The 144,179-nt window shown below is 37.6% G+C and overlaps 2 protein-coding genes and 2 long non-coding RNA genes across 10 annotated transcripts; 3 read left to right on the top strand and 1 right to left on the bottom strand.

Annotated features, from left to right (window-relative positions):
* Window positions 1-15,424: 15,424 nt before the first annotated feature.
* LOC141630006 (uncharacterized) lies at window positions 15,425-24,816 on the top strand. 4 transcript variants are annotated; one of them, XR_012537404.1, is made up of 4 exons: window positions 15,425-15,645; window positions 15,739-15,802; window positions 21,980-22,043; window positions 24,656-24,816. It is a non-coding gene; the product is annotated as an uncharacterized LOC141630006 (long non-coding RNA). The 4 variants fall into 4 exon arrangements; XR_012537405.1 differs by lacking the exons at window positions 21,980-22,043; window positions 24,656-24,816 and adding an exon at window positions 18,420-18,570 and having other exon boundaries at window positions 15,430-15,645; XR_012537403.1 differs by lacking the exons at window positions 15,425-15,645; window positions 15,739-15,802 and adding an exon at window positions 21,757-21,886 and having other exon boundaries at window positions 24,656-24,807.
* A 45,919-nt stretch (window positions 24,817-70,735) lies between these two features.
* On the top strand, window positions 70,736-75,046 carry LOC141642874 (uncharacterized). Of its 3 annotated transcripts, none has more exons than XR_012543499.1 (6): window positions 70,736-71,171; window positions 71,298-71,427; window positions 71,542-71,716; window positions 71,806-74,432; window positions 74,550-74,622; window positions 74,738-75,046. It is a non-coding gene; the product is annotated as an uncharacterized LOC141642874 (long non-coding RNA). The 3 variants fall into 3 exon arrangements; XR_012543498.1 differs by having other exon boundaries at window positions 70,748-71,171; window positions 71,545-71,716; XR_012543500.1 differs by having other exon boundaries at window positions 70,752-71,171; window positions 71,519-71,716.
* Window positions 75,047-82,321: 7,275 nt separating this feature from the next.
* On the top strand, window positions 82,322-85,161 carry LOC141642873 (uncharacterized). The gene is made up of 2 exons (XM_074451847.1): window positions 82,322-82,569; window positions 84,413-85,161. The coding sequence occupies exon 2, from the start codon at window positions 84,463-84,465 to the stop codon at window positions 84,805-84,807; it is 345 nt and encodes a 114-aa protein (XP_074307948.1). The 5' UTR covers window positions 82,322-82,569; window positions 84,413-84,462; the 3' UTR covers window positions 84,808-85,161.
* Window positions 85,162-85,817: 656 nt separating this feature from the next.
* Window positions 85,818-96,330, bottom strand: LOC141642872 (protein CHROMATIN REMODELING 24). Of its 2 annotated transcripts, none has more exons than XM_074451846.1 (26): window positions 96,044-96,330; window positions 95,801-95,905; window positions 95,636-95,722; window positions 95,048-95,146; window positions 94,782-94,868; window positions 93,961-94,071; window positions 91,995-93,190; window positions 91,785-91,915; window positions 91,642-91,696; window positions 91,313-91,432; window positions 90,898-91,005; window positions 90,738-90,793; window positions 90,563-90,653; window positions 89,849-89,986; window positions 89,670-89,747; window positions 89,239-89,448; window positions 89,085-89,156; window positions 88,878-88,958; window positions 88,677-88,795; window positions 87,625-87,736; window positions 87,454-87,522; window positions 87,270-87,364; window positions 87,029-87,157; window positions 86,591-86,653; window positions 86,292-86,424; window positions 85,818-86,168 (listed from the first exon to the last, which is right to left on the bottom strand). In XM_074451846.1, the coding sequence occupies exons 1-26, from the start codon at window positions 96,156-96,158 to the stop codon at window positions 86,010-86,012; spliced, it is 3,819 nt and encodes a 1,272-aa protein (XP_074307947.1). In that variant the 5' UTR covers window positions 96,159-96,330; the 3' UTR covers window positions 85,818-86,009. The 2 variants fall into 2 exon arrangements, with proteins under 2 accessions (XP_074307947.1, XP_074307946.1); XM_074451845.1 differs by having other exon boundaries at window positions 93,961-94,077; window positions 96,044-96,284.
* Between the last annotated feature and the right edge of the window lie 47,849 nt (window positions 96,331-144,179).

Genomic DNA, 144,179 nt, shown 5'->3' with positions numbered 1-144,179 from the left:
CATGCATAATTTACAGAGTGTATGTAAATTTTGAGATTGAATGATCTCATTTAGCATGATTTATGAATTTTTAGTGTAAAAATGGCATAAATAGTGACTATTTTGGCATAAATAGCTGAAACGTATTGCATGGCATGAGAAAATTATTTTAGGTTTCATAAATTTCCCACTAATCAGATCTAAGGTTGTAAAAATTATTGGATTAATTTTCGGATACTTTAAATGTTTTATAAGATAAAACCGATAAAATGCAACTATATTTTCTCAAAATTAATTCAAAAATTTTAACCATGATTTTTGACATTATGAGTGCCATGGAATTATCCTAGAATATTCAAAAATTTAAAATTCAAATTTTGAAATTTTTATAATTTAATTTGGATTTATTTCATAAATATTATAATTTAAGGTAAAAAATGAGCATAAAATTAAATCAAGTTGAATTATTGTCAAAAATTGAGTGATGACTAATTTTTGAGTCCTAAAAAGTGTTAGGATAATTAACTTGAGCTTAGATGTGATTTAAGTGTTAATTAATGATTTTAAAAGGTTATTATCACGCATTTCCATAAAACCGGGTTATATGTACGACATAAGTTAAATAGGGCGATTTGGCACATCATTTGGCATGATAAGTACATATTATAATGCTGCATATTTCAATTGTTGAATGTCTTTTATTTATGTAATTTTGAATTATGTAATTTTATCTTAGTATGGCCCTAGTTTTAATCGATATTACCCGTAATGAAAGGGAATATTGATTCGATTGTAATTTAATGTGATCTCGTATCACTTTTATTTTTATTAGTTTTTCCATTTTACAAATGTATAATAGGAATAGATTTGTATTTTTATTATTATTTTTAATTATGGAGTATCTTCAAAGACGGTGCCATTCGGAAAGGTGATCCGACGAAGACGGTGTCTTGGGAGGCGTGCCACTTGAAGATTCAAGGGACCAATGGAGGTTGTTTCCAAATATGTAATATATTATTAGATTTTATATTTTAGGAAAGCCATACTAGGAACTTTATTATTGCTTAACATTTCTTTTAATATGTTACATGCATTGCCAAATCGCCATAAACAACAACATGCATATCAAATCGAGTCATCGACCGTGTCAATTATAATTATCGTAGTTCACCGCTTTAGTTCACTTAAAACGTGATAGATAATAAATTGACAAGACCTATCACATATAATAATTGAGAAATAGCCTTACCAAATAGTAAAAACCATGAATCCCAATTTCATAAGGGAGTTAAGCCGGCTTTACCGTAATACAAATCTTGTTACGTTGGGTAAGTAGGTAATAAAATGTTATTACATCGAAATTTGGATTGAGCTCAACGGAAGTATTCGTGACCGTAGTCGCATGTGTTCCGGGCTAAAGATGAAAATTAGAGTAATTTTTATCGACCGAGAGTTCTAAAAGTAGAATCGATTAAGAGGTTAATCCACCGAGTTATATTAATAAGGGATGACTTGGCTCACCGTACCCGTATTAATATGAATTTGTATCTCGGAATCATTTATATAGTTGGGTGGAGGTCACTATATAAATGCAATATTTGTAGTGTAATTCACGAGTATTATTGAAACGATAGATGTTAATTATTTCCTCCATTTCCGTTTTTGTAGTTAATTATACGCAATGAATTCGTCTAATACTCATACACCAATCAACGTTGATACATGGCTCCAATCATTTGACGAAAAATGCTCCGAGTATGACAATGATACGATTAGAGAATTACGCGTTGGCATTGGTCAGGATGGAAATTTTTGCTTCTTACCCACTCCAATATTATTGCCCGCCACCTTGGAAAGAAAATTTTGTGAAGAAAATCTAATAAAACCCAAGGCATCCATGTTTGAAGAAACAAGGAGAAATATTAAATTCAGTGGGAGTTCTAATAAGAGTGTCCTTGCAAATGAAAGGAGTATTGGTATTAATAAAGGAAAGGCAAAGATGGATGAGAAATCCAAACCTGATAATGAATTGGAAATGGATAGTGGGACTACCAAAACCAAGACCAAAAAGGATGCCCAATCCTATGAGGAATGTCATTATTGTAATGTCATGGGCCATTGGAAGCAAAATTGCCCCAAGTATTTGGGAGATATCAAAGTTGGACTTATTACTCCAAGTGGGACTTGGAAATGTGGAAAAGCTAAACAAGAGTGATATGAATCTCCGACAAGGAAATGGAGCTAGGGTAGCCACCACTTCAAGAGGGACTTATGTACTTGTTTTAGCTAAAAGCTTTGAGTTGTAATCAACATAGTTGTTATTATGTACCGATTATGTCTAAAACATTATTTCCATTTCTATGTGAGACATGAAAGGATTTATATTTTGCCATCAAAGACAATTGTTGTATTTTGTTGAAAATAGACATTGCTGTGTGCCATGTCAATTATCTTTATGATATACAAGTATTAGACACTTCCAACTCAAGCAATGATATCTACATAATACGATCTAAAAGACTCATAACTAGTAATCCAAATGATTTGTACATTTGACTTTTTCAATTAGGTTACATAAATGAGAAACGCATTAAATGCTAGTGTCGACTGGATTTAATGAACCATTTGATTTTCAATCATATGGAATATGCGAATCTTGTCTCCTTTGCAATATGATTTTTACTTCCTTTAGTGGTAAAGGGACATGAGTAAGTGATTTGTTGGGACTAATACATGCCGATATATGTGTTCTAATGAGTATCACCACAAGGAGAATTTATGACTACTTCGTCACTTTTACCGATGATTTAAGTAGATATGGGTATATTTACTTAATCAAATATTAAGTGAAGCATTTGAGAAATTTGAGAAATTTCTAAATGGTGTAAAGAACCAATTGAAGAAAAGACTAAAGCATTATGATCCGATCGTAGTGACAAAGATCTAAGTAATAAATTTGATTTATTAAAGATGGATTATGACCTAGTGTCACTACTCATAAGATCAAACTAATATGAGTTGGTTTGAGTTGTTGAACTAAATTTTGGGAATTTGCAATCCAAAACGGACAAGTAATTCTAAACGGATGGTCAACCATGAGATACCAAGAATAGAGAGTCTAATAAACAGATGACATGGATAAGACTCGTATATTACATGAATCAAACTGCCATGTAAGGGATGGCCTTTTGAAAGCTAATACATAGTCTAGATAAACTCCTAATCATCCACCATATATATATATATTTGTAACTCACAAAGCTATCTCTCAAGAAGATAGATGTATTTCTGAGAGATAGAGTGGGAGTAAATTGGATCGTTACAAACATGTCTTATAGTGTTACTTTGTGAAAGTAATAGAACTATAGAGTGGAATATAGCTGAACTATAATCTATAAAGATAGAGTGGGAGTATAGCTCAGTGGGAGTTTATCGCAGATGTCTTATTGGTTAAAATATTGCTTTGCGAAAGTAATGGTATTATGACCTTTTCCCAAATCGACCTTGTTACATACGAGCCATAGCATTACAATCCGAAAATTGTTACATACGAGTATATTTACTTTAAAGCAAGGGTCTCTTTAAAGGTAAATAGAGCTTTAGAGTACTCAAATGCATAAGATTGACATGAAGATGTTGATCAAGATTAATTATATTAGGAATTGCCGCATTTCATTTTAATGAAAAATGGCAAATACAATTCGCTTTTCTAAAATGGGAATTTAGAGATGGATGTGTCTGAAACACAAAACCTTAGATGAAGATCAAAGAATCCTAACATATTGTGCGTAGCCATCTTAAGTGATCACAAGATGGTCTTAAGCTAGCATTAAAGGATTATATTTTTTCGTTCATGTGATAATAGGTTTCATTCACATGATTGAAGAATCATGATTATACATGAAATTAAGTGGGAGCTAGAATTGTTTCTCCATGTCTTATATGTTGATAACATATTACTTATTGAGAATAATGTACCAATGATCTCTTCTGTGAAAGAGTGATTGGGAGACTAGGAAAATGTGCGATATATTCTAAGATTACTGAATCTATGTGAGAGAATATTGGCATAGAGTTAAGTGTCTTATGATGATAAGATCCTTTTAAAATCAACAAGGTTGAATATGGTATTCATGATGATGAAAGTGGAATTACTATGATGGAGTCATAGTCATTCACTGAAACTATTAAGTTGTTGATCACATGAAATCGATTACAAATGTTTCCGCCATTAGAACAAAAATGTATGCCAACAGACGCACGTGATGTGATGAACCATATGCTAGGAGCATAATGAGTCAATAACAAGTTAATCCATAATATGGTCTTATGAAAGCCTTAAAGAACAATTGAGGACTTGTTCATATGTTTGGATGATGAACTAAGTTATGTGTTAAAGGGTTGCACAAACTTTAGTTTCCAAACCGAAAAAGATTTGTTGAAATCCTAGGATGTCTTACTGACTTAGGAGTAAGAAACTAGAAAAGTGTTTTAGTTTCGCGCATTGCAAATTCTACAAAAAGGAATCTAAGTAAATTGTGATAAAAATGGTCAACGTAGGGATTAAGAGTGAATGCCTCTACAAATGACTTTATCACAAGTTATGCGATAACAGTGGGAGCATCTTTCAAGTTAAAGAGCCCAAGTCTAGTAAGAAGACTAGACAAATACTTAGAGATAAATTTAGGTTATTAGAAATAACATTGAATTGAAGGAAATAGCAATTGACAAAGTTGGAATATATGGATATAGGGTATATCCACTTGCCAAGCTTTTATTGCATTTCAACGAGTGTTAATAATACACTAAAGATTATAAGATATGAAGTAGTAATAGTGTATTGACTATTCATATGTGATAATCGCATTTATCGTTTGAGTTTTATTAAACTCACCCGTTACCTTGTTGTATCCAAATGGGTTGTAGAGATAAATTGAACCCCATTAAATTGAACTGGATTGACATGGTATTCGCCCCTAGTTACTTATATGAGGTGACGTCTCGAAGTGACTAGAGTGTGATGCGATTGATGGCAAGTTCAAGTGCCATAGAGTCATATGGGATGACTAGTCGATCACATAGGCGATCAGTATGGGACACTCGTCGGCGATGACCGCTTATAGAGTTCTGGTAATTCATAAAGCCTGGTCGTGGCAAGAGTTACTATAGTACTCTTATGAGTCAATTCTTTTTACTAGAGACTATTCGCCCAAGTTGGCACAAATTTCTGATTAGCTTTGGTTTATACTCTACGACTTCGTAAATAAGGTCAAACTGGGTATATTTTGGGTTATGATGAACTGTGGCTGAACAAAGGGAATAGTGCGATAGAAATTGTCCACCCCTTGTCAGGGTTGTTTGAAATCTCAAGGCCACTCGAGAAGTAGTTAACTGTAAATGCGTGGCCACGCTCGGAAGGTATCTATGGTAGATAATTCCGGTCAGACAGTTACTCTCCAGATCGAGGAAACCACTCAAGATATGATCAAATATAAGTACGACCTGCAAGACACCTTGCATTGAGTGGGAGATTGTAATAGGACAACAGAATTGGTGACGCACACTTGTCTCGGACAAGTGGGAGATTGTTGGAAAATGTGTCCTCAACAATAGTGCGATCACATGAGTTAATATCATAATTAAATCTCATATAAAGAATACATAAGGGATGGTTCATTATATAGTCAACTGATCAACATTAATCGGTAACGATTGGCTTGCTAGAGTTTGACGTTACTGTCGTGGGACGGTGGTGGTCAGTTGATCCCTTAAGGTCACACCTAAAGGATGATGCCCTAATCAGTAAAGTTGATTAATTTTATGACGATACAAGTTGATCAATTCCTTAAAATTAAACAATTCATTTGTGAGAGAGAAAATTGATATCTTATTGTAATGGGATTAAATAAGATTTATTTTAGTAATAAAAATGCTTTATTACTAAAATTGCTTATTGTTTGAGAAACGATAGAGATAAGAATGAATGGTTAATAATAATTACAAGATATTGTGAATTATAATTATATGACCTATTTATTTATGTGATCAAGTATCACTAGTCAATTTGTTGTATGTAATTTAATTAATTTATAAAATGATATTTATGTGATAAATATGCATTAAATTAATTAATAACATGTAACATACTACATGTAACATATTGTATGACAAATGACAAATTGATAAAATAAAATGGTAGTCCATTTTATGGAAGTGGGCCGTAATGTAGAGGGTTTAGTGGATGGTGGTGATTTATTTTAATAAGCTAAAATAACATCATCATGACACTACTTACCTAGCCTTACATGCCTAAGGTTTTGATAAGAACAAAAGGAAAAGTGAAGGACCATATATTGGTCCTCTACCCCTCCAAAAACCGGTACACCTCCTCCACTTTAGAGGACTTTTGTTCTCTACTCATTCTCTATATTCTTGTCCATTCAAAATACATGCAAATGTTATGCATTACTCTCTCCACTCTTTAATCTTCATCTAAAATATGAGAAGATTCAATCTAAATTGTTCAACCAAATTACTAATATTATTAGTGTAATATATGAGTATTAGTAATCAATTTTAAGGTAAACTACTAAATAAATATCTAGCACATATTATTTAGTAGAGATAAGGGATAATCTTGGGTGCAATCAAGAGGAGTGGCTTCTATACTTGAAGTCTTTGGAGGATCATCCTAATACTCATCATAGCTCAAGAACAAGTGAAGGTAGGAGACCTTACTTGTGCCCACAAAACCGAAATTAACAATGTAAGGGACATTGTTTTCTTACAAATCTCTTATTTTGTTATGCATGCACTAGATATAAAGAACAACTCTAGTAAGAAGTTAATTACTTCATTATTAGAGGAGTCTAATAAGAGGTTCATAAACTTAACAAGTGGTATCATAGCATAAGGATGTTGCATGCATAATCGGTTATTGTTTTTCCGAGTAAAAAAGTCAACATATAAAACTAAAAATTTGTGATTTATAAGTATAAGTCACGAAATCATCATGCATGTTATATATTCTGGTCCTAAAATGTTTTTAGGTCATTTTTATGATTTATGGAAATTTAGTGCTCATTTAATTGATTTTTGGTCATTTTATTACATTTTCATGACTAAAATGGGAATTAAAATGCTAAAAATAGTTAAACTAAGTCTCTGACCTTGAAAATTTTATATGACCTCACATGCATATTTTAAAAGTTTTGTGTAAAATCTCGTATTAATTGGATTAATATTGCATGATTTATGATTTTTATGAGATAAAAATGGATTAAAAGAGGTTAAATGGTCAAAAATAGTTATATTTTGAATTGGGCCATGAAACTTTAATATGTTGTCACATGCATAATTTACAGAGTGTATGTAAATTTTGTGATTGAATGATCTCATTTAGCATGATTTATGAATTTTTAGTGTAAAAATGGCATAAATAGTGACTATTTTGGCATAAATAGCTAAAACGTATTGCATGGCATGAGAAAATTATTTTAGGTTTCATAAATTTCCCACTAATCATATCTAAGGTTGTAAAAATTATTGGATTAATTTTCGGATACTTTAAATGTTTTATAAGATAAAACCGATAAAATGCAACTATATTTTGTCAAAATTAATTCAAAAATTTTAACCATGATTTTTGACATTATGAGTGTCATGGAATTATCATAGAATCTTCAAAAATTTAAAATTCAAATTTTGAAATTTTTATAATTTAATTTGGATTTATTTCATAAATATTATAATTTAAGGTCAAAAATGAGCATAAAATTAAATCAAGTTGAATTATTGTCAAAAATTGAGTGATGACTAATTTTTGAGTCCTAAAAAGTGTTAGGATAATTAACTTGAGCTTAGATGTGATTTAAGTGTTAATTAGTGATTTTAAAAGGTTATTATCACGCATTTCCATAAAACCAGGTTATATGTACGACATAAGTTAAATAGGGCGATTTGGCACATCATTTGGCATGATAGGTACATATTATAATGCTGCATATTTCAATTGTTGAATGTCTTTTATTTATATAATTTTGAATTATGTAATTTTATCTTAGTATGGCCCTAGTTTTAATCGATATTACCCGTAATGAAAGGGAATATTGATTCGATTGTAATTTAATGTGATCTCGTATCACTTTTATTTTTATTAATTTTTCCATTTTACAAATGTATAATAGGAATAGCTTTGTGTTTTTATTTTTATTTGTAATTATGGAGTATCTTCAAAGACGGTGCCATTCGGAAAGGTGATCCGACGAAGACGGTGTCTTGGGAGGCGTGTGATGTGAACATTATTTGCGCACATTTAGTCCCCTAATTGAGCCTATTTTGCATACTATTATAACATTCTATGGCCATTTTATCTGTCAAAACCTTCCTATTTGCTTTTCTAGTGCATTTCATATGTTTTGTAGAAAAGGAGATAATAAGGCGGAAATTCCCGTCTTTCGTGCATATTTGGAAGCTTATTGATGATATTAGATGGACTAGTATGAAGAGGAGGCAAGAATGATGACCAAAGACGTAGGAATAAAGTGTATATAGAAGGATCAAAGGGTTAAAAGCAAGAATGACGAGAGGGAAGACATTACAAGAAGAAATCGCTCGAAAACCGAACCAAGGGTTGTTCCTTTGGCTCTGAAAATATGCTAGATGGAACGGCGTCGAAAAAACAAGTGATCTAGGCTTTTGAATCACTCCAATAGGAGTCCGGATGAGAAAATGACGTCCGTTTTACAATCCGAGCTCAAACAAAGAAGCTGTTCGCGAAGACGCCCGTCTTCCCCTCAAGACGCCCGTCTTCTGGCTGGGAAAAACAAGAAAATTCACTGGAAGAGAATCCGCCCGTCTTCTCAGGAATCCGCCCGTCTTCTCAGAAGACGCCCGTTTTCCCCCAAAGACGCCCGGGCAGAATCTCCAGAATCCGCCCGTCTTCTCTCAAAGACGCCCGGGCCCAGACCACCGAATCCGCCCGTCCCGTGCCTAAGACGCACGGATTCCAGTCCAGCACAAATCCGTTTCTTCAAGCTTCTAAGAAAGAAGCCCTTCCTTCGAAAAATACCGGCGTTTCCCTGCTCTAAACTAAAAAGTGTAATTACTAATTTAGCCTTAGTTAACCTAGTGAATCCCTACTATATATACCCCACTTGTAAATAATCAAAGGGGGGAGATCCTTTTATCAAGTTTTATTAGATTAGAAAGGGGATCTCTCTTAGCTAGAACAAATCCTTCCTTAGATTAGATTAGGAGTAGATTAGAATAGATTACTCCTTAATCTTTCCACAAATCTCACATTAATCTCTCCTTAATTATTGTTCAAGTTTATTATTCAAGTTTATTATTGGGTAATTGAAGATTATTGGGTTTATTTGGGAGATTGACAACCTTTCATGAATCATCAAGTTTCTTCTATTATTCTTTGCATTATTGTTTTGGAATCTCCATAGGTATAATCCTCTTAATCCTTGTTTTAATTATTGTTAATATTTCTTACTTGTTCATCATGTTTTACCTTGTTAATATGATTGACAACCTTGCTAACATGCTAAACTTGGTAATAAGTGAGTAGTCTCTTAGCTAGGATTAGTGGGTAATTAGGGGAAACCAACATGGGATTGATTCATGCTTAATCTAATATGTTCACATGATTAAATTGCTTGCTTGTTGTGATGTCAACTTTATGCACATGTTATGTTTGATGAAATGCTAAGCCTATGAATCATTGCATTTACAACCATCTCTTATCTACTCAACTTGACTTGTAAGATATAAACCAACTCGAGTCTTGTTAGACCATGCATAAAAGTTGAATAGGAGGAAAGTAAGTCGACTTGTAGGTGTTGTACAATCTAATCGATTCGGCTCCGGGACCCAACTCTTCCTATGAACCGTAAGATATAAACCAACTCGGTTCCCCCACAACACTAATTGCTTGCATATAATTGTAAACATGTTTGTATGATCAACACCATGAATCCCCTATGACCCCATGATATCCTAGCACTTTTAATCATTTGCTTACATCCTTCCTTTCATTGCTTGTTTTACTATATTATTTGCAATAGTCTAGAACACAACTACAAACCCAAACGAATCGTGACACTAGCATAACTTGAGATAGATAAACTTAGAACCCAAAGCACACCGTCCCATGGATCGATCTCGACTTACCGCTAACTAGTAGTTTGTTGAGTATTATAAATATGTTTGATTGGATGTGTGACGACCAACTCTTGTCCTATCAAAATGGCGCCGTTGCCGGGGACGGTGCTATGTGATTAAGTTCTTACTTGTTTGTCTATTTTAATTGTGCTTTCACCTTGAGGAACTTGTTCCTCAAGGATTGTTCTTACCATTTTTGTGTAGTTTCCATGCTTGTAGTTGTTTCATTGTCTTAGTTATGATGACTCAAGACTTGACATATGGAGTATGTGGTGGATCTTTTGAGTATGACTATGGGTATGGGGAGTTTCAGGAGCAAGTCAACACAAACCTACCTTACTATTTGTATAATGAAAATCCTAACCAATACCCCAATTTTTCCCACCAAAATCACAATATCCAATATCCACCACATCCACCCGCCCAATACCCACTTCATAATGAGTTTCAATTGCCACAATACAACCGCTTTCACACTTACCCACAACAAGAACATGAACCCATTCAAAATGTGATTCTCCAAATAATGGGAGATCAACAAAACTTCTTCAAACAAATGCTAGAGGAGAGTCAAAAGAGGGATAATGTTCTTCTAGGCATTGTTGCCCAAGGTGAGGAATTGGAGATTCAAATTGTCCAATTGAAAGAATCCCAAGTAACCACTCCTTACCACCGTTCTTTGGACATTGAGCATGAATGCGAATTTGAAATAGTAACTTTTGACATGGAAAATGGGAAATGGGAAGAGCCAATCTCCTTGAGCTCTTGTGACTATGAAAGTGTTGTGTTCGATGAGGAAGACATGAGGTTGAGTAAGCCAAATACTCTTAGCCTTTGTGAGTATGAGGGTGTGACTTTTGATATGAACATTGAGGTGTTGGATAAAGAGTTGATGAGGAGGAGTGAAGCCCCCATCTATGATTCGTATGAAGATAGCAACAATGATGATGAGCCTAATGGATGGACTCGTAATATCACCTTGCTTGAGGAGCCTATCCTTGAGACATTTGAGATACCCTATCATGAAGAAGAACGTCCTTCCTTTATTCTTCGTGAAGACCACTTGACACCTATCATGGAGCCAATGATCATTGAAGAGGATATGGTAGATCTTCTTCAAAAGGCCAAAGTATCATACAAGAGCTACTTGGTGAAAAAGCTCAAAGAGAAAATTGCTCGTGAAGCCACTTGTGAAGATTCGGCGCTCACAATGACAACTTCTAAAGAACTCGATCATCAATGTCATGAAAATTCTCCTTCCACCTTGGAAGGATTGAAAAATCAAAATGCTATCATCATCACCAAGATTGAAGAAGAAGTTGGTAAGTGGAAGTCTACGGATGAAAATGAACTACACTTCATGCCTAGTGTTGACAAGAATCATGGGCTTGTTTGTTGGAAGCATTGGGAAAGCTCTAATGCCAAGGACAAAGCAAGAAAAAGAACATTCTACAAGCTTCCTTGGCCAAATTTCATATTCAATTTGAGCAATCCATACTTATGCTTATTTGGAGCTTATTCACAAGGTTTTGATCTCTTATTAAGAGCCTTGAGCTTTATGGATAAGAACTTCTACGATTTGAACTAGTTTGGTGGAGTCCTACCTCAAACCACCATTTGTAAGATATTTCTTGGACCTTTTACTTTGTATAATATTGTACATTATTGCATTTGCATTTAATTTCTTGCATGAGAGTGGTGAGAGAGAGAGTCATCTTACATTTTTAATGAGCAAATTTCAGGAAAAGATAAGGAGGAATGGAAAATCGGTGAAAGGGTATGTTATTGCAAGGAAAAGAAAAGAAAAAGGAAGAAAAGGGAGCTCAAGACGCCCGTCCCGAGGCCTGGACGCCCGTCCAGGACCCACGTCAGAAAAATGGTTAGCACTGTAGCAGAAGACGGGCGGATTCAAGCAAAGACGCCCGTCCTGGAAGAAGTCGTCCGTATTCTTCGCGAGACGCCCGTCCCGTATGTCATCTGAAAACTAGATCTTGCGCTGCACCAGAAGACGGGCGGATTTAATCCTAGACGCCCGTCCCGACCAAGACGCCCGTCCCAAAGCCCAAGACGCCCGTCTTTTTCCTGCTCTCAACTGAGAAAAATCCCTGCATCAGAATCCGCCCGGATTCAAGCCAAGACGCCCGTTTCCCATTACTAAAAGACGCCCGTCCCGAAGAAAACCCGCTCGGATTGTCCTGTTTTTTCGGATAAACCGGATATGGCCCACCCCTATTCGCTCGGATTCCCCCTTTTCTCTATATAAGCACCCCCTTTCTCCCTCATTTCTTCACCTTATCAAACCCTAAAACACTCATCTCCATCCTCAAAATCACACACCCCATCAAAAACACTCCCATCACCCACATCAAAATGGCACCATTGATGAACCTCAAGGGAAAAGCTAAGAAATTGGTTGAATCCACCGGAAAGAAACGCAAGGGATCATCCTCTTCAATGCCACGGGAGGTAGTGCTACCAAGGAACTCCCAACCCATAATGAGGGGAGGAATTGAACAACTTGACTACTTCCAAGAGGTGCTTTTTGAATCCGATGACCACCGCAAGAACTTCGTCAAATTACTAGGTAAGAACTACAAACTCACTCAATTCATAGATACTAGGGTTTTGGAAATCCTTAAGATAAGGTACCCTACCGAAATGTTCTTTGATGGTCTTGGCATTGGGAAACTTTTCCATTCCCATGAGGAGACGTACCTTAGTCTCACCCTTGAATTTCTGAGTAGTCTTCGCATTGTAACGAATACCCACACCAATGTGGGCATGGAGTTTAGGTTGTGCAACCTAGACCATCATCTTTCACTTGAGGAATTCGCCTACGTTTTTGATCTTGTAGTGCCCACCAACTATACCGAAAAAACCCGATAATTTCGGTGTGGACCTTCTTTGGAAGGCTATCTCCGGGAGGGATTTTATCCCTCCAAAGCAATGTTATACCTTCGCCATCCAACATCCGTTGATTCGATTCACCGAGCGCTTTGTGGACGGTATCATCAATGGGAGGTACGAACAAGATAGGTGTACTCTCATCGATTTAACCTTTCTTGAATCCTATTTGAATGTTCGAGCGGTGAGGCGTTATAACTTCAATACGCCACTTGAGATACTTACTAGATTCAATGATTTTGCTCAAGGAACCACTCAACTCAAGACCTTCGTGATGGGAGGTCTAATTACTATTTTGGCCCACCACCTTTGTCTCGGGTTCAATGCCCGAGGAACCTATACTCCTCTTGAGGGGAGGACTTTGATTGATGAGCACACCATCTTCAACCATCACCGATGGTGTAACTACACTCAAGACGGGAGTGTAGAGTGGCACACCAAAGGATGCACTTCAATGATCCTTGAAGGTTGGAAGATACCGGGCATTGACCCAAGATTGAGCCCATATTCGCCTCCACCAAGCTACCTCCTTGATATCCAAATTCTTGACAATCCCCCTCAAAGGGAAGAGCCGCACCGCCAAATACCTCGTGGAGGACCGGCAAGGCCTATTCGCCCACCCTCCTATATACCTATCCCACCATACCCTACCCCATATACCGAATTTAGGCCGACAATCCCCAATACTCCGGGTATTAATGATTTGATGGCACTCATGAATAGAGTGGACCTCGGGGTACATGAAGGGAGGGTCTACAACTACTTGGCCCTTTACCCCCAATACTATAATATGGCTCAACAAGGGTATATTGACCCCAATGGTCCTAAGCCCTCTTGGGCACAACCGGAGCTCTTGTTCCCTAATCAAGGGAACCAAGCTTGGGATCGCGACGGCGGAGGGCATTCTAGCCAAGGTGGAGGGTACTCGGGTCAAGGGGGAGAATTTGGCCAAGGAGGGTATTGGGGTCAAGCAAGCGGGTATGACCAAGCCGGGAGTTCTCATCGTTATGGCTATGATCGAGATGAGGATGACGAGTGAAAGAGGCCTACCTCACCACCTCCATGTGTATGATACCTATCTCTCCCTCTCTCTTTTGTATATACATTGCATTTAGTGTAGTCTTCGCATGCATTTGTATGATATTTCATTTGCATTAGCTAGTTCATATAGTGTAGTTTGCATTGTATTATATCTCACATGATTCACGTAGATAGGAGCATATAGATTAGAATTCATGCATAATCACTAATGGCCAAACCTATTCATTTCTACACTAGAAATAGTGTTTAAATCGGTTTGGGGAGGTTTGATCATAGGTGAACATAGTCTACTAGAAAACATGCATCATATAGTATAGTTTAGATTGCATTCATTTGTTATATATGTCATATAGAATTGCATTTAGTTAGAGCATGCATTCATTCATATCATATCATTGCATTTGTACTTCAATTTCCATAAAATCAAAAATCCAAAAATATGTTTTCCTTTTCATTCCTACTCCTACATGTACATTGAGTACAATGTCCAAAATAAAGTGGGGGATGGGAATTTATATTCCAAAAATCCAAAAAAATTGAAAATTTTCAAAAAAATCCCAAAAATATGTCTTTTAATTTCATAAAAACAAAAACCATAAAATTCGAAAAATTGAAAATCCAAAAACAAGTTCATTTCCTTTGTAGTGTAGTCTTGTATGTATTGTCTTGTATATATTATGTTTGTCCATCCTTTTTCACATTAATTGACTACGCCACATCCGAGACATGAGGATCATGAAGACCGCATGGTATGATCTTTCCAATCTCCTTTTTCCTCTTTATGTTAATAACTATGTGGCTTTATTTTGATTGATGCGGTATAACAATGTGAACTTAGGACTTGCATTTAGTTTATATGTCATATTAGTTGGTAGAATCACTTGCATTAGGATGTATATAATAGTTGCATCATTGTAACACCCGCGAATTTCCCATTCTGACATTTAAAATTTATTAAACCGTTTTATTTCTTTATTTTATATTTTTGAATTATTCGATTTAATTAATTTTATTTCAAACACGATTTTTTTATAAAAATAATATATAAAACCTCATTTATATAAAAATACGTATTAGTAAATTATATTTTTGAGGCATAAATTATATAAGAATATATGTATACATATTTTTGGTCGGACAATAATAATAGTGACAGTAATAATATTAGTTTCCGTCTCAAGCTAATATAAACTCGAGACATTATTCCGTCTAGCTGAATACCATCACATTTTCACATGTGAAACTTGTTTAATCCCGATCGATCTCATCCGATCGATCTCATCCGACAACACACCACTAACATTCTGCAACTAGATTAATAATTCTTTTATTCACTTCTCTCACTCTCACTCTCACAAAAACCATCGGACCAACCCCACACCTCCTTCTTCCCTTTCGTTTGGAAAACTAACAGCAATAACAGTAAACAAAAAAGCCTTTGTACACCATTTTTCATTAAAACTTTCAAACTCAGATCCCGTCTTCGTTTCTTGACCAAATTCGATAATTCTCGCTCCATTAGCTTCCTCTTCTCGTTCTCCTTCTTTGTATGTAAGAAAGAGCCGAACATTCCTCTTCTCCTATTCTGACCGTGCCCTTTTATGGCTCGAAAATCCCGTGTTAACCGTTTTCTTTGTGTTTTAGGTGTGCCATTGGACAACCCGGAGTAGCTTTGAGTCGGAAATGTATTCCTTGAAGAGAAAAAAAGGTAACGGTGATGGGATTACTCGACATTATGTCGAAATTTATATGTGCTTAAATGTGTTTTTATTCTTTTATAACATAAAGTTTTTGTCTTGACTGAGTTCATGTGGTGTCCTTTGAGACGGTTTTATTCGAGTTTTACTTACCCATTTTAAGAAAAGTTGATACCTTTGGATTCTTAGTGAAGTGGGTAATCATGTTGGGTAATTTAATTGGATGAATACTATCATTTTAATGCTTAAAATTTCATCTTAAGACGGTCTCAAAAAGGGAAGTGAAAACCGTGAACAACACTCTGCATCTGTCGAACCATACCAAGCCTAATCTGTCTTATAGTAATATTTACACCGGAATCTTGGCAACCATGACAGGTACTAGATGCCCCACTTTTGATCCTTTCCTAAAATATCCAGAATTTCCAATTTAGTATCACTACCGTTAGATCAAAATTTGTCTTCTACTAATGTTGCTAATCATCACAGACGAGTACAGCCGGAAATATAAAACCCCTTTGTTTGGATAAAGGGAATTCAAAGTTCATTAAGAGTACTGCAAGACATAAACAATTTTCCTTGTTTAGTTTATAAGGAACCGTGTGTATGGGTGACCTTGGTGGACTATTTTTTAGTCGATTTCATGGATGATTTGAGCCAATTATTTAATTTTTGTCTCATGTGAATATCTATGTATTTAATGGGTTGGTTATATGTAAGAAATTTCATTCTTTTCATGCTTAAAATTTCGTCTTAAGACGGTCACAAATGAGCCTCATTAACTGTGAAAATGGGTTTTGTCGGCGGCGGTTTTCACGAGTGTTTTTGACGGGTTTCTTTATGCTAAATTGAACCAATTTTCATACTTATATCTCAAGTATATGTACATGTTTGGATTGGGTCATTTCTATGGATGAAATCCGCCTTGGTTTGGCCTAGGAAACCGTCCTAAGACTTTGGACAAGGGAACTGCATTGCGTGTTGTGCGTGCGTGCTTGGTGGTCGTCGTGTGCGAGTCCGCTGTTTTGGCACAGGCCGTGGCTGGGCAGGTGGCGGTCATGGCTAGGCCGTAGCCCCGGTTGGGTAAATTTTATCCGTGAAATATTTTGTTCGGGTTTAATTAATTTCAATTTCCGTCACATGATTTATGCATCTTAAATTAATTATTTGTCGTTTATTTACATATTTCTCACATGAATCGTAAATGTGGAATTTATTATTTATTCAAGTCAAAATTTGATGAAATGTATTAGTTACTTATAATATGAATTTTTAATCCGTTCATTCTCATTTATTTATCGTATCTCAAATATGAGTGAATTATTCTACTTGTTTAATTAAATTGAGCCATTTATAAGTGAATGCTTGTTTTGCTAATTATAAATGGTTCATTTCCGTTTGTTTACATTTTTATTCTAGTGACAAATATTGAAGAAATGGGTTACTTATTCATATTCATGATTATGATTTGGCATGAAATATCTCACTTGGATTATCATCGGTTCATTATATGTAGTAGTCTCTTTCCAAGTTGATTCGTATCACTTGGTTGAGTCGTATTCTTATGATATATCTTTACGCCATACTTGTGCTGTTCTGCCAAGTATTGGTTTACGCCGCACCCGTGCCGTTCTGCCGGGAGTTGGTTGATTTATGTTTTTCCCGCCACTCTCGGACTATTCTGCCGATTGTGGGTTAGCTCATATCGTATTCTGGTGACAATGCCTTTATGCTATACATTTTGCTTGACTTGTCTTTACGCCTCTTTCGGACTGTACTGCCGATTGTGGGTTTAGCTCATATTTTCCGCCTCTTTCGGACTGTTCTGCCGATTGTGGGTTCTCGACTTCCGTTCTGTCGATCGAGTCTTGGATGCGGACTGTTCTGCCGCATGTCGAATCGGGGACCGTTCGCCCGAGAGAGTCGCGGCGATTTAGACTAGGACTGAGTCTTGGGAGTACCATTGTCGTCCTACCAGGGGAATTATATATTTATATATGAGTAGTAAAGGTCTTGCTTGGTTATAGATATTGGTATTTGTCTTTCAAGGTAAGAGTTATGCCTTGTGTTGTTTTTCTTGGTCCTATCGGATACTAGGGGTGAGCTATAAGCCCTTTAGTTGCGATATGATCGTCGGGATTGATGTTCCCATCTGTTCTTATGGTGAGATGCAAGTCATAAGTATAAATGTGACATTAGTAGCCACGTCCCGTGTAATGGTTGCTAAGTGGTTTTCCCAAATAATGGCTATGGTTTCTATTCTTGTATTTTTGCATTGATTGATCCCTTACTTAACTGCTTCACATGATTCGGATTCTAATCTCATATATATGTTGTAATTCCTTGAAATGCGTGCTTTTGCATAAATGACCGTATTCTTATCTTTTATATTATTTAATTATTTCACATGAATAGTGAGTCTCCATTATGCTAATATTGATCTATCGTATTCCATCTCATTTAATTGACATGTTTAAATATTTAAACTTGATATTCATATCTTTTGTAAGTATATTACATGATTTATCTAATTGCGTTCTTTGTTATGTTCGTTTCGACATTTTGTGGCTGGGAGAACCTTGAGTTACTCCCCACTGACTGTGGCGTTCATATTTACATGAATGACAGGTGATGAAGATGCTTACGTGGGGAAGACGTGTGGGCTAGCGAGAACTACACCCTTGGACCTTAGTTTCTAGTTTAGAAACCCCTTATATGTTTATTCGTGGGATATCTTTTCCCCGTTTTTTTTTAAACTTGGGTTGTAATAACCTAAGTCTGCCTATTATTGTATTTGTTTCATTCCATTTTTGGCACCCGCGGGTTAATCTTTAGCTAGTAATTTAAAAGTTTTTAAATTATCACAAATTTCCGCTTTAATTTATAAGTTTTATTTTCCGCTTTATCGCGGGGTGTCACTGATTGGTATCGAGCCTATGTTGCTCCCGACGCAGACACGTGTACCCCAAATTTCAACTTGAACTTGACCTTGAAAAATGAATGAGAGATGGGTAGACTTAAGGACCTTAGGTGGTAGTCTGTAGTGTGTTTGCTCTTTGTTAGGTTCTAACATGTTTGTTGATTGTCATTTAATAATTGTTGTGCTCTTAGATCAATGACCGTGAGCTTACCGATGTGGAGATTAAGACTTGGTGCCTAGTGCCGGAAACTGAAGATTTGTTCAACCTTTGAAGAATGCTTCTTCTTCCTCGAAGATATTCCTCCTTCTTTGTGTACCTTACCTTATTCTTTTACTTCTTGATGCTTACTTCTTCTTCTAAACTCTCTTTTCTTTTCTTTTTCCTTGAAAGCTACTCTTATACCCCCCAACTTGTCATTTGTTCCTTGTTAATCCTCCCTTAACGCCTTTTTGATAGTTCTCTTTCTTTTGTGGGATGTTAACCTTAGTTAGATAATTTGGCTTGTGAGTTGTTTCTGGTTGACCTATAACCCCGGTTTTGAGAAGTTGTGATATTGGAAGGACTTAGGTAGTGTGGTGAGACGTACTTGGTGATTCTTATACCTAGCCCCTCGGTAAAGTGAGTATAATTGATCGGTGAAATTCTGTGTGTTGAGTGTGAGTTGCCTATGATACTAAGGTTATGGAACTTCACCATGTTGTTTATACTTGGAATTTGAGAATTTGGTAACTCGAGTATTGTTGCTTGGGGGCTTTGACATGGAGTAGAGTTTATGTTGAGAGCTTGGAAGGAAACACCTCTAGGACGTGTTGGCCGTTGGTGATGAAAGTGTTACATGGAAGTTTGAGGTGAGCTTGAGGTTAGCATAGTCGGTATACTTTTGTGAGTGTTGTGATGATTACATAAGAACCATGTTAGGCATGATTTGTTGCTAGTTTTGGAGTCTCATTTGGGTATCCACTTTGCGGTAATGAGGATTAGTTACCAGAGTTTTTGAGATGTGATTATAAGTTGGGATCGATAGATGTTGAGCTGAGCTGAGATGAGTTAGATGTTTTGGGTGGTTGTCTCGTAGTTTGGAGAATGTCACCATCTATGCTTTAGGTTTCGAGAGTATAACAAGATCTCTTTGGGATGATGGATTGTGCAAAAGAACTTTTGAACTTGGATTTTGATTGATGGTTTATCATTTTGAGAAACTCATGGTTGACACTAGTTGGATATGAGTATAGCTTTGTTAGAAGCGTTGACCTTGATCTCGTGGAGGTTGGTTATAGCTGTTAGAGGATTTGGAGTGGTGAAATCACACTTATAGTGAAGTACCTTGTTTCATGGAATAGCTTAAGATGATGTAACATAAGCATTTTGAGAAAATCCTTGGGAGTGCTGTGGTTATAAGTTTTGTTGTTAGGAAGTTTTCAGAACCGTTTAGGCTGATGTTATTTGGGATTCGAGTACTTGGCGTTTCCTTCTTGTCTAATTCCCTTCTTCTTTGACCATAAGTGTTACCGTTCATACCTCTCTTCCTCGCTTCATCATGCTCCTCCTTTAAGTTTGGTACTCGTAACCTGTGAAACGTTATCTTTGACGTCCTTGTTGACCTGACTTCAATTCTTATCCCTAGGAAGTTCATCATAGTTCTTTTGATTAGTTAAGTTTGAAATCTCTTAGCGTACTTTGCATTTATGATAGCTAAGTTCTTTCCTTTTCATACAATTTCTAAACATTTCAAGCTATCATTTTTGGCTCATTGTTAAAAATTTATATTATCTTTACAAAATCTGACCTATTTTAAAAAGGTTCGAAAATGAAAATTTGATTTAGTTCCCTATCTTTTCCTTGAGTGTAAAATTATTTATCATGATTTTAATTGCTAAACCCGAGATTTCTTTAAATTTTATCCAATTTCTGTTAACTTTGATCTATTTATGATTTCTTTGTCAAGATTTAATATTATATTTTCAGGAATTTAACTCCTTTTTGAGTTTAAAAGTGAAACCTTTATTTCCATTTTGGCTTTTGCTAAAGAAAATTTGAGTGGATTACCTTTTCTTTTGATTTTAACGTTGACGGATGTTAAAACTCGTTATTAGAGACGTTTGATAACTTGTTCTACGCTTGTCGGCGAGTGATTTTTGTTTTAAATTTGTCTTTGACTTGGAAAAGTTAGCGTTCTTGTGTGCACAACAAGAGCAATATCGTTCCATGAATGAGACTTATACTTTTGAAAACTCTTCATTAATGTTTTTGAAAGTATTTTGATTTTCGATTTATACAAATGAGTTGCTTTTGACCTTATCTTTGATTTGGAATGTGATGTTCTCGAATGCGCAACGAGAGCACCTCCGTTCCTTTGATGAGAATCTGGTTTATTCGGAAAATTTTATTGGAAAATTTTGAAAGAATTTTAATTCTTACGATAAGTAACCTTTTAATGCTTTGGTTACCAATTTTAAAAGTCCGGTTTTATTTTTATTTAACTTTTTATTTCTACTTCCAAGTTTCGAGGACGAAACTTTTTCAAAGGTGGGGTGATTGTAACACCCGCGAATTTCCCATTCTGACATTTAAAATTTATTAAACCGTTTTATTTCTTTATTTTATATTTTTGAATTATTCGATTTAATTAATTTTATTTCAAACACGATTTTTTTATAAAAAATTATATAAAACCTCATTTATATAAAAATACGTATTAGTAAATTATATTTTTGAGGCATAAATTATATAAGAATATATGTATACATATTTTTGGTCGGACAATAATAATAGTGACAGTAATAATATTAGTTTCCGTCTCAAGCTAATATAAACTCGAGACATTATTCCGTCTAGCTGAATACCATCACATTTTCACATGTGAAACTTGTTTAATCCCGATCGATCTCATCCGATCGATCTCATCCGACAACACACCACTAACATTCTGCAACTAGATTAATAATTCTTTTATTCACTTCTCTCACTCTCACTCTCACAAAAACCATCGGACCAACCCCACACCTCCTTCTTCCCTTTCGTTTGGAAAACTAACAGCAAATAAAAAGAAACAAAAAAGCCTTTGTACACCATTTTTCATTAAAACTTTCAAACTCAGATCCCGTCTTCGTTTCTTGACCAAATTCGATAATTCTCGCTCCATTAGCTTCCTCTTCTCGTTCTCCTTCTTTGTATGTAAGAAAGAGCCGAACATTCCTCTTCTCCTATTCTGACCGTGCCCTTTTATGGCTCGAAAATCCCGTGTTAACCGTTTTCTTTGTGTTTTAGGTGTGCCATTGGACAACCCGGAGTAGCTTTGAGTCGGAAATGTATTCCTTGAAGAGAAAAAAAGGTAACGGTGATGGGATTACTCGACATTATGTCGAAATTTATATGTGCTTAAATGTGTTTTTATTCTTTTATAACATAAAGTTTTTGTCTTGACTGAGTTCATGTGGTGTCCTTTGAGACGGTTTTATTCGAGTTTTACTTACCCATTTTAAGAAAAGTTGATACCTTTGGATTCTTAGTGAAGTGGGTAATCATGTTGGGTAATTTAATTGGATGAATACTATCATTTTAATGCTTAAAATTTCATCTTAAGACGGTCTCAAAAAGGGAAGTGAAAACCGTGAACAACACTCTGCATCTGTCGAACCATACCAAGCCTAATCTGTCTTATAGTAATATTTACACCGGAATCTTGGCAACCATGACAGGTACTAGATGCCCCACTTTTGATCCTTTCCTAAAATATCCAGAATTTCCAATTTAGTATCACTACCGTTAGATCAAAATTTGTCTTCTACTAATGTTGCTAATCATCACAGACGAGTACAGCCGGAAATATAAAACCCCTTTGTTTGGATAAAGGGAATTCAAAGTTCATTAAGAGTACTGCAAGACATAAACAATTTTCCTTGTTTAGTTTATAAGGAACCGTGTGTATGGGTGACCTTGGTGGACTATTTTTTAGTCGATTTCATGGATGATTTGAGCCAATTATTTAATTTTTGTCTCATGTGAATATCTATGTATTTAATGGGTTGGTTATATGTAAGAAATTTCATTCTTTTCATGCTTAAAATTTCGTCTTAAGACGGTCACAAATGAGCCTCATTAACTGTGAAAATGGGTTTTGTCTGGCAGTTTTCACGAGCTGTTTTGACGGGTTTCTTTATGCTAAATTGAACCAATTTTCATACTTATATCTCAAGTATATGTACATGTTTGGATTGGGTCATTTCTATGGATGAAATCCGCCTTGGTTTGGCCTAGGAAACCGTCCTAAGACGGCTGGACAAGGGGAACTGTTGCGTGTTGTCTGTGCGTGCTGCTGGTGGTCGTCTGTGCAGGTGCTGCCTGTTTGGCACAGGCCGTGGCTGGGCAGGTGGCGGTCATGGCTAGGCCGTAGCCCCGGTTGGGTAAATTTTATCCGTGAAATATTTTGTTCGGGTTTAATTAATTTCAATTTCCGTCACATGATTTATGCATCTTAAATTAATTATTTGTCGTTTATTTACATATTTCTCACATGAATCGTAAATGTGGAATTTATTATTTATTCAAGTCAAAATTTGATGAAATGTATTAGTTACTTATAATATGAATTTTTAATCCGTTCATTCTCATTTATTTATCGTATCTCAAATATGAGTGAATTATTCTACTTGTTTAATTAAATTGAGCCATTTATAAGTGAATGCTTGTTTTGCTAATTATAAATGGTTCATTTCCGTTTGTTTACATTTTTATTCTAGTGACAAATATTGAAGAAATGGGTTACTTATTCATATTCATGATTATGATTTGGCATGAAATATCTCACTTGGATTATCATCGGTTCATTATATGTAGTAGTCTCTTTCCAAGTTGATTCGTATCACTTGGTTGAGTCGTATTCTTATGATATATCTTTACGCCATACTTGTCTTTGTTTCCGCCAAGTATTGGTTTACGCCGCACCCGTGCCGTTCACGGGAGTTGGTTGATTTATGTTTTTCCCGCCACTCTCGGACTATTCTGCCGATTGTGGGTTAGCTCATATCGTATTCTGGTGACAATGCCTTTATGCTATACATTTTGCTTGACTTGTCTTTACGCCTCTTTCGGACTGTACTGCCGATTGTGGGTTTAGCTCATATTTTCCGCCTCTTTCGGATCGTTTCGCCGATTGTGGGTTCTCGACTTCCGTTCGTCGATCGAGTCTTGGATGCGGACGTTCGCCGCATGTCGAATCGGGGACCGTTCGCCCGAGAGTCCGGCGATTTAGACTAGGACCGAGTCTTGGGAGTACCATTGTCGTCCTACCAGGGGAATTATATATTTATATATGAGTAGTAAAGGTCTTGCTTGGTTATAGATATTGGTATTTGTCTTTCAAGGTAAGAGTTATGCCTTGTGTTGTTTTTCTTGGTCCTATCGGATACTAGGGGGTGAGCTATAAGCCCTTTAGTTGCGATATGATCGTCGGGATTGATGTTCCCATCTGTTCTTATGGTGAGATGCAAGTCATAAGTATAAATGTGACATTAGTAGCCACGTCCCGTGTAATGGTTGCTAAGTGGTTTTCCCAAATAATGGCTATGGTTTCTATTCTTGTATTTTTGCATTGATTGATCCCTTACTTAACTGCTTCACATGATTCGGATTCTAATCTCATATATATGTTGTAATTCCTTGAAATGCGTGCTTTTGCATAAATGACCGTATTCTTATCTTTTATATTATTTAATTATTTCACATGAATAGTGAGTCTCCATTATGCTAATATTGATCTATCGTATTCCATCTCATTTAATTGACATGTTTAAATATTTAAACTTGATATTCATATCTTTTGTAAGTATATTACATGATTTATCTAATTGCGTTCTTTGTTATGTTCGTTTCGACATTTTGTGGCTGGGAGAACCTTGAGTTACTCCCCACTGACTGTGGCGTTCATATTTACATGAATGACAGGTGATGAAGATGCTTACGTGGGGAAGACGTGTGGGCTAGCGAGAACTACACCCTTGGACCTTAGTTTCTAGTTTAGAAACCCCTTATATGTTTATTCGTGGGATATCTTTTCCCCGTTTTTTTTTAAACTTGGGTTGTAATAACCTAAGTCTGCCTATTATTGTATTTGTTTCATTCCATTTTTGGCACCCGCGGGTTAATCTTTAGCTAGTAATTTAAAAGTTTTTAAATTATCACAAATTTCCGCTTTAATTTATAAGTTTTATTTTCCGCTTTATCGCGGGGTGTCACAATCATGGCATATAGTTGCATTTAGATAAAATATTTTGAAAAGTACCTAATTGAGAACTTTGACAAGAGCAACTAAGCCATTACAAATACTTTTTCAACTTAAGACTTTGCCCACTAGAATGGTTGTAAAACACCCTAGATTGTGTCATACTAGTGTCTTTTGACCCATGACCCAAAGCCTAGTCAAGGGTTTTCATGTGAGTCACCTATCCAACCCCGTGATGCGATGTGGACTTGGTTAACTTGTCTAGGTGACCTCGATTGACCTTGTGGTAAGGCAACCCAAAAATACTTTCTATCAATAAGTTTGAAATGCTCATTTCGAAAATTTTGTCATGTGGAAGTAATTTATTGCTAAGGAAACCTCAAATGTTATGAAATGTTGAAATGTTGAGAAATTTTGTTGTTTTGATGGAGGCGTACCACTTCGATGTGCTTTGGAGAGGGATCCATTGAATTGGGCCCCCACACGGTTGTGAATTCGACCGCCCAGAGACAGAGTGACTATCACCCCGAAAAGCTATTGTCTAGAGGTTAACCGGTTGCCTAATAAGTGATTGGCGAAAGCAAAGGACATTAGCACGGAAGGGACAAACCCCATCTCTAATTTTTGAAATGTGAAAGTCGAATGAGGTCAATTTTTGAATACTAGTCATATCCACCCTTGTTTATAACGATTTGAGCATTTCATTCCCAAAAAGCCTTTTTGTCAAGCCACTTTGTCGAGCTTGGGACAATCCATGACCTTTACTTTTGTAGAGAATTCGAGACTTGTCATGTCATATGCTACTAGCATCATAGGGATCATCATTCCATACCATCCGATCGCTCTTGATGAAAGCATTTGGGAATTGAGGACGAAAGTAGTCTAGTTTAACACCATTTGGAGGTGATTTAGTGCCATCCTCTTAGCCTTAGTAATTTGTTTAACTAGTATTTGTGACGGACTATATGCTCTTAAATTTGTTCTCTTTTAGTTGCCTCCGCCACTTGATGAGGAAGTGGCTATTCCTTTTGTAGATGCATCCATTATTTGATTTTGTGTGCTTAATGTTTGGATGTGTCGCCATTTTTGCAAGACCCACCTTGCCTTGCAAGAAGGCATCCTACCTCATGGTTGTCTTGTTGTGAGTTGAAGGGGCGGAGTGAGACCCGCTAATTGTCTCACATCGGCTATATTATTAGGATAGTTTAAATAAAGGTCTAGTTTTTGTCACCTCTTTACTCGGGACGAGTAAAGGTTCGGTTTGGGGATATTTGATGTGAACATTATTTGCGCACATTTAGTCCCCTAATTGAGCCTATTTTGCATACTATTATAACATTCTATGGCCATTTTATCCGTCAAAACCTTCCTATTTGCTTTTCTAGTGCATTTCATATGTTTGTTAGAAAAGGAGATAATAAGGCGGAAATTCCCGTCTTTCGTGCATATTTGGAAGCTTATTGATGATATTAGATGGACTAGTATGAAGAGGAGGCAAGAATGATGACCAAAGACGTAGGAATAAAGTGTATATAGAAGGATCAAAGGGTTAAAAGCAAGAATGACGAGAGGGAAGGCATTACAAGAAGAAATCGCTCGAAAACCAAACCAAGGGTTGCTCCTTTGGCTCTGAAAATATGCTAGATGGAACGGCGTCGAAAAAACAAGTGATCTAGGCTTTTGAATCACTCCAATAGGAGTCCGGATGAGAAAATGACGTCCGTTTTACAATCCGAGCTCAAACAAAGAAGCTGTTCGCGAAGACGCCCGTCTTCCCCTCAAGACGCCTGTCTTCCCCAAGACGCCCGTCTTCCCCACAAGACGCCCGTCTTCTGGCTGGGAAAAATAAGAAAATTCACTGGAATAGAATCCGCCCGTCTTCTCAGGAATCCGCCCGTCTTCTCAGAAGACGCCCGTCTTCCCCCAAAGACGCCCGGGCAGAATCTCCATAATCCGCCCGTCTTCTCTCAAAGACGCCCGGGCCCAGACCACCGAATCCGCCCGTCCCGTGCCTAAGATGCACGGATTCTAGTCCAGCACAAATCCGTTTCTTCAAGCTTCAAAGAAAGAAGCCCTTCCTTCGAAAAATACCGGCGTTTCCCTGCTCTAAACTAAAAAGTGTAATTACTAATTTAGCCTTAATTAACCTAGTGAATCCCTACTATATATACCCCACTTGTAAATAATAGGGGGGGATCCTTTTATCAAGTTTTATTAGATTAGAAAGGGGATCTCTCTTAGCTAGAACAAATCCTTCCTTAGATTAGATTAGGAGTAGATTAGAATAGATTACTCCTTAATCTTTCCACAAATCTCACATTAATCTCTCCTTAATTATTGTTCAAGTTTATTATTCAAGTTTATTATTGGGTAATTAAAGATTATTGGGTTTATTTGGGAGATTGACAACCTTCCATCAATCATCAAGTTCTTCTATTATTCTTTGCTTTATTATTTGGATCATCTTAAGTTGGTATAATTCCTTTACTCTTTACTCTTTATTGTTTATTTCCTCATTCTCTTATCATGTTTACACTTGTTGCTATGTTTGACACCATTAATGACATGTTTCCCATGATAATGAGTGAGTAGTTCCTTAGCTAAGATTAATGGGTAATTAGGGGAAACCAACATGGGATTGATTCATGCTTAATCTAATATGTTCACATGATTAAATTGCTTGCTTGTTGTGATGTCAACTTTATGCACATGTTATGTTTGATGAAATGCTAAGCCTATGAATCCTTGCATTTACAACCATCTCTTATCTACTCAACTTGACTTGTAAGATATAAACCAACTCGAGTCTTGTTAGACCATGCATAGAAGTTGAATAGGAGGAAAGTAAGTCGATTTGTAGGTGTTGTACAATCTAATCGATTCGGCTCCGGACCCAACTCTTCCTATGAACCGTAAGACATAAACCAACTCAGTTCCTCCACAACATTAATTGCTTGCTTGTAATTGTAAACATGTTTGTATGATCAACACCATGAATCCCCTATAACCCCATGATATCCTAGCACTTTTAATCATTTGCTTACATCCTTCCTTTTATTGCTTGATTTACCTTATTGCTTTCATTAGTCTAGAACACAACTACAAACCCCCACCAAATTGTGACACTAGCATAAATTGAGATAGATAGACTTAGAACCCAAAGCACACCGTCCCATTGATCGACCTCGACTTACCGCTAACTAGTTGTATGTTGAGTATTATAAATGTGTTTGATTGGATGTGACCCGACGACATCACCCACATCAGTGTGCCACTTGAAGATTCAAGGGACCAATGGAGTTGGTTTCCGAATATGTAATATATTATTAGATTTTCTATTTTAGGAAGGCCATACTAGGAACTTTATTATTGCTTAGAATTTCTTTTAATATGTTACATGCATTGCCAAATCGCCATAAACAACAACATGCATATCAAATCGAGTCATCGACCGTGTCAATTATAATTATCGTAGTTCACCGCTTTAGTTCACTTAAAACGTGATAGATAATAAATTGACAAGACCTCTCACATATAATAATTAAGAAATAGCCTTACCAAATAGTAGAAACCATGAATCCCAATTTCATAAGGGAGTTAAGCCGGCTTTACCGTAATAAAAATCTTGTTACGTTGGGTAAGTGGGTAATAAAATGTTATTACATCGAAATTTGGATTGAGCTCAACGGAAGTATTCGTGACCGTAGTCGCATGTGTTCCGGGCTAAAGATGAAAATTAGAGTAATTTTTATCGACCGAGAGTTCTAAAAGTAGAATCGATTAAGAGGTTAATCCACCGAGTTATATTAATAAGGGATGACTCGGCTCACCGTACCCGTATTAATATGAATTTGGATCTCGGAATCATTTATATAGTTGGGTGGAGGTCACTATATAAATGCAATATTTGTAGTGTAATTCACGAGTATTATTGAAACGATAGATGTTAATTATTTCCTCCATTTCCGTTTTTGTAGTTAATTATACGCAATGAATTCGTCTAATACTCATACACCAATCAACGTTGATACATGGCTCCAATCATTTGATGAAAAATGCTCCGAGTATGACAATGATACGATTAGAGAATTACGCGTTGGCATTGGTCAGGATGGAAATTTTTGCTTCTTACCGACTCCAATATTATTGCCCACCACCTTGGAAAGAAAATTTTGTGAAGAAAATCTAATAAAACCCAAGGCATCCATGTTTGAAGAAACAAGGAGAAATATTAAATTCAGTGGGAGTTCTAACAAGAGTGTCCTTGCAAATAAAAGGAGTATTGGTATTAATAAAGGAAAGGTAAAGATGGATGAGAAACCCAAACCTGATAATGAATTGGAAATGGATAGTGGGACTACCAAAACCAAGACCAAAAAGGATGCTCAATCCTATGAGGAATGTCATTATTGTAATGTCATGGGCCATTGGAAGCGAAATTGCCCCAAGTATTTGGCAGATATCAAAGTTGGTCTTATTACTCCAAGTGGGACTTGGAAATGTGGAAAAGCTAAATAAGAGTGATATGAATCTCCGACAAGGAAATGGAGCTAGGGTAGCCACCATTTCAAGAGGGACTTATGTACTTGTTTTAGCTAAAAGCTTTGAGTTGTAATCAACATAGTTGTTATTATGTACCGATTATGTCTAAAACATTTTTTCCATTTCTATGTTAGACATGAAAGGATTTATATTTTGCCATCAAAGACAATTGTTGTATTTTGTTGAAAATAGACATTGCTGTGAGCCATGTCACTTATCTTTATGATATACAAGTATTAGACACTTCCAACTCAAGCAATGATATCTACATAATACGATCTAAAAGACTCATAACTAGTAATCCAAATGATTTGTACATTTGACTTTTTCAATTAGGTTACATAAATGAGAAACGCATTAAATGCTAGTGTCGACTGGATTTAATGAACCATTTGATTTTCAATCATATGGAATATGCGAATCTTGTCTCCTTTGGAATATGATTTGTACTTCCTTTAGTGGTAAAGGGACATGAGCAAGTGATTTGTTGGGACTAATACATGCCGATGTATGTGTTCTAATGAGCATCACCACAAGGATAATTTATGACTACTTCGTCACTTTTACCGATGATTTAAGTAGATATGGGTATATTTACTTAATCAAATATTAAGTGAAGCATTTGAAAAATTTGAGAAATTTCTAAATGGTGTAAAGAACCAATTGAAGAAAAGACTAAAGCATTACGATCCGATCGTAGTGACAAAGATCTAAGTAATAAATTTGATTTATTAAAGATGGATTATGACCTAGTGTCACTACCCATAAGATCAAACTAATATGAGTTGGTTTGAGTTGTTGAACTAAATTTTGGGAATTTGCAATTTAAAACGGACAAGTAATTCTAAACGGATGGTCAACCATGAGATACCAAGAATAGAGAGTCTATTAAACAGATGACATGGATAAGACTCGTATATTACATGACTCAAACTGCCATGTAAGGGATGGCCTTTTGAAAGTTAATACATAGTCTAGATAAGTTCCAAATATTCCACCATATATATATGTTTGTAACTCACAAAGCTATCTCTCAAGAAGATAGATGTATTTCTGAGAGATAGAGTGGGAGTAAATTGGATCGTTACAAACATGTCTTATAGTGTTACTTTGTGAAAGTAATAGAACTATTTGGGAGTATAGCTGAACTATAATCTATAAAGATAGAGTGGGAGTATAGCTCAGTGGGAGTTTATCGCAGATGTCTTATTGGTTAAAATATTGCTTTGCGAAAGTAATGGTATTATGACCTTGTCCCAAATCGACCTTGTTACATACGAGCCATAGCATTACAATCCGAAAATTGTTACACAAGAGTATATTTACTTTAAAGCAAGGGTCTCTTTAAAGGTAAATAGAGCTTTAGAGTACTCAAATGCATAAGATTGACATGAAGATGTTGATCAAGATTAATTATATTAGGAATTGCCGCATTTCATTTTAATGAAAAATGGCAAATAAAATTCGCTTTTCTAAAATGGGAATTTAGAGAAGGATGTGTCTGAAACACAAAACCTTAGATGAAGATCAAAGAATCCTAACATATTGTGCGTAGCTATCTTAAGTGATCACAAGATGGTCTTAAGCTAGCATTAAAGGATTATATTTTTTTCGTTCATGTGATAATAGTGAATGGTTTCATTCACATGATTGAAGAATCATGATTATACATGAAGTTAAGTGGGAGCTATAATTGTTTCTCCATGTCTTATATGTTGATAACATATTACTTATTGAGAATAATGTACCAATGATCTCTTCTGTGAAAGAGTGATTGGGAGACTAGGAAAATGTGCGATATATTCTAAGATGACTGAATCTATGTGAGAGAATATTGGCATAGAGTTAAGTGTCTTAAGATGATAAGATCCTTTTAAAATCAACAAGGTTGAATATGGTATTCATGATGATGAAAGTGGAATTACTATGATGGAGTCATAGTCATTCACTGAAACTATTAAGTTGTTGATCACATGAAATCGATTACTAATGTTTCCACCATTAGAACGAAAATGTATGCCAACAGACGCACGTGCTGTGATGAACCATATGCTAGGAGCATAATGAGTCAATAACAAGTTAATCCATAATATGGTCTTATGAAAGCCTTAAAGAACAATTGAGGACTTGTTCATATGTTTGGATGATGAACTAAGTTATGTGTTAAAGGGTTGCACAAACTTTAGTTTCCAAACCGAAAAAGATTTGTTGAAATCCTAGGATGTCTTACTGACTTAGGAGTAAGAAACTAGAAAAGTGTTTTAGTTTCGCGCATTGCAAATTCTACAAAAAGGAATCTAAGTAAATTGTGATAAAAATGGTCAACGTAGGGATTAAGAGTGAATGCCTCTACAAATGACTTTATCACAAGTTATGCGATAACAGTGGGAGCATCTTTCAAGTTAAAGAGCCCAAGTCTAGTAAGAAGACTAGACAAATACTTAGAGATAAATTTAGGTTATTAGAAATAACATTGAATTGAAGGAAATAGCAATTGACAAAGTTGGAATATATGGATATAGGGTATATCCACTTGCCAAGCTTTTATTGCATTTCAACGAGTGTTAATAATACACTAAAGATTATAAGATATGAAGTAGTAATAGTGTATTGACTATTCATATGTGATAATCGCATTTATCGTTTGAGTTTTATTAAACTCACCCGTTACCTTGTTGTATCCAAATGGGTTGTAGAGACAAATTGAACCCCATTAAATTGAACTGGATTGACATGGTATTTGCCCCTAGTTACTTATATGAGGTGACGTCTCGAAGTGACTAGAGTGTGATGCGATTGATGGCAAGTTCAAGTGCCATAGAGTCATATGGGATGACTAGTCGATCACATAGGCAGACTGTATGGGACACTCTGTCAGGCAGTGACCGCTTATAGAGTTCTGGTAATTCATAAAGCCTGGTCGTGGCAAGAGCTACTATAGTATTCTTATGAGTCAATTCTTTTGACAAGAGACTATTCGCCTAAGTTGGCACAAATTTCTGATTAGTTTTGTTTTATACTCTACGACTTCGTAAATGAGGTCAAACTGGGTATATTTTGGGTTATGATGAACTGTGGCTGAACAAAGGGAATAGTGCGATAGGAATTGTCCAGCTCTTGTCGGGGTTGTTTGAAATCTCAAGGCCACTCGAGAAGTAGTTAACTGTAAATGCGTGGCCTCGCTCGGAAGGTATCTATGGTAGATAATTCCGGTCAGACAGTTACTCTCCAGATCGAGGAAATCGCTCAAGATATGATCAAATGTAAGTATGACCTGCAAGACACCTTGCATTGAGTAGGAGATTATAATAGGACAACAGAATTGGTGACGCACACTTGTCTCGGACAAGTGGGAGATTGTTGGAAAATGTGTCCTCAATAATAGAGCGATCACATGATTTAAGATCATAATTAAATCTCATATAAAGAATACATAAGGGATGATTTATTATATAGTCAACTGATCAACATTAATCGGTAACAATTGGCTTGCTAAAGTTTGACGTTACTGTCGTGGGATGGTGGTGGTCAGTTGATCCCTTAAGGTCACACCTAAAGGATGATGCCCTAATCAGTAAAGTTGATTAATTGTATGACGATACAAGTTGATCAATTCCTTAAAATTGAACAATTCATTTGTGAGAGAGAAAATTGATATCTTATTGTAATGGGATTAAATAAGATTTATTTTAGTAATAAAAATGCTTTATTACTAAAATTGCTTATTGTTTGAGAAACGATAGAGATAAAAATGAATGGTTAATTATAATTACAAGATGTTGTGAATTATAATTATATGACCCATTTTATTTATGTGATCAAGTATCACTAGTCAATTTGTTGTATGTAATTTAATTAATTTATAAAATGATATTTATGTGATAAATATGCATTAAATTAATTAATAACATGTAACATACTACATGTAACATATTGTGTGACAAATGACAAATTGACAAAATAAAATGGTAGTCCATTTTATGGAAGTGGACCGAAATGTAGAGGGTTTAGTGGATGGTGGTGATTTATTTTAATAAGCTAAAATAACATCATCACGACACTACTTACCTAGCCTTACATGCCTAAGGTTTTGATAAGAACAAAAGCAAAAGTGAAGGACCATATATTGGTCCTCTACCCCTCCTAAAACCGGTACACCTCCTCCACTTTAGAGGACTTTTGTTCTCTACTCATTCTCTATATTCTTGTCCATTCAAAATACATGCAAATGTTATGCATTATTCTCTAGATTCAATCTAAATTGTTCAATCAAATTACTAATATTATTAGTGTAATATATGAGTATTAGTAATTAATTTTAAGGTAAACTACTAAATAAATATCCAGCACATATTATTTAGTAGAGATAAGGGATAATCTTGGGTGCAATCAAGAGGAGTGGCTTCTATACTTGGAGTCTTTGGAGAATAATCCTAATACTCATCATAGCTCAAGAACAAGTGAAGGTAGGAGACCTTACTTGTGCCCACAAAACCGAAGTTAACAATGTAAGGGACATTGTTTTCTTATAAATCTCTTATTTTGTTATGCATGCACTAGATCTAAAGAACAAGACTAGTAAGAAGTTAATTAGTTCATTATTAGAGGAGTCTAATAAGAGGTTCATAAACCTAACAATGAATTGGTGGTATGAGACATTATCTACAATAATATGAATATGCAAGTGTAAGTAACATGTTAAAATATGCAACAAATGAATCCTAAACAATTTTAAGATAATAAAATTGTACATGTAACCCTCATACACATACAATATTCCAAGACCCCAAATTCCCATAATTTAAGTGAGCTTTGGCTCATCGCCCAAATTATAAGGATTAAGGTAAACATCTTTATGTTAATTGCATCTCATATACAACTCTCGATTTGTTAAATAATCATCATATGAATTTTAACTACATGCCTCAAAGTTGAAAACTGTTTTGAAAAACTTTGTTAAGACAACCAACCTACATGTGTGGATAACTGTTATCCACCTGTTCAACTTACATAACCAGAATGCTCTACTTTGGCAGACCCATCACTTGATGATATAAGTTTATTACAGTCATTAGGTTGGAAAGACATAAACTTAATATTCAAATTGAGGGATTAAACATATATGTCAATTATGAATGTATACTAATGAACAAATATATATCATATTCATCTCATACATAAAGGAATCAACATTAGCATGTCTCAAATTAAAACAATGACATATCATTAACATAAACTCAAGATAAATTAATAAAACATTAAAATTTTCAACTTTTAAATCAATAACTGCCCATAACTCAATCGAACCTTTCGAATTTAAACTTAAAACGCAGACCCTGCTTTGCAGTCCTGTTTAGAATGTCGTTTACATGCCAAAAACACTACTATTTCATCAAAATCTGACCACTCGGAATTGATCAACAATATTTACGAAACAATTTCAATAAATCGTGTTCTCTAATTTAATCGTATGAAATTAGTCGCAAATAAATATGAGTTTAAAGGTAGTAATATATATCAAATATATGTCAACTAATTAAATTAGGGTTAACTCAAAAATTAACATTCATTCTCCAACTATAATATCATATATTATAATAATAATGATCATGCTCTTAAATTAAATCTCGTATAATGTTGTTACGATAGCCAATTTTAATGGCGGCTTACAGTGAATAACAAAGTCATCCAGCCAATTAGAGCAATATACATGTTACATGTTTGCAAAATATAATCATGAAACACCAATGAAGAATACTATAGCATCATGCGACAAATCAACTTGTTTGGAAATGCACAATAGGATAAATACATAATCTCGCATAATGGGCAAATTCAGTTAAAGATCAAAGCGCATCAATTTGTAAAGCAAAAAGCAGCCGACAAGAAAACGTGGTAATCCTAATTACAACGAGTATGGATCCTTTTCATTTCCTAAAAGAAATTGAGAGTCCATTTCTCTCTCACAATGTAATATTATATTACACTCTCTCTTTACTTCCTTTTGCCTTTATTTGTCGCGATAAAACCCAAAGCGTTGGATCGTTCCAAATAAAATCTTGTCCGTTAAAAAGAAATGGAACCTCCATTTCTTTTAGGAAATGGAGAGAGTCCTCATTGAATTACAACGGATCAAGCTCTTTCGCACAATTAAAACGAGTCGTGAACAATTCACATTAGTTTATTCGATTTAAAACATCGCATACTAGCTCTGAACCACTGAAGGGATTTGTTAGTACTCAAAACGATTTTAATAGACAAATCTCCAGGATCATATGCATGTTAGAAATCAAAATTAAACATAAATAAAGAGGGCAATCGAATTACCTCGCAGTGGAATTAATCCGTGAGCAAATAATATCCAGCAAATAAGAAAAATAAGAACCGGATCAGAATAACCCAACTGCTACAAATAATCACGAGCACCCGAATTGTAGTGCCTCTACTAGTATCCACACGTATGAATAGGAGATACGATTTGTATGCTAGTACAAGGGTATGGTTTGTTATTTCTCACAAGGGAATATGATAGATGAAATTGACTCCCATATATATCTATATATAGGAAAGCAAAGACTCAGTTTCCTAATCAAACCCTAACTTTAATCGCAGGTGGGCCTAATCTAATTAGAGCCCTATTTTCATATTTCAGTCTGACTGTAAAAGAAAACACCGTATTCATCTTGTGTGTGACCCAATGGGCCCGTTTAATTCTACACGAGTCCTTAAACTCATTTAAGACTCGGTCCGTAAACGGCTTCTAGCAAAACGTTCCGGTTAAATAGAATAAAAACCGGGTTACCTTAATTGGACTCCGGACAAAAATCCAACATATACTATATTGAGAGCCTTGACAATCATTCTTTTTAAAGGTAAGAGGTAAAATCTGACACCCATTTATGCATACTTATGTGTTAATTCATAGATGCGCAAAGTCCTAGATCTTCATTTTTCCATATGACTTGAGTCATTTCACAATGTCTAAATAGATGATCCGCTGTTTCCGGAAACTTTTTGCATAAAATACAATGCGGTGGCATTTTTAAACCTTTCTTTAATAGCAAGTCCTAATCGGCGCCAAATTCTCGTAGGGACATTAGCATCAATTTTAGCATGTTCTGTGATAAGAGCCTTGTAAGTTGAGCTGACTGTATATCGTCCATCACTAGTATATTTCCAATAAACGAAATCATCTAAATTAACATTTGGTGGCTCTATGTTCATGATATATTGAAGTGTAGAAGCCTAAAAATAATCTCTAAGGGTCGTCATATTTCAGTTGTTGTCACTGTTAACAAACGCATGTATAAAAGTCATGCTTCTAGGGGAGCCTGATTGCAGAGTATTTGTTTGACTCCATTAATCCAAGGATATGATAATATATTGATTTTTGAGCCATTTTCAAACTTCCATGCAAACCCATCATGCAACTTGTGTGTTGCTTTGAGTATATTTTTCCAGCCCCATGAAGGTATATAATGATAGCTTTGTAGTGGCGATACCAACACAATCATTGGAGTACTTCAATTTGAATACTTGAGAAAGAAGTAATTGTGGGTTATTCATTACTCGATGATAATTGTTGGCCAATAGAGCTTGATTCATGGATTGTATATTTCTTAATTGTAGACCCCTGGACTGCTTTAGCTGATATAAAACATTGTTTGAGACTCAGTGTATAGTTCTCTTTTTATCTGAAGATCACCACCAAAAAGCGATAATATCCGCTTCAATATTTGTAGTGATTCCTTGTGGTAATTTTTACACTGACATCACATGATTAAGAGACGCAATAAGAACCGCATTGATCAATATTAGTTTAGACGACTGCGAGAGATTGAGAGTATTCCATTAGGTTAGTTTATTAGTCACTATGTCCAAAAGGTGACCGAAGGAGTAACTTTGTGTAGATACCCAGTATCTGCTGAGACTCCAACAAACACCCGATGATTATCGAACTATAACATGCTTTGGAATCACGGCGTTTGATCGACAGTTTGTGTACAACTTTACGTCGGAAAACTTAAAACGATTTCTAAAAAAAAGATTTCAAAACTTTTCAAAAGTACCTGGAGTGTTTAATGCACGACGACGGGGTCGTAATGACACTAACTAGAGTCAAAACCGACACCGGACCAAAAACCGACTCAAAAATTCAAATCCCGACTCCAACAACGAGTCAAACCGAGTCAACCACCAAAAACAAAACATTCAAAGCCTTCTATACTAAGATTTCCCAGATTCATGAATTGTCAAGTACCAAACATGTGACTACAAATCCTAGGATAGAACAAATCATGATTGCACTTGTGTAAAAGTGACAGGACAACTCAAAGACCCGCGACGTGACTCGCGCCTCTTTGAGCAGCCCAGGTGGCCACGTCGTTCAAAACTCACACAACAGATCATTTTGCTATAAATACCCCTCAAATGCCCCCATTTGAGAACTCACGTGAGTGTCCGCTCCCTGTTTCCTCCCTTAAAATTCTCGACTCGACTTCTTAAGTCACAATCCGACGCGTATTTACGACCTACCGATCGTAAATACAAGCCTTACACATTGTTTCGTCATCGTGCATTAAATCACTTGACCGGCCACTTCGACCACTACACCGTCACTAATCTTAATAAAACACTCTTTTTATTTACCAAAATGGTTTTAAACCGAGTCTTTTCCGACCAAACAAGTTGTTACACTTACGTCGGTTTCTCGCCATAACCAAACATGTAAGTATGAGGGTGTAAAAATCCTTCTTTTATCATGTCTTCATTTGTTTTATGACTATAACATGCTAAAACATGCATAACACGATCCAAAACATGGGATAAAGGAGCCAAAACTGAGTTTTAGCCTGAGGTAGAAGCCCCTTATTGTGCACATAGGCTCGTGCCTCAATGGGGTGCCGAGGTCAGAACTCAACCGTGTTTGTTCTCGTCTTTCCCCTTTAATCCATTTTCATATTTGTAATCGGTTTTTACCATTTCAAATATTTTCAAACCTTTTTTATTTTATTTTGTTTGTTTTTAACCATAAAACATTTTTCACCCTTGGTTCCTCATACCATGACGGTTAAATCCGTGTTTCGGTGATAATATTCGGTTAATAATATTTAAAAGGTATTTAAAGCCTTTTATTTCTTTACATTTTGGGAGGTATTTTAAAGCCTTTCATCATTTCTTCACATTTTCAAAACAAGCATATTAGTCACCAACACAAAGTCATCCTTGGTTCTACATACCATGCCGGATTTTAACCCGGGTACGATGATGAGTATCGACTAATTATATTCAAGTGAACTTAAAACAATTAGTTCATAATTATTTTCAAAACTATTCATGTCAAGCTTGTCAAGTCGAACTCGACACCGACTATCATCAAAATAATGACGATTATTCAAGTCCCGTTCTTCAAATCAACAAATACGGTCTAAACGACCCTTTCAAACCAAATCGGGTCAAATATGTGACACCCTGCGATAAAGCGGAAAATATAACTAATAAATTAAAGCGGAAATTTGTGATATTTTAAAAACTTTTAAAAATTACTAGTTAAAGAATAGCACGCGGGTGCCACTAACGAAAAGAAACAAATACAACAATAGACAAATTTAGGTTATTACAACCCAAGTCTAGAAAACGGGGAAAAGATATCCCACGAATAAACATATAAGGGGTTTCTAAACTAGCAACTAAGGCCCAAGGGTTTAGTTCTCGCTAGCCCACACGTCTTCCCCACGTAAGCATCTTTACCACCTGTTATTCATGTAAACATGAACGCCACAATCAGTGGGGAGTAACTCAAGGTTCTCCCAGCCACAATATGTCGAAACGAACATAATAAACTACATAAACAAACCATCATATTAGATAAGACATGAGTGAATCAAATAATAACTAAACATGGGATCATACATATTTAAACCAACAAGAATAAAAGAAATGATGGAATAAACAAGTAAGGCATAAGCAACAATAAATAAATGGAAAAGAAGGACAAGGAAACTAACACGGCCACTTAGCCACGAGCACGTATTTCAAGGAGATATGACCAAAGTAACCATCCAAATAATGCAAGACATTTACTACTCTTAGACTATAATTTCCCCGGATAAGACTACGATAATGAAACGGTCCTAGTCTAAATCTGCAGATTCTCGGGTGTACATCCCGATTCGACGTGCGCCAGCACAGCACACACCCAAGACTCGACTACTAAGGAGACCGAGTACCCCAATCGCCAGAACAACACGAAAGTGGCGGAAAGACTAAGATAAGACTCACTTGCCAGAACAGCACAAGTGGCCAAAAGCCGTACTTGCCAGAACAGACAAGTAGGCCAAAACTGTACTTGCCAGAACAGCACAAGTAGGTCAAACCTGTGCTTGCCAGAACAGCACAAGCAGGCCAAAAATGTATGTCAAGCACATACGATGGTAATATGGCATTTCTACAAGAATACGACTCTTACAAGTAATTATTTATAATAACCTTTTCATGTTTGTAACATATAAATAAATGATACCCGTCGCTGTGAGTACCAAAGATAATATTTATAAACTCCTATTAAGACTAACCTAGGCTAGTGGTAACAGGGTCGATCCACAAGGAGGCAGTTGTAAACTTTGGTTGTTCTATGATCAGTCTAAGGTAACTATTGTGGGGGTTGGTTGAATTGGTCTATAACTAATAACAATAAGAAGAAAATAAACTAAAGATGTGGATTAAACAGATAAAAGAAAGGTACTAGGATGGTCGGGTCATTACGGACTTCGGCGGCGGACAAACTAAGTCGGTCTGAAATAAGCACAGGTAAGGCGGGAAATAAGAGGTCCTCTCGGTCCACTCCTATCAAATAGGATCTCTCGATCTCGCTATAGGTCCCTAATGTCACTAATACTAACTTTCGTCCTGAAAAGCGACTAATGGTCTAAACTATACCTATCTTTCGATCTTAGCACAGTTTAGTCGAATTAATTGACGGTCACGCAACCTACCCTACCTTTCGGTCTAATGGGTCAGTCACAAAAGAGGTATCTAACTGGTCACATGCATTCAACTCGTCAGATACAAGATTAAAGACAATTAAAACGAAAGTAACCTTACAAGGTCAGTCGATCGACCAACTATGTCAGTCGATCGACTGACACGCGGGTTCAGTCCGTGTCTAACCTATTGCCGCCTAGCCATAAATCGCCTACATCCTAGCACTACAGGTTTAGCTACTCATGACGAAGGTAAAAACAACATATAAACTAATGACAATTATGGAATTCATGTTTGATGCAAATAACAATAATAATGAAGCGATAATTGGCTTTGGGGAACGCTAACTATCAATTCTATACTACTAAAAGCAATAAACGGAAATAGGGCAGAATGAATACCGAAAATTCAGAGGAAGATTAAGATTAAGAACTGAAAGATCCGATGCAAAGTCGATATATCAAACCCTAATTGCGAAATTAAGCTAAATTATTATGAAGAGAAACTTAAATAAAACTTGATGTAAAAACTCTGATAAAAGCTAGATCCTCAACTAGATAGTTTTATGTTACGTTATATAGGAATAACAACGCAACAACTTATTCCAAAACCTAAAACTTCACGGGCTTTCTAAATCTCGTCTGGAATCGAAGTCTGGTCGATCGACTGAAGAGGCTGGTCGATCGACTGAATATCAGCAAACAGTAGCTTCTTGGGATCCGATAGGTGGTCGATCGACTGATGATGCTAGTCGATCGACCGGATTAGCTGCTGCTTGACTTCTTTAAACTCGTGGATTCGTCTTTCGGGCCTTGGATTGCGCACCAAGCTTGTTCCTTAAGCGGTTCCTTTACGTCATTTGCAATGCAGCTTACTCGGAAACAGATTTGGCTTGATTTCCCGCTAAATTCTCCACATTTCTGCAATAAAGTACAAAAGCACGAAAGTAGAGGAAAATAGAGAAATATGGGCATAAATAGCACAATTGAGCTCTGAAATGCGTGTAAAAAGAGATGTAAAACATCATATAAATGACACGCATCAAATCTCCCCAAACCAAACCTTGCTTGTCCTCAAGCAAGAACTAGACTCGATCTAATGACCTAATGGAACGAGTTCAAACTCAGAGCGAAATGCAAACTGTATGGCCTAAACCAATTTAATGCATAACCAACAATCAACTAGTAATATGAATCATGCAAACGAATTATAAAGTCGTCAAAAAAACTGCTGAACCGTTGACTATAGAGACTTATCAAATTGGACTCTCACGGGTCGCTCAAATCACTCAATTAAGAACAGGTGATATATTCGTAAGATAGAAAGAATTAAATTTGTAGCGACTCTCACCTAACTGCGACCTATGAAAACATGCCAGCAATAAATTATGAAGACGACCTCTATAACCGTACATATGCATTCCAACCAAACAGATGACCATTGACACATGCCGAGGTATAATTATGGAAGTGTGAGGTATGGGTAAGAAGGGGCAAAACATTTTATGGTAAAGTGGAGGTACAGGTGATCAAGCTAGTACCAAAACGGAACCAAAGGTCAACATCCAACTTCTTGCTCATAATCAAACGAAACAGTGCCATAACAAGCACAAAACTCACAATCTCCAAACTATTAAATCAATAAACTCCCCATGTGATATAAATGAATCATGGGAGCAAAAATCGCCAAAAGATAAGGATAAAGTATGCGAATTGATTTTTTTTCTTTCACGAATCTCAGTCGATCGACCTAAATGAGCAGTCGATCGACTGCTTAAACAGTACAGGACCTCTTTTTTCATTTCTTCATTTTTTTTTTCTTTCTTCTTTCTTTCTTTCCTTCTTTCTTTTCCCAACAACATCTCAATAGAGCATATACCACCAAAAATGAGTAACAATCCCAAGGACACAGGCTACTAGCTTGACAAAGGACAGGCTAAATGTAGGATGTAGTAAATAGGACAAAAAAGGATATTTTTGGCAGATGTGGAGCTTATGGGTAAAATGAGAAAAGGAAACCTCTACCACATGTGTCAACTAACCACAAACCGAATGCATACAGGTATTAAGTAGATCAAATTCATAATTATGCAAATTAAGGAAACATGTCTCATAAGGAGTACTACTCACATCCCTAGATGAACTGGTCATGAATGACACCAGTTATAGGCTCTAATAACTCAGAAATATGATGTAGCTTGCCAATTATTAAAGTCAAGTCTCAAGTCCAGCAAGAATGTAACGAAAACTCGTAGATATGCACTAATGATTCTACTAATAACATGTAAGTCAAGCAAGGCTCAGGCAAAACAGATGCAAATGCTAAATCATCATAGAAATACTACCGTTCCGACTCGACCTATATGCTAAAATAAACGTGCATTTTATGGTTATGGAAATTTTTCAAATTTTTTGATTTTTTTTTGAAATTTTGTATATAGCGAATATTAAACAAACGATGCAAAACAAAATTTAAACGTGAATGCAAACAAATGAATGCGACGCAAAACCCTTCCCCAAACCAAATCGCACAATGTCCCCATTGTGCAAAATCATGTAATGAAGAAAAATGGAGAAACGGGAATTTGCGAGAAATGGGAAATAAAACACAATGACATAAAGGAAAGACTTGGGAACTCACAAGACTTTAAGCGCAGCAAAGGAAACCTCCCCAAACCAGCGTGAGCTAGGAGGTTTCAGTAGCCAGCAGTGCTACCGACAAGAGTGCCTGAAAGACAATCAAAACCACGCATAAGACGGGAGAAAGCAATTTTGGAACGTAAATATTGTGCATAAATGAGACAAAAGAAGAAATAAACAATTCGACGGAAAATAAAGTGGAGTAGGAGACTCCCTTAAATCCGCATATCGACCAATCACAGCAGGGGAGAGGTCGTGGACGCATATAGCAGCAGCAGCAGTCGATCGACCTACAGAGGCAGTCGATCGACTAGATGGTCGTGAACAGTAGCTCCTGTAAGTCTGCAGTTCAGTCGATCGACCAAAGATGCCAGTCGATCGACTGAAAACACTGCTGCAGTGTCTTATTTCTTCGTAATTGCTCAATGATTTGAGCTAATAAGCTCTAAATACCTGCAAATACACAATAATACGCGCCCAAAATTGCGCAAAACCCAGAACGAAGTCTAAAGTACTTAAAAATCCTAAGCAAACAAAATAAAAGCGAAGTTTTCGCGCACACAAAAAGCAATAAAAAAAATAGTTTGAAAGCAATAAAATGAAGTTTATAACGAAATTTGATCAACTAATAGTTGATCAAAAAGGACCAAGGGATGGCCCACTTCGTCGGCTTCTGGCTACTAGAGGTAGCCTCAATGGTGCTCATCTTATCAGTTGCACCCTTCCCAGCTTCGACAGACGGAGAATTGGTGATCGGCGTCGTCATCTTCCCAATCAAGGACTCCCTCGGAACCATCGGAGTCCACATCAGCCCCATCTCACCTTGGCGGGCTCATCCTCTACTTCTTCATCAGTCCCATAGCTTAAGCATCCAAGACCTCCTCTTGAAACGATCCGCCTCTCGTCGCATTTGGAGCATCCAGCGGCTCTTCCTTCCCCAAACCAGCTCCTGTGATGTCTAAAACAACAAGTTTTTCCTCCTTCTTGCTCCCAGTTCGGGGCGGAGGGGTTAATACAGCAGTAGTAATAGGGACGGTCGGTTCAGGAAGCACAAAGTTGGGTTTAAGAGACTCAGCAGCAAACCAATCAAAAAACTCTAATGCCTCTTTTTCAGGCATTCCTGTGAAATCTAACTTAGAGTTTAGGTATGCTCGCGTAGGGTCGGTCACCCCATGGATGATGGTCAAGAATATTTGGAGTGGAGAAAATGCTTCTTGTCTGGGTTCTACCCACTCCATAAGTCTGGCGACGTAAGCCCCGAAAAGTTCGCTCTCTTTCTGCGGAAATCTCACAAAGAACGACATGGGCACGGTCTCGAAGAACCGAGGTTCCCTGAGATAAAAGGAAGACTAAAAATAGAAACAACTAAAATTAGGACTATTGCTTCCCAAGAACGGCGCCAAAATTTGATACCCGTCATTTGTGAGTACCAAAGATAATATTTATAAACTCCTATTAAGACTAACCTAGGCTAGTGGTAACAGGGTCGATCCACAAGGAGGCAGTTGTAAACTTTGGTTGTTCTATGATCAGTCTAAGGTAACTATTGTGGGGGTTGGTTGAATTGGTCTATAACTAATAACAATAAGAAGAAAATAAACTAAAGATGTGGATTAAAAGAGATAAAAGAAAGGTACTAGGATGGTCGGGTCATTACGACTTCGGCGGCAAAGAAACTAAGTCGATGCGAAATAAGCACGGGTAAGGCGGGAAATAAGAGGTCCTCTCGGTCCACTCCTATCAAATAGGATCTCTCGATCTCGCTATAGGTCCCTAATGTCACTAATACTAACTTTCGTCCTGAAAAGCGACTAATGGTCTAAACTATACCTATCTTTCGATCTTAGCACAGTTTAGTCGAATTAATTGTGATCACGCAACCTACCCTACCTTTCGGTCTAATGGGTCGATCCAAAAGAGGTATCTAACTGGTCGCATGCATTCAACTCGTCAGATACAAGATTAAAGACAATTAAAACGAAAGTAACCTTACAAGGTCGATCGATCGACCAACTATGTCACGATCGATCGATCGACACGGTTCAAACCGATCGTGTCTAACCTATTGCCGCCTAGCCATAAATCGCCTACATCCTAGCACTACGAGTTTAGCTACTCATGACGAAGGTAAAAACAACATATAAACTAATGACAATTATGGAATTCATGTTTGATGCAAATAACAATAATAATGAAGCGATAATTGGCTTTGGGGAACGCTAACTATCAATTCTATACTACTAAAAGCAATAAACGGAAAATAAAGAATGAATACCGAAAATTCAGAGGAAGATTAAGATTAAGAACTGAAAGATCCGATGCAAAGTCGATATATCAAACCCTAATTGCGAAATTAAGCTAAATTATTATGAAGAGAAACTTAAATAAAACTTGATGTAAAAACTCTGATAAAAGCTAGATCCTCAACTAGATAGTTTTATGTTACGTTATATAGGAATAACAACGCAACAACTTATTCCAAAACCTAAAACTTCACGGGCTTTCTAAATCTAAATGGAATCGAAGTCCGGTCGATCGATCAAGAGGTGGTCGATCGATCAATATCGCAAAAAAGAGCTTCGGGATCGATAGGTGGTCGATCGATCGATGATGCTAGTCGATCGACCGGATTAATTTCTTTGCTTGACTTCTTTAAACTCGTGGATTCGTCTTTCGGGCCTTGGATTGCGCGCAAGCTTGTTCCTTAAGCGGTTCCTTTACGTCATTTGCAATGCGACTTACTCGGAAACAGATTTGGCTTGATTTCGCTAAATTCTCCACATTTTCGCAATAAAGTACAAAAGCACGAAAGTAGAGGAAAATAGAGAAATATGGGCATAAATAGCACAATTGAGCTCTGAAATGCGTGTAAAAAGAGATGTAAAACATCATATAAATGACACGCATCAATAAACATTTCATTTCATAATTATACATGCCGGTTAAATAGAATAAACAAGTACAATAAACAAGTACGTGGGACGGGATTATTAATGTCACACTCATACTTATGGCTTGCATCTCACCATAAGTACGGATGGGAACATCAGTCCCGACGATCATATCGCAACTAGAGGGCCTATGTCTCACCCCTAGTGTCCGATAGGACCAAGACTCAGGGACGGGATGACTAATGTCACATTCATACTTATGACCTGCATCACCATAAGTACGGATGGGAACATCACTCCCGACGATCATACCGCAACTAGAGGGCTTATAGCTCACCCCTAGTATCCGATAAGACCAAGACCCTCACAACCGAACAATACAAGACGTTATCAAGAATATGACTCTTACAAGTACTTATAATAAATATCTCATACTTGTATTATATTAATAAATGTTCCATTTTATAATTTAACATGCCGGTTAAATAAAATATAACAAGCGATAATGAATAATTTACGTTATGTGAAATTTACGGGTTAAAATGGAAACTCGCACAAGTGATTTCTTCATGAACCTACTACAACACATGACATTGGCCCAAACCATTCAATCATATAAGTCCAACAAAAGAAATGAGGTGAGCCTAATAATTTAACCATGGTGAGTCCAAAAATCTTAAGGTAGTGAGCCCAAAAAAACAAAACCAAATGAGCCCAACTGATAATCTCAAATGAGCCCAACTTTTAATCTCCAATGAGCCCAATTGAAATAATAGGTAAACGAACGATATTAACGAATTACGTTACATAAAATACGAGACGAATATATTTAATTATATTTTAAATAAACCAAACTAGCGTCAAAACAATTTATAAACACGACTCAAAGAACCATTTGGGCAGCCCAATACTTGCAGAAATGTTAAACACTCAACTGTCTTGTGTGAGACAAAGTTGAAACTTCAATCTAGCAGCTAGTGCCCTATAATTCACGCATTTAAAATTCAATGACAGACCCACCATTATCTCCTAATATAAATCTATAATTTGTTTGTTTTTGTACCATAAAATATTACAAACAAATCTCCCAAAATGGAGAGCTTTGAAGTAGAAAACACTGAGAATGATAAGGAAGACAAGCATGCCTTAAAATAGGGTAAACAGCCCATAAATTCTACCACCAAACATGACGAAAACAGTCCCGAAGCTACATAAAACATCCCACAATGGCAGCTCTTCTCCCTGGCCAAAACAGAGTACCAATCGTCCCATACGACTCTATTTTTCCGCGTAAAAACGGTCCCATGTCGAGTGATATTAAGACAATGCTTGAGATAAAATTGACGGAAATACTCACGTAGAAAGTAAGCTCAAAACAGACTCGAGGGATCACAAAAAACCGTTCCAACTCCAGCCCAATTAATCCTCATTACCACTATCCCAAAGCAGTCCTAAGGCTGCGATACAACCGTTCCAAACAGAGGGAAAATACGCCTCAATCTACTCCATTCCTACGCATAAAGCGGACCAAGGTCGAGCTAAACTAGGACCCCATTTGCGACGGGTTTAAGACGAAAGTTCCCAAGTAATAAGAAACTCAAAATCAGTCCCGAAAGATTACCCTACCTGTCCCAAAACTGAACTCAAGCATCCACTTTCACAAGTCCAAGTGAGCCCTAAACCGAGCTCAAGCGAACAGAGCTCAAGACGAAATTTCAATCTCAAAACAATCCATTTTAAACACCAATTTAAGACAAAAATTACCATACAAGAAGGAAAAGAGCAAAGAATCAGACTTTAGTGAATAAGAGCATATAAAACGATACAACAAGACGGAAATTCAACATTTGTCGAGTAACCTATCACAGTTACCTTTAACTCTCAAATTCCCGAGTGAAAACGTCCAAAGCACGAGCATTTCTTCAGTATCCGAGGTCTTCAACAAAAAGGGAGGAAAAACGAGTTGTTTGAGTCACCAAAACCGAGTTTGTCATAAAATGCCCATTTCGAAAATTCAAAAAAATCAAAGCTTTCTTACTTTAAAAGAACGAGGGAGGGACGAGGAAGCTAATGGTGCAAAAATAATGGAGTTTGGTTGAGAAATAAGGGAGAAATCTGGGTTTTTGGAGGTCGAAAATGGTGTTTGTACGGTTGATGTTGTTGTTGCAGTTGAGGTTGTTTCTCGCAGGGAAAAGAGAGGAAGAAGAAAAGGGGGTGGGGACGGGTGCTTGAAAACAACAACAATAAATAATATTAATAATAATATATAATAATAATAATAATATCTAATGATATAAAATAATAATAATATAAAAGTAGAGTGAAAAAGGGTAGGTGGGTGTGATGTGTTGTCGATAAATGGTTGGTCCGGATTAAAGCAGGTACAAAGTAAAATGTGACGGTCTATAGCTAGACGGAAAAATGTCTCGAGTTTATTTTAACTTGAGACGGAAACTAATATTATTACTGTCACTATTATTGTCCGACCAAAATACGTATACATTTATTCTTATATAAATTATGTCTTAAAAATATAATTTAATAATAATACGTATTTTTATATAAACAAGCTTTTATATATTACTTTTATAAAAATCGTGTTTGACGTAAAATTAATTAAACTGAATAATTCAAAAATACAAAATAAAGCAATCAAACGGTTTAATAAATTTTGAATGTCAAAATGGAAAATCCGCGGGTGTTACAATCACTCCATCTTTTAAAAAGTTTCGTCCTCGAAACTTGAAAGTAGAAATGAAAGATTATAAAAATAAAACTTAGCTTTTTGGAATTGGTAACCAATCATTTAAAAGGCTACTCACTTGTAAGAATTAAAATTCTTTCAAAAGTTTCAACTAAAATTTTCTGACAGAACCAGATTGAAGGGTAAATCATTGGTATAAATCAAAAATCAAAATACTTTCAAAAACATTAATGAAGAGTTTTCAAAAGTATAAGTCTCATTCATGGAACGAAATTGCTCCTTGTCGTGCACACAACAACGCTAACTTTCCAAGTTAAAAACAGATTTAAAAAAAAAATCAATTGCCGACAAGCGTAGAACAAGTTATCAAACGTCTCCAATAACGAGTTCTAACATCCTATCAACTTTAAAATCAAAAGAAAGGGTAATCTACTCAAATTTTCTTTTGCAAAATCCAAAATAGAAATAAAAGTTTCACTTTTAAACTCAAAAAGGAGTCAAATTCCTGAGAATAAAACATTAAACTTTCACCAAGAAATTTTAAGTAGATCCAAGTTAACAGGAATTGTATAAAATTTAAAGGGAATCTCGGGTTTAGCAATTAAAATCATGTTAAAGAAGTCTACACTCAAGGAACAAAAGGAGAATTAAATCAAATTTTCATTTTCAAACCCTTAAAATAGGTAAGGTTTGCAAAAGTAACATAAACTTTTACACCGAATCAAAACTGGTAGCTTGAAAGTTTAGAAATTGAACAAAAGTAAAGTAACTTTGACTTCATAGATACAAGTATGCAAAAAGGATTCAATCTTAACTAATCAAAAGAGCTATGATGAATTTCATAGGGCAAGGATTGAAGTCAGGTTTACAAGGATGTAAAAGATAGAGCTTTATAGGTTACCAGCATCAAACTTAAAAGAGGAGTATGATGAAGCAAGGAAAAGAGGTATGAACGGTAACACTTATGGTCAAAGAGGATGAATTAGACAACAAGGAAACGCCGGGTACTCAAACCTCAAACCACAACGTTACCCTAAACGGCTCCGAAAACCTCTTGATAACAAAACTTATAATTACAACACTTCCGAGGATTTCCTCAAAACACTCATGTTACTCCATCCTAATCTATTCCTTGAAACAGGGTATTCCACTATAGTGTAATCTCATCATTCTAAATCCTCAAACATCTTCCACAAGATCAAGCTCAAGGTTTCCAACAAAGTTATACTCATATCCAAATAGTGTCATCCATGGGTTCCTCAGAAAGTAAAACCCTCAATCAAAAATCCCAATACCAAGCTCTAAATTCCCAGAAAAGGTTCCTCAAATATTCCACAAGGTTCTCATTTCAATACAAGGTAGAAACATGTCAACCCAAAGTCTGAAACACCATTAGGATCTCAAGTCCTTCTATCCTTTTACTTATTACGGATTCCCAAAAGCGGAACTATACTCAACTACGACATCATCCCATCATCTCAATTACTCAATATAACCTCAAAGTTTCTAAAACCATAGGGTTAACAAAGACTTCTCAATACTAAGTCTCTCTCGACTCAAGAACTCTCAAGAGCCGACTAATATCAAATCACGTCACCAATCCATTATGGTCATCAACATCCCAAGGTATATTCTTTCAAATCCGGTATTTACCATCGAGTTCCCAAGAAACAAGATCTTAGTATAACAACACTTTACCACCTCATATTTCTTCATCCTAATGCCATAAATTGAAACTATGTTCCTTAACTTAACAATTGACGTCCACCATACCATTATCTCTTCTAGCTACTAAAGCAAGCGCTAAGATTCCCCAACAATGTAGCTTAATCTCATTCCCATGCCATACCTCAAGTAGTAATCAAGATCATTCACTAACTAATAATCCCACAATTAGCCTTTCACAGAAGGTAACATACACATTATCAAACCCTCATATCCAAAGCGACTACGAAAGCCAATCATAAACTCGACTTACTTAGTCAATCCTACATCCTCAAATCCACCATTCAATTTCATCCATTTAAAGTCAAGTACTAAGCACTAGTATCCCAAGACACGTCTCAGTACACTTCCCGAGGCTTTCAAATCCCAAACATAAACAACAAAGCCAAGTTCTATAACCTTAGTAGCAAATGCAACTCACACTTGACATGTAGAATCCACCAATCAAATATACTCACTATATCAAGGACCTAGATATAAGAATCACTAAGCATGTCTTATCACACTACCTAAATCTTTCTAACACCACAACCTCTTAAAACCAGGGTTAGGGTCAAACACAAACAATCTCCTCAAAGGTCAAATTTCCCAACCAAGGTCAACATTCCTCAAAAGGACGAGTACTCTAAAAAGGCGTAAAAGGAGGATAAGCAAGGAACAAAGGACAAGTTAGGGGTATAAGAGTAACTTTCAAAGTAGAACAGAAGAGAGTTTAGAATAAGAATAAGCACCAAGAGATAAAGAATAAGGCAAGGTACACAAAGAATGAGAAACATCTTCGAGAAAGTAGAAGCATTCTTCAAAGTTGAACAAATTTTCAATTCTCAGAAATAGGCACCAAATCTTGATCACCACATTGGTAAGTTTACGGTTATTGATCCACGGGCACACCAATTATTAAATGACAATCAACAAACATGTTAGAACCTAACAAGGAGCAAACACACTATAGACTACCACCTTAGGTCCTTAAGTCTACCCATCTCTCATTCATTATTCAAGGTCAAGTTCAAGTTTAAAGTTGGGGTACACGTGTGTGCGTCGGGAGCACCATAGGCTCTGATACCAATTGTGACACCCCGCGATAAAGTGGAAAATATAACTAATAAATTAAAGCGGAAATTTGTGATATTTTAAAAACTTTTAAAAATTACTAGTTAAAGAATAGCACGCAGGTGCCACTAACGAAAAGAAACAAATACAACAATAGACAAATTTAGGTTTTTACAACGCAAGTCTAGAAAACGGGGAAAAGATATCCCACGAATAAACATATAAGGGGTTTCTAAACTAGCAACTAAGGCCCAAGGGTTTAGTTCTCGCTAGCCCACACGTCTTCGCCACGTAAGCATCTTCACCACCTGTCATTCATGTAAACATGAACGCCACAGTCAGTGAGGAGTAACTCAAGGTTCTCCCAGCCACAATATGTCGAAACGAACATAACAAAGAACATAAACAAACCATCATATTAGATAAGACATGAGTGAATCGAATCATAACTAAACATGGGATCATACATATTTAAACCAACAAGAATAAAAGAAATGATGGAATAAACAAGTAAGGCATAAGCAACAATAAATAAATGGAACAGAAGGACAAGGAAACCGACACGGCCACTTAGCCACGAGCACGTATTTCAAGGAGATATGACCAAAGTAACCATCCAAATAATGCAAGACATTTACTACTCTTAGACTATAATTTCCCCGGGTAGGACTACGATAATGATACGGTCCTAGTCTAAATCTGCAGATTCTCGGGTGTATATCCCGATTCGACGTGCGCCAGCACAACACGCACCCAAGACTCGACTACTAAGGAGACCGAGTACCCCAATCGCCAGAACAACACGAAAGTGGCGGAAAGACTAAGATAAGACTCACTTGCCGTAACAAAGACAGTGGCCAAAAGCCGTACTTGCCAAAACAAAGACAAGTAGGCCAAAAGCGTACTTGCGTAACAAAGACAAGTAGGTCGAACCCGTGCTTGCCAGAACAGCACAAGCAGGGCAAAAATGTATGTCAAGCACATACGATGGTAATATGACATTTCTACAAGAATACGACTCTTACAAGTAATTATTTATAATAACCTTTTCATGTTTGTAACATATAAATAATCATTTCATTTCATAATTATACAAGCCGGTTAAATAGAATAAACAAGTACAACAAACAAGTACGTGGGACGGGATTATTAATGTCACACTCATACTTATGGCTTGCATCTCACCATAAGTACGGATGGGAACATCAGTCCCGACGATCATATCGTAACTAGAGGGCCTATGTCTCACCCCTAGTGTCCGATAGGACCAAGACTCAGGGACGGGATGACTAATGTCACATTCATACTTATGACCTGCATCACCATAAGTACGGATGGGAACATCACTCCCGACGATCATACCGCAACTAGAGGGCTTATAGCTCACCCTAGTATCCGATAAGACCAAGACCCTCACAGCCAAACAATACAAGACGTTATCAAGAATATGACTCTTACAAGTACTTATAATAAATATCTCATACTTGTATTATATTAATAAATATTCCATATTATAATTTAACATGCCGGTTAAATAAAATATAACAAGCGATATTGAATAATTTACGTTATGTGAAATTTACGGGTTAAAATGGAAACTCACACAAGTGATTTCTTCATAAACCTACTACAACACATGACTTTGGCCCAAACCATTCGATCATATAAGTCCAACAAAAGAAATGAGGTGAGCCTAATAATTTAACCATGGTGAGTCCAAAAATCTTAAGGTAGTGAGCCCAAAAAAACAAAACCAAATGAGCCCAACTGATAATCTCAAATGAGCCCAACTTTTAATCTCAAATGAGCCCAATTGAAATAATAGGTAAACGAACGATATTAACGAATTACGTTACATAAAATATGAGACGGATATATTTAATTATATTTTAAATAAATCAAACGAGCGTCAAAACAATTTATAAACACGACTCAAAGAACCATTTGGGCAGCCCAATACTTGCAGAAATGTTAAACACCCAACTGTCTTGTGTGAGACAAAGTTGAAACTTCAATCTAGCAGCTAGTGCCCTGTAATTCACGCATTTAAAATTCAATTACAGACCCACCATTATCTCCTAATATAAATCTATAATTTGTATGTTTTTGTACCATAAAATATTACAAACAAATCTCCCAAAATGGAGAGCTTTGAAGTAGAAAACACTGAGAATGATAAGGAAGACAAGCATGCCTTAAAATGGGGTGAACAGCCCATAAATTCTACCACCAAACATGACGAAAACTGTCCCAAAGCTACATAAAACATCCCTCAATGGCAGCGTTTGTCCCCGGCCAAAACAGAGTACCAATCGTCCCATACGACTCTATTTTCCCGAGTAAAACCAGTCCCATGTCGAGTGATATTAAGACAATGCTTGAGACAAAATTAAGACGGAAATACTCACGTAGGAAGTAAGCTCAAAACAGACTCGAGGGATCACAAAAAACCGTTCCAACTCCAGCCCAATTAATCCTCATTACCACTATCCCAAAGCAGTCCTAAGGCTGCGATACAACCGTTCCAAACAGAGGGAAAATTCGCCTCAATCTACTCCATTCCTACGCATAAAGCGGGCCAAGGTCGAGCTAAACTAGGACCCCATTTGCGACGGGTTTAAGACGAAAGTTCCCAAGTAATAAGCAACTCAAAATCAGTCCTGAAAGATTACCCTACCCGTCCCAAAACTGAACTCAAGCAGCCACTTTCACAAGTCCAAGTGAGCCCTAAACCGAGCTCAAGACGAAATTTCAAACTCAAAACAATCCATTTTAAACACCAATTTAAGACAAAAATTACCATACAAGAAGGAAAAGAGTAAAGAATCAGACTTTAGCGAATAAGAGGATATAAAACGATACAACAAGACGGAAATTCGACATTTGTCGAGTAACCTATCACCGTTACCTTTAACTCTCGAATTTCTGAGTGAAAACGTCCAAAGCACGAGCTTTTCTTCAGTATCCGAGGTCTTCAACTAAAAGGGAGGAAAAACGAGTTGTTTGAGTCATCAAAACCGAGTTTGTCATAAGATGCCCATTTCGAAAATTCAACAAAATCAAAGCTTTCTTACCTTAAAAGAACGAGGGAGGGACGAGGAAGCTAATGGTGCAAAAATAATGGAGTTTGGTTGAGAAATAAGGGAGAAATCTGGGTTTTTGGAGGTCGAAAATGGTGTTTGTACGGTTGATGTTGTTGTTGCAGTTGAGGTTGTTTCTCGCAGGGAAAAGAGAGGAAGAAGAAAAGGGGGTGGGGACGGGTGCTTGAAAACAACAACAATTAATCCATTAATCCAACTCGAAAATGAATGTTTAATTTCCGTCTTGCATGCAAATCAACCATTAATCCAACTCGACATCTTATACTTGATACTTGGATTAAATCAACCGACTTAGAAAGCTCTCACATGTTAGGTTTAAATTATTGGATGCGCATTCATGCATTTAAACCGTTTTATCAACTTTTGCATTCAACCAACCAAGATCGATCAGAGAGAGGCTATCGCGGCGGGATTGGGTGTCTGATTAAAGGGCTTCCCAATACGTACCTTCACCGCTTACTCACAAACTTTGGATAGTGGACGACCTTATCCAGGGCGTACGAGAGTCATTCTAGAGATAGGATGCTAAAGAGGGACGATTCCTTATCTTTAGTACCTATGTCAAACATTGCTTTGTGCTTCGTTTGACCGAGGTGTAAAGTGGATTCGAACGGGTTCCAAGCATCCCACAAATGCTTGGTGGCGACTCCGAACATCTCTAATCGTTTCGAGACCCTTACCGAGACGAATGATGCGTGTCTTTTATATGATATTTTACACCCTATTTTACACGCATTTCAGAGCTCAATTATGTAGTTTATGCTACTATTTGCCCCATTTCGTCTACTTTCGTATTTTTATGTAATATTGCAGATTTATGCGGAGATGAGTAGAAATTGAGCTAAATTCGTCCCGGAGTACCTTGCATTGCATTTGGCATGAAGTATTTACACAAGAAACGAACTTGGTGCGCATTTCGAGGCCTGAAAGACAACTTTATGAAGAATTTAGAAGCTTTTACCAGCTACAGTGGTTGATCGACTGATGCCTATGGTCGATCGACCAGAGCACGAGTTACAGAAGCTACTGTTCAGCGCGTATCAGTCGATCGACCGGCTGCTGTGGTCGATCGACCAAACCGTTAATTCTGACGTGAATTAATAGAACGAGAATTCCGAAGCCCATTGTAATTAGGTTTAGGAATAAGAGTTACGTAATATTTCTATATAACGCAACCTAGTTTTCCATAATAGCAGAGGTCTTTCTTCATCAGTTTAGGGAAATAATTAGGGTTTGGCATTCAAGTTTAATCATTCAATACAATTTACTTTCGTTCGTGCTTTTGATCTTCTCTCTGCAATTATTTACGGTATTCTTTTGTTCATTAATTTCAGTTTATTTTTATCCATCCTTAGATTAGAATTGCTAGTTTAGAATTCCCGAAGCCGAAATTATCGTTTCATGTTATTTGCTTATTTAGTTATTTCCATCATGCATTCAATAGTTTTACCTGTTAATCTTACTGTTGTTTTCGTAATAGTCATGAGTAGCTAAACCTTTCGTGCTAGGATGTAGGGAATCTGTAGTGTAGGCGGCATTAGAATAGTATACCTAAATCGCGCCATGGTCGATCGACTGGGTTACTTGGTCGATCGACTGGCCTCGTGAGATTTGCTTCGTTTTAATTAATTTAATTTCTATATTTGACGAATCGAGTGCACGCGACTAGTTGAATGTTTAGGAATTGACCGACCCGATAAGATCGAAAGATAGGGAGGAAAATAGACTACTTAATTAAGACGACTAAATTAATAAGATCGAGAGATAAGTTAATTTAGACTTTTAAATCACTTTTCAGGACGAAAGTTAGCATTAGTGATATTAGGGACCCGTAGCTAGATCGAAAGATGCTACCTGTTAAGAATGGATCGAGAGGACTTCTTATTTTCCCATCTCACGTGATTATCTCAGACTTGCCTAGGATACTGTCGCCGAAACTATAGTGAACCGACCATCTTAGCATCCTTTTATTATTTGATTTCATTCATTTCTTTAGTTTACTTTTATTGCATTTAGTTATAGTTTCACTCAAAACAAACCCCCCCCCCCCCACACACTTTTGTTACTTTAAGACTAAGATTAGGCAACTATTAATTGCATCGCCTCCTTGTGGTTCGACCCTGACTGCCACTAGCTATAGTAGTAGTTTGGACTATAAATTTATCTTTGGTACTCTACGACGGTATCAAATTTTGGCGCCGTTGCTGGGGAGGCAATTGTTTAAAATTTTTAGTTGTTTTATTTTTAGTCTTTCTCTTAGTTTAAGGGACATCTGTTCCTTAAACTATTCTCATATTCTACTTATAGTTTCCTTTTATGCGCAGATCACAGGGTGGTGTACCGAGACCATTGGATCCTGAGATCGAAAGGACTTTGCGCGAGTTGAGACGATCATCTAGAGTATTGCCAAGAGAGGAAGAGCTGAGTACTCTGTCTAGTTACTACGAGAACGAGCTGTTTGAGGAGGATCCACCTTCGTCACCTATTTCTACTTCCTCTGCTGAGACCATCACATCTCCAGACATGGCTGAAGAAGCAAGTATAGCCAGTCACTCCGAGCCAACAGCTGAGAATCTCTATAAGGGATTCGCATTACCAGGGACGGACAGAAAATTCGAGCCGAAACCGTTTTATATTAATTTGGTTGAGAGAAACCAATTTGGGGGAGCTGCAAATGAAGATGCAGCTACACATATGGAGACATTCATTGACTACTGCTGCTCCATACCCCTACCAGCAGGCGTGATCCAGGACCAGGTGAAGGAGACGATGTTCATATTCTCACTTCGTGATGCTGCAAGGGAATGGTACCGAGATCTGGATCGAGCTGCTAATGGGATTACTGACTGGAATTCGCTGGTCCTAGCATTCTACAAGAAATATTTCTCTGCCTCGAAGACCAATGCCATTAGAGCTCAGATCACGAGCTTTAATCAGGGTCCTGATGAGAATTTTTATGAGGCGTGGGTCCGTTTCAAGAAGCTGGTGCGAACTATTCCGCACCATGGGTTCGAGTAATAGAGCCTATGCAATCAATTTTATAATGGGCTTTATGACGATCAGAGGGCTATCCTGGATGCTGCAGCTAATGGCGGATTCCAGGAGAATGTTGGAGAAACTAAGGAGTGGAAAATCATTGATGATATGGCCACCCATAAAGCTGAGCATGGAAATTCCAGGGGAAATTAAAGGAGAGCTACTGAATCCCATTCTGTAGCTGCATTAGAGGCTCTTACGGCGAGATTTGATAAGTACGAGTTGGGAGGAGTTTCAAAAGGAGGGATCTATCAAGTGAATGCTGTGTCAGACGGTCCTTTCGTCTGCAAGAGATGTGGAGGAGAAGGACATGTTGCAGATTTTTGTCCTAGTCCCTATGAGTCTTGTGCTGCTTTTCAACATTATAGGCAGATAAACACCTATTTTGAGCCGAATGTCCATCCAAACTTGAGGTGGAGTAGCCAAAACGTCCAAAATCCGACTCCACCCCCATAGCAGCAGCAGCAACAGCAAAGTTATGTGCCCCCTAATAAGCAACAACAGTTTCAAAAGCCACCTTATGTGCCTCGGCAGCAGCAATTTCAAGGTTCTGAAATTTCTGAGTTGAAAAACATGGTTCAAAATCTGTCGGTTTTGCTGCAAAAGGAGTCTCAAGGTAGAGAGACTTCTACAAAAATGCTTGAGAGTCACATTGCTCAATTGGCAAGCAAAAGTGCAACTCGAGCTCCGGGGCAATTACCGTCGCAGCCGGACCAAAAAGAGACTCTTAATGCTATCACTTTGAGGAGTGGGTCTACCCTTGATGGGCCCGCTATGGTAAAAGATGTCACTGAAAAAAATGAGGCGGAACCAAGCAAGAAGAAGGCTGGAGTGAACAGTGGCAAGAAGAAGACGTTTACCAGGTATATCAGTCGATCGACTGATACACCTGGTTGATCGACCAGTCCGCAAAACAGCACAGCTTCTGGTTCTGTAGAAGCCAGTCGATCGACTGACCAACATGGTCGATCGACGGAAAGCGCTGCTGATGTTGAACCTTTTCGTCCTCCAATGCCAGATAACTTGAGGGACCACTTGTTTCGGGGTACGACGACTCCGAAATTATTGAGGCAAGACCCAAATGTTGATGGGTCTGTTCCGGTTCCAAAGTATGACCCAATGACGATTAATGGCTCATTTTTGAGACGGTCTGAAGAAGGTTCAAGCTTCAACAAGGAGAAGGTAGTGGATTTTCAGCCTAAATCCACTGATGCCGGTGTGAGAGATCTAGAGGAGAGGGCTAAGTTGCTTCTTACAGCCCCGTACCCAGAGATTGGTGCCGACAAAGGAACATGTATCGTTTAACAAATTTGAAAATGTTATTCGTAGTTTAAATATGCAAGTTCCTTTCCTTGAATTGGTTAATCAAGTGCCCGCTTACATGAAATTTATGAAGCAACTTTTGTCTAAAAAGAAGCCACTTGATACTGTGCAATATGTCGCACTAACTGAGGAGTCATGTTCTTATTTAACTCATACTGCACTTCACAAGCTAGAAGACCCAGGTAGCTTTTCAGTCCCATGTAATATTGGCACCTTTTCTATTAAGAAGGCATTATGTGACCTATGAGCCAGTATTAGTGTCATGCCTTTGAGTCTTGCTAGGAAGTTGAAATACACTAGGTTTGCAGTTACTAACATGACAGTACAGATGGCTGATCGTTCTGCGGTCCAGCCTATAGGAGTCTTAGAGGACATTCCTGTACAAATAGGAAAGTTCTTTTTCCCTGTTGACTTCGTTGTGTTAGATATGCCCGAGGATGCTCACATTCCTATCATTTTGGGTAGACCATTTCTGCACACTGCTGGTGTAGTTATAGATGTTGGCTCAGAGACATTGACTTTTAAGGTAGGGAAACATTCCATTGTCTTTGCCCAGACAGCTAAGAAGAAAGATCCTATGTGGCCAGTCACTTGTAATGTGATTTCTGAAAAGAAATCTTATTTTGTGCTTTCTGACATGCCTGCCTCTATGCCTATTCATGTTGTAACACCTCCGCCCCAGATTGGGAGCAACCTGGAGGAAGATTTTTCTGTTTTGGATGTTGCAGAAGCTGGTTTGGGGAAGGAAGAGCCGCATGTTGCTCCAGCTGAGAAGGAACCAATCGTTCAAAGAGGCGGTCTAGGATGTCTTAGCTATGACACAGATGAGGAGCCTGATGAGGAGCCAGTCAAAGTGACGGAGTCCGATTTGGATTTTGATGAGCCAGACGAGGTCATTGATTGGGAAGATATCAGAGGTGTTGATCCGTTGAGTTCTGCAGATATTGGAATGGCTAGGAGCCCCGCTAAGGAGATGAGTTCTGTAGAGGCTACTTATTGTAGCCAGAAGCCGAGCAAGTGGGCCATTCCGTGGCCATTCTTGATCAACTATTATTTGATTTACTTTTCTAAAAAGACACTTTATTGCTTTCGTTAAACTTTCTTTTTATTGCTTTTGTGTGCGCGAGACTTCGCTTTAATTAAGTTTTCTTAGGATTTAAAGACCTTTAGACTGTTACTTTGGGTTTTTGCACAATTTTGGACGCGTTATTATGTGTATTTGCAGGTTTCTGGACCTTCTTAGCTCAATTAATTCGAAGAAAATCAGAACTTACAGCAGTTTTTCTGGTCGATCGACTGCCTCCTATGGTCGATCGACTGAGCCGCGACACCAGGAGCTTCTGTTCCTATTCACTCTGGTCTATCGACTGCCTGCTATGGTCGATCTACCACTCCCGCTGATGTACCTGTTCACGACCATCCCCCTGCTGTGTTTGGTCGATTTGCGGAAGTTGAGGGAGTCTTTTCTCCACTTTATTTTCCGATTCATTTCTGTTTTCTACGGTTTTCTTATTTTGCACATAATTTTGCGTTTCGTAAATTGCTTTCTCGGAATTACGCGCGGTACTTTTGCTTCTTTTCAGGTACTTATTGGTAGCACTACTGGCTACTGAAACCTCCTAGCTCACGCTGGTTTGGGGAGGTTTCCTTTTGCTGCGCTTAAAGTCTTGTGAGTTCTCAAGTCACCTTCATGTCTTGTTTAGTTAATTTATCGCAAAATTCCCGTTTCCCTTTTATTTCATTATATGATTTTGCACAATGGGGACATTGTGTGGTTTGGTTTGGGGAAGGGTTTTGCATAGCATTCATATGTTTTTGCATTCACGTTTAATTATTCTGTTTGCATTGTTATTTAATTTCTCCATATATACAGAAAATTCAAAAAAAAAATTGAAAAATTTCAAAAAATTCATAAATTGCACGTTTACTTTTGCATATAGGTCGAGTCGAAACAGTAGTATTTCAATGATGACATTGCATTCGCATCTGTTTATGTCTAAGCCTTGCTAATTGACATGTTATTAGTAGAATCATTTGCATAGTCTACGAGTTTTCGTTAATTTATCTTGCTGGACTTGAGACTTGACTTAGATTTTTGGCAAACTACTTATATATTCTGAGGTTTAGAGCTTATAACTGGTGTCATTCATGACCAGTTCATCTAGGATTGTGAGTAGTTACTCCTTATGAGACATGTTATATCAATATGCATAAATATGAACTTAATCTGCTTAATACCTGTATGCATTCGGGTTCGTGGTTAGTTGACACATGTGGAAGAGGTCACCCCTTTATTCATTTCTCCCATAAGCTTCACACTGCCAGAAATAGCCTTTTTGTCCCGTTAACTACATCCTACACTTAGCCTGCCCTTGTCAAGCTAGTAGTTTATGTTCTTGGGATTGTTACTTTGTTTTTGATAGCTAATGCTCATTTTGAGATGATGTTGGGAAGAAAAAGAAAAGGAAGGAAAGGAAAAAAAAATAGAATTGAAAAAAGAAGAAGAAAAAAGGAAACAAAAAAAAAGAAAAAAAAAAAGAAATTTGATCTATGGTCGGTCGACTGGACTCATTGGTCGATCGACTGACGCCCGAGAAGAGGAAGAAATCAAATCGCATAATTCAAAGTCTTTATTTAAATGGCGATTTTTGCTCCCACGTTGCATTCGTATTATGGGAAGTTGACTAATTATGGAGATTGTGAGATTTGTGCTTGCTATTGGCACCGTTCTATCGTTTAATCTTGAGCAAAAAGTTGGATGCTGTCATTAATTTGTTTGCCTTAGTTACTAGCTTGGCTTTTAACTCTGTTTTTATCCAAATTTACTTTAGCCTCTTCCTGCCCATACCTCACATATCCATATTTACCTCGGCATGTGTCATGGTCATTTGTTTGGTTGGAATGCATATGTATGGTTGTAGAGATTATTTTCATATTAGATTGCAGGCATGTTCTTATAGGTCGTAGTTAGGTGAGAGTCATTACATTTACTTCTTTCTATCTTTACATATATTCACTTGTGCTATATTGTGATTTGAGCGACCCGTGAGAGTCCATAATGATAAGTCTCTATAGTTGACGGTTCAGCAGTTCTTAACGACTACATAACTCGTTTGCACGATTCACATTGCTAATTGATTGTTAGTTGTTGCATTAAATTGGTTTAGGCTTTACAGTTTGCATTTCACTCTGAGATTGAACTCGTTCCACTAGGTGCTAGGATTGAGTCTAGTCTTGCTTGGGGACAAGCAAGGGTTTGGTTTGGGGAAGTTTGATGCGTGTCCTAAATATGATGTTTTACACCCTATTTTACACGCATTTCAGAGCTCAATTATGTAGTTATGCTACTATTTGCCCCATTTCGTCTACTTTCGTATTTTTATGTAATATTTCGGTTCCTACATTGATGGGTTCGGTGTCCTCTATTACTGGTCCCCCTTCCCCTTCCTGTAGTATTTCTTTGGCTACGTAGGGAGGTATTTCGATTGAGTCTGGGTCTTGGTCATCCTCAGTATCATCGTAAACAGAATTGCACTCAAGATAACACAAAGAGTAAGCAGAACCTGATTTATTCATATTAAGATTTGAGTAAAGTTGAAACAAAGAAGCCAACTGATCCATGGTCAATGGCGGTAAAGGGACAGTGGTTGGGGCATTTCCCGAACTACTGTGACTACTCGAGACTAAGCTAGGAGTAACGAAGGGAGTGGGGATGACGACAGGAGTGGACTCTCTAATGACTTCTCTAGACTCCGACTCTGACTCCGACTCCGACTCGAACTCATCGTCTTCTTGTTCTCCTTTGAACATCTCTCCTTCTCCAGTGGTGAGCTTGAAGAGTCTTCCTTGGTTGTTGGTCCATTTGATCGATTTTCTCCATCCTTTCTGCTGCTTCGCGTTGGTTTCTGTGATCAATGCGGTGGGGTTGAAGCGATCGTCTTGAAGTATCATAGTAATGATCTCATCCTGCGCGGCCCTTACGAATAGATCTTCTCCAAACAATAGGCTAACAGCTTGTTCGTCTAAGCAAGGTGCTTGACGGGTTTTGGCGGTAGGAACCGTTTCTGGAGGGATGAAGTAGCAATCGTGAAAGATCTCGATTCCGGCTAACTTCCTCTCAAGATAATGCCAAGGTTCGGGAAATCCATGAAAGAGCTCTGAACTTCCTTCTTGAACAAAGTACCCATTTAAAGTAGGGAGGTATGGCCTCATTTGGATTCCTATGTGCTTGCGGTTTTGGACTTGGGCAAGCATTTCGAGAACTTCCTCTTTTGTAGGTTTGTATCCTAGTCCAAGTGGTATCCTCGTTGAGTTGCCTTCCTTGTAGAGCGAGAAGGTATTCTTCCGAATAGGGTTCAAAGGCATTCCAGGGAAGTATCCCTGGGATTTGGGTATGTGGTTGACCACCAAGTTGGAGTAGGGATTATAGTATAAGGGTGCCAACTCACTTTCTATAACGCTTACACTTTGGAAGCCCCCAAGTTCGTATACGGGATCCGCAAGGACTTGATTGTTAGACTGTTTTTCGATTATTGCCTTGATGGGTGACGAAGTGATCGTCACTACTTTGCCGTTTAGTGGGATCTTGATCTTTTGATGAAGGGTGGATGTTACCGCTTGGGAAGCGTGAATCCAAGGCCTTCCCAGGAGTATGTTGAATGAAGCTTCAATGTCCACTACTTGGAAGTTAACCTTTCGTTCGATTGGCCCTGTGGCTATGGTTAAGTTAGCAAGTCCTACCACTTTTCGTCGTGTACCGTCATATGCACGTACACCTTGATTGGTAGGAGTCCAATCTGACTCTTTCATGCCTAGTTTGTATGCCGTTTTGAGGGGTATGACGTTGACCGCGGAGCCATCATCTACCAAGGTCATTGGCACATTCTTCTTTAGACAAATGACAGTGATGTATAGAGCAAGGTTGTGACTAGCGCCGAAAGGTGGCAAATCTTCGTCCGAGAAAGTAATAGGATTACTTAGCTTTGGTGATTCTTGGAAGACCAAGTTGACTACCTCTTCAGGAGTGGAGTTATGTGCTACATTTAGTTTGGCCAAAGCTTGTAGTAAAGCTTGGCGATGTGGGAATGAGCTTGCTATTAATTGCCAGACTGAAAGATCAGCCTTGGTCTTCTGTAATTGCTTGAGCAAATGATCAGTGGGGTCATCTTCGTTGTCATTTGGTGTGATGACGTTGTTTGGACCATTTTGAATAGTGATTTGATATGGACGACCCGAACGAGTTAGGTGGTCTACATCTTGGTCTTCACCATTTTGGACTATTTCTTTGACTAGGGAGTTTTCAATGAGATATTAGTCCTCATCGTCATTGGCCCAAACCCCATTGACTGCAGCTAGTTCCCTCATTCTCATGGTATCACCTTCTAGTCGTATGACTTGGTCGACTAGTTTATCAACCATGGTGACTACTTCTTGTATAGTGGCATTTTGAGAGAAGATTATGGCACGTGTTCTTTGGGTATTGCGTTGGGATTTCGTAAACTTGTTACCATGTTTTCTAGTTCCCAAACTTGCCTATCTACACTCCTTGCCCATGTGATGAAGTCGGAAATGGTAGGGGAGATAGTAGAGTAGAGCCCTTCATTCTCAATCACGTGAATTTCATTTTCGATGGGAGAAATGAGGTGTGAGCAATCTAAGGTAGATTCATCACTTGTGATCACTAGAACTCCAAGAGGATTCTGAGTGTTGTTGGGCTTACCTCCCGGCGGTATTGGGAGTCGACCATCTTCAATCATGTCTTGGAGCACGTTTTTCAACTTGTAGCATTTTTCTGTGTCGTGCCCCTTACCTCTATGGTATTCACAGTATGAGTTTTCGTCCCAAAATTTGGACTTCCTTTCGGGTTCGGGAGTAGGTCCAATGGGTTGGAGTTTACCTTGCTTCATTAACATTTTTAGAGCGTTGGAGTAAGTGTCCCCAAGGTTTGTGTATTTCCTTGGTGGGGTAGTTTTCTTGGATGGCTCGAGAAGGTTAACCTCATCGGTCTTACTAGTAGAGCCGTATGAACGACTTGTGGACCCTTGATATCCTCGACCTACCGTTTTGAACAAGAGTCCTTTACGGATGTCATCTTCAATTCGTGTCCCTAGTACGGTTAAGTCCTTGAAAGTCTTGATGTTTTGATATCTCAAATGATTGGCATAGATGGGTTTGAGATTATCCACAAACTTTTCCACAAGAGTAGCCTCATCCGGGCGTTCAACTAGTTGAGTGCTAGTCATCCTCCACCTACTTAGGAAGTCGGTGAATCCTTCTTTGTCATTTTGGGTAAGAACCTCTAGAGTACGCATGTTGACTTGGATCTCGGCATTATCCGCATATTGTTTAGAGAACTCGATTGCGGCGTCTTCCCAAGTGGCGACCTTCTTGTGATCTAAATTGTAGAACCATTGCTTCGGGATGGTGTCAAGAGATGAAGGAAAGATCCTTAAGAACATCTCGGGTTTGATGCCTTTGATAGACATGTAATCCTTGAAGGCACGGATGTGGTTTAACGGGTTCTCGTGTCCCTTGAACTTAGGGATATCCGTCATGTTAAAGTTAGTTGGCAATTTGGAATTGATGGCTTCATACTTGCGATTGTTCTCCCTATAAATGTCATCCCCCTTAAGGTACATCAATTGCTCCTCTAGGTATTGGAGTCTTTTCTCATTTTGATCGTCCCCATGAGAGGATTCTCATCCCTAGATTCATCATCGAAGTTACGTAGTACTTCACTCTCAAGAGGAGGCAACCTTCCCTCTACGGCATAGATACGGCCTTCGATGAGCTCGAGGCGGTCATAGGTTTGTTCTTGAGTAGATTGCATTTGGGCTAGCGCGGCTAGGATTCGATCATTACTATTCTGGAGTTGGTTGAAGTTTGCTTCATCACTTGATCCGGGCATCTTGGAAACTGGATAAGAGATCGGCGACGAATCAAAACACGATCGACCATTCTAACACACTTGCTAAAAGAAGAAATGTTTTGACTCGTGAAGTGGGTGTGTGCCACTTGTGTTGAGTGAGCTTTGAAGAAAGACAAGTTTTTTGAAAATGGTGTGTCCTAGCCAACTGTAGTGTAGTTGTAGGAGTGGACTCGAAGTGAGGTTTTGAAATGGGTTTGTGGCCCGAATTTTGACACGACAAACGGACAGAGTTTTGACCGGATTTTGCGCTAATTAAGAGCCTTTTTCGAAATTTGTTTGAAAAAAGGGTTTTTATTTTTGAAAATTCGTCATGGTTTTGTTTAGAAATGGTGATCACGTAAGGTTTACACATTTATACAAGCATTATAACGGGATACTGAGTGCGTTTAGAAGGGTTTTGGTTTAAAGGGTGGGTTGCCATACCGAACCATCAAACCCGAAGTCTGTGGAGAGGCTCGTGCCAAACAAGAGTAAGGCCGATTCCTAGTCCATTTCCTCAAGTAGTGAAGGCCCTTGATACAAACAAGAGTAAGCATCATGGTATGGATGACGTCAATCGCTATCCATCCTTAGGCCCAAATAAGAATTAGGACCGTTTAGACGGGACGATTGGTCGAATGGGTTGGGTTGGGCCTAGGAAGGCCGAATTAAACGGTCTAGGAAGGCCGAGTTATGAAAACCGACAATTATCTTGTACAAACTATTCCCTAACCTTGTTCAAGTTTCACCCTTGGCTACACGTAAGTGTATTATCCCCAGCGGAGTCGCCAAACTGTGGACAACGGGCCGCCCACGGGGGCGCTTGGTGAAAACGAAACAAGCGTTTGCATTTTTGTATGGAGTCGCCACCAATTTTTATGGGAAATTGGAACCGTTCGAATACCTCGTGTCATGTCAAGACACAAAGTAAAGACATGAACACTAAGCAATCGTTACCCTTAGCATTCTATGTCTAGAATGACTCTCGTGGATGCCAATGAACACGGGTGTTCACAGATATCTGGAGTAAGGGGTAAGGGTACGTATTAGGAAGCTCTTTTGATCGAACACCTAATCCCGCCCGCCTCGATAGCGGCCTCTACTAATGATTAGGGAAGTTATTTGTACTTGATATATCGTCGGCTATAATGCATGCAATGCAACATCCAAGTTTTAATCCTAACATGTGAGAATTTAACTAAGTCGGTTGACAATTAGTTAGCATACAATTGGGTCGAAGTAGGATTTAATGCTCATTTACATGTGAAGACATACAAACAATAAAAGAAATACAATAAAAGAAATACAATAAATATAAATTACAATAATTACAAAGGAACAGGCGATTTATGTCGAAAATACCTTTAAAACGGATAATTTGAGAAAAACGAATAAAGGAATAAATTAACGAACACAACAGAAGGTGATATTACGGATAATAGTTAGTTAATACGTAAACTAATTAAACTACGTCAAGGCAGAAACGGAGTTCAGGGACAGAACTCAACCAGGAACAGACGCAGCACACGCTGCGTCTGTTCCTTGGCTCAGCTCTGGCTGTGAAGCCGTAATTACAAGCCGTTAATGTTAATTGGTGATTTTAATGATCGATTTGATGATATTTACTCGGATGAAAGTGATTAACAGGTTATTTACATATGATTGATGGTCATGAAAGCAATAAACATGGATGAGACGGAATTAAGATGGATTAATTACAAGATTGAACGATTAATTAGTGACATCGGTGAATGAAACAAACTAAACATGATGAATTAATGACAAATTAATGACGAACATGTGAATGAACAGATGAGAACTATATCAAAGACGAATTCCAGAAATTCAATATGAACAAATCGAATTCCTACAACCCGGATTGAATTTAATGACGAAAACCGCAAATATTGGATTATTAGGGATTTAAGTCGGATTTATGATAAATTAAACATGAGAATGACGGTGATTATAACACATGTGGAATTATTATGATATTAAGACGAAGAATTAACAGACGAAGCAAGCAAAAGACAGAATTTGAACACGAATTACAGAGGACAAACGAAGAAGAAAGGAAGCGAGAGAATGGCGGCCCTCACGAAGAGGCGCAGCAGAATCGCGCTCCTTCGAAGAGGCGCGCAGCGATTCTTTGCGTCCTTTCTCGACGGTTATCTACTGGAAATCCGCAAAAACAGGTTTTAACAAAGGGTCTTAGAAATCGGTTTTAATGGTATTTTCGACATAAACCTTACAATTGATGATACGAAAAGTAAAATACAATTAGTAAAAGGGAAATTTACACCCTCAGACTTACATGTTGACGAAACGAGAAGGACTAAGATATCGATTAGTGATACTCGACGCGAATGCAAAGAAAGTGCCCTCGTAAGAGGAAAACTATTAAGCTAATTAAGTTGATTATGTGGAGTTGGTCAAATTGGTCGGTCATCCAACGGAGAGGCTGGTACCCGGAAAGATCCGAGCTTACGTGGTCGAAATTTCAAGCACGTAGGCGCCAATAAGTAAGAACAAAGTCTAGAATGCAAAGGGAGAAGAGAAGGGCGGACACTCGCGTGAGAAATATGAGGAGCGAAGGCTCCTATTTATACTAATCACGTGAAGGAATTAGGGTTTCGGAGACTCTTTGGAAGTGAATCTCGGAAAGATATGAAAAAGATACGAAAAACACGCAGAAAAGGGCCTGGGAAGAGGCGCATCAGCCACTGCGTCTCTTGGAAGAGGCGCAAAGACTGGCCGTTGCGTCTATTCCCGTGGAGGTTTTCTCCGCTGAAGAAAGATTTCGCGTTTGAGTTATGGTAGGACGGAAATAATTCGATCTTCCTTAATATTTTATATGAATATTACGGGATTTTATTTGCCAAAAGATAAAGTGTATGAAATATGGAATAGAAATATCCGGAACATTCCAGAACATTCCGACTCGGGATTTAACGGTTATCAGAAAATGGAGACGGTTTTAGGCCCGGACTCCGAATGTACTCTAATTACTGCCAAAACGGCCGTATCGGGACGTAGATGACAACCATGAGGTAGACATTAATATTTGAGCAATCACTTGACGATAATCTTACGAACTGTCACAAATCGTTCCGCGTATCAAACATGCGGCCCAATCATCACCGGGTGATTTGCGGGAGGTGCAGAAATGAGGTATCTACAGTCCTCTGATAATATTTGTCCCCCCTTGCTTTGACATTACCGAATGGTATTTATATTGACATGAGATGTAGTTCAATGCAACTTGTAATCATAGACTTCGGATGGCTTTTGTCATCTTGTATATATCCTAGTTTGCCTCAAATAGCATATCTCATACGTACAATCCCGCTATTGCTCATAAAAAATTACGGAGTATCGTTACGTTGCCAGCTAATGTCCAATAAAACAAACTAATTATATATTATAATCCTTATCTCTTTGGTAAACTGATTCTTACACACATGAGGTTGCGACCTTAACGGGCTTCTTTTTTGTGCTTTGATATCCCAAGTAACAAGGCGTAGTTGGTCCTTGATTTTACTCAACTTTAATTTACTCGGCCCGTATGTAAGGCATCCAAAACATAGTTTTTCACACTAAATTACTATTAATATTTTTCAAATACGACTTTGGATCTTATCGGTTTTGTGCCAATAAATATCACATTTGAACGATATCCCAATATAATTTTCAAAAGAATAATCCTCAGAATTTATTAAAAGGGCTAGGAATATGATAATGTATCGAAGTGAACTGAAAGGAAATAACGGGCTTAAGGACGGTTTTATGCCGTTTTATTGGAATCTCGGGAAATAAGAGCAAAGAGTCATAAATTATAACATTGTCAATTTTCATTTAGTCATTAAATTTTAGCCTCATCATCGGGTACCCTTAAGGCTAGGTAGACATTTTGAGGTGTCTACAGAATCCCCCACTTTGACCGAGTATGAGTAAGACGAAGGTCAAAGTAGTCCGGTCGGGACAGATAAAGGATAAGAAACGTACCTGAGCCTCTTATATTACCTGTTTGGAGTAGCTGGAAACTAGAACTGGTTTAGTTTTAGTTTTACTAATCCGGAAAGAAGCTGGAACTGGTGCAACGAAACTTTGTTTCGTTGGTCTGAAACTAGCATAGTGAAACTTTGTTTCACTGGTCTGGAACTGGTATAGCCAAACTTTGTTGGTCTGGAATTGGCATGACAAAACTTTGTTTTGTCAATCTGGAATGGAGCTGGTAAAACTTTGTTTCACCACTTTGGAAACTAGTATGGCAAAACTTTGTTTCGCCGGTCTGGAATCTGGTAAAGCAAAACTTTGTTTTGCTGGTCTGGAATCTGGAATAGCCAAACTTTGTTTAGCTGGTCTGGAATCTAGAATAGCCAAACTTTTTAGCTTAAGAGTGAACCTGCAAAATATGATTTCACAAGCTCGAATGCGTGTCAGGGCCCGCCGACCGAGGATTCAAAATTTTATTTTGAAAAGGGATTAGAATGTAAAATTTGATTTTACAAAATAGGATTTGCAAAATTTTATTTCACAAAAAGGAAAGTTCTTTTAAGAACTCAGATGCATGTCAGGGCCTGCCGACCAAGGAATTCAAAATTTTATTTTGAAAAAAGGAATAGAATGTAAAATTTTATTTTACAAACTAAGATGCGTGTTAGGGCCCGCCGACCAAAGGAATTTCAAATTTTATTTGAAAAAGGATTAGGATGTAAAATTTTATTTTACAAATTAGGATGCGTGTCAGGGCCCGCCGACCAAAGGATTTGAAAATCGCAAAATTTTATTTCACGAAAAAGTTGGAAAATTGCAAAACTTTATTTTGCAAAAATAGAGATGTAAAATTTTATTTTACAAAAGTGGATGTAAAGCCGTTGATATACTTAATTAAAATGTGGGGTGAGAAATAAGTGGACCGAATATTGTTCCCAAATTAATTAGATAAGCCTCTTTGACTTACCACTGGAGCCGCTGCTTGGTTTTGGCAAAGAGAAAAGAAAACCAAGTTTACGTTTCCCCAAATTATTCAACACAAGCTTTCACTTTGTTTCTGACGCACCAAAAAATGTGATTTGTTATGGTTTTCTTCAATTTCTTTGTTTTTAATTCCTTCATTTTTGCTTAATGAAGTTCCAAGCAATCGATCGCACGGTCCTGATGTGGGACGAGATCGATCACCTGAAGTTGTACCGCCATAGCCATTGCTTGATTGGAGATAAGATGGTCGATGACAGAGCACCGCCGGAGCGGACATGGCCTTGATCCTCAGACGGACTTTGCATCTCGGATACTCATTTCATCGATCAAGTTTCCCTTCGTATTATGACTTCAGGTTTGTTCTTCCTGTTCTCTAATTAATTTTTTTAAATTCCACCATTGTTGCTCAACGAAGCTCCAATCATTCGTCACATTGTGATTGAATTTTTTTGAATTTCTTTCGTTTGTTGTTGCCCATAAGAGAAATCGCCTATCAATTCGACTATCATTAATATGGGATGAAATCGGTGCGGGTTGTACCATCATAGCTCTCATTTGATATCCAGAGTTCCAATCGGCAACCGCAGAACTGATGTCGGAGCGCCGCCGAAGTAAGTGCTTCATTTCTATTTTTTTTGTCGATTGATTTCGAATTTTATAATCTTTAAATGATTATCTTCAAAATTTCCACTCTTGCTCAAGCGTTCTATCCTGATTTGGGACAGCAGCTGTGCCATCCTAGCCTTCGTCTGAGCAATAGATGACGACGAGTTAACTGATGAAGGAGCACTGGCGATTGTCGATTCTGCTAGCTCCTGAGATAGAGTGAAATAAGCGGAGGTGTGCCGCAATTTGAGCCCCGATTAGCGAACGGATGACTGCTGATGGAGCACAGTCGAAGTAAGTGCTTCCTTTTCTTTTTTGATTGATTTTGAAATTATGCCCCTTTTTATTACTCTTCAACTAAATCAAGTTGTGTGCTTGAATAGTGGGCCGCATTCACATCCTTGGCTCCTGATGTGGGTTGCGCCGGTTGGCGACGGTTGACTGTTGAAGGAGTACCGTCGAATTTTGTGCTTTGTGACCGGATTTCCATTCTTGGTATCAAGCTCCGTTTCGAATAGTAATCTTTTCCGTCTGGACTGATTTTTAACCGCCTCTCTTCTTTGTTTTTATTTCTTTACTGGTCAAGTTGTATGCTTGATAATAAGATTGAACTGATAATGCAATTGCTGATGATGCAAATAGTATGATGCAGATGATGTGTATGCTAATGATGATTCTAATGTACTTACAACAACAAGTAACACACTAGCTAATTCACAATTCACCTTTTTTTTTGAAATAGACTATAGAAATATGATGCCTCCATTACTAGCCCTGCTAAGCATAAAAAATGGTGTGTATGATGCGGGAAAGGGGCGGAGTATTCTGAGTTTGGATTGGTATCCAGTTTCTGACCATGCTTTTAGTTCTTAGAAAACTCAGCTTATCGACTTCTATTACTAACCCCGAGTATCTATTTCTCATCGGACAAGGATATAACTTGATAATGGGAACTTCGTATTTGATACGGATAAGGATTTCTATTAGCTCTTGACTAATTAGGTGTTATGCCTATTGAACTACCTCGTTGTAAGTCCTTCCACATTTTGGTCACGGTTGCCTTCTAAATATAGTCAAATATATGCACGAATGAGTGTTCACTTATGGCCCTGGTCTGAGCTAAAATCCTTCACTCTGTGTTTTATGATAGCCCCCTGTTACTTCAGGTATTTTCCTGTGTCAGTCACGCAGGAGTCACATAGCTAGCAACTTTTTTTTTTTGCCTTGGATTTTGGGATTCATATTGTAAGAAGAGTTTTGCCCTCTTTACAGTAACAAGCTCGACTAATTACCCAAAACTAATACTATAGAAATAAAATACTTGTGTGATCGTATAAGTGTAGTGTACATCCACCGAATTCTTAGATGCTAAACGAGGGTGATAAATGGAATGGAGTAGAAGGGTCTATGGTGTTAGAAGACATTGGAGATCTGTGTGCCTCTCTCACTCACTTAAATGAATGAAAGGATCGTCCCAAGAGGTAAGGAGACAAAGTAACTGTGGATTGACTCGTCTGAGAGATGAAAAAGTGACTACTCTGCAATTTGATTGCAAATTTGACTGGAATTGTTTTTTTTTTTTCTGGAACCTTTTTTTTGTCTTTTTTTTCTCTTTTTGACTGGAACTTTTTTTTTGTCTTTTGAATTTTTTCTCTTTTTGACTGGAACTTTTTTTTTGTCTTTTGCATTTTTTTCTCTTTTTGACTGGAACTTTTTTTTTGTCTTTTGCATTTTTGAGATTTTTGATACGGGATAAAATTGCAACTTTGCTGATTTTTTTCTTTTTGAATTTTTGAGACTTTTGACATTGGAGTTGATTGCAAATTTGACTGGAATTTTTGTTTACTTGTAAGAATCTTCAGTGTGAGTATTTTTCAGTTTGCATTGGTAATTGGACTCACATCTTTAGTTCATTCTAAGGGACTAGTGGTCACCTATAAAATAGCACGGAGTGTGCGCTCCCATGTCTTAGTTGGTATGTTTGGACACGGGTGTACTAAGAATATGGTTTTAATATTTTTGAGCTAGTTCACCAATGGGAATGAGTGATAATATTTGCTAAAATGGTAAATCGTATGAGATTGTGCTCATCTAGTAGTCATTTGAGATATGAGAAATTGACAAATTTGGTAAATAGAGAGTTTTGCTCATTTAAACAGTAGTCACATGAGTATGGAAAATTAATGAATCAAGTAGAAAGATGGAATATCCAAACCTATAGATCACCTAGTTAGAGACACGGCGATCAAGGAATTATCACACCACAGAGATGGAAAAGATGGTCTAGTGCACGCCCTCGTTTAGGCTGACTCTAAGAGGTCGACTGATCTACACTAAAAAGATACGACCTAAAGTATTTCAAGTCTATTCTGCTAGTTAAGAGTAAAAAGTAGAACAAGTGACTAACAAAAATGACATATGCTCTTCTATTTTTTTATTTATATAACTCAAAAAGGACTAGAATGGTCCTATGTTAATTAGACACTTATGTAAACTAGTTTTTTTAGGTAATGTTAGGAATACTCGTATGAGATTATGATTATATGAATGAATTTTCTTGTTCTATTGACATTTTTGTTCTTACTCCTAGTTTTTTTATATATATGCAAGTGAGAAAGGACTTGGATGATCCTAATTTAATCAAATTTTGATGGAAACCATATGTGAGTTGGCATTACCTGGTCTTCCTCTACTCTTCTTTTGTTCCCACGCTAGAGTGGCTATTAAAATTAGGGTCTTGTTTACTCCTCCCTATCCCAGATCATGACATCTTAGCTTTTAGAAAAACATTTTATTTCTTTTATAACAGGACTAGCATGGAGTAATATAGCAAAAGTACATGTAGAGTTGAAAATTTTATTTGCCTAGTGCTATGGGAGACCTGAATGCAAGTATTCAATAACCCTCTTTTTTTTTTTTTTACATGAGCATGTTGATGTACTGACCGGACCAGTCCTAGGGTATGCAGAGGACGACACTATATACAATGCAGGAAAACGTGGTAACAGATGTGAGTTTAACTACCTATAATGTGCGTTCTACTAATGCTTGAATGAACTAAGTGATGCATACGAGACTTAATGCAGGTATTGATGATGATTTTTTTTTTTACATTCATGATTGACAGACTCACAGACGGACAGACTGAGATGCGATAATGCTAAATGCAATATTGCAATGGTTTATGGATGAATGATGACGTAAGACTGAAATGCTGAGTACTAATTTTTTTTACTTGTGTGACTGACTGACAGACGGACGGACTGAACTCTATACTGTTTTTTTTTTCATTTTTTTTATATATTACGTGTGCAGGACCGACAGACGGACTGTCGCATGGGACGGCTGACCTATGAACTAGCTAAGTGCAAACATGATAGGCTGATGAATGCAGTGGCTAATGAGGGTATGAATTCTTATGTGAGCAGACGCAAAGGAAGTGTGGCGACAGCCTACTGACGATGCAATATATAGTAGATGTTGGGACATGGCATCGTTTATACGTCTTGCCTTTTATATTTACATGTTGACACCCTAAGTATATAAAGACTCACTGCAAGGTTTCAATGTATACGTACGTTTACGACGGACTGAGTAACGGACTGAGGTTACTATTAGTTAAGATGCACCGGTGTTCATGTTAAACCTTTTTTTTATTTTTATTTTTTAAATTAATACAGGTAAGATTATGACAAGCAAGACATACATAATACGACCTAACAAAGGTTCTACGGGATCTATGGTTAGGTTTGCGGGTAGGAAATTGGGTACTCATGACATTAAAATACCCGAGGGTATCTCTCGCTTTTGTGCTCACCCAGTCATATGGACCAAGCAAGTTGCCAAAACACGACGTCATGAGGTGGAAAATATGTGTAAGGCCTAGTCAGTCGAATGGACCTTCTAAGTATACAATGCACTTTACCGAGGGTGAATAGTGGTAGCTTAGATGGCATAATATTGACTTACGGAAAGCCTATGCCTTTTTTGTCTATACAAAATATAAAAATAAAATAAAACTATATACCATACTGATGTACAATCACAAAATCAACGGCAGAAATAAAATGAGAAAAGTAAATAATCATATTTAGAGTTTCGTGAATCATTGCATGCAAAATCTAGGACACGTACGTATAACTCCTTTTTGACTTTATCACATTCTCTGTCGGGCAGATTATTTTCATATGCAAATTAGTACGCTAATTAACAGATCTTATTGTAACGAGCTTAAATTAGGCGTAGTTCTATAATAAACTTTAAAAAAATCAAATATATAATATTACAAATAGAGTTTGAGTCTTACCCTCTTAATAACTCCCCAGCGGAGTCGCCACTGTGAGATCTCTGAAAAAATCTCTTTTTTAAAAATATAAGTAAATAAATATGGAGTCGCCAGTAGGTTTTATAAAAAAAAACACATACAAAAAATAAAGTTAACGGAAAAACCCCTTTTGATCCCTGGAATGGGGACTGATCCGTCACTCCAGTCTGAACCAAATATTGCGGATTCGGGGGTAAAGGTACGGTCAGGGAAGGTGTTAGGCACCCGGACCGCCCATCAAACTGATGGCCTCTACTATTTATTTATAATATTATATATTTGACGAAATTTATCAAAAGAATGAAAAACGATACAAATTATATACAAAAACAAGTTAAATGAGTTAGTTTATATACAAATTATACGATAAATAAATAAAATAAATAAAACAACGAAATAGGAAAAGTAAAGAAAACTTATTTGATGTCGGTACCCTCAGGCCTATGTGGATGTTGACTATGAATAAAAATCGACTTTGTCGTTAATTATTGGCTCTTATGCGCTTATATGGAACTGGGATGATTTTTTTGTATGGTTTGAAACTGGGATAGTATATTTGAGACGGGTATGAGAGTATTGAATTTTGGTATTGAATTTGATCTCGTATTATTTTCGTATGGCTCCTTGTATTTCGTCCTCTGATAATATTTGTCCCCCCTTGCTTTGACATTACCGAATGGTATTTATATTGACATGAGATGTAGTTCAATGCAACTTGTAATCATAGACTTCGGATGGCTTTTGTCATCTTGTATATATCCTAGTTTGCCTCAAATAGCATATCTCATACGTACAATCCCGCTATTGCTCAGCAAAAATTACGGAGTATCGTTACGTTGCCAGCTAATGTCCAATAAAACAAACTAATTATATATTATAATCCTTATCTCTTTGGTAAACTGATACTTGCACACATGAGGTTGCGACCTTAACGGGCTTCTTTTTTGTGCTTTGATATCCCAACTAACAAGGCGTAGTTGGTCCTTGATCTTACTCAACTTTAATTTACTCGGCCCGTATGTAAGGCATCCAAAACATAGTTTTTCACACTAAATTACAATTAATATTTTTCAAATACGACTTTGGATCTTATCGGTTTTGTGCCAATAAATATCACATTTGAACGATATCCCAATATAATTTTCAAAAGAATAATCCTCAGAATTTATTAAAAGGGCTAGGAATATGATAATGTATCGAAGTGAACTGAAAGGAAATAACGGGCTTAAGGACGGTTTTATGCCGTTTTATTGGAATCTCGGGAAATAAGAGCAAAGAGTCATAAATTATAACATTGTCAATTTTCATTTAGTCATTAAATTTTAGCCTCATCATCGGGTACCCTTAAGGCTAGGTAGACATTTTGAGGTGTCTACAATAACACACTTCTTCATCGTTAAGGTCATCAGGATTAAGTCGATCCTCCAAAATTTGGTCAACAGTATCACGCAATGCATTTTACAGGAACTCACGGTAAGGATTCTCACTAGCATTTGTACTAGGTAGTTTCTCACCGTGATATGTCCATACACAATAATTATCGGCGAAACCATTCGACCAAAGATGAATTTGAACATCTGCTTTCCTTTTAAAACTTAGGTTTGTGCATTTCTTACACGGACACCTCATTGCACCTAAATTCTTGTACTCACTACTTCCTTCCGCGAATTTAATAAACTCTTTCACCCCCTCTGCAAATGCTTTCTTGGGTTTCTTTTTTTCGTCTAATCTTTCATACATCCACTGCCGTTCAAATCTTTTCATGTTATTATGTATCTACACATTTATATATGTCATTAAAAAAGATAATAACCTAACAACAATCAAAATCAAGAATAATACACAATAATTTAACATTTTAACCAATATAAATATTGTATTTCTTTGAATTGGGTCCTTATCACTCCAACCTAAACCCATCAATGTACGTTTCCAGTCACTAGCAAACAAGCACTTGTGATTTATTAATGAGGAAAAAAATTTGGCAACAATTCCCATCCGTTCTCCAAATACACAATGTAGAATAAATAATTACTCTACATATGCATTTAGAGAACATTAAAGGAATTGTCACCAAACTCTTTTCTCATTAACAAATCACAAGCACATGTTTACTACCTAAGTGACTTAAAACGTACAAAGACAATCCCAAAACGGGGAATATTCAAAAATTACTCCTAGTGAGTAATTTTTGAACGGGTACTAGGTCAATTATGAACAATAATTTTAACAATATTAAAAAAAATATACAACAATGACTACTTTTATTTTCAATTAACAAAAACTAACATGAATAATTTTTCATTTTACATATCTAGTCTAATTATCATTTTAAAAAGTAACATGAATAATTTTTCAATGTACATATCTAGTCTAATTATCATTTTAAAAACATTAACATTTCATAAAATTTAACAATAATCTAATTAACCAAAAAATTAGATGCATACATTAAAACCGTCACAACATACATTTAAACAAAATTAGCTTCTATCCTAAGTCAACATGCATCAACATCAACAATAATTCAACAATAATTAAAACAATAACTAATATTCTAATTCAATTAAGATAATTAAACAAAAAAAATTAAAAGGAGAAATACCTAATTAGCTCCAAAAAGAAAAAAAATCAAAAAGAAGGATGAGAAAGAGGAAAGGTGACGGCGGTGGCGGCGGCAGGGGCGGCAGTAGAAGGCGGCGGCGGGAGGCTATGGAGAAAAAAAATTAAAAACAATTAAAGGAAAAGGAAAAGGAAAAAGAGAAAGGAGAAAAAAAACAAATAAAATTACCTTATAGTGATGGCGACGACGTGGTGGTGGTGTTGGTGGTGTTGGTGGCGCCGGAAGTGGAGGAGGGTGGTGGTGGTGTCGGGTTTTAAGGTGGTGGAGGAGGGTTTGGCGATTTTTAATTTGGGGGAAAATTGGTAAAGTGATATGGAATGATCCCGTGTTTGAGATAAAAAGAAGGACTGACGAAAATCCCGTCAGTTAAATAGGAATCCAGACGAAAATTCCGTTAGTATTTCTAAAAAACTGACGGAAATTCCGTCACTGACCAACTTTATCATACCAATAATGCATAACTTGTACACGTCACATAATTTGGAAAACTGACGGAATTTCTGTCAGTTTTTTCTAATTCCTGACGGAATATCCGTCACTGTGTCAATTATTGTGACAAACTGTAATGCATTGTTTTTCAAAAAAAAAAAAAAACATGTGACGGAAATTCCGTCAGTTTTTGTGTTTTACTGACGGAATTTCCGTCAGTTTTTCCAATTGCCATACAATTTGTCATGCATCTTTGTTGGGTGAAACCAATGACGGAAATTCCGTCAGTGTTTTGGAAATACTGACGGATATTCCGTCACATGTTTTTTAGCACCATTGACTTTGTCAACACGCCAATTACTCGTGACGGGAAATCCGTCAGGAATTGTTACCGACGGAAATTCCGTCAAATATCCGTCAGTATCCCGAGTTTTCTGACGGCTTATTTTTTCCGTTGGTATGACCGTCACTATGCCGTGTTTTTCTTGTAGTGTCTTCACCAACGAACATTGCAACTTGCCTCTTTATTGCTTGAATGGAAATATTATTTTTATTGTCGTTTTGGTGCATTTTAAAGTACTTGGCCATATGTTTATCTTACAAAGAAACGGCCGTGGACTTTTATGTGAACAACTTTAACAACTATTCCGAATAATTCCAAGGAAATGTTACATATATTTAAAATATCATATTTTGTGTTATAATAATATACTCCGTAATATATGTATATATAAGATTAGATTTGGGACAAAAAGTAAGAGAGTAAAGTAAGGATCAAAACTTTACAGGTGAACTCTAATAATTATTATTAGTAGTATAAGAGGAGCAAAACTAATTACACATTTCTCGGAATCACGCAATAAATAGAGATTTATGCATATACGATTCTAAACATAGCTTCTTCATATTCGATCATTCATCAAAAATTATAATCAAAACAATACTATTATACTTCATACGAAATATTAGCCTTTCTTAATTTAGGAGAAAATAAAATATAATCAAATCATTCAAGAAAAATATTTATCCAAAAAATATTATGAGTTACAGAATAGTATATATATTTGATGGAAAACAAAAAAATGATTTAAAGGCTTGAAAGCATTGGAATTGGAACAATGAATTGGAGAATAAGAATCGGTTTCTAACTAATTACTATTTATGCATATAATAACACTATGATAAGATCAAATTGATATATGTGGATCGTACTTTAACAATTTGGCTAAGCAATTTGATTTGTAACCGGTTTGACAAAATAAATATAGATCATAAGTGTTACAAAGGAGACTAAAGTGTAGGAAAGAGTGAAGGACAATAATGTAACAACATGTCAACAACTTATTAAAGATTTTTGCTACCATTCGATATTTCAAATACACCATTGTAGAAAAAAGAAAAACCGACAAAAATGAAAGAGTCATCCAAACCAAGAAAACAAATCTGTAAAGAAGATCTATAGCCATTATTTCGAATCTCGTGCATTGTTATTGATATGTGAGTATGTCATCCTCCTATAATATTAATACAAACACACACAAAAAAATAACTAATAAAGTTCTAATTAATTCAAAACATAATAAAAATAAAAAGTGAAACAATTAATTTAGTTCTCATTGTATAGTTTAACTACCAATTTTTTGAATAAAGTTGAAAATTCATTCTCCTGCAATATTAATACAAGCACAAAAAAATAGCTAATAAGATTCTAATTAATTCAAAACATAATAAAAATAAAAAGCGAAATTATTAATTTAGTTATTTAGCCTTACCTACCAATTTTTTGAATAAAGTTGGAAATTCATTCTCCTGCAATATTAATACAAACACAAAAAATAATAACAAATTAATACAAAACGTAAGAAAAATAAAAAACGAAACAATTAGTTTACTTTTCTATGTATACTTTAGGTGCTATTTTTTTGAATAAAATTGAAAATTAGGGTGAATATAATAGTTATATATATGAAAAATTCTATTACAAATTCTCTCAAAATTTTATGAATGAAAGAAAGATAAAAAATATGATACATAAATACGGAGTATATATAGTAATAATGAAAGGAAAGTTAAAAGGTCATTTCATTAAATAAAGGAAATAATGGTTAAATAAGGTAAATAAATAACAAAAATTATGAGAGGAGATCAATGGTTTACAATTTTTTTTTTTTTTTTTTTTTTTTTTTGTGTTTATACCTTATATTTTTTAAATTTTTTTACCTTATATTTTTAAATTTTCTTAAATTGGTAATTCATATCACTTTTTTTTTTTTACCATGTCACATTAAAAGTTGCCACGTCACAATTAAACTTGCAATGTCACATTTTTTAGGTTAGCCTTTTAATAAGATTTTATAGATTTGTAATTGCGTTTGTCAAAAGTATTTATTATCGGTCTGAGTCCAATCATTGTTAACCGTGTATGTCAAAATTGGTAACTTTTAATTTTTAATGGTGAATTGTTAATGTGTTTTTACTATATAGAATTTAGTCGCTTAGATTAGTAACATAATATTGCAAAACTTTCTTATTAGCCTCACATTATCAAATACTCAAATTATGATCACGAGATTTTTAAAAGAGATTTCACTTTCTGATACACAATAGACTACCTTAAAACACAATGACGATGATGTGAACAGACTAAAGTAGCTATTTAACATTGTTGATTCGAGCATACAATTCCTCAAATTGAATATGATGATGATGATGATGTAGGGAACATTGCTAATGCCTACAAAACTTTTGTTTAAGAAGATTAAAGACATGACCAACACGTAGTGGCTTTCTTATCTGTAACGGCCCCGGATTCTACCTCCGTGACAAATCATCGATCTCCATCCTCTTTATCTCTTTGACGATACTTCTATCACTCATATCCATATGATGACCTATGCGACGACGCGGCCTCAATTAAACTCCTTTCTTGGTCCCTATCCCTATCCTTATCTCTATCTCTTTCACTGTCCTTGTCCTTTCCACTGTCCCTGCCATTGTGTCTTTCCTCATCCCTCTCATGCCATTTCCTAAACTTCTTCAAGAATCCCACTCATGATCACCGGAATCATGCTAACAAACAACAAAACAACAACATAGACGAAGATCAATCAAAACACTCATTTATTAATAGACGGTTTGTTGATATTATGTGGCATTGTGATCACCGGAATCATTTTTCATTCTTTTTTCCTGGGTTATAAGCATAATTACTGCGGTAATAACTATCCCCTAGCCAAGTAGAGCCAAGAAAGTGCTGAGTCTACTAATGTCAAGGCCAAAAATAAATCATTTTTTCATTCTTTTTTCCTTTGGCCCGGACCCCAATGGGTCGGGTCTGGATTTGAATTTTTGAAACTCGTGCGAGTATGAGTCGGGTATGAGTCTTAGATAAGTATTTCGGGTCCGGGTCTGATTTATCGAACCCGGACCCGACCCTTAGACTCGTATACTTTAAAAAAAATCTTAGCCTAACAAACACGGTAACGTACCCCATTTAATAACCCCTCTAACTTTCATTTTCCCTTTACTTTTATGAATAAATTTATGACGGTCTCGAGCGATGTAAGTATGGACTCCTATTGTCTTTCTTTACCAAAATCCCAATTCTTTCCTTGAACCCAAAACCCACCTCTAGGCTCTAACCCTAAACTCACCTCTAACCATAAACTGAGATTATACGGCAGCCGACGATAGTGACCGGCGAAGACGACGACCAGCAAGAAGGACAAATCCCTCTTTTTTTATTCCTATTTCGAATCCATCAATTATTTAGTAAGTATGATTTTAATCTTTTTATTGTTTTTAATTTCATATGCTTATTTGAATTGAATCTCATACGAATTTGCTATTCAGTTTTCTATTCAAACGAATTTGCCCTTAAATTAGTACTGTATTAATTTGCTATTCAATTGATATTAATTTGTTCTTAATTTCATATGTTTCGTCTGATTTTACTGATGATGATTTGTCGAAGAGTGTGCTAGTTAATGAATGAATGCTTTAAACTTTGAGCTTTGCTTATTTGATTTTCAGGGATAATGTACATGTGCTAGTTAATGCAAGTGAAATCAGTGGTGTTTGAATTTGATTTTTGCGTATACCTTTTCAATTACAAAAAAATGCATCAATTACTCTAGATAATTGTCCTCTTATTCTTTTGGGGTAAATCCAGTAGAAGAATAAGAAGATTATTTGTCTTAAATTATATACTTTATTTTCAATTCTAATTTCTGGGTTTAATAATTACTCATGTCAAGTTTTTTGTCATTATTGTCACTTTCTGGTAAATTTATGGGTTTTCTTCTCCTTTTCTGGGCTTTTCAATTAATTATGTGTTTGTTCTTATTCTTTTTTGTTATTAAGAATATAAATATTGTTATTGGACTTGTTTAATATTTATTGTTTAGTATATTTAATATTGGAAATCATCGAACAATGTAGAGGACAATGTAGATGGACAATCCTGACAATAGTCATAAAATTTAATTACTTGAAATAATTGTTGTAATTATAGCTACTTGAAACCGATTTATTATATACGGAGTATACAATTAAGACTTGATAGAAACCAAGTATAATGCTGTGTTAATTCCCATATAGAACGTGGGTACTGAAAATTAGGAAATACAAAATGTATTTTTTTGACTTATTGACTTTCAATCACCGTGGTTGTTGCTTTAATAAATAAGATACGATATCAATCACACAGTAGATTGTCATGAAAACTAAGAGGGTGGTGGCAAAGGCCAAAGGTTAGACAACTTTTTTTTATATATATGGTGGCCGAAATTGGTAGTGAGAGAAGGATAGTGTCATAATTTGGAGTGGGTATAATGCAATTCTTTTGTGTAGCGGAGAGGCTTGCCGGGTTTTGGGCGAGTGGTTTGCTGCTTTCGCTAAAAAATAATATCTACCATGAGGGGTTGTGGCCGAATTTTAATAGTGACCAAAGGAGTGGTGGTCGAATTTTAGTAGTGAGATAATGCAATTTTGGTGGTAAATTGGCCAAGAGGCTGGTGGCCAATAATTTTGGCGGTGGTTGACCAAAGGAGTTGCGGCAAAACATTAATAGTGGGTTTGCTGCAATTCTTGGGGTTGTGTAAGGTGGATTAAGGGTGGTGGTAGGGGAAGAAGATTAACTCTTAATTAAGGCGTTGACTTTTATCAAGAGCCTCACTCTACTATATTTGAAGACCATCTCAATCAAAGCTTTAAGGTTATGATCGACTCAATCAGTCAATCAGTGATCATATATCTTATATCTTGGGCCATTGAGATTAAGAAACCGTTGCTTAGGAATTAGAAGATGAGTTTTTAAATTCTAAATTTCCAATTAAAGAAGAAAAGAGTTGGGAATTCGGGTCTTAGAAAAAAAAAAAAAAAAGAGGGTAGAGAGTCAGGGTGAGAAATTAAAAAAGCATTGCTTTGTTTTTACTAAATTAGATTTTTTTTTTCTTTTCGTACCATTATTATTATTTTAAAACTCTGAACAATGGGCCCCTTTCTAGCTTGGGCCCTAGGCCGCCGCCCCTCCAGACGACCCTCAGAACCGGGCCTGGCTCTAATACTTATGTATGCTAGGGGACTAATTTAATGATCCTTTTTTCTTTATTAGATGGATTAGTTTCAGCTTCTGAAGGATAAAAAAGTAAAAGTATTCATATAATGGCAACGGAGGAAAAGGTAGAAGGGAACCAACAGGTCGATGGAGGTGAGCCTGCAATTGGATTTGCTGGGAAGATGGAAGCTAAGTATCGTGAACTCAAAGAGAATGCAGAAACGTACCCTTATGTATGGGCATCATATGCTGTTGTCTATGGCGGGTTTGGCATTTGGACTTTGTACAGATGGAGGAAGCTCCGCAAGACTGAGGACAGAGTCCGAGCACTTCAAGAGCGCTTGCGTCAACTTGTTCAAGCAGAGGAGGCTGCTGCTAGTTCTGGTTCTAAGTCAGCTACTTCTGTTGATAGTGCATCTACTTCTGCTCATGTTAGTAAACCTCCCAAATAACCATTTTGTTTGACCATTTTCTGTTCAAATAGTGCATCGATACTGGATTCCAGCTCTAGAACTTCTCGAGGGGATGCATACTTACACCTTAGAATAGGAACGGGAAAAGACAACCATATTTTTACATGCTTAAAGCCATGAGATTCAGGTTAATAGAAGACATTAGGGACCCTATTATTTTTCATGTACTGAATTGACTCATCTGTTTATGCAAGTCCGACCACTAAGACAATATGCAACAATTGCGAGCGTTTTGGCTTGCACCATCTTATGTTTAGTTCCAACAATTTTAGAAAGTACATTGTTGTTTTGTGGTACACAAGTTTTCTAAGAATTGCTCGTCTTCCAAATTAATTAATTGTTTGCAAAGAGTGTTTTAATGAAAGACAAACAAATGATAAGCATTGAAGAAATGTACTCCGTATATTTGTTCACATTTTAATGGGTTGAGTTTAATGAGTAGTATCCGATGACTTTACCACCTTAGTAGATCCACACAAAAATAACAGGAAAGTGAACTACACGTTAGAAGTAGCATAAAAGTTTAACACGTACTAACAAAGAAGAAAAGAAAATCATAAGTGTGCGACAACAATCCTCGGAAAAAATCCGTGTTGAACTGATACTCTGGTGTTTTCAAACATCCGGTTTGCTCTGTGAGCAGGAGATTTTGCTGAGAGTGTTTCTTATGCATGCTCGTCTGCCTACTGGGTCTCTTGGTTCTTTGGTCTTGTGATTGTAGAGCTTAATCACCAAAAGTGTAGGAGTATATTTTCCATCAGAGGCAGGTTGATTTGTGGTACACAAGTTTTGTACACTCGCCAACTCATGTATCGATGGCTTCTGGGAGGTGTTTTCCGTATTCCACCAACTTGGTTCAAAAACCTGATATTCTTACCTTTAGTGATAGTATTAGTTCTAGATTTATGTTCTAGATTAAGGGTTTAGTGAACTCTCAAGCATCTCATTTTACCTCTGTTCAACAAGAGTTTCAAAACAAGCACCAAGTGTGATTAAGAAGTTGAGCACTTCATTTCCCATAAGAAATTTACATTTTAATGTTAACGGTTTGCAATAATGTTCTCACTTGTGAAGCATACTACATTGTCATTTCCCGAATCTCGGATTACATAATAAGGGCATTAAGAAAATGACTTGCCCAGGTTCCCTTCACAGCCAAGTGATTTCCCTCGAACAAAGTTCTATACATGTAATGAACTCCGCATCTGGTCAGCAACGTCATCAAGTTCGATGATCTCATTGTCCTTCTCAGGCGTCACCAAATTCTCAAGTTCTACAGCTAGTTCGGACATTTGCTTCCGAAGTTTCTCGCCCTTGTCCGGTAATTTTGAAACAGTAGCCTGCATTAATAATAATAATAATAATAATAATAATAATAATAATAATAATAATAAGGCAATATTATAAATTAAACTGAGAAAGTTATCATAGTGATGTGTCCACCAGTTGATTGATTATCAGACCTTGTTTGATAATAGTTGAGATAATCGCCTGATTCTGTCTTTAATTTCTGATTCGCTCATGTTATCCGGGGTTTTTGGAGAAGAGTTCACTATTTGAGTTTTCACTTCCTTGGGCTTAAATGCATACTGAGACCTGCAAAAGTTTATTTAACAAAAGAAAAGTATTCAAGTGTTGACACAAAAATCATGAAAAATTGATTAACATCCAAACAAAACAAAATTATATTAAGAGGAGAGAATATTTCATATGATTCCGGAAAACTTTCATAATAATGATTTGGAATGATCATAATTCATACCCATTGACCGGCAGATCTGTTGACGAACCACCAAAATGTCGATTAGACGTAGTTGACCTCCTCCTGTGAAAGACGGTAATAGTTGATTATTGAAAGTTGCCATGGAGAAGAGAATTCGAATTCTTCTAGACTTCTATAATCATACATACATACATACTCGGCAAATGGTCCATTAGCCTCCTTAGAGAAGGTCTTATATTATACCCTAGAATACTCAGTTCCGCACCCATTTCTCCATCAACCCACTAACATCCGAATATGGATAAGTATTCCATAACTAAAATCCGGACCAACATCCATGAACCCATACAAAGCTACAATATGAGCATGAACAACTATGGTCCCAACTTCTTGTTATTAATCATAAAAATTGCTAGGCAATAATTGCATGTTGGACCCTGAAATTATCTAGGCTTCCAAAGGGAAAACTCATAATACCTTATTTCCTCTTCTTCTATTGGCCCTGATGGTGTCGGTTCTGACTTGGAGTAAAGCAAACCATGATCACTAACGCCTCCTATGCCAAAAGACTCCAGGAATTTAATATGATCTTTCAAATCGTTGCTCCTGTCACCAATACAAACGTCATTAAACTACATAAACTGTAAAGCAAAGAACTCCTAAGTCATATACTGGATGACACTAAAAAAAGCCTTTGTTTAGAACATCAGGGTTATACATTGAAATCTGGTCACCATGTTCCGCGTGCAGCTGTATCTGAGTTGGAGAAATGTCGAAACCGTCCTTGGGAAGGCTAAAAAGTTCCTTAAGATCCTACATAAGATTTTAAAGAAAGAAAGGAAAGAGGTTAGAACGTTAACATATGGCTTCAGAGCAAATTTTGCTGTAGGCAAAATAGAAACCTGCTGAGTGAAATAACGTGTTTGCTCTTTGTGCTCAGTAGCTGTTTTAAATAAGCCGCCTTTGAATACCTAATTCACAGTTTCAGAAGTTAGCTAATAAACAAAGTGAATTAGACGAACACCAAAAAAAGAATTAAAATAAGCACCAAAAAGTAAAGGCAGTATCCAAACCTGCATCCTATACATCTTTTCTTCGATCGTACCACATGTTATCAATCTGTACACGACAACATTTTTCTTCTGGCCAATTCGATAAGCACGGTCAACACTTTGGTTATCCGTACTGCAAAGACCCAACGAAAACATTTGTTAATATCTTTTAGGGATGAGAGTCGAGAGGTAAGTAGGTGTCGAACTGCTTTCCAAGTTATAAAACTCGAGCTTTTGTTATCATAACGCGAAACCTTGCAGGCTTGCAGCTCAGAATAAAACATCAAAATGATTATCCTGCTAATTAAGACATTGCACCTCAAGACAGCAAGTACATGAAGATCTCACAGCATTTGCCAGGCTTGAGATGTTGAGATTGAAGTAGGAAGAACTTGCACAGTTATTGATGCTAAATAAATAAGGGGTTTAAAGAAATAACTCGTGTCATTTAAGTCTAATATAGGAAACTTCGGGGAAATGCCATACAGAGGTCAGAGAGTTAAGCAATGACATGGGGTTAGTTTAAGCCTTTAAGGTATGGGCACTTCAAGCCATAATGGTACTTCACAATAAGTACTTGACAGTTAAGGATTAACTTTCTCATAAAAAGATGCCAGACAAATAAGCACGTAGGGAGTATATAATATACACACTCCAGAACTTGGTGGCCCAGAAGCAAGAAACAGCCTCAAGCCAAAGCACCTATGTAATTTGTTTTCTGTAAGACTTCTTCAAGATCTGAGAGCTACATCTCAGTAAAAAGTGATTCTTAATGGTAAGACAAATCCTTTTATGTCCAGCTCTCAGATCCATATTGAGTATCACTCCATATGTACCTTTAAACTTTCAAAGTTCCCTTTCCGGAAGGCCAAGCAAGATAAATCTTCAATCTATCTATGTTAAAGAAAAGGTATAAATGTAGGATTCATGGATTTCAGACCAGTCTCGTTTTCTCTTGCTCATGTTTTCAATCCTTTGATTTTTCAAAATCTCTTTTTTATCCCCCCAACACCTATTCCAATGCCTGGGCATAGATATCATTTGAACTACTAATAAATAACGCCGGGAGTTACCTAGGGTTCCACGCTGGATCAACTACGATTACACGATCAGCTTTTGTAAGGGTTAAGCCAAGACCACCAACTTGTGAAGTCAACAAAAAGATGGGAGCTCCATGACCTTCTTGAAATTCCTGATCATGAAAAAGACATGAGCGTCAGCTAAAGCTCAAGAACATATAACCAGTCAATCAGTTGGGAAGATAGGAGACTAACGTTTACAATTTTTAATCTGTCGTTAGCTTTGGTTGTGCCATCAATACGAAGGAACTCAAATCCACGTGTCACAAGTGATTCCTGATGCAAGACAAGTAGTTCAAACAATTTGATATAAAAATTACCATATTTAGTGCCAGGCTAAAAAGGTGGAATAGTAGAGCTAAACAGTGAGAAAAGAACAAAGAGCATGCTTCGGATTCTAACCTGAATAAGATTAAGCATTTTCCGAGTCTGAGAAAATATAAGAACATTATGCCCCTCTGGAATCAGATTTTCCTACAAGAGTTACAAATACATTTAAGGTACCATACCTAGAGAACAATGATAGATAAATAAGAAAGAACGGCACGCCACTAACCAGCAAAGATAGTATAAATGATATCTTGCATGAGACATTGGCATTATTCTCCTGAAAATCGTCTTCACCTGTCAAATTAGCTGCATGTGTTGCCAGTTTTTCTGCAAGACTACGGTCTTCTTGATTTAGCATCGAGTCCATGCCTTCCAACAGATCTTCAGCTGCTCTCTTTGTCAAGAGATATGGGTGATCACATATCTTTTTCAGAATCTGTGTTTCAATAAATTTCCCATATAAGATAGGTAGTTAAACAAAAATGCACTAGAAGGATGAAGGCTCTCTACAACTGAGAACATGTTCACAAAACAGGCAAAAACAATGAATAAATGGTGAAGTATCCCTTGCACACAAGTAAATTGCTGGTGATCCTGCTTCTAGAGTGTATAGTACACATGAACAAAACAAACTGAAAGAGCCACATATTGCAATACCGTGATTGCAGCCAGGGGAGAGCCATCAAAAGCTGAAAGGACTATTTCACTCCTGAGAAAAGCTTCATAGAGGTGACGCTGTACCAAGCATAAGAAAAAAAAGTAAGGCAGCATGAGATATTCTGACAAGCCAAGCTAGAAATGTTGAATATTCAATAACCTCCTCAGAGAAAAACTACCTGGCTGCTGGTCAACCGAAGCCAGACTATTATCTCATTCTTTCGGGACAGCTTTGTGCTTTCGGTGGTCCCATCCTCAGAAAACACTTCACTTTTCATTCGTCGAAGAAAATATGGTTGAATTCTATCCCTTAACTCCTGCAAGAACATGATATGAGACCCTGAACAAAACCACCATCACATGTAAACAATACTTTCGAGACAGAGACCAGTGGAACGAAACATCCCAAGTATTGCCAGTAATTAATAAGCTTATTCTCTCAGATTATTTGTAAACAAAAAACAGAGGTCGTGTATGGTTTTGTGATCTCCTGGTAAGCAACTTTATAAGATTTGATGATGCAATGAAAGTTGCTGCAAAATTATCACCTGTATAAAGCTTTCCAACAGTTTGAAGAAGCTAATAATTATTAACAAGAGCAATGACCAATAGCCACAGGATGAAATAACACAGAGTTTGGTTAATAAAGGAACTATGAAAACGGATAACTACAGTTTGGTTTTTTTAAGGAACTAAGAAAACAAAAACAACAGGAGTACTGTCACGAAATGTCCCGATATGGACAACTTCGTCCCAGGTATCCTCAGTGAGAATGGAAAGATATATACCCAACGACACTGTGAATGGTAACACCTATTTATAGATTAGGAAAGGAAAGAAAACAATTATCACTAGGAAAGGAAAGCACTGAGGCATGTATAATGAACCATTACCTTTGCAACCATTGAACCAACGCGCTTATCCCTTTCTGACGCTTTTTTGTCATTACCCCGGAGAATGGGGTTCTCGTACTTTTCTTTAAAGCTGGATATACCAACATTTTTAGATCAATGTAAGAGATAATTGTCCTACAGAATTCAAAAGATACATGGCTGCGGAGGAACATACCCTTGCTTGTCCCCTAATAAATCAGGGCAGCAGAAATTAAAGAGTGCCCACAACTCCTGGTTAGTCAAAAGCAGTCGTAGATGATGTAAGTCACGAGCTTTTCATAATTGGTTAACCACTTCAAAAATGTTGTAAAAGCTAATAATATATCGGAGAGTACCTTTAAATTGTTCTGTATTGGAGTGCCACTGATGATGATACGATGAGCACACGGAATTTCAAGCAAACTTTTGGCTCTTTGAGTACTTGGATTTTTAATGAGATGGCCCTACATAGATTTCAAATCTAGATTGGTCAAGCAAAACTATCACAAGCAAAATATTGACATGTATATATGTGAAGTATGAACTGACGATACACTCTGTTTTCTCCAACTTCTTAAATTAAGAGCACATGAAGATATCCTGTAAAAACAAGGTACCACTAACAAATTGGGGACAAAATGTTTGAAGAATCATCCATGTACTGAACAACTGGGCACAAAATCAAGCAATTGGAATTGGAAAAGAGAATCTAGCACTACAAGGAACTATCATGGTACTGGAGAGAGAGAGAGAGAGAGAGAGAGAGAGCACCTCATCCAATATCATATAATCCCATAGTGGGACATCATCCTCGTCATAAAATTGACCCCCACATAGCTGTTTTGTGTTGTTCCTTACAATATCGTAAGTTGTTAGTAGAATACCTTTCTCCTGCAAAGAAACATTAAAAAAAAAATTATCTAAATATGAGATGATCACCAGTCAGCATATGTATAATGTAGTGCTGCATTCAACTTCAATGGATCACGGTTTTAGGTTGTCATTGATCAATAAAATATATAACATGAAATAATCAAAACAAGAACCCTTAACTAAGATCCATGGTCTGAGTCAACTACAATTGACAGTTAAATTCAAACCTGAAACACATATTGGAGCTCGTAGTTCCGCAACTTTGGACATGCTCCAAAATATCTACAAAAAATATAATGTCAGTATCCCAGGAAAATACATGCTTTCTATACATAAATGCCTGCCATTTATCACATAATCTGATGCTCACTCTTTTATCATCTTTGAAAGACCAACCACAGATAGCTCTTTAATCCAATGAGGGATGAGTGTCTTGGGAGCCACAATCATTGCCCTCTTTATTAAGCGTGAATGAAACATGCCAGCTAAGTACCCAGCAATCTGAAATGTTCCACAATTAAGGTGCTATCAACCTTGCCAAACAGATACCAACACATACAAGAATAAATATTTTATTTACCTGCATTGTTTTTCCCAAGCCCATATCATCTCCTAAAATTCCACCTTTCCCTTGACAATGGAGAGACCAGAGCCACTTTAATCCTTCACGTTGATGGGGATAAAGCATTTTGCTAATTTTAGGAGATAGTTCAAAACTTGACCTTGGATCTTTCAGAATAAACGCGTTATCGCTCCTTAAAACAACCTCATCACCATCTACAATCTCGGCCACACGTGAGCTAGCAAACCCCATATTTGCTACACCAGCTCTCTTCCAGCCATGACTTCCCACCTCCACACAATCATCCTCATCGTTATCATTTTTCAACTTATGAGCAGTCTTTTTATGAGAAACAGCACTTTCCTCAAAGACTGTACTAACACTCTTGGGTTCTTTCCGAGGGACATTCTTCCTTGGCTGGTTCACCTGTGCTAGAGTATCTATGTCAAAATCGTCTTTGAAACTATAAACAGTCTGTCTGTGAGAAACAGCAGATTTCTCAACAACATTCCTACTTATACTTCTTGGTGCCTTTCCTTTTAGATTACAACTTTGTTTTGTCACCTCTGCAAAATCATGCCAGACAACTTCACTTTTGCTTTGCCCATGATCTATGTCAATTTCATCTTTGAAACTATACGCAGAATGCCTTGAAGAAACAGAAGGTTTCTCGTTAACATTTCTACCCATGTTTTGTGGTACCTTTCCTTCAAAGTTACTGCTTGGTTTTGTCACCTCACCAAAATTATGCCAGTCAAATTTTGTAGCAAGATCATTCTTTGCTGTTTTGCTCTGCCCATTATCTGCCTCAGAAGAAGATCTTGACTGATCAGATGAGCCAGCAAAGGAAGAACCCGCACTAGCATATTCATTTTCTACTGTTACATCCTTCTTTTGATCCGCACCGTTGTCCTTCACTGTCTCTGCAAACTCATCAACCGAAGGAACTGCCTTTAGGTCAACAGTCCTTGAAGTTTTCTTCTTCTCTATAGACAAAAATTCAAGCCTAGAACTCAAATCGTTCAATATATCCCTAATCTGGTACCCCCCACAACCCAAATCCTTCCCCAGTGGGGGTGAGCTAAAATCAGACACATCAAAAAATTGATGACTTTCCTCTTTTGCATGGTCAGTATCATTTTCATTGCTTTGGGTGGACACTTTGCAGAGGCGCCTTCTCCCTTCGATTTTAACCTTCTCCGTTTTTGGTTTCTCTGTTAATTCAACTTTTAGCTTAGTCAATACAAGAATGCAATCAGCTGACACAAAATATTCCAGCTGCATTATCATTTCTTGGCAACCTTTGCAACAGTCTTGCCCTCAATACAAAATTACATTAAACGATGAACCAACTCATATTCTATTTTCATAAACTTCACTTGCAATTTTATTCAGCTTATACAGTACAACAGAAAACCTTATATAAAGCTAACAAAATGAATGTATAGCAGTTTAACTGCTTATATACAGTTCTACTTACTTCTTTTTAAAACGGAAGTTAAATCTACAAAAATATACTCACATTATTTGCTATGACACTAAACTTCCGTATCTGTTAAATTCAAAACCATGTAAATTCAAGTATGCATGTACGATTTAGCAAAACTACATCTTTGCAAAATTAGAGAGAGAGAGAGAAATGCCACGAGGAAAGTTGACATCAGCAATTGTGGAGTATTATACATTCTGCCGCCATTTGCACCTTCATCCTCCACACAAATACAGTACCACATTGATACCGTTTTACTACGAGTGCACTTTATAAACACAAATAAAAAATATCAATCGTCATTTATATTCCAACAGTTTTCCAATTTCGTTTCCAAGTTTAAAAAATTGTGTGGAGATTTTCAGCCCAATTGAAACTAATTATGTTAGAACAACTTCCTTCGCCAAACCCTTCATTTGTGCAACTTAATTACGTCAATCCAAGACTTAATAAAGTAGCAACAGTTTTATTTTATTAGAAATAAGACAGACTAACCATGAGGAGGGTTGCTATCAGTGTCCGCAGGAAAACTAGGGTTACTCGCATGATCTGAGTCATAATTCCCCGCAGAAACTTGAACATTGTCCTTTGACAGCTTTGTGGTACCTGCAACTTTCACCACAAATTAATGCTCTCAGAAATTAACAAACCAAGTATAGAACCGGAGAAAAATACAACTTCAACTATATAAACTCCTTTCATCCCATGTATATTGTCCTCATGCCTGTTTTGATCAATTCCAACATAATTAGGCCTTTCGGTATCTAGTACTAGTAATATTAAAAGTCTACTTCCCATACAACCCCTGCTAGAGTGTAACATATTCCTTTCATACATATGATACTCCTAGTGGGGAGGAATGGTAAATCTTAAAATACACACTCTTTGAGGATAATATAAATGGGATGCAGGGTTATTATTCATCATGTTTTCTCCCTGTCTTACAAGGAAAAACAAACAACCTGGTACCCGAATTTCATCACCTCGACAAACATTTTCTCACAATATTTAGCTCATACCCTAACACTACAACTATTTACCCCCTTGGTCTTTATAAGCTTTTTGGGTAAAAATTTACAGCACAGAAAATGGGTACAGTAGTAACCCATTTTCCTCTTCTCGTAGTTTGCAATCCTACTTAAAGTGGATTGCATGAGCGTTTTTGTCATGTTTAAAATAGCCCAACTGCAATCATCTGGTTCCCATTTTGAGACACAAGCATGATTAAGTTGCTCGAGTTATCATTTGGCAACCTTCCATCTTCAGTTAAAGTCAAGAGAATGCAAAGTTAATAGAAGCAGCCAAGAGATAGATACCGCTATGCAAGTGGAAACTGCCGATTGCGGAAAAATCAGGGGCACTTGGATCAACTGTGTTATCTTCCTTGGACAACTTCGCAACATCTGTAATCAAACAACAAACATAAATCAATCCTTCCTCAAAAACGAAACAAAAATGGCAGCAACAGTTTTGTTAAAATAACTTTCAATCATCAAGCCCTTCATATGCATCTTAACTAAGTCAATGCAAGACCTAATAAAGCAGCAACAGTTTTGTTTGATTAGAAACAAGGCAGACTAACCATGATGAGAGTCAGCAAGGAAACTAGGGTTGCTATCATGATTTGAGTCATCTTTCCAAGCAGAAACTCCAACATTATGCTTCAACGGCTTCGTAACATCTGCAAATTTCACCACGAATTAACGGCTCTTAAAAATGAACAAACCAAGTATGGAACCAATAAGACAATCCTCGGCTTTATACGCTTCTTTCATCCCATATATATTGTCCCCATTCCCGTTTGGTCCTTTCCAAAATAATTAGCGCTGTAGTCAAAGAAAAAAGTTTCCTTGCCATACAATCCCTTCTAAAGGGTAACTTATTCTTTTCATCCTGATGATACTCCTAGCGGTGAAATTCCCGATTAATTTGGGAATAATATAAATGGGGTGGAGGGTTATTATTCATCATGTTTTCTCCCTATCTTACGACACAAAACAAACAACCTGGTACCTGAATATCATCACCTTAACAAACTTAAATATATAACTAATTCAAGGCACAAGTATGATAGATTACTCCAACTATAGACTAAAACCTTCATCTTAAGTTAGATCAAGTGAATGCAAAATTCACAAAAGTAAGAAGCCCAGAGATGCTGTATAATTACCGCCGTGCAAGTCAAAATCGGCGATGGCGGATAAATCAGGGGTACTTTGTTCAACTGCGTCATCTTCCTTGGACAACCTCGTAACATCTGTAATCAAACAATAAACATAAATCAATCCTTCCTGGAAAACTCGAAATAAAAATGGCGTTATTAATGAATGAATACCTGAAAAGGAATCCAAGTCAACAATCCCGGAGAATCGAGGAAAATCGGTAGTGTCGTTTTGAGGAGGAGATTCTAGGTTAAACGACGGCTGGAAATTCTCTCCACCTACAATCAAAAAAGGAAAAAAAATAAATGAATGAAATTGAAAAACGTAAACATAACTAAATACTTACTCAGTGTTTTTATTGTTTTTGAACAGTACTTTAATCAAAGGCAAACAAATAATTAGAAACGAAAAAGTACCAATAAAGTGAGATGAAGGCGGTGGCGGAGGACGGCGAGAGTGAGAAGCGGAGAGGAGACGAATGCGATCGTTAAGGCTAAGAGGTTTCTTCTTCGTTGTCGCAGTTTCCGCCATTTTTATGAAGCTTCAACTTGGAGTTGAATTTGCTGTAAATTCTTAGGTTTTGAAATTTGAATTTTGGGGGAAATGGATTAACGGTCTTTTTATAATGGTGGACTAGGGGCAGTGTGATATGTATGTGGGTGGCCTGTGGGCTGTGCCCGTGGCTTTTTGTCTTCCATTCGCTATGTTTTTTCATGGACTTGATTGCCCATTATATTATAATCGCTCCAATTCAGATAAAAAAAAAATTATTTAAGAAAAGGTGCAAAAGTGAGAGGTAAAGTTGAAAGCTTTGAATGGAACCACAAGAATAATGTACAGTAATTAAACATTGAGGGAGTGGGTCATTTGATGGCAAACATGTAAATAGGTAGTGAGGTATAAAGGTAACTTAGTCATTTTTTTAGGTCAAATAAGGTATGTTATCATTGGTGTGGATCGTACATTTTACGTAAGTGTTATTGTAATACTACGGTTTTCTAAGTCTGTTACTCGGCCGAATATGGCTTACTCGACCGAGTAATGCGTCGTGTATTTCTGGTCAGGCTACTGTCCAGGAATACTCGGCCGAGTATACTCTATACTCGACCGAGTATCTGGTATGACGGTGATTATTTCCGCGGTTTGATTTAGAGAGGATTAGAGTTATAAAACGGGATTTACAGTTTCATAATTATTTTTTTGCCAAAACCTAAACCTTCAAACGTAACTCTAATCATCTCTAATCTCTCTCAAGTTCGTGGATTTCTCGTGAGTCTTGTTCATTTCTCCCTTGCGGCGATTGTGTCGGCAAGCCACTAGTTCTACAAGTTTTGTCAATTTGTCTTTTAGGGTTTACCCTAGTTTTGTGATTTGGAGGAAAAGGGATTTTGGCATGATTGTGATTGGAATTGTATGGTTATTGTTAGGTGGAGATTTCATAGAGGAGCCGTTCTAGCTTTCTTGATTGACTCGTATCAGATTTGTGCTAAGGTAGGGTTTCCCTACTCAGTTGATTGTATAATTGATTTAAGATGCATTGTCGTGATTAATTGATATGATTAATATTGTTGATTGATTGTCGTTGGTGAATTGGAGTATGGGGTGTTGGAGTTGAGATGGTTGGTGATGTTTGCGAGGTGCGTCCTCGGCTGAGTGGAGTCACTTGCGGGGGTGGCTTCACGCCCTTGATTCGCCCTTTGTGGAACCCGCCACAAGAGAGGATGTGCACATTAATGAACATTGGTTATCGCTCGTGTGATGAGCAGGGCTTAGGTGGGCAAGGCTGCGGTATCATGCTCAAGTGTAGTTAGTTATGAGTTGTGATTGGGAGTTGGAGATTGATGGGGAAATGCTGTTTACCTTTGTTGCATTTTGTCTTATTTTGATTATGCAGTGAACGGACCTCGTTGTTGTTTTGTAAAATCTGTGGTGATCCATTCGGGGATGGTGAGCAGATTGTGACAGGTGATGATGGTCTTTAGCTATGGGGACGAGATGGGGAGTCATTACTTCGAGTCTAGCTTCCGTTGCTACGAGTTTGGCTGCTTAAGACTTCAGTTGATTTGAGTATTAGTAAACACTTGTTTTGATTTGGCTTTGGAACTTCGTAAACTTTAACTTATATACTTTAATAAATGTTGCGGAATGGTTTCTTTTGATATACTAACCTCAGGCAACCGGGATGGTAACAATCTCTCATGCTAGGGTGGTCCTTAGTAAGATACCTTGGTATGTGGGGATGTTCCAAAGTGGTATCAGAGCGACGATTCTAGAACCTAAAACTAATGAACCTAATGAACATATGGAGTCTAAATAAAAGGAACCCGGGGAGAGTTGTTTGGAGCTACCGCAAAGACTTGGGAGACGTCCCGAAGTCGCACTGACCCCTTACAATCTTGAGTCGGTCAACATAGGGGTGTCTTGGGGACTGTTGTGTGTTTAAAGCTATGTGTGTTGCACTGTAGCTGTCAATCTTGTGAAGTTTTTGGATGAAATGAAAAGTGAATTGCGTAATTTGAACATGGTGGTATATGAGAAAGTGAATTGCGTAGTTGAATATGATAGACTTGAGCATGATATATGATTTATTACTTGGTTTTTGGAAGGGTAGTAAAGTATTTGTATAGAATTGCGTGTTAAAGTATGTTATCGTAAGTATATAACTCGTTTTTGGCATGACTCGGCCGAGCAGGGCGGGTACTCGACCGAGTAGGCTCCTACTCGACCGAGTAACCAAGCACTCGACCGAGTAACCAAGCACTCGACCGAGTGTTGGTTGGTGTGTACGTAGCAGTAGCTACTGGTTGTGATCACTCGGCCGAGTAGTAGTTGTACTCGGCCGAGTAATATCCATACTCGACCAAGTATGTTCTCTGTGTTTTTGACGTTGGCTACTGGAGTGAAATACTCGGCCGAGTAGTAGCATTACTCCACCGAGTAGTCCATACTCGACCGAGTATTTAAAGTCATGTATGAGGAAGAAGTGTTCCTTGATTCTTTGCCAAGTGAGAGATACGCGTATGGAGAAGCTGACGGCGTCCGATATACATATGGTTGGGGAGTTAAGTGATGTTTTTCCAGATAAGATATCGGGGTTACCAACTAAAAGGGATATTGACTTCAATGTTGAGCTCAAACCGGGGACGAGACCTATATCTAAAGCAACGTACCGTATGTCACCTAAAGAGTTGGAAGAGTTGAAGAAGCAGTTGAATGACCTGTTAGACAAAGGGTACAACCGACCTAGTGTGTCGCCGTGGGGAGCACCAGTGTTGTTTGTGAAAAAGAAAGATGGAAGCATGAGGCTATGCATCGACTATAGGGAGCTGAATCATGTCATGGTGAAGAACAGGTATCCTTTGCCAAGGATTGATGATCTTTTTGACCAGCTGAGTGGCGCATGAGTGTTTTCTAAGATCGACTTGAGGTCTGGCTACCATCAGTTGAGGATAGCAGATGAGGATATTCCTAAGACAGCTTTTCGGTCACGTTATGGTCACTATGAGTACGTAGTGATGCCTTTTGGGTTGACAAATGCACCAACAGTTTTCATGGATCTTATGAACCATATTTTTAGCCCGTTCTTGGACAGGTTTGTGGTCGTCTTCATTGATGACATCTTGGTCTACTCTAAGACCAAGGAGGAGCACGAGGAACATCTGAGGTTAGTTTTGCAGACCTTGCGAGATAACCAGTTATATGCCAAGTTATCTAAGTGCGAGTTTTGGTTAGAGAAGGTGGTTTTTGTGGGTCACGTGATATCTAAAGAGGGTGTGTCGGTGGATCCTAGTAAGATTGAGGCAGTGACCAAGTGGGAATCACCGAAAAATGTTGCGCAGATTCAAAGTTTCTTGGGTTTAGCTGGCTACTACAGGAGGTTCGTGAAAGACTTCTCTAAGATCGCGAGACCTATGACAGCGTTGATGAGAAAAGAAACCAGATTTCGTTGGGGTTAGAGTTGTGAGATGGAGTTCCAAACCCTAAAAGGGCGTTTGACCACAGCTCATATCCTAGCTCTACCTGAGGGAAGTGAGAACTTTGAAGTATACACCGATGCTTCAAATAATGGTTTAGGTTGTGTTTTGATGCATAATGGGAAGGTTATAGCTTATGCGTCGAGGCAGCTGAAGCCGTATGAGTCATCAAAAAAAAAAAAATATCCTACTCACGATTTGGAGCTAGGTGCAATTGTTTCTGCTCTTAAGATTTGGAGGCACTACCTTTATGGGGCAACCTTTAAGGTGTTTTCAGATCATAAGAGTCTGAAATATATCTACACACAGAAAGAGCTGAACATGCGACAAAGACGATGGATGGAGTTGATTGGGGACTACGACATGAAGATCATCTATCAAGAGGGTAAGGCCAATGTTGTGGCAGATGCTTTGAGTAGGAAGAGTTTTCATTCGTTATATACAACTATGTCCTTGCTGAAGCTGAGGGATGAGATGTCCAAGATGGGGATTCATATGATTCAGAAAAGGGATGCCATCGGGGACTTGACGATCGAGCCGGACTTGTATGATGATATAAAGAGGAAACAAGAGCTTGATCCAAATATTCAAGAATAGAATTCAAGGGTAGAGAGTGGCACGGTTTCGAGGTTTTCTATCCACACAGATGGGAGTGTTCGTTTTGATGGGAGATGGTGTGTTCCTAGTGATGCGGACTTGAAAAGGGTGATCATGACGGAGGCTCATTGCATTCCTTATTCAGTTCACCCCGGGGGTGACAAGCTTTATAAGGACCTAAAGAAAACGTTTTGGTGGCCTAACATGAAGAAGGATGCGGCTGAGTTCGTGGCTAAGTGTCTAACTTGCCAGAGAGTCAAGGGTGAGCAACGAAGACCACAAGGTAAGATACAGTCATTTGAGGTGCCAGAGTGGAAGTGGGAGTCGATCTCTATGGACTTCATCGTGGGGTTACCAAGGACTCAGCAAGGTAATAATATGATTTGGGTGATCGTCGATCGTTTAACAAAGTCAGCTCACTTCATTTCGATGAAGGATACTTGGACCAAGATACAGCTAGCTTTGGGTTACAGAAAACATGTGGTTCGGTTACATGGTGTGCCAAAAGATATAGTGTCAGATCGAGATGCGAGGTTCATATCACAGTTTTGGCAAGAGTTGCAGGATTTGAGGGAACGACCTTAAAGATGAGTACAATATTTCATCCTGCGACAGATGGTCAGACTGAGAGGACTATCAAGACTTTGGAGGATATGTTGAGGGCTTGTGCCATGGAGTTTGGTGGGAGTTGGGAAGATAGTCTGGACTTGATTGAGTTTTCATACAACAACAACTATCACACCAGCATTAGAATGGCACCGTTTGAGGCTTTGTATGGAAGGAAGTGCAGGAGTTCAGTTTGTTGGGACGACAGTGCATAGATAGTGGTTTTAGGACCACAGATGGTACAGGATATGATTGAGCAAGTTCGTCTTATTCGTCAAAAGATGAAAGCAGCTCAAGATCGCTAAAAGAGTTATGCAGATTTACACCGCATAGACATTAAGTTCGCAGTAGGTGACAAGATCCTTTTAAAAGTGTCACCTATACGAGGGGTTATGAGGTTTTGCAAGAAAGGGAAGTTGAGTCAGAAGTTTATCGGCCCGTATCAAATCTTAGACCGTATAGGTGAAGTAGCCTACCGGCTAGCTTTACCACCATCGTTGGATCGAGTCCACCACGTGTTTCATGTTTCACAACTCCGCAAGTATGTGAGTGACCCATCACATGTGCTTGAGGTTGAGAATATTGAGCTTGATGAGTCTCTAACTTATGCGGAGGTTCCTAAGAAGATCTTAGACCAAAAAGTGCGCAAGACAAGGAACGATGAGACCGTCTTACTAAAAGTACTTTGGTCTAATCACAATGTGGAAGAGGCCATATGGGAACCAGAGGAGTCGATGCGAGAGCGTTTTACTCACCTTTTTGATCAGGTATGTTTGGTTACGGCAACGTAACCGTTGTCTTTTAAGGGGGGGGGGGGGGGTAGGAGATGGTCGCATGCTTATTTTGGGTTAGTTTGAGTTAGCATAGCTATGTTTTTGTCATCTTTTGTAACACCCCCATACTCCAAGTGCCTTACCAGGACCACTTAAAGCACGAGAATGCTACCATCTCGGTTACCCGAGACAATGTATATCAAATAGACAATGAAGAAACGTACTTAAATAAAAAAGTTTAAAGTGATACAAAACCAAATCCCAAAACCGATAAAAACAAAATACAACTGTTTCTCAAACTGGCAAACCAACAGAAATAAACTAAGTTCATGACACAGCGGAAGACTCTAATGACTCATGTAATGACTCCATCCCAGCTATCCCTCGCGCAAGCCATCTCATATCTACTCAATAACTGCTCACCATCCCCGAATGGATCACCACAGTTTTTAAAACAATTAAACGGGGTCAGTACTGATTACACAAATGATACAACAAAAGCAATACAACAATCCAATCCAACCAAACCAATCTCCATCAAATCACCACACACATGACTACACACTAAAGTGTGTAGTCCTGCCAGAATACTCATCGCAACAAGTATTCCACACCGCCAGTGGGGGACCGCAGCCGTTCCCACCTAAGCCCCGCTCATCTCATTCGAGCAATAAACCCAAGTTCCTAAATGTGCACATCCCCTTCTGTGGCGGGTTCCACAGAGGGTGAATCAAGGGCGTGAAGCCACTCCCGCAAGTGACTCCACTCAGCCGAGGGCGCACCTCACGAACCACAGACAATCAACAACAACCAATCACAATATCAATTCAAAACGATGCCAATACCAATTACGTTATAATCATCATGCCAATCAACCAAACAACCATCTTATAACCATTTATACAATAACTGAGTAGGGAAACCCTACTTGGAATAGCAATCACACGACCGTCACAACAGCTAATCAATACCGTTCCTCTACGAATTCTCCTCCTATAACACATATGCATACAATTACCACCTAATCATCATAACACACCCAAATCCCCCAAATCTACCCAATTAGGGTTTTAAACAAACTTATCAAAACATTATAAAAATTATACAAGAAGTTTACCCTCGACACGACGATCACAACGACGTAAAGAACAAAATAATCCGACGATCCTAGCCTTAGGATTTGCTAATAACGCGATGAATGCGAACTACGTAACTCCTCTTTTTCTTTGAAAGGTTTTAGAAAGGTTAAAAAGTGATTAAGAATAATGACGGAAGCCTTTTATATTAATCTCGCGTTATTAACAAAACCGGCTAAAACAACCCGTAAAACACACTTACTCGATCGACTAAGTGACTTACTCGATCGAGTGCCCCTTACTCGATCGAGTGTCACACGTACTCGATCGAGTTCCCATCAGGTCAGCTACTGTTTCACGTAAAAAGATACTTACTCGACAGAGTAAGCCCCACTCGATAGAGTACCCATAGACATAGAAAACCCTAGTATTACAGTCTTACCTCCTTAAAAAGAACTTCGTCCCCGAAGTTCAACCTATACACAAAAACAAAACCTACTATCACAACCCCGTCACCACAACGTAACCAAAACTCAAAACAAAACTCAAAGCAAAAATCCCAACCAACACTCAAACCGACTCAAAGCAACTACTAACTGTACTAAAACCGACATAAAGCATACAAAAACCTTATGCGACCATCTTCTACCCTCTAAAAGAAACATGGTTACATTTCCGTAACCACACATACCTGATCAAAAAGAGACGGATACCGCTCCCTCATAACCTCCTCCACCTCCCAAGTAGCCTCCTAAACCTCATGGTTAGACCATAGAGCATTAAGCAACACGGTTTCCCCATTTCTAGTTTTCCGAACCTTACGATCAAGAATCTGTTTTGGCACCTCAAGATAAAACAAGGACTCATCCAACTCTATGTTCTGTACCTTTAACACATGTGAAGGGTCGCTCATATACTTCCGTAACTGAGATACATGAAACACATTATGTACTCTATCCAAAGCTGCTGGCAACGCTAACCGGTAAGCAACCTCACCCACACGATCCAAAATCTCATACGGTCCGATAAATTTCTGGCTCATCTTCCCTTTCTTATCAAATCTCATGACCCCACGCATAAGAGACACTCTCAAAAGAACCTTGTCCCCAACCAGAAACTATATGTCACGACGGTGTAAATCTGCATAGCTCTTTTGTCGATCCTGGGCTGCTTTTATCTTTTGTCTGATCAACTTAACCTGCTCTATCATCTCCTGTACCATCTGTGGTCCTAAAACCACTGCCTCAGCTCTATCATCCCAACAAATCGGACTCCTACACCTCCTCCCATACAAAGCCTCAAATGGTGTCATCCCAATACTCGTGTGGTAGCTGTTGTTATAAGAAAACTCAATTAGGTCGAATATGTCCTCCCAGCTACCACCAAAATCCATGACACAAGCTCGCAGCATATCCTCCAAAGTCTTGATGGTCCTCTCTGTCTGTCCATTTGTCGCAGGATGAAATGTAGTACTCATCTTCAAAGTAGTTCCCATCAACTCCTGCAACTCTTTCCAAAACCGTGATATGAACCTCGCATCTCTATCTGACACTATATGTGACACCCCCATACTCCAAGTACCTTACCAGGACCACTTAAGGTATGGAAACGTCACCATCTCGATTACCCGAAGCAATGATAATCATAAGACAATAAAAAAACATACTTTAAAAGTAAATACGATTTAAGTGATTACATGTCCAAACCAAAACTGTTAAACTGAAATATAAAGTTCCCAAAACTGTCTACTAGCAAAATTGTCATAACTATAAGACATCGTCTGACACAGCGGAAGACTTTTCTACAGCCACGTGATGACTCATCCCAGCTATCCCATATGCGTCATATCATACCTGCTCAATAACTGCTCACCATCCCCGAATGGATCACCATAGTTTTTAAAATATTTAAACGGGGTTAGTACTAATTACACAACACAAAGCCACAACGAAACAAGTACACAAACAACTCAACAACACAGCAATCCTCCAAACTCCATAATCAATCTCCACACAACTAACTACACACTAAAGTGTGTAGTCCTTCCAGAGTACCCATCGCAACAAGTACTCCACACCGCCAGTGGGGGACCGCAGCCGTACCCACCAAATCCCTGCTCATCAACCACTGAGCGATAAACCCAAGTTTCCTTAATGTGCACATCCCCTCCTGTGGCGGATTCCACAGAGGGCAAACCAAGGGCATGAAGCCACTCCCGCAAGTGACTCCACTCAGCCAGGGACGCACCCTGAATATTAGAGACAGTTATACAACAACAATCAAAAATATAAACCAATAACCATCACAATCACCAGCAATATAATTAATCAATAACCACAATACAACCACCACACACATCATGTAACTAATACTGAGTAGGGAAACCCTACCTGGAAAGCAACACGAAATCAGACGATCTAAGCAGCTACTCAGAATCTCTCCTCAACAAAGCCTCCTGCAGGCAGACTACTGTTTTGCATAAAAACCAACTTACTCGACAGAGTAAGCCCCACTCGATAGAGTACCCTCAGACACATAAAACCGTAGTATTACAGTCTTCCCTCCTTAAAAAAAACTTCGTCCTCGAAGTTCAAACCATAACCAAAACAAAAGCACACAAACATCCTCCCTACACAACAACACAAACAATACTCAACATAAAACTCCAAAACATACTTCCCAAACCAACTCAACCCGACTCAAAACAACTACTAAGTATATCAAAGCCAACATAAAACATGTAAAAACTCTATGCGACCATCTCCTACCCCCCCTAAAAGAAATAAGGTTACGTCCCCGTAACCATACATACCTGATTAAAAAGAGACGGGTACCGCTCTCTCATAGCCTCTTCCGCCTCCCATGTAGCCTCCTCAACCTCATGGTTAGACCAAAGAATCTTAAGCAACACAGTCTCACCATGTCTAGTTTTCCTAACCTTTCGATCGAGAATCTGTTTAGGCACCTAAAGATAAGACAAGGACTCATCCAGCTCTATGTTCTCTACCTCTAACACATGTGACGGATCACTAACATACTTCCGCAGCTGAGACACATGAAACACATTATGCACTCTATCCAAAGCGGACGGTAAAGCCAACCGATAAGCAACCTCACCCACACGATCTAAGATCTTATACGGTCCTATGAACTTCTGGCTCAACTTCCCTTTCTTACCAAATCTCATGACCCCACGCATAGGAGACACTTTTAAAAGAACCTTGTCCCCAACCTGAAACTCTATATCCCGTCGATGTAGATCATTATAACTCTTTTGTCGATCCTGGGCCGCTCTCATCCTCTGTCTGATTAGCTTAATCTGTTCCACCATCTCATGTACCATCTCTGTTCCCAAAACCACTACCTCAGCACTATCGTCCCAACAAATCGGACTCCTACATGTCCTCCCATATAAAGCCTCAAATGGCGCCATGCCAATACTGGTGTGATAGCTGTTGTTGTAAGAAAACTCAATCAAATCCAACCTTTGTTCCCAGCTACCACCAAAATTCATAACACAAGCTCGCAACATATCCTCTAGAGTCTTGATGGTCCTCTCAGTCTGGCCATCTGTCGCAGGATGAAATGCTGTACTCATCTTTAAGGTAGTTCCCAAAGACTCCTGCAACTCTTTCCAAAACCGTGAGATGAATCTCGAATCTCTATCAGACACTACATCTTTAGGCACCCCATGTAGTCGAACCACGTTTTTCCGATAAGCCATAGCTAACTGTGTCTTAGTCCATGTACCTTTCATTGGCACAAAATAAGTTGACTTGGTCAGTCGATCCACTATAACCCATATCATGTTGTTACACTGTTGACTCTTCGATAAACCCACGATAAAATCCATAGAAATGGACTCCCACTTCCACTCAGGTACCTCAAGAGACTGAATCTTACCTTGTGGTCGTCGCTGCTCCCCTTTCACTCTCTGACAAGTCAAACAATGAGCCACGAACTCAGCTGTTTCTTTCTTCATCCCAGGCCACCAGAAAGTCTTTTTCAAATCTTTGTATAGCTTGTCACCGCCTGGATGTACCGAGTATGGTGTACAATGAGCCTCTGTCATGATTATCTTTTTCAACTCCTCATCATTAGGAACACACCACCTCCCATCAAATCTCACACTACCATCTGTATGAATAAAGAATCTAGACACTGTCCCTTTCTCTACTCCAGCTCTCCACTCCACAATCTTGGGATCCAACGCTTGTTTACTGCGAATATCATCATAAAGGTTTGACTCTACTATCAAATCCCCCATAGCATCCCCTTTCTGGATCATATGTATCCCGAACTTCCCCACCTCATCTCTCAATCTCATCAAAGATATAGGTGTGCATAAAGGATGCACACTCTTTCTGCTCAAAGCATCTGCAACCACATTGGCTTTCCCCTCATGGTAGATGATGTCCATGTCATAATCACCAATCAACTCCATCTACCTCCAATGTCTCATGTTCAACTCCTTTTGAGTCAAGATGTACTTGAGACTCTTGTGATATGAAAATACCTTAAAGGTCGCCCCATATAGGTAATGCCTCCAAATCTTAAGAGCAAACACAACTGCACCCAACTCTAGATCATGTGTAGGGTAGTTCTCGTCGTAAGGCTTCAATTGCCTAGAAGCATAGGCAATCAGTTTCCCATTCTGCATCAACACACAACCCAACCCATTCTTTGAAGCATCCGTATACACCTCAAAGTTCTCACTCCCTTCAGGCAATGCTAAGATTGGAGCTGTGGTCAAACACTCCTTTAATGTTTGGAACGCCGTCTCACAACTTTCATCCCAACGAAACCTGTTCTCTTTCCTCATCAAAGCTATCATAGGTCTAGCAATCTTGGATAAATTTTTCACGAACCGTCGATAATACCTTGCTAAACCTAATAAACTTCTGATCTCTGCCACATTCTTTGGTGCTTCCCACTTGGTAACTGCTTCAATCTTTGCAGGATCCACAGCAACCCCTTTCTTTGAAATCACATGCCCCAGAAAAGCTACCTCCTCTAACCAGAACTCACACTTGGACAACTTGGCATACAACTGATAATCTCGCAAGGTCTGCAACACAATCCTCAAATGCTCCTCATGCTCCTCTTTAGTCTTAGAAAAGACTAAGATATCATCTATGAAAACCACTACAAACTTATCCAATAACTGACTGAAGACCCGGTTCATCAAATCCATAAACACGGTAGGTGCATTAGATAACCCAAACGGCATCACCACATACTCATAATGACCATACCTCGACGTGAAAGCTGTCTTTGGTATGTCCTCTTCCCCAATCTTCACCTGATGGTAACCCGACCTCAAATCAATCTTAGAAAAGACTACTGCACCACTCAACTGATCAAACAAATCATCTATCCTTAGCAAAGGATACTTGTTCTTTACTGTCACTCTGTTCAGCTCCCTATAGTCGATACACAACTTCAGGCTCCCATCTTTCTTCTTCACAAACAAAACCGGTGCTCCCCATGGTGATACACTAGGTCTAATGTATCCCTTCTCAATCAAATCAACCAGCTGCTTCCTTAGCTCTTCCAATTTCTTAGGACCCATACGGTACGGTGCCTTAGAGATTGGCCTCGTCCCCGGTTTCAGCTCAACACTGAAATCTATCTCCCTCTTCGGTGGTAACCCCGGAATCTCCTCTGGAAAGACATCTGGAAACTCTCCCACCACTGGTATCTGCTCAACTGTCGGACTCTCCACTCTATGATCCCTCATATGGCACAAGATCAACGGGCACCCCTTCCTCAGATAGGACTTCAAGGTCACTGCTGCAATCAACTTAACTTTGGCTTTGACCACAAACCCACGATAAGACACACTAATCCCTTTAGGACCTCTCAAAGAAACTCTCTTCTGATGAAAATCTATCTTAGCCTTGTACTTTCCCAACCAATCCATCCCGACTATCATCTCAAAACCATCTAAAGGAAACTCCAACAAGTCTACAGGTAGATCAACTTGCCCAACTATCATGGACACTGTGGGATTTATCTGTATGCATCCCTTTAAATTTAAGGACTATAACGAATTTATCATGATGAAAGCATGTCATAAAATAAATTGCATAAACAAAATTGTAAAGGATTAAGAAATAACCTTCGGTCCTAGCAAAAACGGCCTAAGAACAATATCAAAGTTGATATTCGCCTATCAGTTGCACCCAAGATGCTCCGAGAAATACCCCTCAAAATTGCTAGAATGAGATCCCCAATTTTCTGTAAATATTAGGGTTTTTGTGTGATTTTAAGATGAGAGAAATGATGAGCAAAACTAGGTTAAAATTAGGTTAGAAAAATAATGATCTCCCATAAACTTATAAAACCGAGTATAAGGTGTAATAGGGTAGATATTTTTCTTCCAAATTTTCGGCCCATATACCGAAATTAAGAGAGTTAATTTCTCTTTTTTTCGGTTATTCCAAAAATGTATAAAATGTGTAAATTGTCATCTAGTGAGGATCGAACCCATGACCTCTTGGTTTGAGTACCCTCACTATTACCACTATGACACATTCTTCTTGTTGATATTATATATAACCGATTACATTTAATTACGAATTAACATATTAATTCGTCCAAGCTAACATTACATACATTTAATTAAATATAACTTATTATATTCAATTTACGAATTTACAGTTAATTCGTCTCAACTAATATTATTTAGTCTTCATTAAATAATTGTCTCATCAACACATTGACTAACTGTTTAGTCATATAAGGCATCAATGTGATTATATTTCTATAACCACATCTCTCAAACACATCCTATAGGTGTGACCTTTTGGGACCAGTTGATCACCGCCATCTGTATGATAATAACGTCAAACTGTCTAGCAAACCAACCGTTATTAGGTAATCGTTAATCAACTGATTAAATATACGAAGTATACCCTTGTGAACCTGTAAGAGATTTACAAATATTATCACACTAATTTGTGGAGGACACAAGCTCCAACAAACTCCCACTTGTCCTCACAAGTGTATGTGCGATAACCGATTCTCATATCCTAAAATTTCCCCCACTCAATGTAAAACAATTTGCAAAATCTGTATTCACAAAGGTCGTATTTTATAAGTGATCTGCATCAAGAGTGGTTTCCCCGACTAGAGAGTAACTTAACTGATAAACGAATCATCATTCGAGCATGGCCATGCATTTCAGTTACAACTCCTCGAGTGGCCATGAGAAATAACTATACCTGATAAGGGTTGGATATTTTCCTCAACTCGAATCTATTTGATGTAAGCACAAGTATGAAATGACCAGAAAAAATCTACTTAGTCTCCAGTTACGGTAGACCGTGAGAAAGAAACCAAAGTCACCCAAAAACTGCCTTAATCTCAAGAGACAGTCGATAGTCAAAAGAATCGACTCTAGGAACACAATGGATGTCCTATCCACGACCTGGCACCGAATGTTATTAAACATTTAGGACTCCATTACGTTGTCATAAAAAGTTATCCTACGAGGTATCGTTATAATCTCGCATCTGTGATCGATCAGTTAACCGTTTGACTTATGGCTCGTTGAACCCACCATCAATCGACTGCACAATATAATAGCCGGAGTTATCAGCTCACATTGGCGATTACGGACCAAAACAAATATAATGTAATTTAGTTCACTTTGTGGCGTTCAATGTTGTCAGTACAATCCACATTAAAAACAAAATATTATATATAAAACGATGAAGTTATAGTATATGAAAAAGATAATGTATCAAATCCATACTCAACTACTACAACTCAGGAACACGTTTAATTCCCATGGAAATAACGTGCCCTACATGCTTATCATAATTCAACGGTTTAGTGAGAGGATCCGCGATGTTATCATCCGTCGCAATCTTGTCAATCACTATCTCCTCTTGCTCCACATAATCACGGATCAGATGAGCTTTCTGATGTACATGTCTAGATTTGTTGCTAGACTTTGGCTCCTTAGCCTGGAATATGGCACCTCTATTGTCACAATAGATGGTGATCGGGTCATTCGAACTAGGAACTATCGTAATTCCTTGTAAGAATTGACGCATCCATATCACTTCCTTTGCAGCCTCCGAAGCGGCATAGTACTCGGATTCAGTAGTAGAATCTGCTACAACACTCTGTTTGGAACTCTTCCAGCTGACCGCAGCACCATTAAGAGTGAAGACGAACCCGGACTGAGATTTTGAATCATCTCGATCCGTTTGGAAGCTAGAATCTGCGTAACCGATTGCACATAGCTTAGATTCACCTCCATAAGTCAATACCTTATCCTTAGTCCTCCGTAGGTACTTGAGGATATTTTTAACAGTTATCCAGTGTGTTTCACCTGGATTCTTTTGGTACCGACTCGTCATACTTAATGCATATGCCACGTCTGGACGTGTGCATATCATGGCATACATGATTGATCCTATTGCAGATGCATAAGGAAAACGACTCATGCGCTCAACCCCTTCAGGCGTCGTGGGTGACTGAGACTTGCTCAACTGCATCCCAGACGTCATTGGAAGGTTCCCCTTCTTGGAGTTAGTCATGCTGAACTTCTCAAGAATCTTATCCAAATAAGACTCCCGACTAAGTGATAACGTCCGTCATGATCTATCTCGGTAGATACGGATTCCCAAAATGCATTGTGCCTCACCCAGATCTTTCATCTGGAAATGGTTCTTCAACCATTCTTTAACCGAAGATAGGAGAGGAATGTCATTCCCAATCAGGAGTATGTCATCGACATACAATATCAAGAATACAATCTTGCTCCCACTCGACTTGATATATAAGCATGGTTCTTCGACCGATCGAGTGAAACCATACTCTTTTATCACCTGGTCGAAACGATGATTCCAACTCCGAGAAGCTTGCTTAAGTCCATAAATGGAACGCTTAAGCTTGCATACTTTCTTAGGATGTTCAGGATCTATGAAACCTTCGGGTTGCACCATGTGCAACTCTTCCTCCAAATAACCATTTAAGAAGGCGGTTTTCACATCCATTTGCCAAATTTCATAATCATGAAAAGCGGCAATCGCTAAGATTATCCGAATGGAACGTAGCATGACTACAGGTGCAAAAATCTCATCATAATGCAATCTGTGCACTTGAGTGAAACCTTTTGCCACTAGTCGTGCCTTATAGGTATCTGGTTGCGCGTCTACAGAACGCTTTATTTTGTAAAGCCATTTGCACTGTAGAGGTTTTACCTTATTAGGTAAATCAACTAGATCCCATACGTCATTCTCATACATGGAGTCCATCTCGGATTGCATGGCTTCGAGCCATAGCTTTGAGTCGGAACAGGTCATTGCACCTTTATAGGTAGCGGGTTCATTACTCTCTAGGAGTAAAACGTCATTCTCGTCGACAATACCAATGTATCTGTCCGGAGGATGAGAGACTCTACCCGACCTCCTAGGTTCCTCAGGAATATTAACCGTATCATCAGTTGGAGGTCCAACTTCCTCCATCTGTTCCTCGGTTGTTGGTTCTGGAATCTCCGACAGCTCGCAGGTTCTATTACTCGTCTTGTTCTCGAGAAATTCTTTCTGTAGGAACGTCGCACTAGCCGCAACAAAAACTCGATGTTCGGTAGGCGAATAGAAGTAATGACCAAATGTTCCTTTTGGATAACCTATAAATTATGTCTTGACCGATCGCGGGCTGAGCTTATCCTCGTGTCTCCACTTGACATAAGCCTCGCAGCCCCAAACCCGAATAAAGGACAAGTTAGGGACCGTTCCCTTCCACATTTCATATGGAGTCTTGTCGACAGCTTTTGTCGGACTTCGGTTAAGTATAAGAGCAGCTGACAAAAGAGCAAAACCCCATAATGAATCAGGCACTACCGTTTGACTCATCATGGATCGAACCATATCAAGTAAGGTTCGATTTCTCCGTTCGGACACACCATTTAATTGAGGTGTTCCAGGTGGAGTTAACTGTAGAACGATACCACAGTCTTTAAGGTGTTGATCAAACTCATTTGAAAGATATTCGCCACCCTGATCTGAACGGAGTGCTTTAACCTTTCTACCCAGTTGGTTCTCAACCCTGTTCTTGGTATTCCTTGAATTTCTCAAAGGACTCACTTTTATGCTTCATTAAGTAGACATATCCGTATCTACTCAAATCGTCCGTGAAAGTGATATAATATCTATAGCCATCTCTAGCGGTAATTGACATAGGTCCACAAACATCAGTATGTATGAGTCCTAATAGGTCACTAGCGCGCATTTCAACACCTTTGAAGGAAATTCGAGTCATTTTGCCAATGAGACATGATTCACACGTGCCATATGTAGAAAATTCGAATGTGGGAATAGTCCCATTGTCGACAAGTTTCTTTACGCGTTTCTCATTTATGTGTCCCATTCGACAATGCCATAGATAGGTTTGATCTTTGTCACCAACCTTTAATTTCTTATTATTCACGTGTAATACTTCCGTGGTTTGGTCTAAGATGTAAATTCCATTCATGGAAACTGCTTTGCCATAAATCATTTCATTGAAAGAGAAAATACAGCTATTATCCTTTATTGAAAATGCAAAACCGTCTTTAGCAAGTACGGAAACAGAAATAATGTTCTTAGACAAACTGGGTACATAGTAACAGTTATTTAAAAATAACTCAAAACCTCTAGGGAATTGGATTACATATGTTCCCTTCGAGACAGCAGCAACTCGTGCTCCATTCCCGACTCGCAGGTCCACATCACCTTTTTCGAGAGGTATGATGTTCTTTAGGCCCTGCAAATGATTACACAGATGAGAACCACAACCAGTATCAAGTACCCAAGTTCCAAAACTTGCATGGTTAATCTCAATCAAATGAATATAAGATGACATACCAACAGGAACGACGCGGCCTGCTTTGATGTCCTCACGGTACACGGGACAATTCCTCCTCCAATGTCCAGTCTTGTGACAATGGTGGCACTCAATGTCACCGCCCTTGCTCTTTGCCTTGCCCTGCGAGCCACTAGTCTCACCGGGCCCACTCTTACCATTTCCTGGCTTTTTAAACTTTTGCTTACCTACAGCTAGGTCGCCATGAGCCTTGCCCTTACCTTTACCCTTGTTGGAAATCATGAGAACATCCTGCTTCATGCTCCCACTCAATTTCATATCCTTCTCGGTCTGTACGAGAAGGGAGTGTAGCTCATAAGGACTCTTTTTCAAGTCATTCATGTAGTAGTTCGCCCTAAAAAGGGCAAAACCATCGTGAAGAGAATGAAGCATTCGGTCTATGACAATGCTCTCACTGATTTTACAATCAAGTGCCTCCAGCTTCTCGACATTCTCAATCATGTGAAGAATGTGTGGGCTAACCGGTTGGCCCTTCTGGAGTTTCGCATCAAAGAAGCGACAGGTATGCTCATAAGTAACGATTCTCGGTGCCTTTGAGAACTCGTTAGTGAGCGTGGTGAAAATCTTGTTTGCACTCTGAGCAATGAAGCGTCTCTGCAAATTGGTTTCCATTGCAAAGATGAGTACGTTCTTTATCGCACCCGCTTACATAACGAAGTCACTATAAGCGAGTGACTCGTTGACTCCTGCATTGGGGCCTGGGTTTACCGGTATTGGCTCGATTAAGTACACGAGCTTACCGTCGCAATGGCAAGCATTCCGTAGTCTTTGCCTCCCGATCCGCAAAGTTGGACCCGTCGTTTTTCAGACGTGTGAACTGATTCATTTGGTCCATGAATATTTTAAGCCAGGACTCGCGTCCAAGTGTGGCACTAGGCATTTGGATTGCGTTATTTCCAGACATTTTGTTGTAACAGTATTATCAAAATAAATGTGTTCTACACTGCGAGAAGAAGAATAAAATAAAAAAATAAGCATGTGCATCGTTTATATTTTTAAGTCTAATGAACTACTGTCATAACGCGAAGACTCAAAACATTTATACAATTGACCTCCCTTAAGAATTATATAAATGATCCCAAGACTCAATTCTCTATAAATTGGTAAGCTAACCTTTTAGCTAATTCTACCGTTAGAATTCTTGGTCGATAAATTTCTGTAAATTCTATCTTTAGTCCATCATAATCACGAGAAACTCTTCGGACTATGATGTTGAGGTAAACTAAGTTAACACAACTACTTACCCAACGTAGAAGGGGTCATATTATGCCTACCGACGAAGAAGGGATTCATAGTTGTTTGCCCTTATAAAGACTAATCTCAATTTCCGTTTTAGAGGAAGATCCCATCAACTTTATTTTAATTCATTTTAAGTGAACTAATATCTATCATGCAAGAATGAATAAACTAAGGTGATGGCTTAATAAGTCTATGACATCTGTATGTCCATGAAAACTAACATACAACCTATATGAGTCAATTTTCATGCATTTTAGTAGTAGGTGGTTTGGTTTTAGGCGGAATATGATGCATAAACTATCATGTGAATGAAAAGCAATATGAATGAAAACGTAAAACATTAAAAGTCCTAGTGTGGCCTATCCTATCAAAATGAACATTAAATACAAGTTTGGAATCCATCCTTGGACCCGAGAAGCTTGTCTTGATGTTCCATCTTGATCCATGTAGCGGGAGTGAGCTCCAATCTCCATCTTTAGTCTTCTTTTGAAAAATACAATAAATAAAATTTACATAATAAACCTATTTATTACATTCTAATTTCAAAACCCAAAACTAAAGGGAAAAATAAAGGAGATTCGAGATCTCATAATTACATAAAAAGTTATGTTTCTTTCATTACGAAAACATAATTTGACTAAGGCCACACTAAGTATTACTAATTACAACCGATTGCAAAAAAAAAATACGTAAATAAATTCATTCAACGATTCATTCAACAAAAATAAAATGCATCAACTAAAAATAAATTAAACATACATGACTCAATTCCTTAATTATGTTGATTAATTTATCCAAACCACCTATTTAAATCAAATTAAGTGACAATTCCTCAATTAATCACATTAAATTTAATCTTAATTCATATTAAACTTGTAATATGAATTTAATCCATCAATATTTTAAACTGCTTTAAAATAATTTGGTATCTTAAAATTGTGAACCGTTCACAATAACTAATTGGCCAAAACAAACAAAACAAAACAAAATCGTTTATGTTTTGTTATGCCTCGGCTAAACCAAGAAAAAAAACAAAACAAAACAAGACCTCTTTTTTTTTCTTTTTCGGCAAAAACAGCAAAAAGCAATAAAAACAGTCCGTTTCTTATATTGTACACGGTTTTATCTGTAAAAACCGTAACAAGAATTTTTTTTTTTTAAAAAAAAAAATCCTCTGTGAACAGTAACAGGAAAAAAAAAATTTTCTTTTCTCGGATGCTTTTCAAATCGGCATAAACAAAAACAGCCGCAAAAAAAACTTTAATCGGTTTTTCAGGAGAAACTGAAAGAAAAAAAAACAGAATTTTTTTTTTTTTTTTTAAATACTGTTCATCTGTGAACAGTACGGAAACGAAAAAAAAAATTCCACGCTCAAAAAAATCCAGCCGATTTTTTTTTTTCGCAAACCCTAATTATTGTTTACAAACAATTTTATGAAAATCATCAAAAATTAAAATTCGTGGCCTTGGCTTTGATACCACTTGTGGGATTTATCTGTATGCATCCCTTTAAATTTAAGGACTATAACGAATTTATCATGATGAAAGCATGTCATAAAATAAATTGCATAAACAAAATTGTAAAGGATTAAGAAATAACCTTCGGTCCTAGCAAAAACGGCCTAAGAACAATATCAAAGTTGATATTCGCCTATCAGTTGCACCCAAGATGCTCCGAGAAATACCCCTCAAAATTGCTAGAATGAGATCCCCAATTTTCTGTAAATATTAGGGTTTTTGTGTGATTTTCTGATGAGAGAAAGGATGAGCAAAACTAGGTTAAAATTAGGTTAGAAAAATAATGATCTCCCATAACCTTATAAAACCGAGTATAAGGTGTAATAGGGTAGATATTTTCCTTCAAAATTTTCGGCCCATATACCGAAATTAAGAGAGTTAATTTCTCTTTATTTCGGTTATTCCAAAAATGTATAAAATGTGTAAATTGTCATCTAGTGAGGATCGAACCCATGACCTCTTGGTTTGAGTACCTTCACTATTACCACTATGACACATTCATCTTGTTGATATTATATATAACCGATTACATTTAATTACGAATTAACATATTAATTCGTCAAAGCTAACATTACATACATTTAATTAAATATAACTTATTATATTCAATTTACGAATTTACAGTTAATTCGTCTCAACTAATATTATTTAATCTTCATTAAATAATTGTCTCATCAACACATTGACTAACTGTTTAGTCATATAAGGCATCAATGTGATTATATTTCTATAACCACATCTCTCAAACACATCCTATAGGTGTGACCTTTAGGGACCAGTTGATCACCGTCATCTGTATGATAATAACGTCAAACTGTCTAGCAAGCCAACCGTTATTAGGTAATCGTTAATCAACTGATTAAATATACGAAGTATGCCCTTGTGAACCTGTAAGAGATTTACAAATGTTATCACACTAATTTGTGGAGGACACAAGCTCCAACAGACACACCTCTATACAACCTCCCACAAGATACAGACTCACCCGAAGGTATAAAAACTTCCTCTCTTACGGACTCATACTCACTCAAGCCCAACCTTTTAACATGACTCGATGATACAGACGACTCTGGCGCTCCCGAATCAAACAAGACAAAGGTAAAAACACCATTAACAAGAAATGTACCGGTGATAACATGAGCATCATCCTCAGCTGCTTTCTTCTCCATCACTTGACTTGCCACATCGGTCTTCCGCCCACCTCCTGGACAAGATTATTTGAGGTAGTCGGTTTAGCACCCGACCCCTGGTTGTTATTGGTGTTTGTAGCCAGTTTTTGATAAGAATTACCGCCATTGCAGTTAGCCCCACCGTTGTTGCTCTGACCTCCCCTGTTATTTCATGACCCAGCCGGCTTGTTACTAGCATAACTCTGTGTAGGACCCTGTGAGAAACTCCCCTGTGATGGTCTCTTGAAACCCCCACTCACTGCACTGGTGCACTCATGTCTCTTGTGGCCCACACCACCACAGTTATAACAGGTCATACCCCAACTACCACCACCACTACCATGGCCACGCCCATATGAAGCCCCGGCACTAAACCCTGAGCCCGACGAATATGCTCTTACCTGATGGTGGTTACTCTTCTTGTAGCTAGACTGACCACCACCCTCGCTCTCAACTTTCCTCTTCTCAGCACCCCTCTCTTTGGTCATCTCAACCAACCTCTCAGCCCTCCCAGCTCGCTCATAGACTTCCTTCACATCTGTAAGGACTCCCACCGGTAGCTTCTCCATAATCTTGGGGGTCAACCCCTTCTCAAACCTCAAAGCTAAGTTCTCCTCACGCAGCCCCATGTCCTCAGCATATCTGGACTTCTCATTAAACTTGCGGTAGTAATCAGCTACCGTCATATCAGATGTCATCTTAAAGTCATCAAACTCTTCCCTCAGCTTACTCCTCACATGTTCCGGCACAAACTCACGTCTCATAGTTTTCCTGAACTTATCCCAAGGTAATGCAGGTAGCCCCCTGCTTCATATACATCTCCCTAGCACTCACCTTAACCTTATCCCACCACTCACCGGCCGCTTCCCTCAAGTAGAACGCAGCTTGTTCCACTTTCATCTCCTCCGGGAAATGAACTAACTCAAGAATGTTCTCCATCTCTATGTGCCAATTATCCAGCAGAATTGGCGCCCCAGTCCCCTTATACTCCTTAGGGTTGAACCTAGCTATGTGAATGATGATTTTGGAGTGATCAACATCCTTATCCTTTCCCACTCTTTTCAAAGCTTCCGTAAGAGCATCTTGGTGCTCCAACATCTTCACTATGTCATCCACGGTCATACTCTCAGCTCTAGCATACAAGGTGGTTCTTTTCGGCGGCATCTTGTAACTATATAAGAAAAGGTAGATATAAACACATATCCCACACCTCAAAACACGCATACGAACTGTATAAAACCCACTCGATCGAGCCCCTATACCTACCCGATCGAGTTGAGGTCACTCGATCAAGTTGCCCCACCTACTCGATCGAGTACCTCAACTCCAGAACCTTGTCAGAAAACTCCTAAAAACACACTCGATCGAGCTGACTAGCCACTCGATCGAGCTTACCCCACTCGATCGAGTGCCCCTACCTACTCGATCGAGCGCCCAAAAACCTGCTTCTGCCCAGAAAACATAAAATTACCTACTCGATCGAGTCAGCCCCACTCGATCGAGCCTCTCACCTACTCGATCGAGTGCCCCCCACTCGATCGAGTCACGCAGACTCGTATAGCTACCCGCATGCTTATCTTTCTTTCCCAACTTTATATACAACTTTTATACTACCAACATAACGACAACAACAATACATATATATATACATATATATATATATATATATATATATATATATATATATATATATATATATATATATATATATATATACGCAACTCTGTATATACTCAAACAAACAACTTTACTTCCGTATTTCTAACATGCCACATTATAAAACAAACAACATGTCTTCATTCATCCAACATACAAATCACACAATCATCATCTTCATTCCATACCTTCTATCCCCCACATTCATACATCCACCGATTCACCATATGTTATTATATAAACATACAAACAAGAAGATAACACATACGATCCCGACACGCACCCCATGTGACCGGTTCAAAATTGTAGGGCGAGTTCGCGACTTTAGGACGTCTCCCAAGCCTTTTCATTAGCTCTTACAACTTCTACCCCAGGTTCATTTTAATTTGACTCCCTATGTTCATTAGGTTCATTGGTTTCAGGTTTCAGGATCGTCGCTTTGATACCACTTTGTGACACCCCCATACTCCAAGTGCCTTACCAGGACCACTTAAGGTATGGAAACGTCACCATCTCGGTTACCCGAGGCAATGATAATCATAAGACAATAAAAAACATACTTTAAAAGTATATACGATTTAAGTGATTACATGTCCAAACCAAAACTGTTAAACTGAAATATAAAGTTCCAAAAAATGTCTACTAGCAAAACTGTCATAACTATAAGACATCGTCTGACACAGCGGAAGACTCTTATACACTAACTCCCTTAGGACCTCTCAAAGAGACTTTCTTTTGGTGACAGTCTATTCTAGCTTTGTACTTACCCAACCAGTCCATACCAACTATCATCTCAAAACCGTCCATAGGGAACTCTAACAAGTCCATTGGTAGGTCAACCTGCCCAACTATCATAGATACACCCTTATACAACCTCCCTCAAGATACAGACTCACCTGACGGTATAAAAACTTTCTCTTTTACACACTCAAACTCTCTCAAACCCAAAAGCTTAGCATGACTCGATGATACAAACGATTGTGACGCCCCTGAATCAAACAAAACAAAGGTAAAGACTCCATTAACAAGAAAAGTACCCTTGATAACGTGAGCATCATCCTCTGCTACTTTCTTCTCCATAATGAAGAGCTTACCACTGGTCTTTTGTCCACCTCCCTGGACAGTACTAGCAGCCGACCCATGGGGGTTATTCGTCGCTGGTCTCTAATATGAATTACCGCCATTGCGGTTAGCCCCACCGTTATTGTTGTTCTGACCACCCTGATTGTTCTATGACCCAGCTGGCCTGTTACTAGCATAATTCTGAGATGGACCCTGAGAGAAACTCCCCTGCGATGGTCTCTAGAAACCTCTGCCCACAGCACTGGTACACTCATATGTCTTGTGGCCCACCCCGCCACAGTTAAAGCAAGATAAACCCCAGCTGCTACTACCACTACCACGGCCATGCCTAAAAGAAGCTCCACCACTGAACCCCGACCCCGAAGAGTAAACTCTCCCCAGGTTATGGCCGCCCCTCTTATAACTAGACTGACCACCACCCTCACTCTCAGCCTTCCTCTTCTCAGAAGTTCTTTCCCTATTCTCCTTAGCCATCTCTACTAACCTCTCAGCTCTCTCGGCACGCTCATATACCTCCTTAACATCAGTAAGGACTCCTACCGGCAGTTTCTCTATAATCTTGGGTGTCAACCCTTTCTCAAACCTCAGCGCCAAGTTCTCCTGATTCAGCCCCATATCCTCTGCATACCTAGACTTCTCGTTGAACTTGTGATAATACTCAGCCACTGTCATATCAGAAGTCATCTTGAAGTCATCAAACTCCTCTCTCAACTTACTACGCACATGGTCCGACACAAACTCACGTCGCATAGCCCTATTAAACTCACCCCAAGGTATAGCAGACATCCCCTGTTTCACATACAGGTCCAAAGCACTCTTTCTAACCTTATCCCACCACTCTCCAGCCGCATCCCTTAAGTAGAACGCAGCTTGTTCCACTCTAAAATCCATAGGGCAATGAACCACATTAAGTATATTTTCCATCTCTCTTTGCCAATTATCAAGAAATATTGGCGCACCTGTGCCCATGTACTCTTTTGGGTTAAACCTTGAAATGTTTATACTCATCTTGGCGAAATCCACACCCACCTCTTTGTCTTTCCCAAACTTCTTTAGAGCATCAGTAAGAGCATCTTGGTGCTCTAACATCTTAACTATCTCATTGATACTCATGTTCTCAGCCCTAGCATACAACGCGTTTCTCTTTGGCGGTATCTTGAAACTATATAAGAGAAAGGTAAACATAAACACACACATCCCATATCTCAAAAACGTATATGACATGTGCAGAACCTACTCGATCGAGTAACACAACCTACTCGATCGAGTTGAGGCCACTCGATCGAGTTTCCCACTTACTCGATCGAGTGCCTCGACTCCAGAACCTGACCAGAATGCATCCAAAATGTCACTCGATCAAGCCACATACTTACTCGATCGAGCTGACCCCACTCGATCGAGTGCCCCTACCTACTCGATCGAGTGCCCAAAAATAGTACACTGCTCAGAAGCGAAAAACACCCCACTTGATTGAGTCACACCCACTCGATCGAGTGTCCCCCACTCGATCGAGTCATGCTGACTCGTATACTTCCCGCATGCTTTTTCAGCACTTTTCCAACCAACAACTATACATATATATATAAAAAGCAATAAACAAACGCGTATATATATAACAAACAACTTTCTATTTCACATGTTTCTAACAAACCACGATATAAATCATTCATCATGCAAATTCCGTTATTCAATCTACATACATACTCATATTTCTAATCACCTTTCACCACAATATCCTCCATCCTCCACATGCATTCATCCACCAATTCACACAACACCTTTTCTACATAAACGTGCAACATACTTAAATAACACATAACGCTCCCAAGACATACCGCATAGTGACCGGTTCAAAGTTGTAGGGCGAGATCGCGACTTTAGGACATCTCCCAAGTCTTTGCATTAGCTCCTAACAACTCCTACCCGGATTCATTTTATTTTAACTCCCTAAGTTCATTGGGTTCATTAGTTACAGGTTCCAAAATCGTCGCTCTGATACCACTTTGTAACACCCCCATACTCCAACTGCCTTACCAGGACCACTTAAAGCATGAGAATGCTACCATCTCGGTTACCCGAGGCAATGTATATCAGATAGAAAATGAAGAAACGTACTTAAATAAATAAGTTAAAGTGATACAAAACCAAATCCCAAAACCTATAAAAACAAAATACAACTGTTTCTCAAACTGGCAAACCAACAGAAATAAACTAAGTTCATGACACAGCGGAAAACTCTAGTGACTCATGTGATGACACCATCCCAGCTATCCCTCGCGCAAGCCATCTCATACCTGCTCAATAACTACTCACCATCCCCGAATGGATCACCACAGTTTTTAAAACAATTAAACGAGGTCAGTACTGATTACACAAACGATACAACAAAAGCAATACAACAATCCAATCCAACCAAACCAATCTCCATCAAATCACCACACACCTGACTACACACTAAAGTGTGTAGTCCTTCTAGAATACGCATCGCAACAAGTATTCCACACCGCCAGTGGGGGACCGCAGCCGTTCCCACCTAAGCCCCGCTCATCTCATCCGAGCAATAAACCCAAGTTCCTAAATGTGCACATCTCCTTATGTGGCGGGTTCGACAGAGGGCGAATCAATGGCGTGAAGCCACTCCCGCAAGTGACTCCACTCAGTCGAGGGCGCACCTCGCAAACCACAGACAATCAACAACAACCAATCATAATATCAATTCAAAACAATGCCAATACCAATTACGTTATAATCATCATGCCAATCAACCAAACACCATCTTATAACCATTTATACAATAACTGAGTAGGGAAACCCTACTTGGAATAGCAATCACACAACCGTCACATCAGCTAATCAATACCGTTCCTCTACGAATTCTCCTCCTATAACACATATACATACAATTACTACCTAATCATCATAACACACCCAAATCCCCCAAATCTACCCAATTAGGGTTTTAAACAAACCTATCAAAACATTATAAAAACTATACAAGAAGCTTACCCTCGACACGGCGATCACAACGGCGTAAAGAACAAGATAATCCGACGATCCTAGCCTTGGGATTTGCTAATAACGTGATGAATACGAACTATGTATCTCCTCTTTTTCTTTGAAAGGTTTTAGAAAGGTTAAAAAGTGATTAAGAATAATGATGGAAGCCTTTTATATTAATCTCGCGTTATTAACAAAACCCGGCTAAAACAACCCGTAAAACATACGTACTCGATCGAGTACCCATCAGGTCAGCTACTATTTTGCGTAAAAAGATACTTACTCGATAGAGTACCCATAGACATAGAAAACCGTAGTATTACATCTTTTCAGTTTGAGTTGGGTGTTTTGTCTTATATAGTGGGAGTTGTTTGGTATTTGGAGTAGTTGTTGTGTTGTGGTTGTTGGTTTTGTTTTGAGTATAGTGTGAACTTTGGGGACGGAGTTCTTTTTAAGGAGAGAAGACTATAATACTACAATTTTCTAAGTTTGTTATTCGGCCGAATATGGCTTACTCGGCCGAGTAATGCGTCGTGTATTTCTGGTCAGGCTACTGTCCAGGAATACTCGGCTGAGTATGGGAATACTCGAACGAGTAGGGGATACTCGGCCGAGTATACTCTATACTCGACCGAGTATACTCTATACTCGACCGAGTATCTGGTCTGACGGTGATTATTTTCGCGGTTTGATTTAAAGAGGATTAGAGTTATAAAACGAGCTTTACAGTTTCATAATTACATTTTACCAAAACCTAAACCTTCAAGCGTAACTCTAATAATCTCTAATCTCTCTCAAGTTCTTGGATTGCTCGTGAGTCTTGTTCATTTCTCCATTGCGTCGATTGTGTCGGTAAGCCACTAGTTCTACAAGTTTTGTCAATTTGTCTTTTAGGGTTTACCCTAATTTTGTGATTTGGGGGAAAGGGATTTTGGCATGATTGTGATTGGAATTGTATAGTTATTGTTAGGTGGAGATTTCATAGAGGAGCCGTTGATTGTTAAATTGTGAAGAGTCAATAGGTTAATGTTATCACAATAAACATGCTTGATACCGTGTTTTAGTTGGACTTGTTGTAATATACCGGTTTGCACTTTTGGTTGTAATTTTAGAGTCTTAGCTTATAACTTACCAAGGTGAAGGAGTAGATGCAAAGGTAAGCCAATGGAATAAGTGCAAAGTCAAGAAAAGTAAGCTAAATGGAGGATTTGATGCCTTGGCATAGACAAACAAGAGCCAAAATGAAGAATTGAAAACTCGGTTTCACAAGGGTCAACTTCAAATGAATATATCTCGAGTTCTAGAGCTCGTATCGACGCAAGGCCAATTGGAGGTGAAAGTTTGTGATCTTAACTTTCCAATGGTAGGTCACACGCCTCGTTTGTGAAAAAAAAAGGAGGGAGATATGGCCTTCACAAGATGCTGCTGTCAGTCTGAAGTGCAGCCTACGAAATTGTGCGCAGCCTGCGCAAATACGCGCTGCAATTCCAAATGCGAGCTTAGGCGCAGGCTGCACAAATAAGGTGCGCAACTGTGCCCGATTGCGCAGGCAAGAGTTAATTTGGCGCAGCCTGCGCATCCTGCGCAGCTATGTTTTACGGGGCTTTCTATTCCGCATTTGGGCTTCTTAAGTGAGGATCTTTTTAGGTTTACGGAAGCCATATATATACCCAAGATTGGAAGACCTCAAGATAATATAGAACATCATATCATCTCATCTAATCTCATCATTTAGGGTTTGAATCTTGTAATAATTTAGAAGACTTTTTCATTCAAGTTGTAATCTTTCCTTGTTATTTTGGGTTTATGAAGACTATGGAAGGCTAAATCCTTCCTTGCTTGGTGTAATCCGTTTCAAGTCTTCAACTTTATCATTTTATTGACTCTCTACTCTATAATCTTTTATTTATTTCAATTTCAATGTTTGAATGTCATGATGAATGTTTTGTTGTGAGAAGTAATTACCCTTGCCTCTTTAATGTTCATCTATTGCTTGATTGTTGTAAAGTTCCTTGATTTTGTGATAACTTGTTGAAGCGTCTCATAATTATTGTTATCTTAGCTTAGAGTATCAATATTTGTGAGTAGAAATTGTTTATATCATTGGGTTTGTTGGCTTAGACATGCTTCTTTAATATCCCATTTACTTTCCTCTTAGTTGTGTTCTTCATGCTCTTGGCTACAATTCTTACATGGCTTAGTATTGGAAATTGTAGTTTAAGTAGGATTATCATTGTTGGCTTAGATAGTGGTGATCAATTGCTTGAGGATTGTTGTTGGGTAAATGAATTTGGAGAGAAAAGAGTCATACTTTGAGAAAAGTTGAAGCTTGTAAGATTATACCAAGTTTTCATCTCTTATTATTGTTGCTTGCATACCAAGTGTTTGTTACCTTGTTTCATAGGAAAAATCACATCTCTTTCATTTTGTCACTTATTTTCTCCAAATGCCAATTCTCCTTTTATGTGTCTCTATTGTTGTTCATTGTCAATATCCATAGTTTGTGCATAGTCTAGTGCTTTCTCCATTTTCATTAGTCTAATACAAGCTTTTAATCTTAACCCCCTTCTCTTGGGTTCGACCCTTACTTCCCTTTACTACTATTCTTATTGCATAGTGTAGAGTCGAGTTTGGTTTATAAATTTCTAATTTGGTAGCTTAATTCTAGCATTTACGACACCTAGTATTTGGCTTATCAAATTTTGGCGCCGTTGCCGGGGAAGGGGTAACATAGCTAAAGCTTGTTTTTGAACTATTGGTCTTTAATTAGTGTAGTTAGTCTTTGTAAATATAGGACTCCTTTACTTGCCTTAGTTTTTTTACTTCTTTGATTTGATGGCTACTCGTTATTGTCGCCAAACTCATGATGAACCATTTTACAAGTTTTTTAATAGAATGAAAGAGTTTAACTCTCTACGTGAATACCCTTATGAGATGAGAAAGCTTTGTAATGTGGTATATAATGGGTTGAATGAATAAACCTTGTTCCTTACCGATAAATTGACTAATCAAGAATTTATTGGCAATGCCTATAACTATGAAGAGAAGTGGAAATTTTTCCTTATGTTGGCTATTGCGAGTAAAGAATTGGAGTTAAGAAATTCACCCCTTAGTGTAGCATGTGAGGCTATTCATAGTGAGGAGCCTTAAATTGAGGATGACCGGTGCCCCGAGGGTAAGAGTTATAGTTGTGACTTGACTACTTCACCTTCCTCACAGCCCACTTGTGTTTCTAGTGACTCTCCTTGTGATGATTCCCCGATTTATAGTTATGTGAGTGAGGATTTTACTCTTGAGGGATCGTTGAGTGAAGTAGTTGAGGAAGTAGAACATGAAGAGGTTATTCACACTTTAGACAATGAGTGTTTTGATGATGGTTCCTATGATAAAGAGAATGATCTTGAGTTTGAAAACCCTCCTCCCCTTAATCTTGATACGAGCTACTCTTATAAAGAGTATTGTTTTTGGGATGATGAGAAGGATGCTTATGTTTTCACCACACTTCCATGCCACTCCCCCGTTGTGCTATCTACCGACACCTTGTGCACTAGTGATGATGGTTCCTCGAGTAATAGTCATGTGGATGAGGACTACTCATCGGTCCTTAGTGGCCTTGGTGAGGAGTCATTGGGTAAAATTGTTGAAAAAGATGAACATGAGGGAAGTAAGGTCGAAGAAGAGGCTGTTTACACCTTTGACAACTCTTATTTTGAGGGTCTATTTGATGAGGGAGATGATATGTGTGACTTGAAACCTTCTTTGGCCTTACCATCCATTGAGATCCCTATTCACATTCCTTGTACCGAATTTGATGCCTCACATCTTGATAACAACTTCTTGGTTCGTAGAAACTCTTGTCCGGAATTGACCCTTGAGAAATCAAGGAGTGAGGTGTTTGAGAAGAATGAGGAAGGACCAATGATTTGTGAGGTGGTTGTGATAGAAAAAGAGAATGTGGTAGCTCTTGAAGATGTTTATGACCCTTCAAAGATTATGAAACTTACAAGTGTGGGGGTCAAGGAATATGCAAAAGAGGGAATGGAAAATGAGTTTGTAGAGGTATACCCCCTCAAGGAGGAACCACCTCAAATTTGTTTTGAAACGCCATCAAACTTATCACCCAAAGAAGCTCATGAGTCCCCTTATTCTTACTTGGTCTTCACCAAGTCCATTCCATCATTCAAAGAGCCTTATCGTGACAATAAACCGTTCCTTGGGTATGAAAACTTGAGACACTTATCTTGTGTTTACTATTTCCTTACTTATGCTTGCTATGTGGGTGATCTATGCTATGGTCATACCTCTTGTTTATGGGCTTGTGTGTATGACAAGTTACTAAGGGCGATGTGTTGTTCCGCTCTTGATTCTTGAAGAAGAAAAATGTTGAAAAGGCGTCGAGCAAATGACGAAAACCAAAAGCGCTTTACGGGAGGCAACCCGTACTCCTTTCACATTTCTTTACTCTCCTTTTCATTTCTAGTACTCTCCTCCACATTGAGGACAATGCGGAAACTAAGTGTGGGGGAGGAGTTTAGTTGTAACAAATGTAAGCTTTATTTCATGTTTTTGATGCATTATTAAAAAAAAAAATTGAAAATTCCGGCTAGGTGAAAACCCACAAGGGTGGGCACCTAGGCAAGATTGAGAAAGGTGGCCGGGGACGGGATGAAAACCCAAAAGGGTAATTCCGAGCAAAATGAAGAATCGAGTTGCGAGCCACCGATGAGAGGAAAGGAAAAGCTAAGGTGAAAACCCGAAAGGGCATCTTAGGCAAAATGAGGGATTTTCAAAAAAAAAAAAAATCAAAAAATTGAAAAATGCACCACCAAAAAGATGGAGGGATAAGAAGGGAGCAATAAGGAGGGTCTTGGAAGGAGACTAGCTTTAGGATTTAATTTCTTTTTGTGTCACAAAAATTTGCTTCAAATTGGTGGTTTTTATGTTGGCCACTAGGTTGTTGATCTTTATTGGTGTTTGACCAACTTAGTAGCATAACTTGAATTGCTTGGAGTGATAAGTGAGTGATATAAGGGGAGTGTGAATAATTTGAAAGATTGTGTAGGTCACTTTGCTATTGCCTTGGGATAAGGCAAGAGTGACTATCTTTGCTTTGGAGTGATAAGTAGGGTGGTTGTAAAGTTGATGAGTTGGAGTAGAAGATGTGTTGTGTCTTGTTTAGAGGGATGATATAAGGAGGGCGTGTGAGAGAAGAGAGTGTGTCAACTTTGAGTCTATATTTTCCTTTTTATCGGTGGTTGTCAATGAGGAAGTTATAAGAAGGTTGTAGTGAGGGAAGAGTGATCAAATTCTCCTACACTCACTTGATGGACTTGTGTACCTTCCTACTTAGTCTTGAGTTTTACTCGCGACGAGTAAAGTCCAAGTGTGGGGGAATTTAATAGTGTCAAATTGTGACGAGTCAATAGGTTAATGTTATCACAATAAACATGCTTGATACCGTGTTTTAGTTGGACTTGTTGTAATATACCGGTTTGCACTTTTGGTTGTAATTTTAGAGTCTTAGCTTATAACGGACCAAGGTGAAGGAGGAGACCAAAGCTAAGCCAATGGAATAAGTGAAAAGTCAAGAAAAGTAAGCTAAATGGAAGATTTGATGCCTTGGCATAGACAAACAAGAGCCAAAATGAAGAATTGAAAACTCGGTTTCACAAGGGTCAACTTCAAATGGATATATCTCGAGTTCTAGAGCTCGTATCGACGCAAGGCCAATTGGAGGTGAAATCTTGTGATCTTAGCTTTCCAACGGAAGGTCACATGCCTCGTTTGTCCAAAAAACAAGGGAGATATGGCCTTCGCAAGATGCTGCTATCAGTCTAAAGCGCAGCCTGCACAATTGTGCGCAACCTGCGCAAATACGCGCTGCAATTCCAAATGCGAGCTTAGGCGCATGCTGCACAAATAAGGTGCGCAGCTGCGCCTAATTGCGCAGGCAAGAGTTAATTTGGCACAACCTGTGCATCCTACGCAGCTCTGTTTTACGGGGCTTTCTATTCCGCATTTGGGCTTCTTAAGTGAGGATCTTTTTAGGTTTCCGGAAGCCATATATATGTTAGGATTCATTAATCTCATTAGTTTACATATTCATATATGAATTAATTTATTTGGTCATAAAATGAATACAAGATCTTATGTATGCAAACTAAAAACAAGATTAGAGAAGAAATCGTCACTTCTTACATTTGTGTTTCGGATTTTGGGCACCAACAAGATCTCCTTCTTGTTAGTTCTTGAGCATTCCAACAATGGATGAACAAAGGTTCAAATTAGAACCTCTCCCAAAAGCTTATACCCAAGGAATACCCTTAATATTTTAATTAATATTGGACTAGTATCAATTAAAACAAGCTTAAATTTTGGACACAAAATATTGATTTTGTTCTCCTCTATTTCGGTAAAGAAGAGATGATTTTTGTGAGTTTTCTATCTCTAAAATGTTTCACAAATTGTAGAGAGTATTTTTCTAACACTAGAAAATAGAATAGTAGTGAATGAATAATTAGAGGAATCCATTTGGTTCCTCATAGTGGAAAAACAGGTGGGAGGGTGGTCTAAGGGGAGCCAATGCATGGTCTTGTTCTTCTCAAGGTGAGACTAGGCATGCAAGGCTAGTCATTTGGCTTAATCATCATGTTTCCATTTAAAATAAAACATAATATTAATCCTAACCCTTCCATAATTTCGGTACACTTAGGATAAAATGGGTAGTCCATTTTATTTTGTCATTTGTCAATTTTGTCATTTGTCACATGTTACATGACATGTTACACTATAATGTATTTTTAACATATTAAAAATCAACATATTAATAAAATATGTCACATATAAAATTAACTAGTAATTCTTAATTACATATACCAAAATGGTTTATCAAATTATAAATAACAACGTCTTGTATTTATAATAAATTATTCATTCTGTTTCAATTGTTTCGTAATAAAACAATTCGATTACTTAGACCGTATCTAATTTAATCGAATTACAATAAGACACGTTAACTTTACTCACAAAATCATCCGTCAATTCTAAGCAATTTAATTAACTCGTATCGGCATACGATTAATTAAATAATCAATTAAGAGTATTTCCCTATAGGTATGACCTAAGGGGATCAACTGATCACCACCGTCGCATGAAAATATGTCAAACTCTAGTCAGCCAATCATTACCGATATGTGTGGACCAGTTGACTGTAAAATATTACTTCCGACATGTATTCTTAAAAATGAGATTTAAATATGTGATCATTATGATCGACAATTGTGATCGCATTATTGTCGGAGGACAGTTATTCCAACAATCTCCCACTTGTCCTCGACAAGTATGCGTCACCAATTCTCTTGTCCTATTACTATCTTCCACTCAATGCAAGGTGTCTTTTGGGTCGTACTTGCAAGTGATCATATCGAGAGTGGTTTCCTCGATCTGGAGAATAACTGATTGACCGGAATTATCTACCATAGATACCTTCCGAGCGTGGCCACGCATTTCCAGTTCATTACTCCTCGAGTGGCCCTGAGATATTATTTTAACCCTGACAAGGGGTGGACAATTCCTATCGCACTATTCCCTTCGATTAGCCACAACCATCATAACCCAAAATATGCCCATTTGAGCCCATTTACGAAGGTCGTAGTAACATAAATCAAAGTTAATCTGAAACTGTGCCACCTTAGGCGAACAGTCTTTAGTCAAAAGAATCGACTCATTAGAATACTATAGTAGCTCTCGCCACGGCCAGGCTATATAAATTTGCCAGAACTCTATAAGCGGTCATTAGCCCGATAAAGTGTTCCTAACAGTCTGCCTATGTGATCGACTAGTCATCTCACATGACTCCATGGCACTTGAACTTGCCATCAATCGCATCACACTCTAGTCACTTCGAGACGTCACCTCATGTAAGTGACTATAGGCGAATACAATGTTAATCCGTGTTCATTTTAACGGGGTTCAATTATCTCTACAGCCCGTTTAGATGTAACAAGGTATAAAGAAAAGATAAAAGACAAATGCGATTATGAACAAAACAACACTTTTTTTTTTATTTCAAAATCTCACACAAACTTGGTACACGTTTAAGACCCATGGACACCATATGTCCATTGTGTTTAGCCTGCGATAAAGGCTTGGTGAGTGGATCAGCTATGTTATCACCCGTCCCAATCTTACATATCGCAATTTCCTTTCTTTCAATGAAATCTCTAATTACATGATATTTTCTAAGTACATGTCTAGATCTATTACTAGACTTTGGCTCTTTGGCTTGGAAGATCGTCCCACTATTGTCACAATAGAGAGTGATGGGATCATTGGCGGTAGGTTCTACTCTTAGACCTTCCGTGAATTGCCTGATCCATACAGCTTCCTTGGCAGCTTTTGATGCTGCGCCTCCGTTGTTGAATCCGCAGTCACAGCTTCATTGAAGCTTCTCCAGCTAATAGCACCACCATTGAGCATGAAAACAAAACCAGCTTGTGATTTCATGTCATCTCTATCCGTTTGAAAACTTGAGTCCGTGTAACCATTAACACGGAGCTCGGTGTCTCCTCCAAACACAAAGATAGAATCCTTAGTTTTTCTCAAGTACTTAAGGATATTCTTGACGGCTATCCAGTGACTCTCACCTGGATTTCCTTGATATCTACTCGTCATGCTCAAGGCATACAAGACATCAGGACGTGTGCATATCATGGCGTACATGATTGATCCAACGGCGGAAGCATAAGGGATCAACTTCATGCGTTCAACATCATGGGGTTCGGTGGGCGATTGAGACTTGCTCAATATTGTCCCACTTACCATAGGTACCAATCTCCTTTTGGATTTATCCATTCTGAACCTTTGAAGAATCTTATCAATATAAGATTCTTGACTTAGTGCCAAAATCCTCTTGGATCTATCTCTATGGATCCGGATACCTAATATGCGTTGTGCCTCTCCTAAATCCTTCATTTGGAAGTGGTTACCTAACCACTTCTTAACAGAAGACAACATCGGAATGTCATTTCCAATGAGTAGTATGTCATCGACATACATGATTAGGAACACAACATTACTCCCACTAAATTTCATTTATAAACATGGTTCCTCAATACTTCGAGTGAAACCATTCTCTTTTATCACATGATCGAATCGATGATTCCAACTTCTTGATGCTTGCTTAAGTCCATAAATGGATCTCTTAAGTTTGCATACTTTGTTAGGATTTTTAGAATCAACAAAACCTTCGGGTTGTATCATGTACACCTCCTCTTCTAAATGCCCATTTAGAAAAGCGGTTTTGACATCCATTTGCCATATTTCATAATCATGAAATACGGCAATCGCTAACAAAATCCGTATGGATCTTAGCATGGCTACAGGGGCAAAGGTTTCATCATAATGAAGACCTTGGACTTGGGTAAATCCTTTTGCCACTAGCCTAGCTTTGTAGACATCATCATGTCCTTCTATGCCATTCTTGACTTTGAAAATCCATCTTGGACTTCATGGTTTCAAGCCATAAGGAGGAATTGGGACTAGAGATTGCGGCTTTGTAGGTGGCGGGCTCGTCACTTTCTAAAAGCAACACATCAAGTGTTCCATCTTCTTCGATAAGTCCAACATATCGATCGGGATGGCGAGAAACTCGGCCCGTTCTTCTAAGTGGAGGAGGGACAACCGCGCTAGACGACGAAGGAACATCTTCTTGCGTCTCTTCCTTGGTTTGTGGCTCTTGAACTTCATCAAGTTCAAAATTTCTCCCACTATGTCTCTTAGAAATAAATTCTCTTTCTAAGAAGACAGCCTCGCAAGACACAAACACTTTGTTCTCTTGAGGTTTATAGAAGTGATAACCTCTTGAGGCGGTAGAATATCCTACAAAGATGCATTTTTCAGATCGTGGGGCTAGCTTGTTGTCACTTTTAACTTTGACATAAGCATCACAACCCCAAATTTTCAAATAGGATAGAACTGGAACTTTTCCTCTCCATATCTCATATGGAGTCTTTTCGGTTGCTTTGGTAGGACTAATGTTCAAAGATTTTATTGCGGTTTGGATCGCAAATCCCCAAAACGAGTTTGGTAGCTCGGTTTGACTCATCATTGATCGAACCATATCAAGTAGGGTTCGATTTCTCCTTTCGGCAACACCATTGAGTTGTGGTGTTCCAGATGGAGATAGTTGTGATATTATGCCACAACCTTTCAAGTGTGAATCGAATTTATGGCTAAGATATTCTCCACCACGATCGGATCGTAGTGCTTTTATCTTTTTGTTCAATTGGTTCTCTACTTCATTTTGAAATTCCTTGAATTTCTCAAAAGCTTCACTCTTATGCTTCATTAAATAGATATACCCATATCTACTCAAGTCGTCGGTGAAGGTTATGAAGTAGTCATAATTTCCTCGAGCGGTGATACTCATTGGTCCACACACATCGGTATGTATGACTCCCAATAGTTCACTAGCTCGTGTTCCTTTACCGCTAAAAGGATTACGAGTCATCTTGCCAATAAGGCAATATTCGCATGTTCCATATGATTGACAATCAAATGGTGTAATCACATTAGTCGAAATTAATCTTTTGATGCGATTCTCATTTATGTGACCTAATCGACAATGCCAAATGAACGATTCATTTGGATCACTTGATTAGAGTTTCTTTGATTGAATGTTGTAGATGTCATTAGTTGGATTCGAGGTTTCTAAAATGTAAATGCCATTAATGGAAGGAGCTTGGCCTATAACCAAGTCGTTCCTTGAAATAATACAACGATTGTTTTTAATGACAAAACAAAAACCGTCCATGTCTAACATGGCGATTGAAATAATGTTTTTAGAAAGTGTAAGCACATAAAAACAATTATGTAAATACAACTCAAATCCATTAGGCAAAGCCAATACATAAGTTCTCTTGGATTCGGCCGCTACTCGAGCTCCATTTCCAAGGCGTAGATCTACATCTCCTTTGCTAAGCCTCTTCACGTCTCTTAGGCCCTGTAAATGATTACAAAGGTGAGAACCACAACCGGTATCCAGTAACCATGTTGTAGTGGAAGTATAATTTACATCAATAACATAAATTTCCTTAGGAATTTTACCTTTTGGAACGATGATTCCTTCCCTTATATTTCGCAAATATATAGGACAATTCCTAAGCCAATGTCCCATGCCAAAGCAATAATGGCATTCATCTTCAACTTGCTTGAAGTTTTTCCCTTTCTTTCCATTCTTCTTGAACCTTTTGCCCCTAGAAGCAAGAGCTTGATTGCTTGAGCTCCCACTAGTTTCGGCATCTTTCTCTTCCAAAGATAAATATCCTATAGATTTATGAGGCGGTCTTCCTGAGACCGGCTCACAAGAGATCTTGTAGTATTAGGTGGTCTAGAAGAAGTGATGAAGTTTAGGTTTCCATCCAAACCTATCCAAAAATGAAGTTCTCTAGTAGTGTCGAAATCATTGTGGAAGCAAATGTCGTCAAAAACATTGTGGCAAGACTCAATAGTTATCGGTGTAGTAGCGTTTGATGGATTCATTGTAATGAACTACAAGTATGGAGGAAAAGGAAATATTAACATTTGTCTTTTTAATCATACATGTAAATTAATTTAACAAGATATGAGCATTTATATAGTGACCTCTACCCAACTATTATAAATGATTCCAAGATCCAAATTCATATTAACTTGGGCACGCTTTGGCGATACAACCCTCATCAATATAACTCGGTGGATTAAATCTTTAATCGATTCTATTTTTAGAACTCTTGGTCGATAAAATTACATTAATATTTATCTTTATCCCAAAACACATCCGGCTATGGTCGAGAATACTTTTGTTGAGTTCAACCCAAATTTCGAATAAATGTGTCCATGATCCAAATCCACATTAACTTGGGCACGCTTTGGCGATACAACCCTCATCAACATGAATTTGGTGGATAGACGTTTATCACCCACTTCCCCTACGTAACAAGGTTTGTACCCCGGTTTGGCAGAGCGCACTCCCTCACGAAATAGGTTTTCATGGTTTCTAATTTTTGGTAAGGCTAAGTCTCAATTGTTTATTTAGCGAGAGGTCATGTCAATTTATTATCTATCACATTTTAAGTAAACTAAAGCGGTGAATTACGATAATTGTAATTGACACGGTCGATAAACTCGATTTAAAAATGCATGTTTAGTTATGGCGATTTAGCGATGCATGCAACATATAAATAAAATGCAAAACATAAAAACGAAATCCTAGTATGGCCTTCCTAAAATAGTAAATCTAATAAACTATTACAAATTCGGAAACCAACTTCTTTGGTCCCTTGAACTTCGGTCTTGGCACGCATCTCGAGGTAACACCATCTTCATGGAAACTCCGGGAAAATTACAAATAATAAATAAAATTACATAATTTACTATTATACATTTGTAATAAAAAATAAAAATAAATCTATTAGATTACAAAACGGTGATACGAGATCACAATAATTACAACCGAATCGATATTCCCATACATTTCGGGTAATACCAATTAAAAACTAAGGCCAAACTAAGTAAAATTACATAATTTAAAAAATTACATAAAATTAAAATATGACAATCATAAATAAAATGCCGCATTATAATATGTATGAACATGCTTAATTTTATAAATCGCCTTATAAGAGCCAATATCGTATATTTTATCGGTTTTTATGGATTTGCATGATTTAACTTATTAAAATCACAATAATTACATAAATTCATATTTATGTACAAGTTAATTATCCTAACCATCTTAGGACTCAAAACTTAGTCTTCACTAACCTTATGACAATAATTCAACTTGATTTCTTAATATTGTTCATTATGGACCAAAAATACAAAATTTATGCTATAAACTTCAAAATAAATTATAAAAATTTCAAATAATTTCAAAATTTGAAATTTAAACTCATGAACATTCTGGAAAACTACCATGACACTCATAATGTTCAAAACTTAGGTTAAAAATTTCGAAAATTTATCGAGAAAACAATGTTGCGGTTTATTGGATTTAACAAATATGACCATTAAAATATGAGAAAATTTATTTCATCAACTTTTCACTTTTAGATCTGAATATATGATAAAATGCAACGTGTGACATTTTTCTTTAGTCATGAAGTATGTTTTAGCATTATAACTAATTATAGTCACTATTTATGTGATTTTTCATCAAAAATTCATAAATCATGCCAAAAGACTTCACTATAGCCAAATATTCTACACACATCTTGTAAAATTGCATGTGACAACATACTAAATATCCATGATCAGATTCTAAATATAACTCATATTAACCTAATTACCCATTTAAATACGACTTTAACTTATAAAATTCATATTTCGAGCAAAACAACTTATTTTAATATGAAAATTTACAGGCTTATAGTATTATTACATGTGAAAACATATCCAAAAACCACTGAAAAATTCGAAGTTTAGCTATTTTTCGTCCAAAAATGACATTTTTCTCATAAAAATCATATTTTAATGCCAATAATATATAAAATGAACAATAAAATCCATAAATAAACCAAAATATCCCAAATACATTTTAGGACCTGAAAATTTAACATGCAAAGTGATTTCGTGATATATCATAATAAACACAAAATTACAAGTTTTATTTGTTAATAAGATTAACTCGGAAAAACAATAAACCGATTTACATGCAAACAACCTAAGGCTCATGATACCGCTTGTTAGGATTCATTAATCTCATTATTTTACATATTCATATATGAATTAATTAATTTGGTCATAAAATAAATACAAGATCTTATGCATGCAAACTAAAAAAAGATTAAAGAAGAAATCGTCACTTCTTACATTTGTGTTTCGGATTTTGGGCACCAACAAGATCTCCTTCTTGTTAGTTCTTGAGCTTTCCAACAATGGATGAACAAAGGTTCAAATTAGAACCTCTCCCAAAAGCTTATACCCAAGGAATACCCTTAATATTTTAATTAATATTGGACTAGTATCAATTAAAACAAGCTTAAATTTTGGACACAAAATATTGATTTTGTTCTCCTCTATTTCGGTTAAGAGGAGATGATTTTTGTGAGTTTTCTATCTCTAAAATGTTTCACAAATTGTAGAGAGTATTTTTCTAACACTAGAAAATAGAATAGTAGTGAATGAATAATAAGAGGAATCCATTTGGTTCCTCATAGTTGAAAAACCGGTGGAAGGGTGGTCTAAGAGGAGCCAATGTATGGTCTTGTTCTTCTCAAGGTGAGACTAGGCATGCAAGGCTAGTCATTTGGCTTAATCATCATGTTTCCATTTAAAATAAAACACAATATTAATCCTAACCCTTCCATAATTTCGGTACACTTAGGATAAAATGGGTAGTCCATTTTATTTTGTCATTTGTCAATTTTGTCATGTGTCACATGTTACATGACATGTTACACTATAATGTATTTTTAACATATTAAAAATCAACATATTAATAAAATATGTCACATAAAAAATTAACTAGTAATTCTTAATTACATGTACCAAAATGGTTTATCAAATTATAAATCACAACGTCTTGTATTTATAATAAATTATTCATTCTGTTTCAATTGTTTCGTAAACAATATTATATTCTAAGTAATAAAACAATTCGATTACTTAGACCGTATCTAATTTAATCGAATTACAATAAGACACGTTAACTTTACTCACAAAATCATCCGTTAATTTTAAGCAATTTAATTAACTCGTATCGGCATACGATTAATTAAAAAATCAATTAAGAGTATTTCCCTATAGGTATGACCTAAGGGGATCAACTGATCACCACCGTCGCACGAAAATATGTCAAACTCTAGTCAGCCAATCATTACCGATATATGTGGACCAGTTGACTGTAAAATATTACTTCCGACATGTATTCTTAAAAATGAGATTTAAATATGTGATCATTATGATCGACAATTGTGATCGCATTATTGTCGGAAGACACTTATTCCAACAATATATACCCAAGATTGGAAGACCTCAAGATCATATAGAACATCATATCATCTCATAATTTAGGGTTTGAATCTTGTAATAATTTAGGGGGCGTTTGGTTGGGGGGAATAAGGAAAGGGAAAGAGAATAAAAATGGTTGATTCCTTTTGTTATTGTTTGTTTGACAAAAAGAAAGGGTAACCCATACCCCCCCTTACCCCCAAAACCATTCTCATCCTTACCCCTCCCCCCCTTGGGTAAGCCCATAACCCCATAATCCCTTCTTCATCCTACTCCCTATTTCCACCGCTCCCACCAACACCCACCACACCCTCTCACACCGTCAACCACTGCCACCTACACCCTACACCCGCCACACCGACACAACCACCACCAGGGACGCCGACACAACCACCACCAGGGACGCCGCCTGTCCACGCTACCCCATATCCTCAACCACTAAACACCACACCAACACCTTCAGTAACTCTCCCAACCCACCAACCACCACCAACACCTTCCTCGGCCACACCACTGCAACCGCCCGACGTCGGCCACACCAGATCTGGTGTTTTAAGGGGTGGGGGAGGGGTTTTCGAAGGGTTATGGTGGATTTTTTAGAATGAATAAGGTGTTTGGGGTCGAGATTGTGGTGTTTGTTGAGGGCGTGAGACGCGGTGATTAGGTTCGCCGTGGGGTACCGTGAGGAAGATCGTCGGCGCCGCTACTTGTGGTGGTGTCGGTGTAGATAATGGTGGCAGGTGGTGGGTAATGGTGGTGGAGGTGGTCGATGTTGGCTTTTAATTCCCTTTTCCTCTAATTGTCAACCAAACACCCAAGTATAATATGGGTGATCCCATTCATTTCCCTCTCTTACCCTTTCTTGATTTCATTCTCTTACCCTTTCCCATACCAAACGCCCCCTTAGAAGACTTTTTCATTCAAGTTGTAATCTTTCCTTGTTATTTTGGGTTTATGAAGACTATGGAAGGCTAAATCCTTCCTTGCTTGGTGTAATCCGTTTCAAGTCTTCAACTTTATCATTGTATTGACTCTCTACTCTCTAATCTTTCATTTATTTCAATTTCTATGTTTGAATGTCATGATGAATGTTTTGTTGCGAGAAATAATTACCCTTGCCTCTTTAATGTTCATCTATTGCTTGATTGTTGCAAAGTTCCTTGATTTTGTGATAACTTGTTGAAGCGTCTCATAATTATTGTTATCTTAGCTTAGAGTATCAATATTTGTGAGTAGAAATTGTTTATATCATTGGGTTTGTTGGCTTAAACATGCTTCTTTAATATCCCATTTACTTTCCTGTTAGTTGTGTTCTTCATGCTCTTGGCTACAATTCTTACATGGCTTAGTGTTGGAAATTGTAGTTTAAGTAGGATTATCATTGTTGGCTTAGATATGTTAGATTCATTAATCTCATAAATATACATATTCATATATGCATTGATTTATTTAGTCATAAAATAAATGGAAGATCTTATGCATGCAAACTAAAACAAGATAAACGAAGAAATCGTCAATCTTACATTGAGGTTTCGGATATTAGGGCACCAACAAGATCTCCTTCTTGTTAGTTCTTGAGCTTTCCTAATAATGGATGAACAAAAGGTCCAAAATAGAACCTCTCCCAAATGTAAATACCCAAGGAAAACCCTTAATAACTTATATATTTATGAACTAGTAAAAATATAAGTTATACTTAAAATATGACACAAAATATTAATTTTGTTCTCTTGTAATTTTCGGCCAAGAGAGGAAGAATTTGAGAGATTTTTTATTTCTCTAAGTTTTCACAATTGTAGAGAGAAATTACTATTTTCTTACACTAGAAAATATGTTATTGAAGTAGTGTGAATAATAGATAAAAAAACTCTATATTTCCTCTTAGAAAAACCGGTGGGGTGGGGGAAGGGTGCCCAATGCATGAAGTTGTTTTTATACCCAAGAAATATAGGCATGCAAGGCTAGTCATTAGGGTTAATTATCATGTTCCTATTTAAAATAAAAACACAATATTAATCCTAACCCCTTCCCTTATTTCGGTACACATAAGATAAAATGGGTAGTCCATTTTATTTTGTCATTTGTTAATTGTGACATATGTGACATGTTACTTGACATGTTAAATTGTAATGTATTTTTAACATATTAAAAATCAGCATACTCATAAAATATGTCATATACAATATTGACTAGTAATTCGTAATTACTTGTACCAAAACGGTTTATCAAATTATAAATTACAACGTCTTGTATTTATAATAAATTATTCATTCAATTTCAATTTCAATTGTTTCGTAGACAATAATTTTATCTAAGTAATAAAACAATTCGATTACTTAGACCGTATCCAATTTAATCGAATTATAATAAGACACGTTAATCTTACTCACAAAATCATCCGTCAATTTTAAGCAATTTAATTAACTCGTATCGACATACGATTAATTAAATAATCAATTAAGAGTATTTCCCTATAGGTATGACCTAAGGGGATCAACTGATCACCACCGTCGCACGACAGTAATGTCAAACTCTAGTCAGCCAATCATTACCGATATGTGTGGACCAGTTGACTGTAAAATATTACATCCCACATGTATTCTTAAAATGAGATTTAAACATGTGATCATCATGATCGACAGTTGTGATCGCATTATTGTCGGAGGACACATATTCCAACAAGATAGTGGTGATCAATTGATTGAGGATTGTTGTTGGGTAAATGAATTTGGAGAGAAAAGAGTCATACTTTGAGAAAAGTTGAAGCTTGTAGGATTATACCAAGTTTTCATCTCTTATTATTATTGCTTGCATACCAAGTATTTGTTACCTTGTTTCATAGGAAAAATCACATCTCTTTCATTTTGTCACTTGTTTTCTCCAAATGCCAATTCTCCTTTTATGTGTCTCTATTGTTGTTCATTGTCAATATCCATAGTTTGTGCATAGTCTTGTGCTTTGTCCATTTTCATTAGTCTAATACAAGCTTTTAGTCTTAAACCCCTTCTCTTGGGTTCGACTCTTACTTCCTTTTACTACTATTCTTATTTCATAGTGTAGAGTCGAGTTTGGTTTATAAATTTCTAATTTGGTAGCTTAATTCTAGCATTTACGACACCTACTATTGTGTTTATCAGCCGTTCTAGCTTTCTTGATTGATTCGTATCAGATTTGTGCTAAGGTAAGGTTTCCCTACTCAGTTGATTGTATAATTGATTTAAGATGCATTGTTGTGATTAATTGATATGATTAATATTGTTGATTGATTGTTGTTGGTGGATTAGAGCATGAGGTGTTGGAGTTGAGATAGTTGGCGATGTTTGCAAGGTGCGTCCTCGGCTGAGTGGAGTCACTTGCGGGAGTGGCTTCATGCCCTTGATTTGCCCTTTGTGGAACCCGCCACAAGAGGGTATGTGCACATTAATGAACATGGGTTATTGCTCGTGTGATGAGCGGGGCTTAGGTGGGCAAGGCTGCGGTCCCCCACTGGGTGTAGTCAGTTATGAGTTGTGATTGGGAGTTGGAGATTGATGGGGAAAAGCTGTTTACCTTTGTTGCATTTTGTCTTATTTTGATTATGCAGTGAACTGACCCCGTTGTTGTTTTGTAAAATCTGTGGTGATCCATTCGAGGATGGTGAGCAGATTGTGACAGGTGATGATGGTCTTTAGCTATGGGGACGAGATGGGAGTCATCACTTCGAGTCTAGCTTCCGCTGTTACGAGTTTAGCTGCTTAAGACTTAAGTTGATTTGAGTATTAGTAAACACTTGTTTTGATTTGGTTTTGGAACTTTGTAAACTTTAACTTATATACTTTAATAAATGTTGTGGAATGGTTTCTTTTGATATACTAACCTCGGGCAACCGAGATGGTAACAGTCTCTCATGCTAAGGTGGTCCTTGGTAAGGCACCTTGGTATGTGGGGGTGTTACAGTTATCATCTGTCTAGATCGGAGAGAGTATCTTTTTCATTTCTACAACTCTACTCTCCAATTTGTTTTAAGGTTTTTTGTCAGGCAGTACCTAACATTTTGTCTCGTTTGGACCAAGGTACCTAACTTTTTTTTTTTGCCCAAAGGTGCCTAATTTTTTATGTTGACTTATCAAGAGGTACCAAATGCTATTTATCGTTAAGAAAGGTCAATTTTCCCTCTAAACTAACGGAAAACATAATTAAGACCTTATTTTTCTCTTTAATCCTTTACTTAAAAATAAATTTTCATTAAATTAACCCATTATTCATCTCCCCAATTAATCCTAATTAACCACCCCTCTTCCTTCCCACCTCTATTATAACTCTTTACTCCTCCACCACCATATTCATCCCTCCCAGCCACCCTATCTGTCTCCCTTCCTTCCTTCCCACCATAACCATGTATTCTCTCATCCCCTTTCCTCTTTATCCATAAACATCTCATATATGAACTCTACACTCTATTTATTTTCCTCTCCTCCATCACCCTCGCATCCTCAACATCCTCAAAAGTCATCAAATTTCCTCCACCATTGAATAATTCAATAATAATAACTAAACAAGCACAATACCCAAAATATCTAGGGTTTTAAGAAAAGAAAAGTAATGGAGATTTGTTTTTTATATTGACAAGAAAAGTATATATGAGTTGCAAATCTTGTAATAATTCTTGAAAGAGGAAGAAGTAGACTAGGAATTTCAAGTTTTGTGGTAGTAATTGAGAGATTGATAATATTGGATGGAAAATAAGTGATTAAGGATGGTGGTTATGGGGTTGGGTTGTAGCCTTGTAGGAGGGAGATTTGGAAGAAGAGAGGATGAGGAGTGAGTTAGGTTAGTGATAAAGAATGCTATTAGGTAGCGTTTGGAAACACGGAATTGATTTCATTTTTATGATTTCAATTGTAGAAATTCAAATGTTTAAATTCAATTTCAAATCCAATTCCAAAATTGCGTTTGGGAAACCCATGGAATTGGAATTGGAATTGAACTTGGGCGAGACGGATATGGGTCGAGGTCATTGGATGTTTTATATTTTTAAAAATTAAATATATTGTCTCGAAAAATATTTGCGATCGGAAAAAATATTATAAATAAAAATATTTTGATGAAATTTGCGTCACAAAATAAAACGTAAGAAGTGATGAAATTGAAATGACTACCATATGGTAGGTATTTGAGAGCGTCAATTTTTAACTAGCTTGGAATTGATAAGGAATTGAATCAATTCCAATTCCAAATTCTAGGGATTCCCAAACACTTGAAATATCTCAATTCCGGAATTTAATTCCAATTCAAGGTTCCCAAACATACCATTATAAGATTTTTAATTGTAATTATAAGTTTTAAAAAATTTTTATTTATGTTTTTTGTTAATTTTAGCGGAATCTTGACTTTTTGCGAGTTGTGACAGAATTCATCGATTGGTATTTGATAACCAACAAAATATAAATTTTAGGTACCTTTGAGCAAAAAAAAAAAAAAAGTTAGGTACCTTGATGCCAAAGAGACTAAATGTTAGGTACTCCCTGACAAAAAATCCTTTGTTTTATAATCAATGTATCCTCCCAATTAATCAAAATCCAACTCCACTAACTCCCATCACCGCCTCCCCTGCATGGCCAGACCACCGGACCACCCCTACCCAGACGACCGAAAATGTTTAATGGTGATATTTTTGCGTTACAGTCAAGCACCAAGGCAATTCACGCTAGGTATTGTAGTTTGAGGCTCTCAAATGTATATGGACCTGGGATTTGATTGTCATCATGTCGTTACTCATTACCTTAATGTGTTAGTACCAATCATTTGCCACCCTTGTATGTTTATACATATTTCGAGCTACGCCCTTGTATGAAGGTTTGGACTCCGATGAACATATTTTTCATTGACAATAATTTATTCAAATCCTAATTTTATTAGTCTAACTTAATTTAATCTCACTAGTTTGATATAATATAGTTAATAAAGTTAATGAATTAGACTTATTACTTGATCAACTATTCGACATGAGAACT

Source organism: Silene latifolia, chromosome 2 (genome assembly GCF_048544455.1).
Source record: "Silene latifolia isolate original U9 population chromosome 2, ASM4854445v1, whole genome shotgun sequence".
Taxonomy (NCBI): Eukaryota; Viridiplantae; Streptophyta; class Magnoliopsida; order Caryophyllales; family Caryophyllaceae; genus Silene; species Silene latifolia.
This window is presented reverse-complemented; position numbering and strand designations above follow the sequence as displayed.

Coding starts and splice junctions, on each gene's coding strand:
- LOC141642873 (XM_074451847.1), top strand. CDS start 84,463: ATGGCAACGGAGGAAAAGGTAGAAGGGAACCAACAGGTCGATGGAGGT.
- LOC141642872 (XM_074451845.1), bottom strand. CDS start 96,158: ATGGCGGAAACTGCGACAACGAAGAAGAAACCTCTTAGCCTTAACGAT. Junction 90,794..90,897: donor CAATACAGAACAATTTAAAG/GTACTCTCCGAT, acceptor TTGACTAACCAG/GAGTTGTGGGCACTCTTTAA. Junction 88,796..88,877: donor ACAGATTAAAAATTGTAAAC/GTTAGTCTCCTA, acceptor TTTCATGATCAG/GAATTTCAAGAAGGTCATGG.